This window comes from Danaus plexippus, chromosome Z (assembly GCF_018135715.1).
Source record: "Danaus plexippus chromosome Z, MEX_DaPlex, whole genome shotgun sequence".
Taxonomy (NCBI): Eukaryota; Metazoa; Arthropoda; class Insecta; order Lepidoptera; family Nymphalidae; genus Danaus; species Danaus plexippus.
The window spans coordinates 8,769,439-8,913,617 of record NC_083559.1 but is presented as its reverse complement, the minus strand read 5'-3'; the positions used below and the strand labels follow the sequence as shown (position 1 = coordinate 8,913,617).

The following is a 144,179-nucleotide window of genomic DNA, read 5'->3' as shown; positions in this document are numbered from 1 at the left end:
GCTTACTATTAAAAATTACTTTTAGTTCCCTGCTCGATAAAAAAGACATATTCAATGAATTTCATTTTTAAATTACTAATCAATATTTTTTGTTTTCATGATCTTATAGTAAATAAAAGTATATATTTTATCTAGAAATGATTTAAAAAATGTATATTATAGCAGTACCTATGTTATAATAAATATATAATATTTATGTCATTTATTTCGTAGATATTTCCATAAAATAAAGGAATTTAATTTTTTTTGTAGCACTATAACTTTTAGTAGCAAATCGTTTCCAGTTTAAAGAAAATTATTTGCTTTATTTGTAATTGAGTTATTTTATGGATAAATTGTACAACAAAAATTTTAAAGTGTAAACAATCCATCAATAACCTTTTTAATCTAATATTACTTACAAACAATCTTTTTAACTATTTTTAAGCTCACAAGATGTTATAGTTCAAATGTAATATCCATTTTCATACATTTGGCAAAAGTAAGAACAAGTTTCCAAAAGAGAACCGCAAATATCACACTTTCCTTATCTGATTTTACACTAAAATGTGGCACAATAAAATAAACTCCGTCATTCCTTCGGAAGACAAGCAATTTATTAACGTTACTCAGTAACAACATAGACTCCGTTTTGCACTTCGCTTTCCCACAAAATTAAGTTTAGGGTTGTTTAAAGTATTCTTGTATCTTCCTGATACATTTTTCTTTTGATATTTCTACACCAGCAGTTTGTTTAAGTACTTATGTAGAGCAAGTTAATTTCACACTTCAGACAGTCACCGATTGGGGCGATGCCAATTTTGTGAAATTTAATGCCACCAAGCTTGTCTTTGCACCTCCAAGAGGATATCGTTCACCTTGACTCCAACTTTTCGGAATGTATCCTTGGAATACTTTAACCCTCTTCAGTTATTAGGTATTGATATATCCTCAAACCTTGTATTTGAACTATTTATTGGATCCAAAGTTAAGGCAGCTGCAAGGACACTCGGCCTCATTTCAAAATTGCGGCCGATCCTCACGCCGGGCTAGCTTCTTGGTTTATACAAATGACAGTTCCGGTTGTGTGTGGAATACTGCTGTGACGTTAGGGCAGGCGCTGTAAAATGTTATCTCACCATCTTGCACTCCACAGAGATACGTGCAAAAGTTAGTCTAGACAGCTGTCAAAAAGTGGCCAGCCAGCCAGCTATCCTTTCATTCACACTCTAGTTGTGAAATATTTAGCTAATGCCATTGAAGATAATTTAATTATATATGACTGGCTCAGTTTACGGATGTTTTCCTATCATGTCAAAAATGTGATTCTGGTCAGGGTCCTTGGTATAAGTTGCAAGTTTTCTACATTGTTGCCCATTGATCATCATAAAAATCCTTGCTTCTGACCAATAAAAATAATTAATTAACGCAAATATGTATATTGAAACGTTATTTTAGAATATGTTACCTTTGAAAACCATATTGAAATTTTGGGATCTGATTCAATAACTGACACCGAAAAGGGAGAGTAAAATCAAATGTGCTTAGCAAAGTACAAAAAAAGTTAGGTTACGGTAAGGTTTTCTTTTCCTAGATTGTGAATTATCTTGGAGACAGAAACAAACATTGGGCAAGTAAAAATTATTAACCGCTATAATCAAGAAAGATATAATTTTAAACTTAAACCGTTTCATGATATATAATGTAGGTTTTAGTAATACTACAATAATTCACGAAAACATGCCTCTTTATACGGAACAAACTAATAAAACTGTTGAAATAGCACTTCGTTCACTGTTCTATGACTATTATCTCAATCTGCAGTAGAAACTTAGTCAGGAAATAGATGAAATTTCAAAATAAGGTCATATACTTGGAAACTCTTTATCCCAAAGCATATTAAGTTCCTTTTAGTGTAACATGTATTAACAATGGGTGCACTCGCGTCGTACAAACCGTGTAACATGTATTTAATTCAATTACGTCTTTTTGTTCACTGATTTCAGATTGAATCTCGTATAGTTAACGATAATGTATTTAGAATTAGTCTAAGTATTTGTTAGTTTCTATTTCTTTTAGAAACAACGTGTTTGGATAAAAATTCTTTATTTTCCATGTGTAACAAAGATTCTGTTGTACGTGTAATAAGTAGGATTTGAAATGAAAATTAAAAAGTATTTTCCTTTAATCTAGAACCTTAGAAAGTGTTAGAAATAAGAAAATAATAAATGATACCAAAATAAAATGTACAATAGAGACATGTAACAAAAAACTTAAAACATCAGGGCTTTATAAAAACTGTTTTAAGTGATCAACTAAGATGTATTGTAGGTATTACTTTTGTTTTAATTTCGCTCGTCTTCTGACAATAAAATAATTTTTGTATAGTGTGTATAATTAAGAGTAACTGATTCAGAAATTCAATATATTTGCAACGAATATGTTACCTTACTAATACTCATATTTTCCATAGAATATTTTAAAGTGTTTACCAAAATAATTTTGTTTTTTTCTGCTATAGAAAATAAAAAAAAAAATATTTTTCTTTAAACTTTGTTTCCATATTTCATAAAAACTTGTTTATCCGACCTCACTGCACAAAAAAATGTGCACACAACATTCAACATTGTACATGTTTTTTCTAACATAGAGTAATATTGGTTGGACTTTTATATGAAAAAGCGATTTCAAACTTTGGCCAGTTACAGTCCTAATTACACAACTAAACAATATTCTTAATTATAATTTTAAAACGCAATAAAAATGTATCACATATCTTTTTGTGTATCTGATGGAACTAAAACCCCTACATCTATATTACGTCTAACATATGTATGTATAAGTATCTTGTGCGTCGTAGCATGTACCTTTAACATGTATTCCTGTAAAAAACGTATCACAGCTTGCATATTAAAAATGATAGGTATGTTTATACGAACTTATTTATTTTTTGAAAAGGAATACAAACTTTTTAAACTTTGTTTATAATAAAAAAGAATTATCTCAGTTTTTGTGGGGGTGTATTATTAAACATGACTTTGTTATTTTATATCTACACTAATATTATTTCAAACTAGTTAGCAAATCGTTTAGTACCTTTAATTATGAATAAAAATGTTAATGCTGATTTTATGCATTTATTATTAAAAACTTGTTGAGGTTGTAAATTTAGTTGCTATATCTTTTAATAAAATGTTTTCTCCTATAAAAGCTTCATTTTCCAAACCCCGTAATTTTACATTATTCTGGTTGTGGTTTATAATTTCATTGTGATCAATTTAATCTTGAAACAATAGAGCTTTAATAATGTTTCTATTTCCACTAATATTAGATTAAATTTAAACAACGAAACATCTACATGAATGCCGTAGACATGTTATTTGAAACGAATACGTTAATATAGAAGCACGACATTGTTATTAACATTGTGTTGCCACCAGTTCGTGAACCATAGTAATTTTAACAAACCATACACATTGTACTAAATACACAAATCTCACTTTAAAGTTGAGGGATCTGGAGTTATATACACATTATATTCCTTTTTGTCCTGCCTCAGAAGAGGATAGTTGTCACCTTATTTAATTTATTCTCATATAAAAGTTCTTCAGGGACTAATCTGTACAAACCCATTTTCCTTTACATTTATAAAGTTATATAAGACTTTACATGTCTGTTAATTAATTAGAATATAATAATTACAGGGTTGCAAGTTGGCTCTTTATACATACGTATATATTATATATACCTCATTCATACAAACCTCGTCCTCTACATAGTAGTAATTGTTTTGTTTTAAATACAATAAATATAAAGGTACATGGGACTGAAAAAATGACTGAAAAAGACAATGAAAAAAAAATTGTTTAAAGACACAAAAGTACAACTCCGTATTTATTATATGTAAATATTTATTCTATGTCAGATAAATATTTTAATTTATATATATAATCATCACTTCTCCTATCAAATTGATGAGTTTGCTGACTTTCTCTTTCTTCAGTTTTAAAAGATGGTTTATAAGGTTATCGTAATCTCCTGATTTACGTAGTAATTTTATTGCTTGCTCCTTCGTTTTAGCATCGTATTTTCGATATACTTTCTCCCAAAGCATTCTTAAAACCATCCCATCAATTGTTTTTTTATCATAATTTTCGCCATGAACCTACAAATACAACAAATTAAATTAATTAGAATTAAAATAAACCAGAATGTACCAGCATACTCTTTGCCATTAAAGCAAAAATGAAACTCTTAAAAAATAATCTAGTGTTGATACTAAAACCCTGGTTTTTGTATCTGAAGGTATTTAGTCGACAGATTTAGAAACAAATAGCTACAAAAAATAAATAAAAGTAAGTTTTTTTTAATAACAATAATAATATTGATTTTAATGTGTTCACATTAAAATGAAACTAACTTTTCTCGGATGCTGCGTGTTTTTATTTTTTTATATTTACATGATGCCGACGTTTTGGTTCCCCTATAGCAACCGTGACCACGAGCATACGAGATGAAAGCGTATATATGATGAAGATGTCAGAAATAAAAGCGCGTAGTATCAGAAAAATTTAAGTTGCATTTAAATATTGATTCTAATTAAAACACTATTATATACTACAGACAGAGAAAACCTGTGACTTTAATGAAAATAAATATCAAAAAGCTAAATTACAAACTTTTACTTTTTTCAAGTTGTCTTATGTGAAAAAGTTAAAAGAAACACAAAAATTTTGTTAGTCGTATTTCTTTAAAAATTTACAATTTTGTACAAAAAGCTACAAGTATTTTGTCCCATTATTTTATCTCACAAAGCAAGTCAAGTCACAGCCTAAGATAAAAAGTAGCATAATCAGGAAATGTATAATTTTCGAAGGTCGGCAAATCTAATTAAATAAAACAAGTGCGAGTCAGATTGGCCTATGAAGATTCCGTAGCAGCAAGTATTTGACATAATATAAAAGTTATTGTAGTGCGTTGTAACTTTGATCGATATTTTAGAAAAAATATAACTTGGTTTTACATCTATAAGGGTTCCGTTTTTTGCCATTTGGCTACGGAACCCTAATAAAAAATATAAGGCTCAAATTTGAGTACAATTTTCCAAAAACTAATCAGAAGCTTAATTAGAAGAGTTTTAAGTTTCAGCAGATAACTTTTAGAAGTGAGATATATATCCGATAAACTACGGCTAATTATTGTAAGTTTAAAAATATTTAATATTTGAAGCAAGAATTAACTTACCATATAGTCCAATAAAATCACCAGCATTAAAAACATAAACTGTACCCTTGCCATTTGTTCTGTCTCGTAGAATCATTTATTGTGTACTGAAACAAAGAGAATAAAGTGATTTAAGGAATTCACAACATCCAACTACTATTATGAAACATTCGGTTGCTAATATGCAAAAAAAATAATACAAAATACACAGTTGAATAGTTAAAAATAAAACATTTTTTTTATTAAAATAAAGTTAACTATAAACATACTCGATAATATGCTAATTAAAGAAATTAAAAATTATGTCACAGTAGATATGTTGTTAGGAATGTTTATAAAAGACTTTTTTTCTTATCACCAATTTAGTCTAAAAAATGTGAGCTATTAATGCTTTTGGGTAGGATGGTGACTTATATGCTCTACATTAAAAAGTTTTAATATTGACGAACATTAATTTATTTGTTATATCTTCTATGGTCTTCCCTGGCCTGAATGATATAAAAAATACCCTTGCTACTGAAGCCCTGCTTACAATTAGATTATACCGAACTAACGTCTCATAACACCTTATATATAAACCTTTAATACACTCCTTTATCCAATGCGACCATCTCACAGGTACTTCAAATAAAATATGAGGCTGTAATTATCCCTATAAATTTCAATGAGTTAAAAAAAATCTGATGAAAACTCTGTAATGTGAATAATATCTGCACACAGCACAAAGTGGCGCAAAACTTTAAAACTCTTGCTATTGGTCTGAAAGGAGTCTTGTAAACCCGAACTGGAATCTTGCGAAAAAAAGCTAGCCACACTTCTCAAAAGCCCCCATGAGCTGTAATTATTAATCATCTGATAGAACTGCTCATTTTGCTTCAAAAGTGAAATATAGATATATTCAATACTAATCTTTTTAACCAAACAGCTGTATACTGTATACTTTTGCTTTATCAAGGTAGAAATAAAATATCTCGTTTACTTAAATATTTCAAGCTATTTTCCATTATTTTTTTTATATTATAATAGTACAACACAAAAAAAAAACTTTCAAAGGGTCTAAAAATAAATAAATAAATAGGTAAAAAATAACAATATCTCAAGTCTGTTCTTAATAGCAAGACAAGGTTCATTCAAATTGGTTAGATTTTAAATGTTTTCTTTTACACTGAAATATTAGATTCACAAAGATATTAAAATTATCATTGAATTACAATATAAATTGTACCATACCTACTCTTGCCACATGTAAAAATACATAAACGGTGACGATTCTTTTTTATTCTCTGTAATTAAAAATGTTTACATTACAGAAGTTTTTGATTAGATAGATAGATGTGATTTTTTTTTCATTTAAAACAGTAGACTTGGAAAAAACAAGAATATTACAATAGTTTTAGAATAATCCATTCGTAACAAATATTTTATTTTATCAGACTATATGTATCACATTGTATGGCATATTGTCTGACTGACATCTAATTCATTGTAAATATTGAATTTTTATTTTAAAATGCAACAAGAAACCGCACGTTGATAAAATTTCAAAGGGAGTTGGATTTAGTCTGGGAAAAATAAAGTATCGATGAATTTTAACGACTATTTCACTAATTCTAGTTTTTAAAATTCCTTAAAATGTTATTGTTAAAGAAGAAAAGTGTATAATGTGCCAGATTGTCAAATAAAAAGCATGGTTATCCTAACTGAAACAGCCAACAAAACAAGTATTTCTGTTCTTACATGTGCACAAGAGTGGAATTTTTATGTATCCGCACGAGACTGTGTGTTTATCTATTATTAAAAAATAAAAAAAATAACAAGAAGAAACATATTATGATCCAAAAATTTAATGTAATTTTCCAATACTTTCAAATTACCAAACATAAAAATAATTTCACTTGAATGATAAAGTAAAAATGCTATCTAAATTATATTATTCAATGAATGAAAACTACTCTTAATTACATACATTTCTCGAAGTATTTTAGTGAGAAGCACTGTAATTAATTTTCAATTTGAAATGGAAATAGAGAAAGCATTTTTTTAAAAGTTTATGAATCGTGATGTTTCATTTTATCACTTTAGCAAAATATTTTAAAAGTACTTAAGTGTTCTCATTTTTCTCTTACCTACCTAGTGTAATAGCACTTAATAAATTTATTTATCTTTAAGTTGATATAACTATTTACTATAATTAGAAGTAACAATTTTTGTTCCTATAGTAGTTTTAAAAATTTACATATATTTTTATTTATTAAATATGTTTATTCATTATTTTCACAAATAATCGATGGCTGTTAAAAGCACTGATTACATAATATTTTCCAAGACTTTAATGTTCATGCTCTGTCTTTGCCTTTTATTAGACTTAGAATGAGTATTTATTTCTTCAGATATTTTTGGTATTTCTATTGAAAATATCTTATAAAAACGAATATTATAATTCTATGTATCTAAATAAATTAATACACTTCAATTGTAACTTTAATGCTTTTATATTTCTTAAAAATAAGATGCATAACATTTTTGTAATGCTTATGATATTTTCTCCATCCACCAAACAAAAGTATTCAAAATGACTTTCTTTGGTCTTTAATCTAATTTACGCACAATTTTAACTAGAAGTTTCAACATTGCTGGTTCTCAAGATTTTTTAAGAGACTCAATGTCACCGTCTCGTTTAGAACAGGGCATGTTCTCAAAAATTAACAGTAATTTGAAGTCTAAAGGGTTGAGTTCGGGACTAGATGGGGCTAGTCTTTCGATCTTATATAGTCCGGAACGTTGGCTTGAAGTATCAAGCCAACCTTGGGTATATTGGGCCTTTCGACCAGATGCACAATCTGGCTTGAAAGTCCACAGTATATTTTTTAAAAAGTGTATTGTTGGGAGGCTTCACAACATGATCCAAGATGTAATTTGGTTGAAAGTTCATTCCTATTACAAAAATGTAATTCTGCGTCTTGAACTTATTCTTTAGAATTATGAGCGTACACTTTATCATTTTGCTTAAAGCAGCGTAAATTTTAAAACAGTAAACACCGAATTTAGGCCTTTTTTTATAATACCCAGCACATTCCTAGAGAAAATCTTCATCTCTCGCTATGAGATTTTTGTTTCCTAATTGGCATTTGATTTGTAGCTTAAACAACATATAACGATCTTCGTAGTTCTAACAGCTAGTGGCCTCCCCGATCTTTTCTGCTCTTCAACAGACGAAGTGTTTTTGAATCTGTAAATAGAATGATATACGAGCATATAGATGATACCAAAACTTTTGAAGCATCCGGAAAGTGACCGACGGGTAAATAACATCTTTATACAAGGCGTTTAGCGCAATCCTATTTTCTTTAACACCTTATTCCATATTGTTATTTGATAATGAACACACAAAAACAGTGAAATATCTGGAAATCGAAAGGGGTTAAAATAATATACATCTTGTTCCAAATTCAAAACAATGAAAAAGTGAAAAAAAGAAAAACGTGGAAAAAAGAAAAGTTTTCATGTAAATTATGAATATTTATGAGTAGACCAGTTACTGACTTACAAAGTATTTAAAAAGTAAGTCTATTGAGTCAAGGTTTTTATTTTTGTAAAATGGTAAGGAAATAATAATATTTTCCAATTTATAATATATTACATGTATAATACATGTATAATACATGTAGTATTAGGTATAACACGGTTATTTTACAATATCAAATCAGCAGTGGTATCATGATAAATGTGTCTAAGATTGTGCATTAACTGATCATTGACCGCGCCATTACTCTGATGAATTGCATCTCATGCGAGAATGACAGAAGACGTTAATCATTGTACACATTATTTCAATAATCATTAATTATTACGTAATAATATTACCACAATGGTAGTAAGGCATAATAAATATTAAAAAAATTTGAGTTACAGTTATCAGTATTTTGATTTACTAATTTGACGAAAAAGTTTGGTTGTATTAGTTTTACTCAAGTTAAAACAAATAGCTTGCATCCAAAACCTCCTCGTAGTATGTCTAATTAATATAATATATATTTTTTTAAATGTTGATGTTATAAGATTGTTGGATTAAGTAATTTGATTAAATTATCTTGTGCAATGGAAATTAACTTTTCATAAATATCGATACTTATTAATATAATGAATTGTCTGCATTGTTAAGTGTTTTATTATTTTGTAAATAGATAATATATTTTGATGTTTGTTTTAAATAGCGGTGCAAAGTTTTTTTAAGTTGTATAAAGGAAAAATATAAATTCAATTAAATTAAATTACCCATATTTAGGTTTTTAGAATTACTTCTGTAAAAATATATTTTCCTAAGCAATGTCTAGATTAGTTCGTTCAATAAAAAATGGGCTTCAGAATAAGTTATTTTGTTTCACTTTATTTATGTCTAAATTATGTAAATAATGTGATTATTTTCATGATTTTGATACTGTCGAAAAGAATAAAAAACGACTAAAAATTAATTTTTCATTATTAAGAGCTTAAAATTTATATGTATCTAAAAGTTTTACTATTATTTCTTAATGATAAAAAAATAAACACAATCGTCAAGAAATTGATCTTCTTAACTGTATTTCAATAACAAATCGTCGGCTAACCTTACATTCATTCTTATCATTTAAAAGTTTGTAGTTTCGTTTATTGGTTCCCTAAAATTGATACCATTACAATAAATGATGTAAACTATACAAGCTCTCATAAACGTTAACGACATAAATTACACTAATAAATAAAAAAAACACGGAGAAATAAACTTTTCAACATTCTCAAACAACAATTCTTTTTAAAACACTAAAGAGAAAAGAACAAAAACTGACCCCAAAGGACTCTTAAGTCAATTGAAGCAACAACCTCTCGCCATTTGACTTCTGACTTTTAAATTTAAAGGTGACGTTCCTTACGATTTTAGTTTTGAAGTTTTGTACTGGGATTAATATATTATAATTTGCCTTTATCTATACACTTACTCTTTTTTTTATTTTTCATTATTACAATCCGAGTTTTAATACGATTTAACAACATTACAAAATTTTGTGATTAACTAGCGTTAGAAAATACATGAAATAATTAAAATAATATATGAAATCACACTCCTTTCTGTTTAAAGAAAAGAATATTCTAAATTTATCATTTTTTACAATACTATTAAGTCATATTCATGGACTTATATATCAATATCTGTCGAAATTGCCGGATTTTAAATTGTAGTCAAAGGAATAAGTATTTTTATGTACTTATTACAATTATGAAACCACTGAAAAAAACAAAATAATTATAACGACACCCTTGATAATTAAGTTAAAAAAAATTATGGTTTCTGTTTTCACCATTTAAATAATATTAGAATCTAACAAATGGTCTTTGTAAGCAATTGCAGTTTTCTTTGCCGAAAGGTTTCGCAAATTTATCATGGAGTAAAAGCAATTTTTGTTGTTTCACAAATCTGTTCATTCTAGCGAATTTCAAATAATACTCCTTATTAACTTAAAAAACTTTAAGCAAAACCTTCACTTTTAAACAATCTTGACGCCTTTTTTCGGTCTTCGGATCATGTTAAAATGCGATTCTAATCACGAATAAATACGATCTGCATAACGCAGGCTCTTCGTAGTTTCCATCTTCATGGCCCTGTTAGATATTTTTAAACATCAATTAATGTTACTTCGGTTCAAGCAATTTTCACAGTATTCCACCGTCAACAATCAACAAGCGTTCTTGCACAAAATTTTGTCTTTAATACAAAAATTTCACGAAGATTCTTTAATCCAATATTTGGATAAAGCTTAAATTGAAGAAAAACAATAGTTTGTGTAAACTAAATCACTATCGAAAATTGACTCAGCACTCAATATAACTAATTTTGTCACCTTCAGATATAGTACTCAATAAAACGATATACATAAAATACACAAATATCGAATAAACTTAACCCGCTAAAATTTAAGAATCCGGATACCCTTTGAACTGACTATATAAAACTGGTAAGTTATCAAAAAACATCGCTACTATATATCATACTTATTTTTCTAGGTAAATATTTGTATATGGATTTTTATAAAGACATTTGAACTTTTGTTACATATTGACAAATATTTGCAGCTTTTCAAATGAAAACAAAGAAAGCACGAATCACATTATGATCCAAGCCTGAGCGAACGAAATAAACCTTTGAATTTTGGGTCTCTGTAAAATTGCCTTCGTTTTTATAAATAAGTTTATATACGACATGGCATGTTTGTGGCATGTTTTCAACAGATTTAATCGGTATAATGAAAGTATGTAAATTTTATACGACTTAAAGGTTTATGTTCCTCAGCCAAAATCTTATAAGAAGTTATTCTTATCCTGGATGTTTGCTTTCGGTGACATGTTTTATATAGATCGAAGTGATTTGGTTAAATAAAAATAAGATAACTTTTTATGCAATTCTCGGTTACATAAAAATATGAGAATAACTTCCAAAACTTCAATTTCAATACTAATCTAATACTTCAACTTCTAATTACTAACCTTTAAATTAATTTGTATTCAACAAAATTTACATAAATACAAAACATATACATAAATAAATTCTTTACATAATTATTCGTTATTGAATTTAAAGAGATCAAATATATAGAGCTCATATAAATTGTTTTCTTTGAAAATAATAGAATTATTTTATAATTCTGGTTATTTTGATATGGTTTTTAGGCACATTTAGTGATAAATAATTTCCCAAATATATTATATTCAATGGCGGCGTGATATCACAACAGACTCAATTGTTTTACTTGAAAGCATTCACAAGCTCCATTATATTATCCTCTTCACTTTTGTGGTTTTATATATACCTATGTGAAGGAGAAATATTTACATAAGAAAGACAAGCACAGTTGTTAAGGAGATACTTTGTGCTAATGACAACGGGTAATGGACATGCTTACTGCATTTGTATAAAATTGCATATGTAAAATGGAACCAAGGGACTAATTACCTCGATATAACAGTATTATATAACTGTGGAAGTTATTATAAAAAACCTTGTCAAATCTTAGTGGGTTGTTGGTTAATTTAAAAAAAAAAATTACTGTCACAAGAATTTACTCTATACATCAAAATAATAACATCATAACTGTATTCAATATATTTTTACAAGAATGTTATATTGAAAAAGTCGACTACACGTATAGTTATTTTTATTAAGTACAAAATGGGTAAATTGTGCATCATATTGCAACTATAAATGTACCTCACTTGACGAACTGTGATAAAACGAAACTAATGGTAACAAAAGTGACAAAGCAATTAACTAAGTTATGACTCCAAGTAGAAAGCGTTTAGTGTGGATTACTTGTACAAATATGTCACCGTTAAAGTGTAAAATTATTTCTTTCTTACCATACCAAGACACTTATATATTTTATTGTGGTTATTCTTATTACTTTATGCTACAAATAATAATTCTATTTAATAAATCGTATTAATAAAAATATTTTTTTTATAATGGTCAATATTATTTGAAAAGTATTGTTTAAAAAATATCTAAGACAGTTTGTCATAAAAATATAGATATTATAATCTATATTCGTATGTAGATTATGCTACACTCTTATGGAAATCTGTAGTAGCAAATCAGCGCTTGTTTTGAAGTTATAATATCTTTTCATACTCTGCTCATGTATTTTGATTTTGAGGTCGTTGGAATATTAACTTACCGTCCAATCAGGACCGTAAGAAGTTTCGTATTTTTATCAATAGACTGTGATTTTTGTTCTTATTTGCAAGTGATTTTTTGTGAGTTAAATGTTTTAGGCTTTAAATAAATGACATAGAAGAAAATTTACTTATAGTTTGCTAGAGACAGAAAACTGAAACTCTTTTATTCTGTAGAACAAGATAAGCTCCTTTAAAAATAATAGCAAGCTCTGTATAACTTTAGAGATGGAAAAGTGCTTTTACACCGTGAGAAAATCTAATTTCATGAACTTGTTAAGATATATTAAGCGGTTTTGATAATCTTTTAACAACAAAATGCCGAAAATTATGTGATGTGTTTAACTTCGATATGTTTACATTCTTTTCAACTTTTAGGCCTTAAAATATTTTTGTCTTAACGCAGAGATGTGATAATAATATATTATAAATAAAATATAAAATCCAAAATAATTAGTAAAAAAGCTTGTGGTCACGAGAAGGCTTTTAACTCAAAACTTAAAGACGTATTGTATAAAAGTCCAATTAATGTATTTAACTAATATGTGCTTGAAATCCATTGATAATATATATAAAAAACTTTGGTGCTCATAACATATAAATAATGTAAATCGTACAGTAAGTTTTTAGAATATATTGTATCATTATATACAAAGACATGCCACAAGACAACGTTAAACCTGTCTGACATCACAGCTGTCAGAAGACAGAGATTATTAAACTCACATCCCACTTGCATAATGCACAATCTTTGTCAGACACTCAGACTGATTAATTGATCCATTATATTACAAATTATTAAGTAATTAATAAGACTAACGTGCTTTAGTTAGAGCTTAATGAGATGTACGGTAATGTAGATATTTGATTTAGTATATTTTATTAAATAAATATAATTTGAATATCCATCTATTTTATATTTCTTATATTTATTATTATATGTATATACATAAAATTACTCAAAATCTACTTGCTACTACATCCTAAACCTGATTTACCGACAATATGAATAATATTTGGTAAAAAAAGGAAAATTTTTTGGAATCTAATCAGATGTATGAATTAAATAGTTTTGCGACGGTAAAATTTACAATATTTTTTTTAAATTTTTATTTCCGTAATAAACAATAAGAAAAAAATAAAATCAAAATTACTCTTTGTATATTTGATATCTAGATTAAATTTGGAACTGTATTTATATAAAATACAGTTCTAAAAAACAACAATAAAAACTGAACAAAAATACTCAATATAAAGTTATAAAAGGTAAAAAATTACAAACAGTATGTGAACAAAAACCATTCGTTTAATTTAATACTCTTGAGGTGGGATTTTTTTTTTATCATTTTCGAAATATACCCTTTCCGATAAAAAAAAATAGCAAATCTGACTGTTATATAAAGAGTAAGGCGTGTAAAGGTATACAAAAAAAATCATCTATTAAAAATCATACAATAATGTACGAGCTTCACGGACTTTATTGTTATCTGTTAAAGGCATTCCCCACTTAAATTTTTATTACATATAATATAAATAATTGATACCCATATATATTTATATTTCGTAAAGATAATTTTAGGAGAATGCTGAAGGTGCTACAAACAAAATGTTAAAGGTCTGTTCATCGCATTTTTTCGGGGTTAACAGAGAAAAGATAAAATGTAAACCAACACAGCTAAAATTGCTATTTGTGATTAATCACTGATGCCTCACAAGTGGATATAAAATTTAAATTATTTAACAAGATTTGTGAAAAATACCTAAATATATCGACAAAAACTACGAAAGTTTTTCTTTAATTAAAATACATATTAAGTAAAATTATGTGTATAGAGAAACCATTATAATAATACTGATTAAATAAAATGTAATCGGATCCGCTCCAATGCAATAAAGACATAATTTCACATGTACTTAAATCATCGCGGGGATTAATTAAATTCATAAGCACCCTCGTTAAGGCGATAGGGTGGGATCGTGCCCTAAAGTTAAATGGAATGTAACCGCATTTCACTTCGACTATAGTGATACCTATACATGTCAGTTTTCTACATAGCTACCCTTTTTATTACAAACATTTATATAATATATATTTAGGACCCCAAAATCTCATTGAAAAACTCAAAAATTTTTATTAAATAGCATGACACTAAATTGCAGTTTATAACATGTTGGTTCCATGATAACTTAAAAGAAACTTAAAAATTATAAACAATAATTTTTGTGTGTTTTCTTTTCAGGTCAACGAATTACCAAGCATGATGAGGTTCACGAAGTTTCGCTTGGTAAGTAAATACTTTTACACATAAATTGTGATGTGATAATTTTTATAAAGATATGAAGCTCATATTATTTCCTATTTCTTACAAAATATGTGTAAATTAATGAAAAATCACTTTACTAAACGTACAACTTTAAAAAGTATTTTCGGTATTTTAGTAATGTATAAGAAAGTGTAACAAAAACGACAGAATAATTTTTAAAAGAGGTTTTTATTAGATTACTTCTAATAGTTTAATATTATTTTGCTTTGAAATATTTTACGACAAAAAATAATAGAACATAAGTTCAAGACAATTAAATTTACTCCAATTCTTGTCTTATAAATTTTTTGTAAGGTTGCTAGTTTATGAGATACTAGGCAAAACTGAATTCATCCCCTTTTCCAAGATAGCGGCTAGGGGACAAGAACTGCGACCCCACAAATTGATCTTAAGCCTATTCTAACGCCCCTTACACCCGAAAATATAATTATTGACTCTTTTGAGAAAGTCAAGGTAAGGCCTAAAACATTTTTCATTTCATTGGAGTATCTGTATTTTACAAGCTTTTATTTAACTTACAATATACATACTCGATTGTAGGTAAGTTCGGGTGAAATCTCGCAAGTCAATTTGAAGCAGATGAGATAAACAAATTGAAAACTGTATCCAGCGATAATTAAAAACTCAAAAATAAATAAAATTATTGCAACCTTTTCAAATAACATTATATCAGTATGTGTATATATCAATCAATCAATCAATCATCAATACATATTATAAAATAAAGTCCCTCGCCGCGTCTGTCTGTCTCTCTGTTCGCGATAAACGGAAAAACTACTGCACCGATTATCAACCAGCTATCAACACTCTATAGCATGATTTTCGAGGAATATATAATTTGTTGAGTTTTTGTATTTACTTGAGTGTACATTAACGATATTTGTTGAAGATGTCGGGAAATCATGAGCCGTCTGAGAGCTTATAACGAAAACGCTGCCTAAAGTCTTTGAGATATAACAAAATAATATATGGTGGAATTGTGTATTTTATATATAGGCCTACAGCAAAGTCTGCGGTGGCATTTGTCTACACCTTAAGGATAACACACTATATCCAATTTACAACTTTTAAAAATTGGCATTCCCAAAGCGTTTATTGTAAAGTTGTTTACATAAATAGGGTATTAAGTCTGATCAGAATAAATAACTTCGTTTTTAAGCCTACATTAGTATCTGTAAATTCCTTTTTCAATCATTTAAATCGGGCGTACCATTTGAAAGTTATCATAATATAAGTTTCATAATTCTCAAAATTAAATAGGCTAATTTATATTTTTTGTAAAGAGTCCGTGCGAAGCCTGGACTGGCTCCTAGTTTATATATACAACTGTAATATACAACTGTACTCAAAACAACCCGACCTGTGTTTTATATTGGTGATAAAGTTTTAGAGATTTATTTTCAAGATAAGAAGTTTTATTCATTTACAGAAGAATAAGGAAATAGATAAAATATATATGCATATAACAATTTGTATAAAAGTTGTTTAAAGTTTGAGGTATGTCGATACGAAATTTATGTCGAAATATAACGCGTATAAAATGTTGTTGTAATCACAAGTTAATTTCGCTCCAAACAGAAATTTATACTGTGGTTCGCTATGTGAGTAAAAAGTTTGCCGGCAAATTGAGCCTACTTTGCACTTCATTTGTAGTCATTGATGAGATTAATCCAAGAAATTAAATGTTATATGCTTAGTTCCTTTAACAAATTGAAGTGTGCATGACGTAAACTCTTAGATAATTATTTAAATGAACAAAATTTGTATTTAAAAAATCCATTACTTTTTCTTTTTAATAGATTTGGTTCAAAACCTATCCAGATCAATTTGTTGCCACTTGGTACGAAGTCTCAAACTCAACTCAAAAAATGTACATTAGATCCTACCAATTGAAACGTGGTAATTTTTCACAGCAATATTAGAATCGTAATCAAATCACAAAAGTAAATAAATTACAAGAAAATTTCAAAATTGCATTTGCCTTATTGGTCTTATTCTTTGACACATGAGAAATTATGAAAAAGCAAATAGCATGCATATTTTTCGAACATTTTTATAGCATATTCCAATATCAAAAAAAATAATAATATTAGTAGCACTTTATTTATTTCTTCATATCGTGCTGATAAATACCTTTAGCTAGAAAACTAATATGATATTTAACAGTCAACCCCATCCTTAACTAAACTATATTAAATTTGGGCGTCATGCCATATTATTATTTGAAATTATAACTCAATGGCTGCTTAAAAACTGGCATTTATTTTATTTATTATGTTCTATTTTGAAATAATCGAACAAAAAGGTTTAGGCCTACATAAAAAGACCATTATACAAAATATGTAATAATGTAAGTAGGTCTTTAAATAGTAGGTCTTTAAAAAGAATTGCTTGTATTTATTTAATTTTTTTAAACCACAACATGCCTTTCCAACCCAAACTTATGATGAATAATATTTATGTTGTTGTTTGGTTATTCAAATTATGGTTTGTATATGGAATCATTTTAGAAATAAAGTTTTAACGAAATATTATACTAACATTTTACAAGCAAAGACTTATTATCGCTCACCATAAATTTAATAATAATTCACGCATGAATGGATAAATTAATGCGAGTTCTTTTAAAAAAGCGATTTGAAATGTGTTATAAAGATATCTATAGTATATTATATATTTATGGAAAAATAATCATATCTTAACTCAAATAGTAGAAGTTGAAATAATCTCCGTAATATATTACACTAATAAGATTTACTACAACTTTTATATAAATTGAATTAATTTAATCAAAGTGTAATGAGCATCAGAAATATTTAGTGAGAAAAAAACTAACCAGTATAGTCTCAACCGTTGCTTTTATTTTTACGATTTTACAGTAACAATGCCGTCAGTAGTGAGTTCTTATGATAGAGGTTACGTCCGGTTTCACACACATAACGCCATAGTTACGAGTATATATTAAACAGTTATGGTCGCAGGTTTTAAGGTATTCATTAAAAAACTTTTGTAATTGTCCAAATTAAGTTAAATATTAACTTTTTTATAATAATCTATTCATCATAAATAATGCGTGACTTTAGATTTACAAAAAAATAGACAAATTTAGTTTTCCGTACTGAAAAATACAACTCTTGATTATTCCAAAAGCCTGCATCCCCTAGTTACGAAATTGATCCTATAATGTCTTAATCTTATTAATATGATCCGAAAAAACTGTTCATACTTTAAAGTGTTTAAATTAAGTCAAAGCTAACGTTTGGTGATTAAATCAAATTTGAATTAGTAAAAATATATGGTGAAAGTAACTTTTTTCAGAAGAAAAAAAGAATGTTTTATAAAGTATATGTATACTTTACAAAAAAAAAACATTCTTTTTTCAAACTGTAATAGCTGTAAGCTATTGCCTATAACCCCGAAGGATGTGTAAGCTAGACTTAATACGACTGACTGGTTGCAGGTCTTGTAAAGTGTGACCTTATTTCAAAGGGACATTCCATTTTTACTGCAAGTTAAGTGGTAGAGGTAACCAGGAAGTGTTCCCTTGTTAACTGTCTCTATTTCAGCTAGGCATTGAGTGCTCGTAGAAATTTATTGGGATATCGCTAGGTAATGAATAGTGCGAGGAAGGGTCAGGAGTGGGCGCCCTATACTGGTTAGCGGAAAGATCGATTATACAAGTATGCAAGCTTATGTAATGTGCAGGATCCTGTCTGGTACTTGTAACTGGCATTACTTAAAAGTCAAGCCATTGTGCTAGTCTGCTAGACTTTGTTACATAAGATCCATGATAAAATCATGAATATATCGATATATTGGATGCACATGAGTTTCAGAGTCCAAAACTGTCCTTTAGGAATATTTTTTGTTTTCCTATCTATCTGTCACTTCCGGATTGGATGTTTCTTATTTTACAATGGGTTATGAAACTTTTCGAGTGACGTAGTTGTGTACTTTATTTAAATGATTTGGGTAACGTTTTTGGCTTAGAATGGAGTGCTATCTATACTTTGGGCTTTCTCGGGTTGGGTCGGGTAGTTGTCTAAACGACGGCATGAGGAAGATACTGTAGCTCCTCAACACGGATGTGGCGATCTTCGCAACTTCTACTGAATTTAAGGCGTCTAGGATTTAAGATAATGTAACGAAATTAGGGTAAATTAAATTAAGGTAGCACGCTGCTACATTCTGATTCGAACACACCAACTAAAGCGCCCCATTCTTCCAAAATACTTTGTCAATCACCTCAGGTCGGATATTTTACAGATTATTTTAATATTTTATACTATATTATGGAATTAAACAATATATAAATCGATATGGTTTTAGTATCTTTACCGTGGTAAACTATGTAGTTTACCAGTATGTAGTTTAGTCTATGTAGACTTACATAAAAGCTTAATAAAAATATTAGTATAGTAATATAAAAAAAAAATTAAGCTTCCAATAAATATATCAATTTAATTACTACATGTATAGCATCCAAACAAAATATTTTTATTTAGTAAATTTTATATGTATTTTGTTAAAGATGAGTTTAATATCCTTTAAGTAACATTAAACGAATACAGCTTCTTTGTTCATATTTACTAAAGCAATGTTAGTTTAAAATCTACCATTTCACATTTATGAACGTTGCTGGCATAGCTCATGCCTTGGGGGCTTATATTTCATATAAATATCTTAAATAAGTCTTACAATATATTCATCCTAGTGTCATAAAAGATATTACCAGTATTCCGTCGGTAAGTTTTATTTTATTTTAACTTTAACTATTTTTACTCACTTTTGCTGTTTAACTTTATTTACATAAAGCATAGAATATCAAATATTAAGTTCTTATATCAAAGTGTTAAATGCTGAATATAAAATTAAATCATTTTAAATTATTTTGGTAAATGATTTTATAATAAGCTTCGCTTTATGGTTCTACACATTGAATAGAAATGAAATGATTTTTGAACGAAATGCAATATGTGTATGTTCAGCATATAGGTGCTTATAAATTTATCGCCGTTTCCTACTTATATAATTTAATTAGGCTTATAGTTCTTAAAGAGGCTTAGAATACAATTTAAAAATAAACATAGATCCGAAACAGATAAGCATTTAAAAGCAGGGAAAGATTCACGCTTTCTCAATTATATATTTTTTACTACTATCTCTAGGTAATTATATACTTTTTACTTTTTTTTTGTTTTGCTGTTAGCCCTGCGGCTTTAACCGCCTCACCGTGAGAGTGGGCCGGTGCTGAGACTGGATTATTATTGCTTATTACATATTTTCATGTAGTTCTATAAATATCATAATTAATATTGAATTTTGTCACCTTACTAGATAAAGCTGAAAGACAACACAATTCACTTGAACTTTCTTATTCATTTCAATGCGCTAGAATTTTGAGTACTAAGCTTAGTCTGAAATTGTTAAAGTTACTGCATGCTGGCTTTGTAACTTAAGAGCTTCTTTTGCAAAAGTGCGACCGCAGTGCTGTTTGCTATATGCGCCCTAGTTCTCCGCAGAATTTTTATTTAATGCTGTTTCCCTAGTATATTAAGAAATAATTTATGTCAAACAAAAGGATGTTATCTCTTAAGATTTTTAAAAAGGTAAAAATTATTTTTTATAACTAGCAATACTGAAAGTACGAGACAAAGTTACCTTTTAGAGTATTTAAAGTTATCTTTTTGGTTTTAAATTAAGTTTTTCAAATTGAAAAGTCAGTTTCTTATCCGAGTTATAAAATAATAAAGATAAAGAATTGTAAAATTTGTGTTTTAATAATTTTGTGATTATTGTATGTGTTATCTCCCCTACAACTTTGCTGATTAATTTTTATGTTACACACTATTTTTATTGCTTATTTCATATAAATATTAAGTAATTGCATACTAAGAGTTATTTTAATATTTGAAAAGTTGGTCTCATCATATTTATTGTATATCTTTAGTGTAAGTCAAAAGATCTATTTAATTATTATAAAAACTTCTTATAAATTAGTACAATCGAGTTATTTTCAAGTTGATAAAACATAAACGTGATAGCAGGTGAAATGTGGCTGGAAAACCGAAAGCGATAGAGTTAGCGCATAATACTGTTAACAGCATCGATAACATGCCACCTTACGGTTGTGTGTATTTATTAACTTAACATGTTGTGCAAAGCTTATTGCCACTTTTGAACTTCTAAAAATTTTCAAGCTCATTAGATACATTTTATGGACGCTTTGGAAAAAAAAAGGATCAAATGAAAATTTGTGTCAACTCTACATAAAGTAGACAGAGGGCACGAAAATTATGATATTCGAATTTTTTTTACATATTTTATAAAATATGGCGAGCAACAAGGAAAAAATATATAATTGATTTGGCGTGACACTTTTGTTCTTTTAACTGGTTATCTGTAGATAATCATTTGTTTTATGAAATTTTAAATATTTTATTCTATGGTGCATATGGTTCATGCTTCGTAATTAAATTATAATTAGGATGCAGTGACAAATTTAAAGGCTATTATATGCTAAAAGCATCAGTGAATGGTGGCGCTGTTTAATTAAGACGCACAGCGCAGTAATAAATAGTGTCCGTGATTTAGTGCCATCACAGAATTATTTCCTTTTTATATGCCACATATATTTCATGGTATTCAAATTCATTCACACTTATATTATAAAGTGATAAAGCGCTATAATTGTGTATTAAATTTGTTAATAGGTTTTACACAAATTACTAAGAATGCAAATAAAAATTTATGTTAATACAAAAAGTGTTCCCTATGGATATTGTTCGTTTGTAACAAGTACTATTTTAAAATATTAGAAAATTTTTAAAAACTCACTGTAAAATCATCACTTTTAAGTAATTAAATAAATTGAACATCACGAAAACGTTGATGAGACACTCAACACGGATTTAGGGTCACAAATCACTCTTAGTTATGTTGAAGAGCTCACGAAATTAAATCAGTGTGCTTCAAGCCTTATTGTAATTAATCATAATGAATATTTTATAGAGCCTCAGCACTCTTGTTACTACAACCATAAATATTGCCTACATTGTCTTAAGACTCATAATACATTTTATTGACTGTATTTATTTTGAAAAATATTTATTACTCAATTACTTTCAAATTAATAAAAGTTTTTGTTTTTCATTATATAAGAGTTGTAATAAAAAAAATATTCATAGTAACTTCCAATAAATTTTAATTAAATAAATATAAAAATTATATAATTTTTGGTGTTATTAAGGCTAGTGTAAAAGTACTGTAACTGAGATAGTGCCTTCAACATCTACAACTTCATTTCCATCTACCAACAGATTGAATTATAGTCAACTGCTATTAAATGTTTATATACATTTATATAGAATTATTTTATAATATACATACATACAAACATACATATATATATGTATGTAAAATGCACTCGATATTTTTGTTCAATTTAATCTTTAACCTATAAGTCAAATAATCAGTTTTTTTTATATCCTCCACTGGTTTCAAACTCGCTCGTCGATTAATTATTATAGACGTGTAAAAAAGAAAACAACAAAGCTGATATATGAGGGCGTGCCAAAAGAGTTGAACTGAAGATAATATAATATTTATTTTATTAAATGAATATATTTTTTCCTGAAATCTATTCAATAATATTTATTTATTTTAAATAAATCTATGGATGAAAAATGTGAATTCCAAAAAATTTTATCCCAAGTAATATATATATGCAAGGATATCCAGTATCAAACAACAAAAAAGGAATAAAGCTCAAATAAGATAAAAAAATTGTTTTGACAATATTATTTATAATTTCGCCTACTGACTGTATTGTTGAGTTTTTATGAAATGTCATTGTTCATAAAACAGTAGGCTAAGAGAATCAACACGTTGTTATTGACTTAAGGATGAGCAATGTTGCAGTTTCATTACCTCGTTGAAAACCAATCAGTTCGTAGAATAATTGATGATACCACAAATACACAGTTACATAAACTACTGCAGTGTCTGTTGTTAATTTAAAGCTAACATTTAAATTAATACCTATGTATTTTTAAGAAAATATCTTTAATGATGTTAATTTAGTTACCTTAAAATATAAAATAAAATAAATAGTTTATTAATAAATATTTAAATAAATATCAGATAAAGAAATATAAACAACTTATTTCTTTAAAATAAATGTTTATTGCATCCAGAAAGGTGGTAAGGTATGTTTATCTAATTATATATGGAAATTATATTACAAAGAAAATCATGATGGGTAATTAATGAATGCTATTCTCTAAAATAAGTAAGATGTACATAAAATATAGTATAATAAAACTTATAGCCCCTATTTGAAGTTTTCAAAACATAATCTTTTGGTGTAGGTGAAAATGACTATAAACTGGACACCATGTCTTATGTTGTGGTGTGAGACCCTTCCCAAACTGGAACTCCAATTTGACACCACTTATATAATACTAGCTGTGCCCCCGACTTCGTCCGCGCGGAATAGTTATTTTGGGCATCACATTTATTTTTGCAAACAACTTCCTCAGCTTTATAAATTATAGACACGACTGTGTTTGCGTCTATTTCTGTTATTATTTTAGACAAGTTAGTTTTTAGGTCTTTAAAAGAATATAATTATTTTAAAGTACTTCTTCTGTAGTTATATATCTTTTCATATTTTTAGTTTTATTTTCTTGTGGCAGAAGAACATATTGGTTTTCTCCGCAACCTGCCTGATCTTGACAACGCAACATATAGTTGGCCGTGCGAAAAGCAGTCTCAACTTTAACGAGTCCTATGTGTTTAAATGTTTGTCTCTGTGATTCATTAATTGTAACGGCTAAAGTTAGCTTAACGGGAACTTGAATTCTTTTAAAATTAAAAGGCAAATCATTTGAAATCATTGGAATGCGAGGTATAAGCACTGTTTGGCCAACTGCTGAAACAGTTAAAACTATTGCAACGATCACGTAATTGCTTAGAAACTTGATTTGAAGTTGGGTCCCGTTCCATAAATTTGGTGGTTAAGGTTTCTAAGTAAAATTATTGGGGCACCTATATTTAACTTAAAAGAATATCGGGGAAGGCCACTTGGGTTCAAAGAATTAAAAAACTCCTGTGGGTAATGGACCGTGAATTTTCTTGATCCATAACATTATCAATAGATTTGTAGTGAACTATGTCTCCTGGAAGTTTACTTAAAATTAGATCGTTAATTTCGTCCACGCTACTGTTTCTCGCCGCTAATATTGCCCTTAGACACATCCATTTATGGTCTTTATTTTGCATTTCGATGATTTTAGGGTAAACTTTCGATATTAAGTCCTCAATCTTACTCACTCTTGCTCCTAAATCGCGATCAATTTCAATTTTATTTTCAAAATGAGGTATTTTCCCGTCTCCTATTAAAAGTAACTTTAAAGAAAAAGTTAGACTACCTCCCCCCAAATGTGCTCTCATATTTGTAGTCAATTTTTAGATGTTTACAAACTTCGCTAATGGGGTACTTTTAAGGGAACACTTTACAATGTCTGCTCTAGTTCCCCTTACTATTTACTGGGAAAGTTTATCGAAAGTCCCCAGCAAACATAACATAAATCCCAGCCATGATTTTATCACAGCTTCTGATATCTCTAAGAGGCCTGTCTAGAGCACCTAAATGAGCTCCTAGATCATGGTATCATTCGTCCAAGATTATTAAACTAACATCTTGTAAAACTTTTCCCAAAGGGTCATTTTTACGTACACAGCACAAGCTATCCTTCTGTAAAGAAACAGTTAGGGGCAGTTTAAAAGTGGAATGAGCAGTGTGTCCACCTCCTAATAAAATTGCAGCTATTCCTGACGACGCTACTGCCAAAGTTAGCTTTCCCTGAGATCTTACTTTTGCTAAGATAAGATTAGTAATCAAAAAAGCATCCAAAAAAATACTTTTCTTTTACTAAAACAAACTCATTACGGATTTTGTTTAATATATCTTCACATAAAGCATTAGGAAATTTATTCCATAACTCTAAGGGGTCAGGTGCTTGGCAAAATATAAGAAGGACGGTAAATAATTCTCTTAATTTTGTGGCTGGCTCGGATTTGACAGCATCTGACATTGTGTTATGCCAATGTTCATCTCCCTCCAGTGAACTTAACTCTTTGCAAGCTCCTTGATGAGTTTGGTAAATTCGACCAATTTAATGTAGCGATCTGGTCTTCTGGACGACGGCAATATAACATGCTGGCCAATATTAGAAGCGTTTATATTCGGATCATTAGCCACGACATCTCTTAAATGAATATACTCTTCTGCTCTCAATGTTTTTTGATTTCTTTTGATGAAATCAAGCCTCTCAGAAATCATTTTTGCCGCCATATCAACACACTATTGGTTGAATAATCCTTTGAAATAATGTATGCTGTTAAAGTCATTTATTCTCATCATGAGTCTAAATGCATAGAACTGCATACATTATACCGTTTTAAATCTAGCAGCAATATTATGCTGTGCAATATTTATACAGTATCCGTCATTATCAAAGGGAAACGGTAAAGGATACTGAGGTGGATCATAAGATCTATCAATTTTAGAAACTTGTTGAAGTCCACCATCTCTCGCAGTCAACACAAAATCTCGGGGACCTTTGTCTTCATCTATCAAAAGCTACTTTATCTACTATTGGCACATTATACCGACCTCGATGCTCGTTAGGAGGTTTCACATCAGCATGAATAATAAATAACTTTTAATTCATTTAGTGGTCTATTTCCCAGATTGTATTTGAAGTTTTAATATACGTATTATGACCGTGAAAATATGTTTGGAGAACGTCGATAAGATCTATTTGCAAGTTTGGATTTAAATTTGAGTGCAAGGATACCTTATCTGCATGGGAAACAAAATATGTGTGCAAAAATTCGTGTTGTGCCTCTTCACCTTAAAGTAAGTCAGATAATAAACTTACTCTTGGACTTTAAAAGTAGGCATAAAGTTTCCCTCACGAATTTTCAAATGAATTCATCTGAAATATTGTATTATAATGTCTTGGGTGATTTAAGAAATGCTTTGATGATGGATGTGAGCATGATGTCAGTTCTTTTAAAACTGGAGTTGGTTCCGGAATTAGAGGTTTATTTACTCTGCCGCCACTACAACACAGTCCAGGAGCTTCAGTCGCCCATTTTTTTGCTTGGCATAAGTAGCATATTTTATCCATTCTGCCAATATCAATATCGTTTAGCTCAGGTTCATTTAGCTTTAGTTTAGTCAAGGGTAAAATCATAAGCAAACACAGCATTTAATAAATTAAGTTGTCTGTGAGTTCTATTTCTTGGTGATCGTGCATTTGGCTGTAGTAATCGATGGGATCGTTCAATGCTTGATTCCCGTTCTCGGTTTATCAAAGTTCGGTAATTTTGTAAGGTTAAACGTTGAGAACGTTCAGCGCTTGATTCCCGTTATCGGTTTGCCGAAGTTCGGAAATTCTGTGAAACCAAACGTTGAGATCGTAGTACTTTGTTCCCGTTGTCGGTTTGCTGAAGTTTGGAAGTTGTGTGAGGATGGCTAGACACTGCGAACGTTCAAGGATCGATTCATTATGACGGTTTTGTTTACTGATTGCTCGTTGAGTAGCCAACCTGTGCATATTTTCATCCTCTGTTTCATTGCTGCGCAAAACTCGCAGCCGCTTTGTAGTAGCAGTTTACTGGGAAAGCTGAGTTCTTTTTCTAGGCATTACAGTGACGAAAAGAGAACGTAGCTAATAAAAACTTAACCAAATCGTTACTCGTAATCAAAAAAAAAAACAAAAGTAAGGTATTAACCTTAATAATTAGGAACCTAATTAATTTTACCTGTATTTGGTACTTACGTAAATCGGATAAAATATATTTCAAAATAATTACCGTAAAATGAAAATAAGGTAAACTAACTGTATGCTTAAACTAAAACATAACCTAATAAGAATAATTATGTAGATGACACCGATTTACAGGTATTATCTATAACAAAACAAACGAGAGTGTTAATTATTGTTAAATTATTAGAAACACGATACTATCCTTAATACAAACAATACTATAAAGAAAACTCCGACACCTACTTATAATTAATTATCTACATCAAAACCAAAAAAAGTGTCATGTTTTGCACGGCGCGTGTGAATTTTATATCGAAGTTATTTTTAAATTGTAATATCTTCTAAGATGTTCATTGAAATTAAGTGATGACAAGACAATTTTGTTGCAATTAAATACTCTTAATCAACGACACATATTTGGATAAGGATTAATATTATTATGCTGATACAACTCTAACTAAACTAAATTTAATTACCATAAAAATCGGTTAAACTCAAAAGATAGACATATACTGTTGTGGACGTTTTTTTAGATCATTTTAAGAGGAATAATGCTTTCATACCTATTTTTGCTATCTTAAACCGTTTTCGCAGCGCAAGCAACATAAGCCCTTAAAGATGAATAATTTTCCACGTTTTTTCCACATTTTCCATTGTTTCTTCGTTCCTATTAGTCGCCGCGTGATGTAATATAGCCTAAAGCCGTCTTCGATAAATTATCTATTCAACACCATAAGAATTTATCAATTTAATCAAGTAATTCCTGAGATTAGCGCTTTTACACAAACAAACAAATTCTTCAGCTTTATAATAGTGGTATAGATTTATCATTTATAATTTCTAAATAATGTTCTAAAACATATCTACTACTTTTTTGAGGTTTAAGAGGGGAAAAAAGCTCTCTGCAATCACCTGATTATAAGTGATTTAATGCTTCGACGTCCGCGCATAATGGTTAATTTTATTAAAAAAAAACATAATCTGAGTCTGTGTGTAATGTAACAAAGAGTTGCATTTACTAAATTTTGAAATGCATTTAGTAAACCAGCTGCTTTGTGTGTACACAAAACTTATGCCATTTTTTTGCTACCTAAGGGTGCCAGATGTGGAGGACCACACAGCCAATTGCCTGGACAAGACTTTTGCAGACAACAGATCCTGGCAAATAGACCATTGAAGTGTCATCCCCATTAGGAAGCTCTGAAAACTTTTTTTTCCTTCCGTCCTTCCCGCAATAGAGCTTTCTGGTCTCTAGCCAAAACGATAGCGACATATACCAGTCTTCACTACCTCCTCTGACTAAACCTGATAGCTTTTTAACTCATACGTAATAGGAGAAAGCAATACTGCTCTCTCTCTTTTAGCTCAAAATTCAAGTCTGGACAGCAATAATCGCACATCACCTCGCTTACCTGACTGTCTCCTAAATGACAGAGATCCGTATTACTAACAAACAGGTATTGAAAACTCTGCGTAGTCTTAACGTGTACAAAGCTGGTGGCCCGGATGGTATTTCAGCCATTGTGTTCAAGACACGTGCGTCTGAGTTGACTTCTGTTTTGACACGATTGTACCGTATCTCTTTAAGGACTGCCAAAGTGCTTAAGTCTTGGAAGATTGCCAATGTGGTTCCTGTGCCGAAGAAGGGTTCTGAGCAAATCCTGATAGTTATCGTCCGATTTCAAACATATTCATAATCTGTAAGATTATGGAACGTATATTAAGGGACGCCTCATGGCATACCTAGAAGACAATGATCTCCTCAGTGACCGACAAAATGGATTTAGCCGAAATCGGTTAACTGGGTATCTTCTGGAACACGGCACACAGTTATGGGGGAGAGTTCCAGAGAATAATGGTGAAGCTCTCGCAGTTTTACTCGACCTCTCGAAAGCTTTCGGCTCGGTCTGGCATGATAGCATTCTAGGTAAGCTTTCCACCTATAACGTATGGCCAGATCTAGTTACCTGGGTGGCTAACTGCCTGCCTGTGTTTCCTTCGAGCGAATTTGGGTGTCTTCAAGAAAACGTGAATAGGCTAATACTACGATAGTGCGTTCCCCAGTTACGACTTCATTTCCACCTTCCAACAGGTGGAATGTCATACAAGCACTATCCAGTCAACATTTAAAAAAATCTTTTGTGTCAGACCTCTCAATAGATGATATAATAAGTCGCTTTAATTGAGTAAATATTATTCATTATAAAAGCATGACTATTCGGAGCATACGAAGTCTGCTGTCCAGCTGATTAAGTATAAATAGCTTAAGTTTTCTCACAGTCGAGTCTAATTGTAATTAAAAACTAAATCTATAATCTATTTTTACTAGTAATCTTTTGATATTATAACGATAATGATTCAATCTCGTCTTCTAATGATCACGGTTGCTGAAAAGTAATCGATACTTCAAGTGAAATGAAAAATTAATAACACACGTAATATCCGACTAACAAACTTGTGTTTAATTTTTTTCTCCCATAAATCATACAAATTTTGTTAATATATTTGCTATGAATTTAATTTTTACTATAATAATATATAAATAATTTCAAATGTCTATTAGGAAAAAATATTATAGATTTTTATGTACCGCCGTAGTATATAACAATGGTTTTGTTAAATAATATTTATTTATTTATAGACATAAATACACACTTCAACAACATAAAATAACCTTATACCGTCAGGGTAATGTGAAAATAAATTGGATTTACCACCCAGAAATAAACTTAACTTAATTAGCAACTTTTAACTTGTTCTATGTTTTAAAAATAATAAGAATTAACGATACGTTACGAGAACGATAATGCATCCAACGACTATAACATTAATTTAATAATAAAATATGTTTATACAATTTTAGCTGTATGATATTTAAAAGTATTGGGTATGTTAAGAAAAATAGTCTTTTTTTATTATAAATAATGTTAAATTGAATGTATCTAATGAAAGGTATTATTAAGTAAGAAGAAAACGATTATACTAACCTCTGTATATGGACCTGTAAAAAATGTTAGTAAATATGAATAATTAAAATTAAGTAAGCTTTTATAAAACAACTATACAAGTAGAAATGCTGAAAAGATTACAAGGTTAAAACATGACTACTATATTTATGAAAAATTTTAAACATATAGAGAACAAAATGATCTTTTTTCCATATCATCACCTGAATCAACCTGGCGCCACCATTTTGGACTAGTAATAGTTGCGTTTAGTAATAATAATAATATTCTTTATTGTACACCCTTAAATTAACAACTATTAGAATTATAGTAGATAAAAATGTACAATTTTGGCGACGTTATCGCTAAAGAACGATCTTTTCCAGATAACCAACAAGGAAGAGTAAAATATACATATAAGGTGCTTGATGAGCGTAAACATAAAAGAAATCGTAAAAATAATACAAATTAAAAAAGTTAACAAGTAACCACTTAAATGCAAAAAATATAAATAATTCACCCTAGATTTGAAATTAAATAATCTAAAATAATATTAGCATATCATATATATAAAAAATAAGTTTAATTTTACACATTACATAGTAACATTGATTGAGGTAGTGAATCTTTACCAAATGCTTAAATGACTTTTCTGACTTCGGAACTTTAATATTTAAAGGAAGTTCATTTCAAAGTCGAATAGCAGTTACAGTAAATGAATTCGTGTTAAAGGGAGAACAGTGGGAGGGAACTTCTGGAGTGAAGTTTTGTTTAGAAGCGAAGAGAACGATTGTGAAAATCACGAAGAAACTCGTACCGTTCTTTTAAATAGTATGGAGTTGAAGGGTTGAAGAGTATATAGTAAAGAAGGGAGAGGATGTGAGTGTACCTATGGAAACGGATAGGAAGCAAGTTTATTTTTCTGCGAAAATCAAACATATGGTCATATTTCTGAAGTACATAATTAAACCTAAATCAAAGGTTTTGAAGGCGTTCTAGTTCCATTAATTGTTCTTCTTTAATGTCCGGGTAGCAACTGTCAGCGTAGTCTAAAATAGGAAAACGAAGAGATTAAGCTAAGGCAATTTTGGTAGAGATTGGAATAAAATTACGTAGTCTTCTTAAGGAACCCACAGACGCGTACATCCTCCTGCTCAACTCAGTTAGTTGCGGACCCCAAGACAGAGTTACATCAAAAACGACTCCAAGGGTATTTAATTTTTGTTAAAGGGAATAACAATGCCATCAATGGCTACGTGAGTTAGTACAATGTCCGACAACCTTGATATAAGTTTAGAGCTTCCAAGTAGAATTACTTGGGTCTTGCTGGGATCAATTTTAAGACCGAAAAAATTACTCCATTAAGAAATACGTTGCAGGTTTTCATTGACCAGATCAATGGTATTGGAAATATCAGTGAGATTTGATTGCTGATATTTCTGGATCGTCAGCATACAGGTGGAAGCAAGAAGTAATATTTGAGTAGACTATGTTTTGATAAACACTGAAAATAACAAGGGAAACAACACTCCACCTTGCGGTACACAAGCATTGACATAATTCCAGTCTGAATACATATTATTCAATCGAACGCATTGGCGGCGGCCATGCAAGTAGCTGTGAAACCAGCCAATGACTAACGGAGATATGTTGAGAGAATACAATATTGCAAGCAAAATATCGAAGAGCGTTTGATGAGAACCTTTAAATTTTCCCCCTATTTTAACGAATTCAAAATTTCTACGGTGATATAACAAAAAGATTTGCTTTTATTTAAAAGACTTTAAAATAAAGAAAGTAATTAATTAACTTTCATAATATGACTTCGCATAGAAGTAGGTATTATACAAAATCGATCCTATACATAAAATTCTATTTCTATAAATATGTTACTATTAAAATGATAGCCATGATGATTATAAAATAAAAAAAGAAGAGCCTCAATAATTGCTAAATCTTCCATCAATTCACTGTCACAAAATCAGTTCCATGGTTTTTTTTTTAATTTTTGAAGTCCTTCCGCAGGTCTTAATATTTATTCTAGAAATTCTGTTTAATTTCAAACAAAAAAAGTAAGACAAAGGCATGTCATTAAAAATGATTACTTTTTATATTTTTATACTTTATATATTAAAGAGTCCTTGTTAAAGAATTATTTTAGGTTATAATTGTAAATGAAACGAAAACAAAAATCGGCCGTTATAAATGGGTATTAAATTTATCGTAATTACAAAAAAAAAAAAACAATTTTTTGTATGATCTGCTTAACAAATAAAATAATGTCTTATTTAATCCTCTTAAATATAAATGGAATGATCAATGAGAAATAAGTTAATTATTATCCAGGTATTTTAAATCTCATTTGTTTATTTCTTTTAAACAATTATTGTGTCCTATAGAGTATGGAAGTTTTTATAATACGATGTTAACGAGGCGTAGCAGACATAGTTTGGTTTAACCTTTTTTTTCTAACTTGAAAGATTAAATAGTAAAAAGTATGCTCATAAAATTGCTCTATGTACAGATTTATGAAATATATATCAGTATAATATATATTTGGCTGAGCTGAACCAATCTCAGAGCTTTCGAGACGCCACAGCGTCGCCATACTGACACACACATTTATTTACAGAGGCAAATTAATAGCGCCATTCCGTACATGCACTGCTTCATCATACAATTCAGTAACTAATGATTGCTAATGCGCACTATTTAAGTCCTCACGGTTTTTGGGTACTTAGAGTATATTACACCGAAACGGTCGCAAATAATAAAAAGGGAAACAAGAAAGAAAAAGGGTTTCATTAAATTTATAAAATTGACTAGAGGTATATCATAGCTAATTAGTTTATAAGACAGGATAGTAGTTAGATATTATATATAAGTATCATTTGGATTGCGTGAAAAGTAATGTAGTATAAAAAGACCAAAATATGAATACTATTACTTGAACATAATGCTTATTTTGGGATAAAGTAATATATCCGCCTTAATAAAATTAATTAACGAAAAAAGCCGTAGCATAAATTGCAATGAATGAGCAATGGGCTTAAATTATTTTCTAAAATAAAAGTCTTACACTCACAATAATGTAAAGAAAATTGTTTAGCAAGGATAACTAATTATAAAAAAATAATGTTAAAGGAATACAATAATTATAATGCATACATTGTTGAATTATGTGTACATTCAAACCTTATACATAAGTAATATCAGCATATTATAGGAAGATTATTCACCTCTTTATATACATATGCATTTTTATGTTATAATTTTCCTTGCAGCTCTTGCATGCCTAGCATTGCAATTAGTAACAGAGCAAAGTAAAAGAAAATTTTATTTTAAATGCATAAAAATGATACTATTGAACTGAACTAAAAGCATTGTCCTACTATGTGTTCCGACCCATTCTGTTCATTTGTATAAACTTATCAATGTGGTATGGAGTTTTATATATTGTTTCATTCAACTTATTGGTCAAGTTTGCCAACGTTATGGGAAATTAATAGCTAAGTTTAAGTTACCATAGCCACCAAAACTTGCCCGTTGGCTTTATTATTACAGATTACAATTGAATATATCAGACTATTTATAAATTGTGAAAAAATTATTACAAATATACATTGTGGTACATACTATGTTTTATGTTCTTAATAAAATTAAAATGATGTTGTTTATAAGTAAAAAGTACATTTCATTTTTATAAAAAATAATTAAATAAAAACATTGAAAGATTACTTTAATTTCAACAATGCATGGAAGAATGGTAAATGGTGGAATATTTTAATGCAACACTTGATTAATGATGCTGATTAACTACAAAAAAATGCTTCTTCTAACAAATATACAACAAGTCAGAATAAAGAAATGAAGTATACATATAAATAATATAGCAAATTTTTCCGTTCTCCATTTTTCTGTCTCATTATTACTTGTATCAATTTCTGTCCGTTTTTTTAGCTCAACTTTATTTACATTTGTATTCGTTTAGGCTTTTATATATCTACGAATTTTAAATAAAAAAAAGTACAGATTTAGAGCAAGGGATACTTGTTTTCTCTTAAATTTTGCTGAATGTCATGCTGCTCAATGTATTTTCATCAGATGTTTATATTTTTTCATTTAAGTCTCTCATTAAATAAGTCCTATGGGAATTCAGTGAAAATTCGAAGGATTTCGTCACTACACACTAATCCCTTAAGAACCAACATTAAGAAAACAGATATACTTTTATCGCTAGCACTTTTTAGAAAGCTGGTGATTAAATTAAATTCAGGGACTTGAATAGGCTAAAACTTCTTTATTGTTTTGCATATTGAGACACAATTTAATTTTTACTAAATAATTTTCAAAATGCAATACTTAGTTATTCTGTCTGAATAACTCTATTGCCTTTATTTATTATAAAATAAAAATAATAGTATTCGTTGATATAATTTTTTCAATGATGCGATTTTTATAGAAATAACTTATCAATAAGAATTTAACCCCTTGTTACTCGACGTTTATTTTATTTACAGACCCCTATTTACAGCTCAAGACCGAACGGTATAGCGGCGTACTGTGGACGCCTTCTGCCCCATCTAGGAGACATAGGATTAAGAATAGAAAGAGAGAGAGAATAATATATTTTGATTTAAATATTTTCATATTTATTTCTGAAAAATATTGTATGGTAGTTTACTTTGCAATAAAATATTTAACTAAGATATAAAATTCGTGATTGCAATTTTAATCATTAAAATAACTACAATAAAGATATCAATAACACGGCAAGCAAAACGTTAAATTAAAGGTGAAAGCTACAACAGCCGCAAATTTTTTCATATCTGTTGATCATAATTTAAACGTCAAAACAAGCTGTTATCTTTTTAATTAAGAAACAAAACAAATGTAGGCCATCTCGTGACATTTGAATGGAGCCAAGGATTAAATAAAATAACAAGAGGCATTAAAGGCAGCTGTTGTCACGAACGTGAAAATAAGAAAACTTTAGCTCCATACGTTGCAATAAAATGTAGACACGCGAATGGATAGTCCCAACAAGGTTTTAAAAAGCTTTAATACTCTTAAGTGTTTATAATCAAGATATATACATAACTTTTATCTTTATATAACTCTGATTCCTTTGTTTCTTTCTATCATTTTTATGCGTGCAAAAATATTGTCTACTTAATTTTAGTGAATTATTAAAACACTACAATTATTTTTTCCGAAAAAAAATGTAAGCAATTTATTTTACGTACCAAGGTTATAAGTATTCCTTCCTTAATTTAAGACAAACTATGTAACATATTATAAACAAACTAATAGTAACACAAAAGTTGCTTAGTAATTAAAACCCTTATCTACATTCATTTGATTTTATGTACTCTATAAATCATATTTCATGCGTTTTAGATTGAAATCCTCTTTTGAACATGTAATATAAATTATCTTCTCCTGAATTATATGTTTCTGTATTGATTATTAGGTATGTATTTTGTCTAATTATTTAACGTAACATACTCGTAAACTTAAAAAAATAAGATCGTTCTAAATGTTATAAAAGTATATAACCATAGCTCAAACGAAGGTAGTTTTTTAATATTGATAACTTATACTAAACTATATTTTTAATATTTCATTGTGAATTTACTTATAAGGTTTAAACTAAAATTAACAAATCCTAAAACCATAAAACGCCACGCACCAAGTTGATGCTGCTTTCCATACACCAATAGTTAAGATATAATATTATTAATTTGATTAAGGATTAATAATAAACGTTTATTAAGAATTCATATAAAGTCATCCAATATATTTTAAAATTATATTATATTTTTTTATAACTAGATTGAATTTAAATTAAGCAAAATTTACAGACTATAAAAAATGAAAGATGGTAGTATTTATTAATAGCTTATTGCAACAAAACCTTAATAATCTGCTTTATATTATTATTATATTTATTCTAACAGGGCTGAATTGCAAAGTGAAACAATAGAAATAATATTTTGAATAAACTGGAGCCATGAAAATAAATAATATTTTCATAAATGTTGACTTCAAGATATAATCAGTCAGGCTAGAACCGCACTGTCACGGGAGATGAAGCGTCAGTCACACTGAATGGGGACATTTTAGGCGTGAATTGAAATGAGTGTTTTCCATTTAAATTCTGAAAAATCGTTGTGAGATTTGACGGAGTCTTTTGTAGTGTAAACTAAAAATTTTCGTCATGAGTATTTAAATCAAAAGTATCAAAAAATTACAAATTAGATATTTTTATCAAAGCATGTCTTATACTTACCCTTTTATTATTTGTTTTGGCACAATATTCATGATTGGAATAAAAATTACTTTCTATTTTTTTTATTCAATCACATAAAAAATATTTAGTTGCTGTCCTTAGACATGAAAGTCTAAGTAACTCGTAGTAAACAAACTATGATAAAAATACAAAATAATACATTTTTATTCTATCCTTGTATTGAAGCGCACATTAAGCGCTGATTAAGTCTGATTATATTGGAGATACCCGAGCAAAGCAATATTGGTTAGAAAATATTAATATAATTATCGAATATCTAACAGTACATTGATAATATCAATTAATAATAATAATTACTAACTACTACATACGTCTATTAATTCTGTAGTTTTCTATGTATAATAGTTTCAAATCAGTCACTGCCTTAAAAATAATAAATTTTATATTTTTCTATGACAGTTAACTAATAAAAACATTAGCTTTTGTTGTGCTTAGATTGTACAGAATTAAATATTATGACCACAGGACATCTATATACATATGATATTTTTGTTTTTGTGCATGAAGGTGAACTCTTGTAAAATACAGGGTGGGCCATTAGTTTATGCGAATTTTTAAAAATCATAGAAAAAAAAACTACAAGGCTTAAGAAAGATAATCTTTATTTATAATAATGTAAACAAATGGGAATTTTATTTTTTAAAAATAATATCACTGAGATGTGCACCATCCACCCGTACACACTCCTCGAATTGACCTTCGTATTCGTAAAAACTTGCTGACACATCGCTCGTGGGATAGCGGACACTTCCTCGCAAATGTTGTTCTTGAGCTGGGCAATTGTCATCGGTATATTGGCATAAACGCGGCTCTTGAGGTACCCCCAAAGAAAAAATCCAGGGCCGTGAGATCTGGGCTCCGAGGAGGCCACGGAATCTCCCCTCGACGCGATATCAGTTTTCCAGTAAACATTTCGTTTACTACTGCTAAGGACTCTTTGGATGTATGAGATTTCGCGCCGTCTTGTTGAAACCAGGTCCTGCTATTGTAAGCTTCAAAATTATATAGTTGTGGGAAGAAAAAGTTACGTAACATGTCTGTATAGCGATCAGAATTTACTGTTACGGTTTGGCCTCGCTTATTTTCGAAGAAATGGGGTCCGATGATTCCTTCATGGCTGCCCAAACCATCACTTTAAGTGAATGCAATGGTCTTTGATGTTTTAATTTGGGATGTTCTGAGGTCCAATACCGATAATTTTGCTTATTCAAATATCCAGTTAAATGAAAATGAGCTTCATGAGAGAAGAGAATATTGTTCAAACTTTGAAAACGCTGTAACATTCTTTCGGTAAAATCACGGCGAAGATGGTGGTCTTTTGGTCTTTTGGTTTTCTTGGAAATTTAAGATCTTTTGGCAAAATTCGCCTCAATGATGTTCTTAATATAGTGAGCTCAGTTGATCTCTTTCGGGTTGATAACTGGGGATCGCGGGGTACGGACGTCGAGACTTCGCTTACAATTTCTTCCGTTCTTATTGACCTTGGACGCCCCGAAGGTTTTTTATTCAGTGTCTTACCCGTAGACTCAAACTTTTTGACCCACGATCTGATAACACTTTCACTAGGACATTGATTTAAATCATGTAAACTAAACTCAGTGCGAAATATTACACGAATCGCTATTTTTGTAATAAGCCTTTACGTAGAACGCACGCTGCTCACCGGTGAAACGCTCCATAGCGACAAAATTTCCGAGAACCTAACTACCTAACCCCACTACCCGCGCCCCGCTACCGCGTCCCTCTCACGATCAGTTTTATTTTGAAATTCGCATGCCTCTCTATTAGAATCGAAACGGTTTTACAATATGTTCTATGATTTCAATAGTTTCAATTTTATTAACAGATTGTCGTTGATATGAAGAGAATCTTTCAAATTTTTGGAACATAATATATTAATTCGTAATATCATAATATGAAAAACAATAATCGTTGTTTTTACTTAGTTTCTATTTATAATAAAAGTATAGAGACTATAGTGTATATAATGATTACAATGACTGTTCGAGATATGCTTTTAAATTGTTTGTGTGGTTCCAATTCTCATTCAGATTAACAACTGGCTTTCCGATAATGCTGAAACACATAAATATCCCTAAAAAACATTAAACACGTGTGTTCAAAAAACATTCATTTTATTATTCTATGGAAACTATTAAACTTTGACTATGCTGTGACAAGCAACTTAAGTGTTTAATAATTGCTTAACGTTTAAAATCTTCATATCTGTAATTATAGTATGATCCTACTTAGAGTCGAAACCTCTTAGCATTCAATGGATTCACCGTACGGGTGCCAGGTCCATCGCGTTGCAGGGAGAGGAGCTTCAACAGTACCTGGGACTTGCGGCCCAGGTTTAGGTTTAAGGGGGCCCTAACTAACGCACGTTAAACGCGCACCTCCACTGTCCAAGCTCCTTTCTCTACCTAAGCAAATTTGAAAAGAACCTACTAGGGCTGCCTTCGAAGTACGTTCCAAGAATGAATTGATGTGAGTTCTGGACAGGCCCAAGTCTTTTAGTAGGCTATAGAGAGATTTAGCCGTTATACCTCTCACTCCCACTTCTATCGCGTATAAATCCACGACGAACCGAGTGAGTTCGTTAGTGAGCTCGTAATATTTGTCGACCTTGATGGTATGGTCTTTGGGGATGTTGGTTTCAGAAAGAACCGTAAGCTCTATCATCACAACGCGCTTTAAAATTCGCGAATACATAAATATTAATATAAATAATGCGTAATTGCTATGAAATAGGAAATACTGCTAATTATTACAAGTGCGATGCCGATAGTACAATGTTTATTAAAAATTTAAATCAATTAAGAACTACCATTACTAAGTTGTCAGCAGTTCAGAAAACAGTAAATATCGAAAACAATAATGTTTTGTTTTGGTATCAAAACAATAAAATCAAATTTTTCCATATCCAGGCCAAACTATAAATTTTATATAGTAAACGTATGTTCAATAAATAATAAATAGTGAACGTCCGTCGCACTCTAGTCATATTCATATCCAGTGGTCAGCCAAACTTTTATCAATAAATTATTCTGAACACAAATCATTTTAACTTCTTTATCACAAGTTAATGCGTTTATAAGTATATAAAATTTAAAAGTTTTATTTAAGATGTATGTTAAAAAGATTTGTTGTATTTACAATTATTTTTTAAAATCCTAGTGCGATACACTGAAGTACTAAAAATTTACCTACTTTAAAAGCACGTAAGATAATTTAAAAAGTTTTTAATAATGTTTAATGTTTGTAGTTGTTAAGATTTTTGTGTTTCTTGATGTGTCCCCTCGTTTTATTTCATACTTTTTTTTGTAATAATGGGAGATTTGTTTACAAAATGAAAAAAAGAGTATAAATTTATTAAAAAGCTTTTTATTTACAGGCGTAGTTTTCGAACAACACTCCGAAGAGATTCAAGAAGCTTTCAAGTTTGCGATGGTCCAATTGAACACTTTGAACAAAACACGGCTTGATTTTCAACTATTCGTCGATGTTATTAATACGGCGGATGCATTTAAGTTATCCCGACTCAGTGAGTATAATAAAATTTAATCATCTGTATATATAAAAATGTTAAGTTAGTTTGTGTATGCTTCAAAAACTCAAAATGTTCTGCACCGAATCAACTGAAGTTTTCACATGATATACAACACGCTTCAAGGATGGTTTTTATCTATTTTTCACGATACGATATTTATACTAAAATAGCCTTAAGTGAGCCATCTGCCCAAAGCGCGGGGAACAAACTCTGCAACGGCACACCACTTGCAGTTTAAAAAATTAATGAATAGCTTTCACTAAAGCAACGATTTTAAGGGGGCACTTCAAAGGCGAAAATGTCCTCATTCCTCGAATTCCCATGATTCTGACCAATACATCATTTCCATTTAAAAGATTGCAATTCTCAATTCAATTTTCGTTGGCAGTCACAATTAACAAAGCTCAAGGTCAATCTTTAGAAAAATGTGGTTCTATTTTCACATGGACAATTGTATGTTTCATATTCCCGTGTTAGAAAACCAGATAGCCCCTATATCAACACAAACAATGGGAAACCAAAAAATATTGTACACCATCAACTATTGAAAAATTAAACATCAATAAAACTTGCTATTCATTTCCACAGCGAAGTGTTCCATGGCTCAGCTAGTATACATATATTTTGATGTAAAATGTTTTTATCAGAATAAGATACTTCAAGCTGTTATATATTGGTTTATAAGCCCTTATATCGATTCAAAATCAAAAAAAAGTTAATACACTTGCGTATCAACAAAAAGAAAATAAATTGAAGAACCACCGACATTTTCACAGTCAGAAAATAAAAATCATCACCTTGGTGTGAATGATATCAACACTAAGGGGCCCTAACGACCAGTCGTAGAGTTATATAAGAAAAGAAGATTTAAAAAAAAAGAAAGCCTAATACACCATTACTTAAGCAAAAGAAAACAATAAGAACGCGACCATTGAAAGGAGAAGGTTTTACTATAGTGAAATACCTAAATTATTAATCTAAATGAACGGTCGTATAGACTTAGAGGGAAGAAGTTCGTACTCAGACATCAAAGCAGTAAACGTAATAATCAAAATGGTTATATTGTCATAAAAATTTCATCATTCTAATCAAAACTCAAAGTATTTTGAAACTAAATTATCTTAATTTGTTACATACTCAATAACATCCTTCGTTTCTTTGCCTAAAGATCTTTTTTTTGTAATTTCTAGATAAACCTTCGTTCTGGTTTATTACATTTAGGACTTTTATAGAATAAAAAAATCAAAGTGGTTCAAAAATTTTTGTGTCTAAGATGTACCTCTCAGTTAAATTGTTTTGATCTGTATTCCGACGTCAAAATGTAAATCAAGTGTAGACCACATCCTCAACCAGTTTTATATTCAACTTCAAAAGGGCTTTTTTTTAAAATAGATAGCGAAAAAATTTCTCAGCATTTCATAGAATCACCGTGCGGGTGCTGGGTCCACCGTATTGCAGGAAGAGGAGCTTTAGGTGGCAGGCTGCCTTCGAAGTACGTTCCAAGAATAAATTGACATTAGTTCTGGAAAGGTCCAAGTCTTTCAGTAGGTTGTAGAGAGATGTAGCCGTTATAGCACTCGCTCCCACTTCTACCATGTACAAATCCACAATGAATCTATTTCTAGTGAGTTAGTTAGTGAGCTCGTAATACTTGTTGACCTTGATGGCATGGTCTTTGAGTATGTTGGTTTCCCAAGGAACTGTAAGCTCTGTTCCCACAACGCGCTTTAAAATTCGCGAATACAGAAATACATATATCTGATCTGGACGCCGGCGCACAAATATCCTCTGGGATTTTATATTGTTTCTCATACTTTTCCTTCATTATAGTCCGATCCGGAGCTCCTTTAAGGCTAAAGTAAGGCTTAAAGTTTGATTTTATAGCCTTTTTTTGACTTCTCTCACCAAACTTATTAACGCTCGTTTGTGGTTATTTCTTTTACTTAATGTATTTGTTGGTAAATTAGATAAATTGGTTTTATATGAGATCCTATCAAGGATTATTTAGATATGAAAAAAATATATATTTCTATGACAAATCCTTCCATCACCTTTGAAATGATGAAGGTTAATGTGATAATCTTGTAAATGATATTTTTTGTTTGGTCACCCTTCTTTAAGATAAAGTGAGCATTGAATACCTTTGAAAAAACAGAAAAGTGCCTTTGAAATAATAAAATATAAAAAAAAACTTTATAAATACTTTTAAAAAAAGTAATAATCAAAATCTTAGTTTATTTTCGTAAAAAAAAAGTTTTACAATATTTTGATGAACAGTGATCTTGAAGATTATATCATCGACAGTGCTTACCATTCTGATTCATAAAAATAGTCAGATAGAAAGATGACAAGCTATATGCATCGTAGTGAACATTTTTAAAAAATCTTATAAAATAATTGTACAAGAAACACTGGTACATCCAAGGTAGAAAAAAAGTTTACCCCTTAGAACGTCTTTTTTTCCCTAACCTAGAAGTCCAAAGAAGTTTTTTGAATAACCTCGGATATACCGACTAGCTCAAGTAGCTCTTGCTCTATTGTTTTAACCCTTGTTCGTATATATTCATGAGAGTTACCTAATTCCCCCAAATAGAAAATTATTATAAAAGTAATATAAACAAATTATCGAAAACCTGCTTTTTATAATAAAAACTACTAATAAAAAAAAGCAAATAGCTGGTCCCAGATATTCAGCAGCTAATTAAAAAAAAATGCATTTATTGGCTTATAACAAATCCAAAATGTGGATTTTAAAGAATACTTCGGAAGTTTTTTTTTTCGTTTTAATGGAAAAAAAATCTAGCTCAAGACGGTTGAAAGTTTTAATTAAATCTGTTATTATGATTCAGAATAAATAAAAACAAATTGATATTTCATACTAAACCGATTACAAAAACTTTAATAAAATTTTGAAACTAAAGTTTTTCTCATAAATACCTAGTAATGTGAGACAAGTGGAAAATTCCATGTGTTTCAGCCTAAATTGAATGGAATAGCGCACATCTACCTACAGCGCACACTTGCCTTACATGACTTAATCAATCAACTTTGTTATATCGACCACCTCACTCTTTTTTAAGTTAAATTATAATAATATATGTAATTTATCATTCTATATTTAATTTGAATTATTCAAATAATTATTTTCTAATTTGTTTATTTGGCATTTTATAAAAGTTTGTTGTTTTAGTTTTTTTCAACTATTATTTATTCCTTAACTAAAGAAAAAAAGTTCTATTTTATCGATGCGATTAAAATGCCTATGATTTATTCAAATTTGTTCTATATATATGGAGAGAGGAAATACAATATACCCACTCAAACCGTAATATTTACAATAAAAGAAAGTAGCTGTTTCAAGAAAGACAATCTTCACAAAAATAAACCAAAGTTTCACTCCTTTTAGAGAAAAAGAAACATCTTGTACAATTATTTAAGACGGCTTTGGTAATACTCGCAACAAAGAAGTTTGGCTGTTTCTTAACAAGACTGTGGCAAATAGTTGCCAACAACTTGGGCATTGGGGTCAGATGACAGCTGCTGCTTAATCTAAGACCAAAGATAATATTTTATCAAAGCTACGGCCAAGTATAATCTGATTGATAAATTTAACGTTTCAATAAAATATTCTAATGTTATTGATTTGATGTAAGAAACAATTAAATATTAACGAATTACCATTCATGTTAGTTTGAATACACAGTTACCATGAACTTTATTAGGTACTGCTTGCTTTTGCTACATAATATAATGTATAAAATTTTCTAATAGAGATATCTTAAATATTAAGCAAGGTGTGGGTTATCATATATCTTTAAAGTATAACGTAATCAAATACATTTTAATTTTTTGGCATTTAAAAACATAATTGTTGTGGTTTACCAAAAACAAATTGTTCATAAATATAAACATAATCTTCTACTACTTTTATATTGTTATATTGACTATTAAATATGTCTTAAATATTACAATGTTTTGTTTACAAAGACGTTCTGACCAATTTATTAAACTTTATAATATAATAATCATTATCACGTAGCAACGCAAAGAATTTCATAACTGCGTCAAAGCATACCAATAACCATAATTCATCTACGTCTTCAGTGAATAGCTTGTAATTAATACTGCTATAATTATTGTGGAAAGCCATTATTCGTGGACACTGAAATTCGGTATAATATCTCAGAAAATATATAAGTGGAAGCTCTCTTAATCATTCAAATAATTTTTTTTAAGGTATTCAAAATGATTTTAAATTTGAACTATTTTCTATTGGACGATATTTTAAATATGCATTGTTTTAAATATTACCATAGTTTCTTATAACACATATAAAATACGGATAAAGTGAGTACAATTTTACAATGTGTGGTCACCAATACCTTACATAAATAACAAACAATATCAAGAGTCTAAAATATTCAGTTATAATAAAACACAAAAACTGTTCAATTATTTTTAGGGTACATTGATCTCGTGTACAGCCCTTATCAACAAGATTTTTTAACAAACTATAGGATTTAGAGTCAACAGAAACCATTAAATATTTCTTAGATTATGTTTGTATATTGCAATTGTTTTATGAGTAATAAATTAAAATATTTCTGATAATCTTCAATAAAAGTGTGACTTCTCTATTTTTCTAATAATAATAATTCAAATCTGCTGATAAAATCTGCATAACATTATAAGTAACACTAATATAACCAAAACTGTTTTAAATTAATTTTCAATTAAACGTTTCAAAGTTAGAAACTATATTACAGATTTTCTTTTTTTTTATTTCACCCTAAACCGAAAATTTATTTTAGGTGGAAAAAACTGTTAATACGTCAATGGATTATTTCATGTACATTATCCTGTAAATTATAAAGAAGAGAAAAGTAATATTATAATAATAATGGTATAATATGTCCCATTCTCTAAAATAAATATAAACTTGTTAGTTTGCCTTCGAGACATTTCTCGCAATATCATTCAGAGATTTTCATTTACCTCTTAAGTCCATAGTGTCTTCCTAATAAAGATTTAGATAAAGCTTCACAAGTTGCCGAATATATTACGTTAGGGCAACCATTCTAACTTACTTGCTTCCTGTTACCCAGTGTTTCTTACTTTCTTGCTTTTTCTTATAGTATTAAATATAAGCTAAAGGTAAAAACACTTTGAAAATAGCTGAAATAAGCTAACAAAATATAATATTTTACCTGTAAAAGTAGCAATTTATAGCTTGACTAAACAGACAATCGTAAGTATAAAAACAACAATATGATTTTCTTTAAAACAGTTGCATTTATTTTGAAGTAGTATTGATTTCAGTTGCAATATAATCCTTAAATTGGTCTCATGCATACCTGTACGCAATAAACTAAATAGATAATATCACATAGACCTAAACTAAGTACTTGCTTCAACTAGTAGGTTATGTTTGAACAAGCTGAGATACCGAAACCAAGTAATTATCCGACTACGAATCAATGTTATTAAATAAATATGTTGTTTGATGTTGGGCAAAATTTTTACCTTGTTGTTATTGCATCATAACTATAAAATAAAATATTATTAAAAATATAATATTTAATTATTACGACATCATGAAATCTCATTATTAATAAAAACAAATTCAATTAGGTTGCAATTTTCTAACACAAAATTTATCTCAATTTGACACATCATAAATAAAAAAATATTCCATTATTACAGAAATGCTAAAAATTTCATTTTATGAATACAATACCAGTCCTTAAAACAATTCCAGTTAATTGATTCTGACAGCTGTTGACGTTGTGTAAAAACAATTCTAGTTATAAAATATTATAGGTTTGCTGTTGTCTATTTGAGGTATTAATAATCCTTTTAAATCACAGAACCTTTTGGATAAAACCTGAAACTAATCAATAATTTTGATAAAAACATTTCAGTAGGCCATTGACGCCAGTTAAAAATTTTACGTTTCAATGGCTTGGACTTCACAAAGTGAATTAGACAGAAAATACTTGTTTTTTGATTTATGTTTAAGACAACGCCTCATGGAAAAAATCTTTCTAGTCAATATGGATGTTTGTTAAAAGATATCTACAAAAAAAATTCTGCCCAATGACTTTAATGGATGTGAGGTTATTTCGATGATATAATAGAAGAAAATAATAAAAACACGTTTAATATCTTTTAATCATAACAATTTATTATTTTGCAGGTAAAATTCAAGACTTTGTATCAATCCTAGCTTAGCTGTCAAATCCCTTAAATTCGGTAGAATTTTAAAACAAATTTTTACATTCATATTATTAACAGAAAGTATCTTGTTAATACTTCTTGTCGTTATAAGGGATTACGGATTTTTTTTAAATCACAGAAATATAGGAAATGTTAAGTTATCTGTGTCTGCAAAACTTTATCTAAAAGACGCGCTTTGAGAGCAGAACTTAAAAAGATAAAAACCTTCCTGAGTTGACATGGTTTGGGCGTTTTAACTTTTTATATCCAACATAAGCGTGAAAATTCAATGGATATCTGTGCAAAAAATCTCCAAGAAGGAAGTGGTATAAAAATTCGCGAAGGCGTCATTAGCCACAGACGTGTTTTGATCAGGAAGCGACCATTCGACTTTTATCGTGAACTCGCCATTTCAAATGAGAAACCGTGGTAAATTTCACAAACTACAGTTTTATTTACAAAACTAATAAAAAAGATTGTCAGATCTAAACTTAATCATAATTTAATTTATATACCCAGTATTTCATTAAAAAAAAATTTATAATATACAATATTTATAATTTAATACCTAATATCGTTTGGCAATATGTCACAATTTTCAGACTAAAACATTATTAATATAAATAATATTTTATAATTTAACGAATTCAGTCAATCGAGAAACATTTTACATTTCAAATACTAATAATAAAAGTCTAACATTACAATGCTAATAACGCGGTAGATTTTTGAAGGCCACCGAATAGATTACCGCGTCTGTGAATACGACGAATTCGCAGAATAATTCAGTTGATTAGAATACCGTGAAACCCTTTGCGAATTCAACAATAGATGTGAATATAACTGTTAACTTAAATCATTGATAGACGTGGTGTAATAAATAACGATTTTCCCAGAGTTACATTGCAACCTATATTTTTATCAGAAACTTAACAAGAAGTAGAAGTAATTTTTTTACACTGTTTACAAATACCTGACAGTAACTACTAATTGTATAGATTTCTAATAAAATAAAGCAATTTAGCAATGTAAAAGTATGTCAAAAATGTTTATTATTACTACTTTCATCTCGTCTGCTCGTGATCACGGATATTGTAAAGAAATCGAAACGGGGGGATTATGTGCAATAAACTTTGTTTCATTATTTATCATTTTATATCAAATAGTAAATCTGTTCTTATTATGTCTCTCCCTCTATCTCATAAGCAAAGCTAAAACGATACCCTTATTTGAAAAGAGTGTCTTTAAGAGGTTTCAGCTTTGTTATAAATTCAAATTTATTACAAGCCCATAAGCCGAAATTAAATACTTTTTATAAATTTCAATAAAAACTGATTCTATTAAATATGTTTATCTGTATGTCAATCAAGAAAAGGTGATTTTACCTCCAAACTTATTTTTTCATTACTTATCATTCATTCATTTATCTACAATCCACTAAGTTCACATAAAAGCAGTTTCATTTATTTTGTGACTCCTAAGCACGTTGTTTATAAGTCCGGCCAGTCAGAATTAAGTTATTTATGTAAAATTTTACACTCTAACATTTTAGTATGTAAAATTTTTACATGTTATAAATATGAAGTTTCTTTTCATCGACTCATAAAAAAAAATAATTGAAGTATATATGTTTGTGAACAAATAGGGTATAAAGATATAAGATTTTGTATAACAAGGTAAGGTTTCAAGGCTAAATTTAAAAACTGGAGAAATAATAATTTGGAAGAAATGAAAATATTCTTACCAAAACCATACGGCACTCTTCATCGACTAAAATATCTTCCTGTCACAATGAAATTTTAAAGCTTTTGTATAAAATAGTTATTAAATCAACACCTCTTAAAGTTAAGTGAATGCCATTTTAAATAGAAAATCATTTTTAGAGAAATAAAATTTCTCAATTTGACAAATCGCTCTATATCTATAATACAGATATTTTGATGGAAAGACTTAGTCTTTGACTCTCGGAATTCTAAACGGTTTACTGTATATAATCGTAGCATCACCTTTTCACCCTCATAGTTCTCGTTCTCATATTACTTATTGAGGATAACATTAATAGATTTTATATAAAAGAAGATAATAATCTCATTTTTGGGTTTACTATAACCATACCAAATTTCATTCGATTAGTTGGGTCGTTAAGTTAAATGTAGAACAGTTTGATCAAATCGTGACATTTTTCTTCTTAAAATTTATATACCTCACATAAATTTGAAACGAATTTTCGGGTTTGAAAAATTAAATGCGAAATTAATACGTAATATAATCAAATTCAACTTATAAATAATTCCATTAGATACCGATTTACACTTTGATGCCAATTTCTCATCTACAAGAATACACCTATTTTTGAAAAATAAATACGTAAACAAAAAATGTTACTGTCGGTAACTCTAACCGAAAAGTTTTTTATAATATACATATCCTATGACTTTTCGACCTAGTTTCACCAAGCTCTGTTTGTTAAATCTAAACGAGACATTTACTAACGAACCTTCAAAAATATAATTGTCTATCAAAATATTTACGTCCCACGATGAGCAATTAAAAAGGCATTATTTAATGACGAACAAATTGAAGTTGATTTGACACACAAAAAGCTTTCTTTTCAGTTTACTAGATGTAACCTGTCAAAGTTGTGTTGTCAATTTATTGGCATAAATTGTGTTCAGGTTACAAGTGATGGAAAGAGTACCTAATTTGCAATGTCATAGGAAAGCCGGGGGCAAAATTTTTCATCATATGAAAAGGAATTTTTATTCACTTTATTAATAAATACAATTAAATAGTTGAAAATGATAAAACAGATGCTGTTACTATGGCTACAAAAAATAAGGGGTGGAATTGGACATTTCAGTTTTGAAAAAACAATCCGTCAGCCATTTGACGGACCTCTCGAGCAGGAGTTAATATTAATGTCTTGTTAAGACATTCAAACAGACATTAGTGCGTGGTGGGACCATCGATACATCTAACAGTCCATCAAACGCCCTAACAAGCCGTTATTTTATTTAAAATTGATTGGTGAAACTGGGCCTTAAATAAAATTAATTTTATTTGTACACCCTCAATGTTTTGCCTATTGCAAACCAGATAATCACTTTCATCAGTAAAATTTTGATGTCCTTGATTTCCTTCTTCCAATTTAGGTACCACAAATTAAATTAAATCAGAAATTATAACAACGTATGCTACATAGAAAAGATGTAGCTTTCTAAAGGTTTAATAGTAGACAGAGTAATTTCAGTTAAATCGTAACAAACAATAAAAAGAGAAATAATACAATAACATTGCATATGTCTTACCAGCGTAATGTAAAACGTGCTTAAGCAGAACCTTATATAAGTCATAAAATCAACATATAATATTTTGTAATTTTTGTACGGTGTATTTGGCAAGTTGCCCGATTCAATTTAATCTTTGTACCGCAGCTTGTGGTCAATTTTCTACCCTTTTCGAATTTCATACTCACGACTGTTGAGTTCTCATGGAATGAACCCATATACTTATAGCAACATCACGATATTAGACGCAAAATTCTCGGCTACTTTTCGTATAATCAAATGGTTTTGTTCTTGCTATTTTCTTTGAAAGTGTTTTGAAACAATGTATATGATATATATCTTTTAATTAAATTTAAACTAATATAAATTTTAGTGTTATGAGATTTTTTTTGCTCTTATAACACGAGGAAGGAACATGAAAATCCACGTCAATCATTACTTAGTAACTTCATGTAAATTGCAACATGATATAAATATATGTTTACAGATATCTAAAGGACTTAGGCCATAAGCTACTTTACACATTGTACTTAATAACTTATATGAATAATGTTCTCCTTCACAAAGTATCGAACAGTCTCAACAATTTTGCTAAGTTACTGTATTAATAACTGATCACCAAAAACCTTATTAACAAAAAGTTGTAGTTGCGTTCTGTCACGTCATTCTCCTAGCTGTTTACCCAAACTTAACGGCATGCATGCCAAGAACGTGTAACAAATACTTATTTGTGATGCAAACTTTACCAAGCACAATCTAAATCTTCACAAAGTACGCAATAATTTGCCAACTCCAAAGTATATAAGTTGCTTATAATGCATATCAGATGTTGGTGTTTAACAAATAAGTGCTGACACCGGTAGTTAATTCCTATTATTATTGTGTAACGATTTTAATTCTATAAAAATAAAATATGTTATAATAATTATTGTTTTCAGATTGAAATTTTTTTATACTTCAAACTTATGTATTCTCTTTCATAATTTTTTAAAGTTACATATTAATAAAAATATTTCTGATAAAAAGCGCAAGATATTAACACTTCATATACCTAGACCTTTAACAAGGGTCTGGGTCAGACAGCTCCGAAATACCAATGATAAACGAACACAAGAGCTGGTCTTAATGAAGTTTCGGCATCGTCTCGAAGTTTAAAGCACGGCTCCCTGACTTACAGCTATGTTCATTCTAGTCTTTACTACAAGTAAAGATTTTATTTATATCATAACAGCTTCGGAACAAAACTTTAAATTAAATAAATTATTTGATTACTAAAATTTTAGATTTAGCTTCTAATCCTGCTAATCCTTTAAAACTTTAACGAAAGAGGAAACGTTATCATAATTTCTTGTGTCTAATTTAATCAATAGAATACATAGTAATATAACAGTAAGTTAAATCAAATTAATTGTTAAGGTGTAGAAAAACACTATTAAACTTATTAATGAAATATTTATAGAACGATATTATTGTCCAAAAAATAAATAATATGTGTATATAATGACAACAGTTTATTCTGGAACTAAACGTTTCAAATCTATAGCTCTAAGTGGTCTGTTATATGAAATAAAATGTATTAATGAATTACAATTTATTATTTCTTGAAGTGACAACCCGATTACAATATATAATTTTATTTATTTGTTGACATATCGACATGTGTTTTATCGATACCTTGTGTTTTAGGTCATTGAAAGATCAATATACAGAATGATTAACTTAGAAATTGCTCAAGTTACAAAATCCATTGAACCTAAAATAATTTTTAAATTGTTTTAAAGATTTCTTTCCAACTATTTCAAACCTAATTAACTTAACTGTAGTCAAACATTTTTTCTGATAACGGTCGTTTTTTACACAATTCTTTTCGTAGAACGTTATGGTATATTCCAGAAATTATATTATTGCAAACTAACAAAAACAGATATTAATTTTTAAATACAATCACTTACGTTGTTCTGACGATTTTTGAAACAAATCTTTCTTAATTTTTTAAAATATTATTTGATATTTCACCTATTGTGTAAACTTCTTATTTATGACAAACCTAGAGAAGTTTCGTCTCCTATGCTCATTAAAATGTTAAGACAATAGTCTCACCTATATTAGAAACCTGATAGGAAATTCTCAATGAAAAAGCGAAAACACGGCGCTATGTATAGAAGGAAGATATTTGGGTCACAGGGAATTTCTTCGATATAAAGCGTTGGAAGGATCGTGTTGCTATGTTATCTTACCTTGGTAGGTAAAGGCTACTTATTTTTTATGTTGTGGAAAATTAAAATAAAAAAGCTGGTATACTATATTTGTTTTGGACTAGTAGATTTTGACTGTATTATGAGATTATTTTTAGAAAAAGAAAAATAAAGAAAATTATGCTAACTTTTTGGTCATATCAATTGGTTTATCATCATAATCTTGCATGTATAATGTCAAGAATATATATCCTAACATTCTATACAAGGCTAATACCGCAGCGTATAAATTCTGCATATACCAAATTACTATCCAATTAGACAGCAAATGTTGATCCACGATAAACAAAACCACTAAGTACAGATCATTGGCCACAGCCCCACATATACACTAACGTACATATGTAATGAACGTTGCATTGGATTGAAATCTTTTATGGCTTCTTCCTCTATTGCATGCACGTCATGCTAAGACAGTTTTAATTATAAATCATTTAAACCGTTAATTTATTTTTTGAATACCTTTCCGGTTTATTAAATTATATATTATAAAATTCATAAAATACTAGTGCTCGTATGCTTCTTAATCGAATAGTTAAAGTGCATAATTTTTTTTTATTTAAGGGTAAGTATTTTTGTGTTTTAATATTAATACCATCGTTCCGAACTATAGTTATTCGTACTTCTTTCTATGGTAAATTTAGTTCTCATTGCGATGGAACGTCTGTAGAGTATGAGAATTTTACTTTATGTACAAATACTGTAGACACTAGTATCTGGAAGTCTAATTTCTGTTCACGTTCTCATTTTAGCAGAACATACATCGAGCGTCTAGTTAAGGATCTCTGTAGTTTAATACGCAATACAAAGAATAATATATCTAAACTTTGCATATAAATATTATTAAAAGTGACTGTTTGTTTTAATTTAGATAAATTGTCTAAAATAAGACAATGAAAAGAAATATAATGAAATTATAAATAAAAGAAAAATCGTTCATACATTATTACTTAACCAGAACTTACACTTAGCATAGATGTAGTCGCTTGTATGAATTTACAATCAGTCTACATAACTATTATCTGAGGTAATACGTGGAACTATACTACACTTCCGTATATAATTTCTATTAGTATCCTGAAATGGATGACTTTTCTAAAATTTTTAGTAGCTTTATTGATGTATTATACAAATTATTGATGTCTTATACAGATTAATCATTGTCTTATACAAATTTTCAAACAACTATAAACACAGACTGTTAATTTGGTTTAACAGTATGTTTTAGTAGTATAATTTTATTTATGCATAATATATGTTTAAGGAGACACAAAAAGTAAACAAAACTAATGTTATTTACTTTAGTGTCAAATCAAACAGGTAACATGAATTCCTTGTGCATAAACCCTTTCTCATATTCCAAATAAGTTTCGAGTATTGAAATAACTTCGTAAATAAGAAATGCGAACAAGCGGAAAAAATACGAAACTTCGCATATATTATATAATATGGAGAAAAATCCGATAGCTAGGTCTTAAAAGCAAGTCAACATGTATTTATGTAATTAATGTTTATTCATTTCAATAAAAGAAATACTTCGAAAGGAGATTCTAAATATGTTTAATAGATTTCTTTCAAGTATGAAATGAAATAATAACTTTAATAAGATAAGAAATATCGAACGGTTTTTTGAAATAGCAACGCGAAGAAAGTATTAAATGAAAATCTTACAGTGACAACCTTCATTCTTAAATAATTTTTCTTTTTTTTTACTGAATCTATAAGCTTACGCTCACAATTTTTTAGGTTTTATCGTTATTTTTTTAAATTCATTGATATGATTTGGATAAGCACCTACATTAAGTATTTTAAGTTTTAAATAAATGATTTATGACATGATCTAAAGATTTGTTCCCGGTTGTATTAAAATTGATGTACTGCGCAGATCTGTTTGAAATAGTCAAACTGTTTTCGTAAAATCTTTTTCCAGTGTGTTGCATCATAATTAAGTTTTCATTAAATAAGTTGAAGAATTAACTTTATCATGATTTTACTTTTATTGATTCTATATTTTTAATTGACCTGTTTGAATTCACTTTAAATATAATGTAAAAGCTGAAACAATAAATCACATTGTAGAATAATGTATTGTTTGAAACAAAGAACAGCTTCATGATATTTATTTAAAGCGATGTTTCTATAACTTTATGCACAGAGAGAATTTAATTAATTTATATAGACCGTACAAATTAAAAAAATACAAAAGATATAAATATATTGTAATGAATAAAAATATATAAATATTCAATAAATGTATTTGTTTTATTATAACACATTAGAATTAAAGAAGTATATTTAAACTACGTATAGTGCTATAAAAAGTTATAATCGGGCTTATTTTTTTAACATTGCCAGTAAGTTTAACTAAACATACATTTACAAATACCTAGATATTCAGTCCTGCATCTTTTTTATATAATTTCCGCCAATCGGCTTTCTTACGGTTACTTAAATTATTTGAATATTTGGTTTAATAGTTGATTAAAAAAAACTTAAAAATATATAATTCTGTATTACATTGAATCACCTAATCCATTGGAATGTAGTAAATTATAGTTATTATCGGAGATATTAAAAACTGGAATTAAAATTATTGCTATTGTTACAAAGTAATATATTTTCTAGAACAACATAGAACATAAAATATTAAATTCATATTATATGCATTGAGAGTAAACATTAAGTACCTGGATATAAAACGACAACATCGAATTATATATTTTTTTAATGTATCTGATTTTACTAAATGATTTTTGTATGAAAAGTAAAGAATCATGACTCTAAATAAATTGATACTTACTTTTTTTATTATTTTTTTATCATTGTTTTTGTTTGTATTGTAAGGTGTCTACAAACTATTTAAACAGTAACGCTTCTTCGACTTTTCTATTTCTATTAACAATTCGGTTGGGGATATTCGTTTTGTTAGGAATATTGAGCAGCGAATCATCTTTCTTCCCACGCACGCATTAGTGCTCTCATTTCTCCCAAATATTATAGAAAGTATTCGTTGAAATATGGATGTGGTAATAAAAAAAAGCAAATATAGCTGATGTGGTCGAAAGGAGGTAGTTGAGAGGCGGATCACGTCTAGCCACAGTCGGGCGACTACCTCTTATACGAAAAACTACTGCTTAATCTTACAAAACTTTATAACAGTTTACCGCTTTTAGTTTGCAAAGTTTATACACTTTTAACATAAACTGTCATGTGGATCACATAATACACGTAATATTTATGGATTGTGCAAAAAATTGCTTAATTTATACTTTTCAAAACTTTTAGTTTTTATTTTAAAACTGTTATTACTGCAACAATTGATTTATTGCATAGAAGTTTACTATTGTAACCCGAAAACAATGGCAGTTTCTTTGAATTGCTAAAAAAACCTCGATGATAACATAGTATATTCACACATCGGAAATATGTTCATTTTGACAGAGCCTTTAAAATATTGCAATTATTTTCATTTATTGAACCGTAAATTTTCCATCCAAATCGCATTTGAAGCGGTCTGAATTTTTCTATCGTAGAGATATGAGCAGACGATGAAATAGAGATGAAATATAAGAAAACGAAATTATTTATTTTCTATTATTAATATAAACTGTAATTTTCTTCACTGTTGAATAATAGTTGAAATGTTTTTATTTATGCATATAACTTCTTTTATTTTATCTACTCTGCAACCACATCTTTGATATACAAGTAAAAAAACGCACTTTTCACTACATATTAAAATAAAAAAAGAAAACTCAAACATTATTTGAAATAACAAAATTTATGACAGTTTATTAAACGGAAACAATATTTTGTCAGAGATATCAAAGCTAAATGAAAACCAAGCATTAAAGTCAAGGGCTCGGGTCTAATGCGAAATTCTTTGTTTGATTTCTTTGTTCACAAAAAACAAATAAGGCTTTTATAGGTACACGTTAAAATTTATTTATAATTAAAGGCTCGACATATATATATATATATATTACTGAACAAAACGTATAATACTTTAGATCAATTATGAATGAATGTATAGTAAAAAGATGAATATATAAGTAACATTTCTCAGACAAATAATCGCATTATTTGTTGAATTAAATTCTACATCGCGTGTGCTCATGATGATTAACAACGTTATCTAGTTTTGAAAAACTCTTGTCAAGTTCCGTCCACAGTCAGTCACCAAACTTTTTTTAATGAATTTTCAATTTTTGTTCGACTATTTGAGTTAAAATTATCTTATCCCATCGCAACCTGACTATTCAACATCGATACTTATTTTATAAACTTTTGAGTTTTCATGAACAGTATTAAGCGTTTCATGAAGATATTTTAAATAACATTGAAATAAGAATACACTTGGAAAAAAAAAGTTGAAATCACAGATACTAAACAGAAAGTACTTCTAGATTTTACAGTATTTAAAAAAGGAAGGCAATGCTTTATAATTCCTACTTACATTGAGATATTTGTTTTTGTTTAAAAATAAGTTCGTTGGTTAATAAAGTTTTTATCTTGTTGCTACTTGTGGAATATCATATTGCCTTCTTCTATCTGTCTCAGAACAACGTTTTGCCCTTTCAGGTGATATGAAAGTCTCGGAAGAATTATGGGCTCTTTTCACAAATCCCGACATACTCTGTACAATAGTAAATATTCTGAGGAGTTACTCGTTGTATCTCAGTCAAACTATTAACATCGTAGAAACTAGAATTAGGTAGGATCTTAAGAAAACCTTTCTTCGTAGTTCTGTTTTTAACATGTTATGAATTAATAATTTTCGTTACGAGTTTTTTTTTTAAAGTAATAATGTTGAAAATCAAGAGGGCAAACTTCGCAAAATATTTTTAATATAAATTTAAAGAAATATTAGTTATCTTCAGTATATAAATGTTGTGTCCCATTGTCACAATGACCCAAATGTCATGAGCTAACCGTATATTATTTGTTACAGTTTGCAACCAATTTTCTCGTGGCGTCATCTCGATGCTTGGCGCGGTGACTCCGGATTCATTCGACACTCTGCATTCATACACAAATACATTTCAAGTACCCTTTGTGACTCCTTGGTTTCCTGAAAAGGTATGGTAATTTTTATAAATATTTTTTTGTATATTTTATTTTGTAATAACATAAAATAAATAATATATAAATATTTTATTAAAACATACTATTTTTATTTCATTTCATTATAATAAATATTTTTTATAGTAATAAAAAATGTACAAAATAATATAAGTATTACAATTAAGGCAAGTAGTAGGACTTTTATTTTCGCTGTCATGAATGACAACATGTATCTTCACTTATGAACAACTTATAGGAAGGAAACACCATAATGAAATCAATATATCATTAAAAATAGTTGTCATTAGATATAATTTCAATTGTTCCATATATGCCAGGTGAAAATTATGTATGCAGTTACGTCAATCATTTAAGAATTCATAGTTTAACCCTCCTTTACCATTTACCAATGTGACGGGCAAAAGTATTCTAAATATTTACCAATATCTCATCTAACTGATGATAAGCATTTTAAGACTATTTAAATAATTAAGACAAGGATGTAGATATTTTAACAGACATATGTATTAAGACGATCTTCATGATGGTTAAGGTTTGTATGTTTTATTTTCAATTTGACGTTTTATCATAGCTTGCAGAAATGATAGTTGGTCGGTAACTAACGTTTGTAGGATTTGTAATACCAGAATGGAGTGAATTTGATTAAAAAGAGCAAAGACAAATTTTAATTTCAATAAAAAAATTTAAACCTCAAATGAAAATAGACTGACACGAAGATTTCCGAAAGTTTTGATCCATTTGAAAAAGACTTAAAGAGACCAGTAGCCATGAAAATAAAACAAGAACTTTCAGAAGAAGTATACTATTCTTGAAAACAGATTATTGATTGGGCATTCTTTACAAAACCGCAAAAAAATCTGTAGAACTTGCTGCAGGTTTATCTGCCAAAAAAGGAAGAATAATAAAAATATCAGGGATAGAGTGGGGTTTCAAACATAAAAATCATAGAGTGAGTACCTGTCATGGTCAGATTAATCACACATTTGCGTACTATTATTTTGTTGATATGGTGATTTCAAAACTATAAATGTCTTTGAAATTATGTTTTGTAGAGGAAACGTACATAACTCAAGATAATTTTTAGTGTAATTTCAGTTTTTTTTATACCTGGTGTAGCTTACTTCAGATGCAGCGTAATATAGCATACAAGTAAAGAGATTTTATGTCTTCTACTGTGAAACATGGTAGTGGCTTCATAATGATAAGGGATAGTGGGGCTATTAGGGAATTCAGCAAATTGGTGTTACGTGAAGGATGAATGAATAGTGAAAATTTACTAAAATTATTGAAATATCTCTAGCTTTGTCAATACCTTTCGACTTGATAACTGTTTTATGTTGGTTATTTGAAAACCGAAAATGTAAAATTACAATAGGACAGCTATACCTGCCATAACGGCGTGGTATCTCTAAACCAAGTAGTTCGTTACTGTATTGTCACACCTCAGGCCAACATTTTATTTTTATTTAAATGAATAAAACTCACGAAAATCTTAGATTTTATTTTTATTCCATTTTGAAGAACAATATCAAAAAGTGGACATCCTAAATAAAAATTATTCGATTGATATAAATTGTGATTTTATATGGTGTTTACTCAATTTTGGTACGATGTAACTACATTACCATTTTTATTTTGATATAAGTTTTGCTCGTGGCTTAAGATAAAAAAAAAAAACATAAATTTTATATCATTTTTTACTTTAGTCAGTTGTTTTTGACACCTTCACGTAAATTTAATTACTCATTTAACAAGGTTTATAATTCCGTTTATTTTAACATTTGTGTATTTAATTCCAACAGTTAATCAACCTTGTAAAATCGTAATATAATCATTTGAATATTAAAAAATATATCTATTAAAACATTGTAATATTAATTTATGGCATTAGTGGGTAGTATTTCGAGTTATGTATTTATTGAACAAAAAATAATAATTTAACATTAATAGTTTAACGGGTTATTGTCTCTAAGATAATTAAAGAACTTGATATTAAATTCCAGTATTTGTAATAGCTTTCAGCGATCAAAACCTTTCAACCTTATTGCTTTTATCATTATTTCTCAACAAATAATTAATTCTGTTCATATATTGTTTTATTTATCTTTGTTAAAATTTATTTTATTGTTGCTTATTTTTAATATACCTATTTTTATTATATCACTGTTAAACCAGGCACAAGGTAATTTCAAAAAAGATTAAGTTAAAAAACTGGCTATTGTTATGACATAAATAAAGTGCCGTACAAAAAAGTACTAAATAGGGATGTTGGTAGATAAAGAAAGTAGCAGCGGACCAACACAAAGATTCGAAATTTAAACATAATCTTTGTCAATCCAGAAAAAAAATCCGTAACAAGTCTATATTATGAAAAATGCTTATTGCATTTTCATGAAATATCGCAAGAATTTTACTATCGTCATATTGGTAGTAAATTTTTTCCAAAGATCCCAATAAATAATCTACATTTGTTTATTTGTAAAATCAAGCTGGATTTATCTCTCATTATTCTAGAATGTAAATGTAATACATATTTCAGTTATTAAGATATCAAAGATACTTTTATTCTCTTTAAAATTAAATTTCACCGGGGAGTCAGCAAATTGTCTCAAGGAGTCGAAAAGGCAAAAGCGAGGTAAAATAAAAGACATTTTTATAAACGTCTATGGAATTAATTTAAGAATCTACAGTAATCTTCTTTTTATTAAAAAGAAGAATAAAATACACAAAAATGTCCGAAGTGTAACACACTATATTATATTTTAAAAACATGAAGTATTTCTAGAGAAATTAAATTTTGCAGATTTTTAATAATTATTATTTTTAATAAAATATATTCATACAATTTCAAACCACAGAACAAACACAAAAATCGTGAAGACCATTGTCGAATTGGAGTAAAGAGCATAAATAACACTAGTTTTTTTATATCTCTATCCCACACGAAATCGTTTAAATGGTATATATTCAAATTAATTGTATTAAATTTGTTGAAAGCATTATATATAGCAGCACAAATGTACAGAATTGAGTATAAATAATCATGACCACAAATTAGTTTGGTCTTGCAATATCATGCGACCGCAAACTGGTTGGACACGCCTTTAACTCCCATTTGTGAGATACCAACATACCCGCGGATCACTCCTACAGTGATCATAGTAGAGTTCTACTAATAATGAGCAATATTTAATTTGTACAGTGTTTCAAAATATACATACACATTTAATATTCTTTCTTATAGGAATAAATCAAATGAAATTCATTTAACTACATGCACAAGATCATTCCATTTTCCTCCTGTAATTTGATTGTTCTTCTTAAGCTATCTGAAAATTGTCTGAACATAAGTTTAAAAAAGAGAAGAGAACCATCATCATTTGCAATTTCAAAATGAAATCTATGAATTTATAGAAATTTAGGCTTTGGAAAATTAAATATAAGTTTTCTGTCAATCCATAAAATAAAGGGTAAAATATAAAATTTTCATCCTTTTAAATATATATCTCGATACTCTATTCTGTTTCACTTTTCTTTTTCACTATTCTTTCTCAGCTTTGAACTTATTTGGTATAAATACGTAAAAAACAAAAGTGAAACATATTACAAGTATTATAATAATGTGCTTTAAGATCATATATGTTTTTTATGAAAATACAATCCAGTCTTATTATATTAATGAAAAATATCTGTTTCATTTATATTATAATTAATTTAATTACTCTTCATCAGCTTCTCAGAAAAATACTTAAGACAAAGAAGCGCTGGAAATCCCATCTTGTAGAGTACCTCATCTTGGAAATTGTTACTTGACGGAGAGCTAAAAATCATTATATGCAATTCCAACCTTTATAGAACCATATTTTATACAAAAATAAGACATTTTTTATCAAAATTTTTCTTACAAAATTCTTGAAAGTAACTCGCTCTTTGATTGCCTATCATCAAACAATTTTCACGAGAAAAATAAAATATTGCATATTTAGCTTTAGGCCTTCTTCTAAGTGAATGAACGAACTTTTTAAAGATGTTTCTCTCAGAATTTTCATTAAGAGACTGAAAATAACTTCTGATGCGATACAAAACTTCTTATTATAGTAAAAACTTAATTTGATATTACATTTTTGTTAAGGGAAGAAATAAAGTTGTTACTGATAATTTCTTCCATCATTGACTTGTTAACTAAGTATTTGTTGTTAACTGTTCAACCTTAAAAAACAAAACTTAGCAGCTCTATTAAAGCTTGAATAAATATAGCAACACGCATAAGTTATTTTGTAATCGCTAAATAAGTTTGGTTTAAATGATATATCCTCAAAAATATCTTTAAGATTTATAGTTTTCAAATTAACAAAACCTACCTAATACAATAAAATAAACATTAAAACACTAAATATTAAGTTTTAGTTATCTTGATAATTATTTTAAATAGACCCTTAAAAATATTTCAAAGAAATTATTACACAGTGGGATAGTATCTGCCTTTGTCTTCGACTTGGCTCCTATGGAAACTCGCCTGTTTTAACCATTTATGTAAAATTTCTTGTTTCACATAGTCTAATAGAGTTCCACGGCTGCTAAGATAGCCCTTATTAATATGAGGATAGGGATGATGACTCGTTTCAATATCGGATGGAAAACCGTTTTTCCTTTATTGTAGCGTTCTTTTTAATAGTCTGCATTTTTATTATTATATTACCCCTATGAATTTCTTTTTATTTTGTTGTCTTAAAATATAAATGTAAAGATTTCCACAGTATTCTCTACAATTCTTGGATTTAATGGTTGTATAATAATAGTATTTGAAACTAAGTTTATTCTTGTAAATTGTAGTCACACTACGCGCTGCCAAATTTTGTAGAGATTACTGTACCATTTTCTAACTAATTAAGACAACGAGCAAAACAAAGCTTCTAATATCAAATAAGGAATACCTTTAATTTTTTTTGATTTGCTGAAATAAAATATGTAATGTTATCCTTTAGAAAAACATTACTTTATAAATAATAGTTAAAAATTTAATCAAAATAAATTTAAAGATATACTTATTATTAAATAAACCATAACCACTAACACGTTATTATGTGCATCTGTGTGTAATATTATGGCTTGCCGCAGTGGCTAAACTATCGTTACCAGTATCTGTAATATCACATCAAATTTAATAATTTCATGTATTTGCACGTAGGTATACTTAAATCTCTGTCAAGTCAAATATAAAGAGGTCATGAATATTTATAGATAGTTTAAATATGGTCAGAATGCATAAATGAAATAATATATCTGGTAAATTCATTCAAATGAACAAAGACAATCACAAAAATAATTATATTTCAATATTTATTATGTAACTTCACCTTTTTCTTAAGCAACGCTTTTCTCTAGTCTTCAATATCTTATTAAAGTATGATTATTATAAGATAATAATAATACCTCCACATATGTCAAAGAGTATCCGTTTTTAAGAAATTATTAAGGTTATACGTTTTATGGAATGAATGATCTTGTTTGTTTTAGTGTCATTTAGTTAGTGTATTAACATAAAATGACCTGAGAGATCTTATGGACAACTTTTAATTGTACCTATTGATCTGTTTATTACGCCAAATCAAAAGTTAAAATTGATTTCTTTTTTATATTAACACAAACATTAGGTAACAATTGTAATGTATGTTTATATATTTTAATAACGGTGCTGGGAGCTGACAAGAGTTTTTTCTAAAAATGCCTAATAGTCAGTGCTTTGACACTTCATAATATTTAAAGAGCATTTATAATTGTGTACTAAGTTCATATATATTAGATACATATATTTTATATGGAATAAATGCTTTTGTATTTCTTGTAATAATGTAATTAATGTAACATTTCCACGTTTGAAGTTTATGTTATGATATGTTTTTTATCTGTTTTCACAGGTTATTCCACCAACATCCGGTTTGATTGACTACGCCATTAGCCTGAAACCTGATTACCACCGAGCTGTCATCGATACTATAACATTTTATGGCTGGAAAACCATCATCTACATCTACGACTCTCATGACGGTAAGGATACTAGCACTAAACTAGTCACGTCCTGAGATATGTGTAAATTGATCAAACCAGTTTGTTAAATGTTGCTACTTTTAATAAATGTCTTTTTATTTTAGTTGAGCTTAAAAAAAAATAATATATTAAATATTAATGTTACCATTATATTAAATAAGATAGATTCTAAATTGATTATCCAGAAATTAATTCGTTCTCAAATATCTAAGGTGGCTTAAGTGACTGACAAGTCAGTCACTTGTTCGCCCGTCTCACCGTTCACTTAGTGCAGGATGACTAGAACTCGGAATATAGTAACTAACGTACCCGAAAACTCTGTTTATCCATGGTTGACAGATCAATATAAAAGTTCAGTTTAACAACTGAAGATATTATACAACAAAATTATCAAATGTGTATCGTTAATAAATTGTTCATTGTAACTAAAAAATTCAAATTTTCCCCTTATGGAATCTGGAGGTCTTGAGAAGCACTTTTTTTCTTCAAAATACCAGTTTCTTTCTTTCAAATCCTTCACAATCTCAAATTTACAAACGACCTAAATTTACCCTTAAGAATTCAGAAGGATGTAAATTTCTTTTGTGTGTTCTATTGCCTGTAAAACGAGGAATGCTTAGAAGAATTATTTGAGACAGATACATTGTCACATTATACGACAAAATTCTTCACCTTCCGTCATCTGCTTTCGAATGTGATACACAAGTCCTAACCTATTTGTGTTTGGCATTTGTAGATTTAAAAATATTTAAACCTAATGTACATTTTTTTTTTTCAAATTTTAGTCTTCAATACACTCTATATTAAAGTAGGAAATTATACTTCAAAACTTATTTTCGTATAACTGGATTCACTATCGACACGATAAAGGTCTTCAACAAATTTTAACTTAATCTCGTTTAATTCCGTTGAAATTTCAAATTCAAACGCTTATTTAAATACCCCTTTATTTACAGTAAAAAGTATGTATAGTTTTTATTGAATTATACAAGTAAAACTTTGTTTTTTATACGAAACTTTTACGATAAAATAAAGCCGTTCAAGTATATTATTAATTACAAAAGGTTAAAATTACACGATACAATTTATATTTGTCAAATCAGTAAAACAGTTGATTAAGTTTAATAATTAGTATGCAAGGTCATTAACTGCATCGGTATCTGCGTTCGCGTCACGGATGCTCTCTTACTAATGGCGCTCCTTGCAGAGGCTAATGACATGCATTAATAAAATCTATTTTTGATTAAGTATTGTGATGTTTTACAAATATTTTAATTACAAAAGCCTCCTTTATGTGGTAATATCAGTGGGATCAGTTTAGAAATTACTGTTTTTTATACTATAACGCCCCTGGGATAATGGTTGTTTAGTGCTTCGAATAGTGGTTACTAGTATCAGTCTACTTTATGCTGTTATCATTATTTAGCTAAATACGAGTATGTCTGTACATCTGTTGAATTAAGATGAATATTAATTACAACTCACATGATGTAATTAATATTATGCTTCAAGATGTTTATTTATTGATTTCAATAATTTTGGCGACAAAATATTTTAGAAGAGAAACCAAATTAAACAATTTTAAAATACACCAGGTTATACTAAACGTTTTTTTTATTACTCATTGTAACCTACCTTAATATGTAATAAATGAATAAGATTATGTAATAAATGGATATGCTTAAGGAATTCCATAACAAATATCACTCGTAACCTACACAGATTTCTATTCAAGTAAGCGCTCTTCACTAAGCACCGACCATGAAAATTCAATCTCAAGCAATCAATCAAACTTAAAGATACATATTCAGAGAGTGTGCGATAGTTATAAGTATAATACTTTAATACAACCGAATTATTAGTTGGTTATGATATCTTCTAAATAATTACTATAACTATACCCATTTCTAAACAAATACTTTGACAGAAATAATAGTCTTAAAATAGTTCCTCTTTAATATTTTTTGTGAAGACTCTACAAGTAAGTTAATGCGTAATGTCAAGATAACAAAATATAAAGTTGAATGTTGCCACCTTATCAATTTTACTAATTTATTTATTATAAGAAAGCTGAATGTACTCCAACATAAAAATTAAAAAATAGATAAAACTCATAAAGCAAAATATTTATTAAATTTAATTGATTTGCACAGAATACGCGATATATACATATGTATGTGTCTAGTATTATGATTACTCAAACGGTTTCCACACATAATCCACAATCATACGATGGCTAAGCCATTATATATGTCAATAGTCTTTCTAACAAGTAACTCAGTTAGGTCGACATGTTCTATTCATAAGCTTTTGAACGTATTACATATATTCAGGATGGATGAGACTATTTAGGTAGTTCAACATTGTTAGTTGAATTTAATTACTTGTACTAAGATCTCAGTGATCTTTCGTAACAAACAAAGTAAATTTTGTTGCGATCACATGTAAATTTACATTATTAAATTTATATATTAATATAGGATATATGAAGATACGTTTGTATATTTGACTCTTGTTTGATCAATAGGTTGTGTTGATCGTTGGCTGTAAGTTTTGAATGTGATTATAAATTCCTTTTTTCACATTCACACATGTAAGCATTTATGTTTACGTTATAAGAAACGAAGTATAACATGTCACAGCTTCAATCCAAATACATTACATACATTCATACATTAAATAAATAAAATACTTTGGAATATTAATATAAGACCGAAGAAAAAAGACTCTATTACAATATTTTCAATAATTACGATGATAAGAACAACAAAGTAAAAAATAGCCATAATGTCTAACACTCGGTGTTACGAGTGAGGCGATAAAAATAATAAAGTCGTAAAAAGTAAACGCGGTTGTTGCGGCTGGGAAGAATATGAAGCAGATATATAAAAACTAGGGGAATTCAAAACCCTTGTTAGATATAAAATTTTGTGCTAAACACGTTAGTATGCATTGAAAAACCATATATTTTTAAATTATAAAACCATAGACTTTGTGTCGTTCATCCTGATCCAGGGTTTAAGTACTTCTCGTTTATGACTACAGTGAAATCTTTTCTTGTTAAGCTAAGCATCAAATCGTCGCCCAAAAGAATTTTAATGGCAGCATATATGCTGGTAAACCACAAAATCGATTGGTTAGCGAAAATATCAATTTATCGACATGAAGGAATAATATTGATGTGGTGTACAAAAAATTGTATTTCAGCCACTGTTATTAATTTTCATTTACGGGTATTTATTGGTCTATAATTTTATGACCGTCTACTCTTTTATATTATCAGCAAAAACAAATACGTCACTATGAAATTTTACTGCACCAAACAAGAAAAGATGTCCTGAAACAAAATATAGACAAAATATATTAGGTAGCCTTATTTTTTCCATACACATGGAAAATGGTTTTATAAAGGTCTTGTTAGACGAAGGAAATTACATAATTTAGTAAAAATTTTGACGTTTTACTAAATTTGTATAAAATGTAAGTAAATTTAACAGATTATCAACATTTAAAGATTCAAGTCATTGAATTTTACATCTAAATTAGAAAGTTGGTCGGTGTATAAAAATTATGGTCAAATTTCTATTTAAGTCGAAGGTCTCAGCGTCTTATAAACTTCCTTAAGTTTATAAGACGCTGATATTGCGATATCTTCAGTAACGGAAATAACGTTCAGATGCTGTTCTCAATCTAGCAATGGCTGGGGTATCCATTCGTTTGTCAGGACTCGCATAAATCCGGACGGCTTTGCGTGTAAACCGACAAGGCGTCTTTAAAATCTGTGGATAAAAATTTTACGTCTATTCCTTCACTTTTGGTCCTTAAATCATATCTATGAGTATTTTAGATACGCTTTATTGACAGTATTGTAGGTTTTGTTTCAAATGTGTTTGAATTGAATACAAAATCAAGACTACAAAATAATTATTAAAATAACCTGATCATACCAATAATGCCGAATGTCATAATAATCGCATAATGAAAGTAGATTTATATCACATTCGTTCTCCAATACAATCTTTCATTATTCTATTCAATTACATCTTTGTTAATAGCTGAAAATTCTTAGTACAAGCCAATTAAAAACAGCTCTTTCTAGATGGAATTAACGCGTACATATTCAAAACATATAAACTCGTTATTAAATATCACTTTTGTAGATAAAATCCAAAATACCTCAAACGTCACGGATGACACTTTATCTTTTCCCATTCCGTAGGCGCTTGGCTGCTTATATTTTATTCTTTAAGAGACATTTCAGCAATAAGCCCACAACAACGAAACATTAATATTATTATATTAAAGAAACTAGAATTACAATATCAATTATTTCCACTATAGTACAACAATAAAATATGGCATTGTTTAAAAATTGTTTTATTATAAAACTACAACTTTATCATAAGTTGTAGTTTCATTATAAAGAAAACTCTAATTTACTTGTCTGAATAACTTCTTATAGCCCCGTTTACCTATAGCATAATTTAAATCAAGAGACTTGAACTCTCTACTTCTTTTTAAAACTCCATATAAAACATGGTAAAAGAATAATGTGATGAATAGTGGTAAGTAGTAGATGCACAATGGAGTAGGGAAGAATGATATAGGGAGTATATATCTTCACTAACTAGGTAATGCATAGAGCTATCAATGACTTATTAAAATTTAAATTCTTCCTAAACATATCTCAGTTCAATAATCAAATACCGTTATCAATATCGATATCTTTGTAAGTTTCCATTTTGGCAAGTATTAATACAACGCACGTAACACAATCAAATAAAGTTTCAAAAACCCACACTTTTATAAATGCGATAAATTTTTCAACTCTTAATATTTTATTCATACTTCAATCATGTTTTATATTTACTTTATTTTATATCAACGATATACAAGAGATTATTTAATTCTTGATATATGTAACACAATCAATATAAAATTCAAATTAAAATCACATTTGTGAAATTAAGTTATTTCATAGAAAAAAAATCAAACATGAATTTTAACTAAAAAAAATTACATTGAAATTTTTTATATAAGTATACAGTAAAAACCCTTAACTTCATTATACCCGTTACATTTGTCTCCTTTATTTCTGTCACTTCATTGTAAGTAGCACTTTAAAGCTAAAAGTGTTAGGGGCTTCATTAATAAACGTATTATTTTTAATCTCATGATATAAGAAAACTGTCCTTAACCATCACTTTAAATTTATGTCTTAAATGTATCATGAGCAATATTAAATAATAAGGAGAGGTCAAGGGATTTCTCAATAGCTAGGCTAAATAAGGCCATCGATTGAATGCTCGTTTGCCTTGACTCAATATTTCCTCTAAGGATACAAAGGATGAAGGGTATATTATTAAGATGATAGGAAGACGTGGGAGATCTTACTAATATAAATGAAAGATCTTACTTATATAAATGAAATATAACTTTCAATTTTTAATTTATTTTTACCGGTTTGATACGTATTATTAGTTATTATTTTATTATTTGGGAAAAACAATCTTATCTTGCGAAAAACAATTCTCTTAAAGCAAAACAAAGCACTATTTTCTTTGATACCAGCCTATATAACGTGCCCTTTTGCATATCCCCATCGTAACTATTAATATTCTCAAGATAAAAAGGAATTTAAAAAAAAAAACCAAATAATATTTTATTTTCGTTATGCTCTTGGACTTCCAAGTCTTTTTGATAAATATTTAAATATGAAATCAAGTCTTTCGATTTTATGAAAATGTGATTTTATTTAAATTTAACATATAAATTTGCAGAAATGTCTGATTGCTTTACTAACTTTATATTAAATAATTATGATAGTTGAGGAATTGAAGAATGTTTGCGTGTCCATATGTTAAAAAATAATCCGACTCTTTTATCACAATGACGTTAATAACGACGACGAGGCACTCATTTAAACTAACACCTTTATTGAGCTAGTTAAGTTTAATTTATTGCACAGATTTAATATAATAATGTAAATTATGATAATAATTTTTAAGAAGGTGTTTAGTTTCAATTGATAAAATATTATATATTTTTTTATAAACTCTACAATTTTTTGCATCCCGGAATTAATAAGTTGAGCTCAAATTTCCTCTTAATGACGATTTTAAAATAAAAAAAGTAAAAAAGATAAGTTAATAGAAATTTTTTTAAGGATGATATTTATAAAATAAACTTCATTGTAACTTTGATAAATTTCGGAGTTAATGGTTGTGATCGCAATAATTAGTGCCAAAATCAGATTCCGTCTAAACACCATCAACGACCGGCGCGAAGCTATTGAATCACATAATCTAACTCGGTATCGGCAACAATGGGGCGATCTTGAGAATTGTGCTACAGAATAGAAAGGATTTAGTGAGTTTGAATGAAGCAGGTCACCACAAGTATCTTTGTAAGTTGAGATTCGGGCCGAAGAAATTTTTAATAATTGCAATTCATTGCGTTTGTAATAATGTGGTTAAGACTGTTATAAATCTATTAAATTTTAAATTTCATGATAAAGACCCTAGTACCAACTTAAAATAGACTAAAATATTACAATAGTCATAAATTTTACAATAGTCATGACGACTTAGGACTTTTAAAATAAATGTTTGTGTCATAGTGTGATATCACAGTAATACAAAATGTTTGAATGCAATAAATGACATATATGTAACTGTATCATATATCTCAGAGCTAGCTCAATTTTTACAGTAGTAATATCATGTGTACTAGCCTCCTCAGGAAAAATGTCACATCGCATTGCCTTTTCAAAAGTTACCAATAAACTCTTATATAAGTTCGAGACCTCATGAACTGACATATAATAGTTTTATAAAATATATAGAATATTTATATATGTACAATGAAAGTAAAAAAAAACTTGTAACGTGTATTTCGATTTCTTACAAGCATAATACTTCTTCATTACTTGGTAATGTTCACTTGATTAGATTAAAAATAGTTTAAAGAAAAATAATGTCAATAAAAAAGAAAAACGTTTTTTATATATATTCGTTTTAACAGCTTTGTAGCTTGTAGTTCTCTTGTTCCATTACTTTTTTTTTTCAAGAATAGCTAATATAAACATTCTAAACCTCCGTACTGTTTCGATAATATCATATATATGTGAAATATATAATGGGTGAGGGATTTAAATACGTGGTATATAAAACCATCATTAGTCTGCTTTACATTGCATATAATATTTATTGATAAAATATTTCACCAAATAAAATTTAAACGTCCCTATTACAGTACATCTGGCAATTGGCTTCTATATAGAAGTGGTTTTATCGACTTTCAATTTATTTGGTGAGTTTAATGTATAAAATCCTCAACCAGAGCGGGATTCATTGCTCAAACCATAATGAATTTTATTGCCTTCACATTATACCGGTCAAAGATAGTTACGCTCGCACGATTTAGTTTTGTGACCAGTGAAAACTGTTACCGACTTCCAAATATATTGGACCACTTATTAAATTTCATAAAATATATTATTGGCACTGTTTTATACCGGCACTCTTTCAAAGATATTAGGTTTTTGAACATTACCAATTTTATGTCTTTTGAAATATAAATCTCCCGAGCACCATAAAAATTCTTATAAAAGTACCAACTAGATTACCACGGCGTGATATACTTAAGTTATTTGTTGGAATGATGATTATATTTATGATTATTCGATATATAAAGATCCCAAACTACGGTACCTTTTTAATCAGATAGAACCATCATAAGCTAAGTAAGAGCAATATGTTAATATATTATTTATTTAATTTCTTTTTATCTTTGGAAAGCGATTGTGATATATAAATTTACGAATATAGGTGTTATTATATTTATAAGTTATGAGTATTTTTACATATATGATTGATGATGATGACCAAAGTTAACGTATTTTAGTTTGAAAATGTGCATCTTTATGAAATCGATACTGTTCTCAATTTTAGTTGGAGTTATATGAGGAGAATTATGGCTAGTATTGCAAGTTTCTGTTTTGGAAGAAATCTATTAATGGTTGCTTAATATACTTTATAATATAGCCTCAGTCATAATCAACGTTTAGTTAATAACAAAGATTACAATAATACCCTTTATAAATAAAAAAGTAATTAAAAGCTTCCCGAATCCAAGTCCAAGCAACGTTCAAAACTATTTCTTTTTGTAAAGAAAATTATCCAAGACTTAGGAGGTTGCTCTGACGGAATTCCGGCAAGGCTCGGTGGACGTGATTGCTTCAAGAAATGATTACGTCTTTTATATTGTGAAATGAATGGAGCTGAGTCAATGCTTGACCATAGTAGATTGAAGATCACAAATTTAGACGTGCCGTTTTCAAAATTTGTAACAAATTACGTATATAATAAATATTGTCTATAATAAATACTGAATTACATTTCTATTATTTATAAATATGCAACCGTGGGCTAGATTTTACGCTTTGCTACTCTTTTAATAGTTGTAAGTGATATAAGAAGGAAGAATGGAAAAGATGTGAACTTTGACATTAGGTCTTTGTCTAGCAAATGCTATAAAAAACTTTTATTTTAGCAGGCGACGAGTTTACAACTTGTACATTAACTCGAATTCATCGTTCTAGTTTAAGTAAAAAAAGTACTGTATTTTTTTATTAATTTTGGAAGCAACATTATATAAAAAACATTTTGTCATAAAGTTAATTTCGTTGTAAATATTAGTGTAAAATTCATAAAATTTTCTGATTTTTTTTTTATACAAATATTTTAAACAATTGCTATATTTACGACTACTTAATATCAAGTGAAGTTTAATTTTTAAAAATTTTATTCAAATTTCAAAAAATAGCTGAGGATTTAAAAGTTACATAGGGAATTAAGAGAAAATAGATTTACCTTTCTGTAAGTTATGGTCATAAATAAAATATACAATCAAAACGACTTCTTGTTAAATATTTTAAAAATATATTTACTCTTTAAGAAAATTTCCTGTTAAAAACTTAATGACTCATACTAAAACTTATTTTTTAATGTCACATAATAGATTCATTGATTTTTATACGTGAATAAACAAAGATGTGAAAACTGTGTTCAAGATCCGGTTGGTCTCAAAATCACGTGAGATAGTGCTTCAGCAAGCGACTTGAGTGGAAATAACGGAGGTGACAAGTGGAATGTTGTTGCCACTTTATCATTTTCATATATCCTTCATGTGGAACATAAATGCTTCAGTATTAAATAGGCGGAAGTTTGTTGTCCTTTATCTATTAAAAATGTGAATTGTAAATTTATTCTTATAACTAAAGAGATGGTAGTAAGGATTATGCTGCTACTGACAAATTTGTAATAAAGACCAGACTTTAATAGTTAAAGTACAACTCTATTACATGTATTTTTTAAATAGCCTCTATTCTATTAAATATTATTATACTGCTTTCTATTATAATAATAAATACAAAATAATAATTTAATCATGAAATTTATCATTATAAATATTTTTAATGACTTTAATATCTCAGAAAAGTTAAATTGAAAAGTTGGAAATCCTTAGAGATCAGTGTACGATGCTTAGAAAGTTTTATCGGAATCCACATGAGTAGAGTTTTGGTTAATCTATTCGGAAACTAAACACTTTAAGTTCCATTGTTAAGTTAAATACAATAAATATTATTTAGTTATTATATTTAATAAACCACATCCTCATAATGAGAACAAAGCAATTCAATATTTAATATTTTTTCAATTAAAAGACAGTCTCAGAAAAAAATTATAAAGAATAAAGACTTTAATATATGCAGATACTTAAAATTTTTGCTTATAAAAATAAGTCTTAAAATACACACAGCAGGATTAACTGTCCAATATTGCTTGGTACAAATACAAGACCACTTGGAACACAGATCATAAAAAAAAAATCAACAACTCCAACATTGCAAAGATTCCTTAGCCGGTTTAAGCGGAGTTGATCCAAGATAAGCTGCGTCGTTACTGAGTTAGACTAGCGAAGATAAAGAAAAACTTTTCGATTCGAATTTGGCAGATGTAAAAAGAAAGTTACAATGAACGTAGTGCACGACGAGTACTTGCAATGAACAAATGTTTGTTACTTTCTAAGTTGGATGACATTGTTCACTAATTCAATTCTATCATGCTACGAATGTGATTTAATCAAAGACACGTCGTGTAATATTTGCAAAATCTTATGTAACATCAATTTGAGAAAAACAAATTACAGTATTCGAAATGTAAGTGGAACTAACCATAAAAATTTGAAGAGTAGTGATAACGCTTCCATTACCCGTACGTCAACCCTCTTCTAGTCGTTTTCGTTTTCACCGCTTCAATCTTTTCGCGGATATTACCCCTAAATTATGAAGACATCATTGCGGTATAATGAGTCGTTGATGATGAATGACGCTTATCATCTTGTATTGACATGTTTCATCAAACTCTTTCAACACCTACGTAGTTAAAAAAGTAAAACTGTTGCTGTTATATTCTGTGACCATGTCGTAATTTCTAAATCACCGAGTAATGAAACGCTTTTTTAATGCATGCCTATAAAAGTCTAGGTTAACTGGATTTGGACATATCACTTACTAGTTCGAAAACTACGAATCTGTTAAACACTATGTGATATTTATAAGTTTTCTAGAATATTGTATTACAGGCTGTTATGTCAGATCTATTTTTCATATTTTATTGTTTGTATCAATTACATCTAAAAAATCTGTATTTAAGAATTGCGGGTAGAGGTAATCCAATAACTTATATCAACTTTCTGGGTTTTGTGATTTTCTACACGTCACATACTTTCTTTTGTCTTCTAAATCCACTTTCTAAAATCAAAATTTTAACGATGCTATTCTTTTTTAAATAACATCTGTCAAGGTTTATTACAAAGTTGGTTTAGTTGCTGTCGTATTGTAAATCAAGCAGTTTTGATTAATTTGATATTATAAATAGATTGTTAATTAAATAATAATATCCAAATACGCCTTTTCCTTTTACTTAAATATTTATTTAAATTTAGGTTACTAAAAATCGAATAATATCTATGTTTGTTATCATGGTAACTTTCTTTTATATGGCCTATATGTGTGCTAAAATAGAATGGAACATTTAAATTTAAAAATAAGATTTAGTGCTGATAACTATGTTTCTTAAAGAAGACAGATCTACTATGCCGATTTCTTAAATTAAACATGGTGCTGCTATAATCTTTTAAGGGAGGTAGACGGAGGGCAAGGTACTTTCATAAAAATACTGAAGACGCTATGATATTATAAGCTCCCTAAAACACTCAGATCTTTTCCCCACGGACATGGAGACGCTTTATTTTATTACGAAATTTTAGATCTCGTCAGCTCTGTCATCCGATCGGCACTCGACTGCATGCCTGACAGCTACATCAAAACTTCATAGATGCCTTTACTATAGGCCGCAATTTTCAGGGTCTTGTCCTAGCAAAAAACAATTAGTAATACAATTTGTATGTAATAAATTATGACTAATAACAAAAGTCATACATTGTGTTGTGTTTGTAAAATGAAAGGCCAATTATAAATTGCGCTTTATTATTTAAAACATATGAAATAATAATAATGGCATCAATGAAACACAAAAATTAAGTACACCCACTCTAATATACATATTTTTTATTTTAGGATTACTTCGGTTACAGCAGCTATACCAAAGCCTGCAACCAGGTATGGCGACTTTTCGTATAACGAATGTAAAGCGCGTGTCCAATGCTATAGAGGTTGTCACTTTTCTTGGCTCACTGGAAAGACTAGATCGATGGAGCAATAAATACGTAGTATTGGACTGTGGCACCAAACTAGCAAAGGACACACTAATCCTGCATGTTCGCGATGTTCAACTAGGAAGACGAAACTATCACTACTTTCTCACCGGCTTGGTAAGGATTTATATGCGTTCAAATAATTAGTAAGTGATTTTCAACTAATTATTTACCAATATTTGATATTTCTACTCATATAGGTTCTGGATGATCGTTGGGAAAAAGAGGTTTCTGAATACGGTGCTATTAACATAACAGGTTTCCGACTTCTAGATTTTTCAAGGAAAGTCGTTCAAAACTTCATTGAAGTGTGGCGAAGGGACTCTATATCGGTGAGTGAGTGACTCCATTTCCATAATTTTATTAATATTAAAATACTATAATGTTAGAATAATTAATTTTAACTCATTAAAATATTTTATAAACAACATTATGGGTATAAACCCTTTAAATATTCCTATAACTTCAAATAGCTACAGAACAGCTAAACAGTAATAAATCTAACGAGAAACATTAGTACACAAGATTTCAACAAGCGATAACAAAACCAATACAATCCGAATACACCCAAGACAATTAAGTTCCCTTCTAAACGTGAAGAAAACTTAATTGAGATTCATCTCAAAAGGGTCACTAAAAACAGGGCTGTAGGTTACCATTACATATTTACGTGATAGCAATATTAAGTCGAAGAACAATTTCCTGAGGGCACGTACTCAAATCATTATGAAATTCAAATTATATATTCTGGTGTCGATGTTTCTAAACAGAGTTCTTTTAGTTTCTTGTTAACTACAATTATTACTGAGATATTTGAAATAAAAATATTTAAAAAAAAAAATATATATATATATATATATATATATTTTTTTTTTATTAAGTTTACCATAAATCTATGACGTATAAACATATTTATCTTTTACCTTAGGCACAGGCAGCCCTTATGTACGATGCTGCACAGGTTCTCGTTGATTCCATACTTCGAATGCTTAGAAAGAAACCAGACTTTCTTCGATCAAACATGAGGCGCAACAACTTTGCAAATAACTCCAAAGCTATTGACTGCAACCCAACCAATAAAATTTCTCCTTATGAATATGGCGAGAGGATTTCCAAAATTATCAAACGGGTGTGTACAATAGGTTAAGTTAATATATATATAAAAAAATCTTCTATGTGATTGAGCCTTTTAAATTATATTTGAAAAATATACTTTAATTAGTTAGTCAAAGTTTTGAAGCATTTAGCAAAATCAATAGAAAATACTACCTTACCTAATAAATAAAATATAAATATTATTTTATACATTTTCTATGCAATATTTAATTTATATAATAAAGTTATTGAATACTCTTAAATATTTAAAATTCCGTATTGCTTATGCGAATGAATGATGCCAATTGATATATACATGACTGCGAGCGAATGCTTCATTACGTTTCTGAATCGTATGTTAACTGAGTATAAAATAGAGCTTGTATCTTACAAACGGTTTGAAACCGTTTAACTATGATGTTTTGAAATAAAAAGTAAGCATTTGTTTTTATTTACAAAGAGTATGAAATTTCCGAAAGAGCAATAAACGGAATAGGTTTAAAATTTTGAACAAGCTATGTGGAAATAGGAGAGGTATAACTTGTCGTATTCCTTTGTACACCATAAATGCTGAGGGACATCTTATATTTTGCCGCTTCACAAGCGTGTTGTAGTACACTCGTGTATAGGTCTTTGTTCTTTTGATTGAACACGGAGAGGAATCCTTATTGTTCGTATAAATATACGAGAAGAACGTCTGAAATCCATAGTAATTTTAATATTACGTCGAAATAGAGAAATCAAAATTATACACGTGAATTATGATATCAAAATTTATTATTGAAAGTTGTACTACTTTTTAAAGTTGTGGTTTTATCTTATTTTGTAAGTATAAATGCAACATTTCAAGTTACATTAGGAAGAAGAATAAGTCTGTGTTACACATAAATGATACTAAACTCCGGCTATTACAAAAATCTTTTCCATGTATGTTATTAAGATAAAAAAATAATTTATTTATATATATTATTTAGACTGCTATTAAATAAAAATTTAATTTAAATAATCACTATTAGAATAAATCTTATTATCTAAGAAATAACAACAATGTTAATGTTTAAGCTGTTTTAAATTACAATTCATTTCGTACACAATGAAGATACAAACAACTTCATTAAAGTAGTTATTCCAAATAGTAAGAGAATGACTGTTTATAGAACACTGTGATTTACAGTATATTCCATTAAAACGCTCAGTATTCATATTACATCTTTATTTTTAGTGAGATATAAATTGCAGCAACATTCATGTTAAAACAATTTATATACCTGACATAACATTATGGACTCAACGAGTGAAATGATTTTCATATATTTCTCAATTCTCATAAATGTAGAAAACTATCAATTTAATTAAATGATTAGAAAACATTTTTACAATAGAAAATTTTGTTTTTTAATCACGTGAATCTTAAATCTTTTATTGAAAATAATTTTCTACATTCTAGTTTGCCTATTTAATATTTTTTTTTTTATTTATTTGTAACTACCGTTGCTTTTATTATTTTGTTTGGAGCAAAACATAATAAAAGGCTATTTAGTGATATTATGCTGTAAACAAGCTACCAACTTTTTTTTATGAATTATTTGATAATATCAGACACAACCACGTATAGGAGTTGAATATTAACGTCCGATATTAATGCATTGTTCTTTGATAAATGTGCCAAGTTGCCATTTACAGAATAATTACGCTCTAAGATTTCATTACATATGGATATAAATGTTGCATTTTTACATACACAGACAAAAACCAGAATAATCAAACATTTTAATTCTGAGTACACTATCACTGGTTATGTATCATACTCATTATTACCAAACCAAAAGTCCAATAGTTTTACAACAACAATTGGATCAAGGTATTCTCATGAAGGACCTTGGAGACATTGTTTTATTCCACAGACGGAGCTTGATGGTCTGACTGGTCTCATACGATTCACTGAGACAGGTCACCGGCGAAACTTTACCCTTCAACTTATTGAGATGACTGTTAATCGGGAAATGATTAAGGTAACATCATAACAATTTTGATTATGATTTCCTAGTTCGCCTTTTCAAAAACAGCCTTCAATGCCGAAACTATTTATACTTGTACATATTAATTGTTTGAAATTATTTTTGTTATTATTTGATTATATATAAAATGGGAAATCAGAAATATACACCTGCGATGCACTCAAAGATAGACACGATCAATTTACTTCATGGCAACTGGATTTCGTTGCATGATTGAACTTTTGAGTTGAGGTTACTTTATTTTAAATGAGGTTATTTTATTTTAATCGAAAATCGAATATAACGTGTCATTTAGTATATAACAACTTTTTTTCATCGACAATATAAAAATGAAAAAAAATATTAGCAGCCTAGGTTTTTGTAAGAAATTTGGATGTAGGATAACAGCAATTAAGACTTTAAACAGATTTTCGTCAATATTTCTATATAAAACGAGCTAGTCTCCACTTATAACACTTTATTAAAATACTAAAGTTCGAGTAAGAGTAAATATCAAATTGCTTACTTTAATTTTGTATTACATTGTATACGATATTTATACTGTAAATATTTACATACATCTATCTTATAAGATTTGAAATTTAGCTGCTATTAATTTAAGAAACATATGTTAATAAAGATATTTAGAAGAAAGTAAATGATTCTTATTTTGTACAGATTGGAACGTGGTATGATGATAGAGGTCTGATACCAGTAAAAACCAAATTGCCAGGTTTAAAAGAGTTGGGATTTTACGATCGAAACAAAGTCTACATAATGTCCACTATCGCTGAAGATCCGTACGTAATCATAAACAACGAATACACAGATCAGTCTTCGAAATTTACTGGATTTTGCGTTGATTTGGCGTACTTGGTGTTAGAGAAATTAGAGATCAAATGTAAGTAGTAAGAAATACCCTAAATTCTTTTAATATCAAAATAAAATTTTACATATAATTGCTGATGATATTTAGTTTCCACATACGAAAGATTAAGATTCCGTCTAAGTTTTTAGTCTACAATATTTTCCATTCTTTTTCTCTCGGTCAAAATATGCCAAAATTGTAATTGTATAATTATAAATGAAACACTAATTATTAAATATTTATACTAATATGTAAAAAAGATTTAGCCTAAAGTTGTTCTACATCCCTTATTCACAATTTAACCAAGATAAAATATAATTATTATTTTGCTCTCAACATAACTATTGCTGTCTTCATCTTTTAAGGGCCGTTTCTATTTAAAATATTGGCAACGGTATTGCAATTCCACTTCGTTAATTCATGTAATAGCAGACATCAGAGATATAAAACTGCTGTCAAAATTATAAAAGCATTAAACCACCAATTATATAACATTAATTTGAATAGCTAATTATAAATATTATCAACATATTAACAAATATATGTACAAATGAGCTTTCAATGAATACATTTCAATAGCTAATTCTAACATATTTGTTTTAATATACGAAATAAATCAGAATCATTATTCGAAATATTGCAATTTATTTTCATTACACTGTGCTCATTTCAAATAATATGAGTGATTTGATAATATTCCGGTTCTTATCCGGACATTAAGATCAGGACAAAAATTAACGTTATCTTCGATATAAGTAACTCACAATTATTCAAATTTTGTTGTAACTGTGGTTGGTACATATATTATTTTTTTCAGTTGAGATACGTCTTGTTAAGGATAGAAAGTATGGAGCTATCAACACAAAACTTCCTTCTGGATGGGACGGTCTCGTTGGAGAACTTGTGCGCAAGGTATAAATAATTTTATTTTTATTAAATCACATATTTTTTTGGAATGGTGAAACTTAATAAAAATCATAATATTTTGTTAAATAATACTAAGGACTTTTTTTATTACAATAATTATAAAAATATAACTAAATAAAAGCTTGTAAATAAAATTTCTGCAATCATATAAAGTCCAGACAGTATTAAAGTTCACATTTAAGAACTATACTAAATTTTTGTATCTTAATCCATTCTAACAATTTTACAAAAGAAAATGTTCATTTAGACCTCGGAACAACTAATATAAAAATATATTTTATGTATTGTATTAGAAAACGTCTTACGGTATATATTATAGTAACACGTGTCCAAACCCTATAAATTTTATTAACATTTGTTACATAATAATTGCTGTTCAGAATGTTACATTCTTTTATTTTATCTTAATGTTAGGTTAAAAATGTTTTATTTGAAACATCTTAAATCTAGTGACAACACGTTTTATGTAAAAACATGTCTCGCTTTTATTTAAATGCTTTGGAACAACTTATACATTAATTAAATATTCTATACCGATTACTATTCATTCCTTTTGAAATGAAAATAATATTTCCGTTTTTATTCGGTGTTATGTCAGCTTTTTGACAGCTTAACCAACATTTCAATTACTTTGACAGACAGATACTCGTTTCTCTTCACTCTAAAGAGATTGCTGCAAAGTAATCGAAATGTCAGGTTAAAAATGTCGATAAATGAGAGTTAAACCCTGGAAAAGATCACATATATAACTTTTTAAAAACTTTAAAAAAAAATATCGTCTATTTGAAAATTTCAAATATAAAATTTTTGTTTCCGTCGTTATACATACTTATGATTATTTTTTTTTTCTTTACATTTTCGTCGATGTTATTTACTTTTTTATTTAAATGGCAGCATAGACGTCCCTAGCGTCTGTTTGCATCAGCAGTTTCCATCGTGCTGCTTAAAAGTCTACTCTTTCACAAAGCACACGTCACTTAAACCGTGTCAATGGTATTTGTAACTGAAACCTCCTAAGAAATTCATAGTACGAAGTACCCCGTTTATAAGAAGCTTCAATATGAATGTGAGATAGAAAATTACTTTCTTTTTTAAGTATTTCTTTTATTTTTATTAAATGTATTTATATAAACCTTTTGTTTATTAATCTTAATAAAATAAATTGATTGATTAGAATTTCAATAGAGAAATGAAAATTCTTATTATTTAATGTTTGGTTTGAACTTAAAAGGATTGCCAATCTGCGCTATCTAAGGCATACAGTTACTTAGAACTACATAGATGCTAAAGAGGTGAGATGAGTTAGAAGTGATGATTTTTTAAAAGGATACAGATGTTGGTTTTGCTGATACTATGAAGAAATAGATTAGCAATGTCCCCAAAATTATAACAATGAATATTTTTTGAAGAACGTTTAATAGCTGCGTTCTAAGAAGATCATTAATATACAATTTGGTTTATTATTTGAAAAATGAGATTTGAATCTTTCTAATCTAATTCTGGATCATAAACCTTCAAGCTCTCTGTGATACTATACACAAGAAATGATACTTTAAATGCATTAGAGTTTTGAAATGCAAAACAGAATAACCTAGTGTTACGATTTAAGTCTTTAAAGGAATCCAGTTTTTATGCTATTTTGCTTCCAGCAACTTACAATCTTATAACTGGTATAATTATTTCATCTTATGTTCGTAATTTTCGTTTTTATGTATCTTTAAATATTATAATAATACGTGTTCGTCAACAAGCCATCTACTTTGATTAAAATGGAATACATAAAACTATGTATGTATTTGTTTATTTATTTATTTATTTATTTATGCATCAAATAAGCACCTATTTTAGTTCCATAACCTTTTCTTTCATGTTCTACATTTATGAAAAAAGTTGCCTTGAAAGTATAAAATTCTATTTTCATGAGATTTGTGAAATTCTTATTTGTAGACATAAACACTTACTAATATTTACCAAAATAATTTTGCCATTATTTATTAAATATTCGATGTATAGTTACAATTCTAACGTAAAATATTATACTCAAGGCCTACGATGTGTGTCACTTGATATCACAATTTCCATAAGAGCGAGTCCGTATTCGTCAATCGATCAAAACGTACGTAATATATTCATGTAAGATGGTTTAACGCTATTGGATTATTGTGTGATATGTATATTTATTATTGTTTGAAAATAGATTTTAGGTTAAATTATTCTGTGAATGATGTCTTAACTGTTTTTAACTTATTTTTCATATTTAGGAAGCAGATTTAGCTATCGCACCGTTGACTGTTACATTGGAACGCGAAGGGGTAATTGATTTCAGCAAGCCATTTTTATCGTTTGATGTCAAGTCTAAGAGTAATACACCTTTCAGTACAACTTTTAGTTTTTTTCAACCGCTCTCAAAAGAGATATGGGTAATTATATTATATGTATATTTTTTAAATTAATTTTTAGTTAGCTTTAAAATTTGCTTTGTGTGATTGATATTTTAATATTTTTGTTTTTCATTGTATCTAATTAGTTAAGTATCTAACGTTTAATTTTTTTTTTAATTTTAGCTCTGCATCATAGGAAGTTTTTTTGGTGTTAGCTTTTGCCTGTTTCTTGTTTCAAGATTTTCTCCTAACGAATGGCGTGTAATGTCTTTTACGGATTCTCATACAACCGAAAATAACGAGGTTGCAACAACTAAGGTATTTCTGATATTCTTTTTTGTATTCTTAAGATAAACCAAGTAATTAATATTATTTATCTAGAGATTTTAGCCAACAGTATTTGCTATTACCAATATTTAATTTAAAGGGAATATACAATTTTAATAACAATACTCTTCTATAATGAAAAAATAATTTTCAATGCTAAAACATTCAAACTTCTTTCAATGTTACAGACAACGGTTGTAAATGAATTTAATTTATGGAATTCTATGTGGTTCTCTCTCGGTTCTTTTATGCAACAAGGCAGCGATATCGCACCGAGGTGAGTTATATAAATATACTAGTTTTTGTACGTGGATTCGTCCGCGTAAATTTCAAAGTTAGAAATGTAAATCTGACCCGGCGACCTTCATACCGCGTCGAGTCGAATCTTTAATTATTTTTTCAATACTTATTCCGCTATTCGGTTAACCAGGGCCAGCTAGAAGGATAAAAAAAGCATAATAAGTCAATATATAAACATTATATGGCAGCTGAAATCTATTAATAATCAAATATAGACAAATATTGACATCAATATTTATATGAAACTTATGGAGAATGCGTTTCAAGGTCAGCCAGAGGTTCCGGGAAAACTACGAGGCTTAATTGGACTTATTTTATAATAAAAAATACATAGCTAAAACTTATAACGTACACCTAAGACTATATGATTAAACCGATGTTATGATAGCAGTGCCATTCCATCTCTCGTGTGGCATCAGGAATCTTCTGGTTCTCGCGGCTAGGTGTTTTTTCCGCGGATTCAACAACGTGACTCGTATGAATTTTTATCCATTCAATGTTGTTGCCCCGGTCTTGTTTTTTCATTTCCAATACGTTGCGCGTACGTAACTGATACTAACAACATATTTTTTTTTAACATCCCAGAGCCTCTCAACTAAAACTTAAACTTTATGGTATGGTATTAAAGTGACTGTGAAGTATTTTTATGAATCTTTTATATGGGAATATAGAAAGGTCTTGATTTTAGAATTATCAGACAATTATTTTCTCCGTAAAAACCTTCTTCGAACTTCGAAGAATATTCTAAAAAAAGAATTAACGAAATCGTTTCAGCTGCTCGAGTTATCTTAGTTAAACCGAAAATTAAGTAATTCATTTTTAGGGTTGATTATAAGGGTTGAAAATTTAGCGTTGTATGTATTTTTAAATGCTGCGTCATAAAAAAAGTCTAAAAAAATAAGAATATAAAATTAAGAGGTCGACTACCCTTAAAATTTAGGAGAATGTAAAAAAATACACAATAACAAAATTTCATGAGAATCAGTCAACCCGTTTCAGAAAAAGTTAACTACAACCACCGCGACACAAGAATTATATTTATTAGTTAGGTACATATATGTATATTTTATTGCTAATATAATTTACGGTTAACCTGTAATGAAGTTTCTTTTATAGGTCGATTTCTGGGAGAATTGTTGGTTCTGTATGGTGCTTCTTTGCTCTAGTTGTGGTTTCCACATACACAGCAAACATGGCTTCATATTTGACAATAACGCGTATTAACGAACCCCTTCATGCTTACAGTAAAGTTACGAACTGCCCCGAGGTTTGTATCAATGTACATAATGTGCTCATAAGGGAACTTTTTTTTACTATTCTTCCTTTTAGGATCAAGTACCTAAATATATTGAAGAACCTGATGATACATGGATGGGATTTTTATCAACTCAATCCTTTTTGGGTGAAGAAAAGAAGAAACCATGCGAAATGTTGGTGTCCGTTACACAATCTGGAATAAAAGATTTCGCTGTAGCTTTTCCAAAAGGATCTAAATTACGGTAAGGATATTTTATTTTTCAGGCATTTGCGAATACAGCGACTTCTGAAAATATATATTTTTTTGTTATTAACCAGCCTTTGCGAATATTCTGTGCGTTGATAAACTTGTCTCGGACGATATTTCTGTTTGAGTTTGAGTTTAAGGCTTTCTTTTTAGGGATGGTGTTAATCTCGCTCTTCAAGCTTTACGAGATAGTGGCGAGCTACAAGCACTTGTACGAAAATGGTTCATTGACACAAAATGTGCTGTTGATCATGAGGTAATAAACATTAATATAATATATATTTAAGTGTGGCAAGTTAGTAATTATTTCCATTTCTAGGTTCACGGCACTTCACTGAGCTTGAATCAATTTGCTGGACTCTTTTATATCTTAGTCGCAGGATTGGGCATGGCCCTAACTATTGCTTTATTGGAATTCATTCAACATGGACGTTCTGAAGCTGTTCGAGCAAATATTTCTTTGAGGAAGGCGCTAAGAGACAATGCATCTCGTAATGCACGTTTGAACCAAGAAACACCACCACGTGAACAACGAGAAGAAACGGATCAAATGGATTGGAATGGTGGAGGCTTTGCTGGAGTAAGTATCTTATTATGTGAAAAATATGTATCTCATATTCTATTATAATACCACTTAGTAAAAGTTGTAAAATATTTCACAACCAAACTGTTTTAAATGAAAGGGAGAATTAACCTCCAAAGATATATAGACAGTATCCATAATCTCTAAAAAGTAGAATACATATAGTTAGATCCTTTAGTTACAACTTGAAATCACTTTTGCATTATCATATTCCTCATTTACCAGTGACACTTGATGTCCAACAAACACGTCATACTATTGTTTTATTGTAGGTAATTGTAATTTATAATATTTTCGTATAACCCAAGTCAATTGGTATGTATATTATAATTAAAAAGTATACCTAGAGAAAAGAAGAACGAGAAAAAATTACTATACTGGCGGTAAAACCTACATGTAATCTGACTGCATTTTGTATATTTGCTGGCTCGACCGGGGAAATACTACCCTCTCACAGAATATCAACGTGTAAAAAGCGTTTTGCGCTGCCTTTCATTGTTTGAATGAGAGAGCCGATTGCCCTACTGTTAACTATATCTTTTCTTCTCTCCAAAGGTTAATATGTGCGGTGGCCCACTGTCATTTATCAATTTAAACTCGTCCTGAATGGTTGAGCGTACTTTATTTACACAGAGTCCAGGGAAATCGTATGAAACCATGAACCCGTTTCTTTTCATCATTTTTCTTAGTATCTGAAAATCTGCCATCACCACCTAGAGACGTCGAAACCAACCTTATTATTCTTGAGTTATACCCAAATATCATATAAACCGTGTCTTCACCGTCCCAAATACAGACATTTCTGAAGCGGGCCGGGATTTGTCTGTATTTTAAGTAAGCTATTTGTAATCAACTCTTTGACAACCATTTCACAAGGCCGTTTATCACTTTTCACTAGCTTATGGTGTAACAGAGATAGTATCAGAATACATCAGAGTCACTGATGTTGATGACTGCTATTCCTCTTTGCTGAACCGTCCTCTGATTGAACACCCAGACTTTTACCAGTTGTCCCTCAAATCACCTTTCGACTGTTCTCCTCCTGTCCTGTCTTTTTAGACTCTTCCCAAAGTTGTGGAAGGAATGTTCTGCGAGCCCCCTTTACAACCAGAAATTTGAACTTCTTTGTCCTCTCTTTGCTTTGAATTCAACTCTTGCGTAGTGACTTAAACTCTCGAGACATCCAGTCTCGCGACAGTCCATTAGTGTGAATGAAATCCCTCCTATTTTACTAAAGAGTTATGCTGAGAGTTGACTTTCGTGTTAACATACATACCCTTACTCTCCTTTACCATAGAAATGGTTCCGCTATTGTGTTATCTTATGTCCACTCCAATGTTTCCAAGAATGGTGACCATACCAGATCCAATGACAATCGAACTATAGGCGTATCTTTGTTGTCAAAGGCGATGGAACGAATTAACAATAATACACTTTTGGATTACTTTGAACAAAACCAGATTATTGGTGACTGTCACAATAGTTTTCGTCTAGCCCCCAGGATCTTCTATAATATCAAACTTATGGATTGGTTGAAGTTATGGACAACAATGGAAAAGCTTTGGCAGTCAGCCTTTTTATCACGAGGGCCTTATATTAGGCGTCATACAAACCTCTTCTATCCTTCTATATAAGCTACCATCCTACATACCAATCCAGGTAAAGCGCAGTTGGGATGGTAACCCAACTGCGCTAACCAGCTTTTTTGATTGGACACCAAGATCGTTGTTAACAGATTATGCCCGGAACCCATGCCTACTAACTTAGGAGTATTAGTGCATCCTGCGTTTGATATAAATAATCGATAATAACCATTTACTACTCTAGGGATCGTCTGCTCGTTGGACACTTACGGCATATAAAAAGAAACGAACCGACGAACAAACTTAATCCTCTTCATAAATGCATTTAAACATAGCATGACTATATTAAAATACAAAATATGTAAATATATTGGATAATGTTGAGTAATGTTTCATATAAATAAACTTAAAATTTACTTTTAAAAAAGTAATTTAACAGCAATCATAAAGTTGGAAGCATGACATCAAACACAAATTTATGCTATGAAAACTTCAACTAGAACTAGAAATGTGCTTTATGATTCTATATTAAAACTTTTTGCTCAAAATTTATTCGTACTTCTATTATATGACAGTATAAAGTTGAAATTAAAAACGACATAAATGTTTGCAAATATTTGATTAATAAGAATAAATGTTATTATGCATCCTTTAGATATAATTTGCCGAGTGAGTCGGTACTTAAAGATTAAAATTGGACCATATCTTACACTTCATTAAAAGTTACCCTTTATCATGAAATCTGTTTACCTTGAAACAAATAACGTATGTTTTTTTTTTGTTATCATACTTCTTTTTTCAACAGTACTACGCTTCGGGTCAGTCTGGTGTTCAGGAGGAGACTGCTTTACACGGCAGTTTTACACAAGTCTGATCTTCGTCTCGGGACTGCACGCTAAGTGCGTCCCGCTCTCGACAGATCATGTCGAGCGATGTGGATCTTTACCAGCTATAAAGTGGTAATTAAATACTTCATGGTTGTTGCTATTTACAAAAACTATTTTTTTTTTACTGGCATTAACCATATGAAAGAGTCCATAAAATATGATATTTTGATATAAATCAAACTGAAATTATCATGATTAAAAAAAAACAAAGGTACTTCTATTAAAGTAACAACAACTATGAAATATATTGCTACGCTGAGTGCTGATGAATAAAAAGTAGATATGAGATTGAAACTACAAAACAAAAGTATTAACAAATCAAAGCAAAATGTTTCATTCGCAAATAGCTTAAAACGTCAAGCGTAAGGTTTTACTGAAACTAAATAAACAGTGACTTCTTGTTATTCTTAGTTTCACGTTTTATTACTTTTGAGTATAAAGGATATCGATTTTTATGTAAAAAAAAGATTGTATATAACATATTGTTATTATTTTAAACTTTTTAGAAATGGTAAAATTAATTTAAATACCCAACAATATTCTATAAAATATGTTAAAATATCTTAATGAAATAGACGTTGGCATTTTACAAAATTTTGTATATTATTTAATTAAAAGTGCATAAATTTATTTATACTTATAGCAACAAAACAGGAAAATTCTAATAATTTTGCTGGTAGCTAAAACAATGTAAATTTTAATGAGATCTAAGACTTTCGCGAGTACTGATTCCTTTAAATGACTCAATATTGTTGAGATTACTACGCGTGTTTTATTATTTTAAAAACTACATACTCTCGACGTTTTGGTTACTTTGCAGTAACCGTGATAACAGCAAACGAGATGTGATCTGTGTGTATAGTTTTTTAAATAATAAAATACGCGTAGTAATCCAAAAAATATTTGTTTCATTGAAATGTAAATTTTGTTAAATTTCAACCAAACTAACAATTATATGATAAAAAATCATAACAATATATCAACGTAGATGATGTGTATACTATACATATATTATATAATTTACAAATGGTTATATTACGTACTATATAATATGATATAAAAAATTATTTAATATATATTTAAGGGAAAGGTCACGACAATGCAAGAAATTGTATGCATGATTCGATTTAAAACAGAACGATACTTGTGGTGAACATCAAATTCTTAAAAAACCATCAACTTGATAAAAGAGAATGTGTCGTGTTAACGCTGAAATTAGTGATGAGGAGTATTATTTAAATATAATTGTAAATTTGAAGTATTCTTTTAGTGTTAATAAGTAGTATACCTTAATTCCCAATTACTATCGGATCCTACCAAGTAGATGTCGTCAGGGTCTCTTAAAATTATATGTTTAGGGGTAACTTCGATTAGTAATATTTAGGTAGTTCTTCGAATATGTATGTAAATTGCGAATTTATAATTTATATCAATACTTAAGGAATTGCATGCATAAGTTATCGTCTTATATCAGTTATAAATTATTAATTCGGTTAAACCATTTTATTACATTCCGGGGTTTTAACAGGTGAAGTCTAGATTTTGCTTATTATGATTTCACATTGTGAATCTAAATTCTTGTATGATATTAAAATTAAAAACGCTAAGTCGCCCATTACTAACATAAAAAACGGTGTTACATGTCAACATTATCTCAATATAAATTGTTCTAGTATACATATATTAATTATTAATAATATTAAAATATCTCACATAAAGTAACAGGATACTTAAAAGGTTAATATTAAAAGTAGTCGTTAAGGTAGAAAATTTATTGTTCACTACCCTTAATACAAGTTTACATCGTGAAAGTGTACACATACGAGGCGTGTCTGATAGTTCATTCATAAATCTTCCCCATGTTATTACTAATGCAGGTTTATTCATGAAAAATTGGAAACACTCCGTAGGTAGTGTGACGATGCAAACTTGAGGTTAGCATACGAGTTAATGTTAAACGTAACCAATATTGGAGTTTTTAGAAACTAACTAACATCTACAGGTCTTCTTACTTAGATAATATATGTAAGGTCTGAAAACACTTAACTGTACCTATAATATAGGAGCGGCTTCGAATTTTTAACTTGCAAATTATAAAACTTTTAATATTATATCTCCTTACTTGGGTCTATAAGGAGATATAATATTCCCTGATTATAGGTCATAGAAAATGTTGCCAATAAGTCTAGACACTTTTAATGCTTTAACATTTAGTCTTTTATTATAATTCACAATACTTACAGTTGATGTTAGTTCATAAGTAGCTAAATGTTTATAAAGGTATTAAATTGTAATTATATATAAGTAAATAAATCTACAAGGTGAAATTGAATTAATATGATTACTAATCATAATTTGGACTAATTTAATCTAATAAGCCCATAAGTAAATTAAGCCATTGCATTGCTTTTTCCTTTGTTAATACAAGGTCAAGGTTGATTGAGTATTTTTATGCCAATTAGGTTTGTTTTTATACTTTTATTATATTTCCGAAAGTATACGAATTGTTTCATAAAGTGACTTGTGAACTTTCATTCCTTGGAATCTGTCATTGTTGAATTAAAAAAAATGGCATATTATGACATCTTTATATCTTTCGCGTTGAAAATAGACAAATTGTTGTCTATGTCAAATTAAGCTATTAAATAAAAGATAAAGCTCAAGTTAAATTGTATATTGCAATTTGTTAATTAATTCCAATTGCACACTGTAAATTTACACCAACAAATATTAATTTCATTGTAAGCCTTTTCGTTTATTTATGTTGTTGTATTTTTTGGGCTTATTAGCAATTAAAAAAAAAACCTGTTCGATTTTTATCGTATATAGGGAATCTTTTAGATGTTGTGTATTAATTATTAATAGATATTATATAAGAAATCGCCAAAGGCACTAATACTAGAAACTCTCATATCAAGAAATTCAAATTGCAAAGCTGTTTTCGAGGCAGACACTTTTATTTCTTCCCTAAATGTTTCTGTTTTGGATTTTTGTTATAAATACCACTATTTAATGGTCATAATTTATTATTAAGCTTCCGTCCTGAAAAGCTTTTGTCTAACAGTTTAAAACGAATACCTGTATAACGGTATTGTTTCCAAAGAATACTTAGAGAATTGTTATTTATCAATTAACTAAGACAATGATCACATTGAAGTTAATTTTGGATATTATTTACTAAGTAATTTATTTAGTGGCTTTGAAGATGTATAATTGTGCGTGAAAAGGAAATAAGATTGTTTGAATTTTAAATGAAATACGTAAGGTACGATTAATATTGTAGTTATTTGCAGGAATTTAATAAAATATTGCCAGTGTGGCATTAAAATCGACGCTGTGATCGATCGAAAGTAAAAGTGCCAAAGTTGAAAATAAAATTTAGAAAAGTTTAGAAGGTAAACTAAAGTAATTATCAACATTATGGGTAGGTATTGAATTGGGAAAATGTGCGGTCGCATCCGTCCGTCACAAAAGGCTGAAAAGTATTACATAATCGAAAGTGATGCGTTTTTATTTATTAATAATGCAATGTGTAATTGGCCTATCGAAATTAAAATATTTTTTTTTATTTAAAAGATATCAGCAAATTTTAATTAACAGGATTGAATTAAAATGTGGCGGCCGCACTCTTGAGGCGCGAAGCATTGAGAGCTATTATTCTAACAAATCATTAAATATTGTTCAATTGTTAAGGAATACATCTGGAAGCCCATCCTATATTTACTCAGTTATTATAGGTATATAAAAATACTCTATTACTAAGTTTAACATTATTCTTCAAATGACTGATTTACATAATCGTGTTTCATTGATTAATTTAGGTTTAAGACATACTATATTTTAATATGTTAACTATTGTTAGAATAGGGGAGAAGCAATGTATGTATATGAGATTATCTTCGGATATTCAGTCTGCAGTAGTTCAGTAATGCAGAAAACACACGGTATCATGTTACGCGACAATACACTTGTAAACATGGTATAAAGCCTATCCACGTAGGAGACTTTGGCCGCGCGATGACTTTCACGTGCTACCTTTAAAGTTCTCAATGCAGCTTAAAATTCGAAAACATTAAGGTACCTTTAGGTAATAAATACTTTAACTTTACATTTCAAATTAATTTCTCAAAATACTTAACCAAAGTGAACTTGAAAGAATGTCTTAAATAGCGTTACGCTTAATACTAATACACGTTTTCAGTAAAGTAATAAATTTAAGACACCGGATATATTGATAGGCTTAGACAAAATATGTAGTTTATTTTCAAATATCTCAATATTATTTGTTTCTATCAATATTCCTATAATTTTAGAAATTAATTTCTTTACGATAAAAAACAATAATAAGTAGCAGAAGACCACCCGTTAACTTTTGATTCCCTTCAAGTGACGAATTTTGTTGTTTAGGATAAATCGCTAATATACAATGAAAAATAATTTTCAATAAGATGCTTTGAAATCAGTTCACTGTATATTTTTAAAATAATGAAGTACATGAGGACACTGTTAGATATCTAACGAAAATCATTTTCCCCCATGTGTAGCTTTTTCTGCAACGATAATATTTATACGTTACAGGTGACAAAAACCAAAATGATACCTTTTACTAAGAACTACTAATGGAATTTTTTGTTATGCAATTACTGATATATCAGTTTCTGTTTTTTAAGTCATTTATAAAAAAGTTTTAAGCCATTTATAAAAAAAATAATCATAAAAGCAATTACAAAAAGTGCAACCAATAGTTTCAACTTATTTTTTCTATTCAAGTTTAACAACAGCATTATGATATTATATTTTCGAATGCTTTCCTTTAAGAGTCTTATTATTACTACAAAGTCTAATGATTAGTAAATGATTGTTAAATGACCATATTTTAATAAAATGTAAACACTTCGACTTACATCTCAGAGCACTCAAATTCACTAAGTAGTTCAATAATAATTAATCACAAAATTGATTCCATTGTTTTTTGAAGTATACTTGAACGTTAACGGTGTGAAAATGAACGGAAAAATTCAAATTCATCATATGATTGATTAATAGTGGTGGTTAATCTATTCTTAACAAAAAATAAAAGTTTTCTTAATTATATTTCTCTAAATATTCTTGTGGCATGTGCTGTCGATGTAATTCGAACCGTGTCCATAGATGAACACTCATTGTAAACTTACACCCTATCTATATATTTATAGATGTGTTACCGCATATTTACATAGTATTAAGATAATTGTATTCAAAAGTCGAAAGCATACATCAATGTTTGTTATAATAAATATATAAAGAAAAAATGTGTTCCTATTATTTTAAACAGCAAACTAAAATTAATGTTCCTTTTCAAATGTTTTACAAAAAAATATCTTGTAGTCTGCATAATACAATACCTCTGAAACAAGTTGTCAGCAATGTATTTTCTTATAGTGACGTATCTAAAAATTAATCCGCAAATGCTCCTCCAGAATCCGACATTGAACTATTTGAAAAGAAGTTGTTTGTTCCAATTTAAGAATGATCTACCTGAAAAAAATAGTTTATTGGAGTTTTTTCCCTAAACAATATATTGAGTTTTTTTACTATGCTGTCGGGAAATAAAAGACTGTTCCCGCTAAAAAATATTTTATGATTTTTTTCTTTTCCTTTTATTATCTGAATTTCTGCTTTATCAGAATTTTATTGTCAAATAATTGCTTCCCAAATCTCCATTAAGAATAACACTTTTAGTTCTTATTTTTAAGATGTCCATGATTTTATATAATTAAGCAGAAAATTGTGATAACCGATAATATTTGAAGCTAGAATTGAAAATATATCTAGCCTTTTAAATGAGCATAATAAATAAACTTATTATACCTGTAACATGAATCTAGGTGAAGCAATTTATTGTGTATTCTCTTTTATTTTGCTCAGACTTTTATAAAAATTAAGGTTTTAATTTTTCATGATAAAATAAAATACATTTTTAATACGCCACTTATTGTACTATATTATGCGACCAATGAATTCGATAACAGTGCTTTTTCATAATTGATTTCAATAGATTTTAAAAACCGATTTCCATTTATAAAAACTATTAATATAACTTCCGTCTCTAAGAGGCTTAAAATTACGCTGCATGTACAATGATTCATTAATCGGCTTTGGTGCAAAAAACCGAATTATTATCCTTTATTTTGTTAAAATTTTGAACTTCCTGTACAACGTCTATTTGGTGAATTAAAAAATTATAATAAAACAAATATACGATTTCCTCTAACATCTAATATACGAGTACAAACGATTTTAACACGCTTTTATTAGTTTACGCTAATCTTCGAATGCACCAGAACAAAATGAACAAATGAGATCTCTGTTGATGTAGGTACTACTTTACTTCTTCGTGATTACTGCTTTACGTGATTAAAATAACTCGCTTATTAACATCATAGAAAACTTGTTATTTTTGAGTTTTATAACAAGCATATTTAATAATCAAAGAAAAACCTAAAAACAATTCTATACAGTTTAAAATGGATTAAATTCCTTGGGGTATTAAAATGATTAAAAATTCTTTTAACTAATATATTAAAATGTAGATTCACTTTTTAAGACTTAACAAACAAAAGGAATATCTTTTCAATAATACTTTTTTGCAGTTGACATCAAAAAATTCAAATTAAAAATATATATATGTTCATATTTGAGCCTACGAATGGAAGAATAAAAATATTTTTAACACTGTATAGATTACACTTTATAAGTAAATTGTTAAATATTTAGATATCATTTGATATTGACTTGCTTTGTTATACCAAAAAAAAGAGCAATATTTCTATGGAAGGAAATATTTTTTTTAATAATTCTTTTCATAGTTTTCTTACAATTGGACGATACAGAAGCATCGATCTTCGCGAGCATATAATCAACCAACTTCAAAATAGGGGGAGGTTATCAATTCTTCTGTATTTTTTTATGTTTATCACCTAATAACTTTTGAATTTGAGCAAATTTAATGATTTTTGAAAGCAGGTGCTTTCTGTTTGGCCAATTTGGTCCAATTCTGACAATGGCAACAATGAGAAAACCATACAGGTCTAAAATTAGCATTAAGTATGTATGGGGCATATGAACGACTGACCTCAACGCCAACCGATTTCGATTTGTTCATATTTCAGGCTAGAAATCCCAGATAGTCTCATAATGATTACAACAACATCTGATTATTAAATACTGAAAAAATTAAGAAAAATACTTAAAATGTGCAGGCATACGTAATGCACATTAAGGAATGGCATTACTTAAAGTGTATTATGCGTAACCTTCAATGTCGGAAGACAGATTTTGCAATATTGTTGTTAACTGACTTTAAAAGAGGAGGTTCTCAATTCGTCAGAAATGTATGTGTCCGATTTTGCGAATACTCCTGGACCGATTAAAGTGCCTATACGTATGTGCACTGGGTTAGGTTTTTATAATGGGATTAATTGAAGGACATGGGAAACTTGAGGTAAACAAAGGTGGGAAATCAATTCTTTTTATATAAATGCGCATTTGAGAAAGTTTTTTCACCTTTTTCGGATGACTCTTGAAGACGTCGTGCTGTATTTCTTTCTCTATCACGCTTCAAACCCTATTTTTTGTCAATTTCAGACTCTTATCCTATACTTTTCTTATAAAAGATACACGTATGGTAGGTCTTCCCATCTTGAAACAGCTACACTATTCTGTGTACCTACTTTATAATAACACTAATAGTCAAGTAAAAAAGTTACTTAATTTTTTTAATATTTTTTATTTTATTCGAAAAATAATTGTTTTTTTTTTTTTGTAAAATGTCTTAATTACTTAAGTAACCTATTCGTAAAATACAATAAAATTTAAGAAAACTCTTTGCAATCAATGTTTCAAACGACACACATCACTATTCATTCTTACTAAACTAGTAATTTGCGATCTCTTTTTGATTGAATATATTTTTCATATGCCGCGGGTACTTAAAACAATATTTTTAAACTATTGACAAAGTGGATTTTATTTTTTTCGTATTATGAAAGTTATTGCTTTAGCGACAGACGTCGAATAAGTAGGAAATTATTTAGGTCCAATCATTCCAGTTTTGAATTATGCAAAGTTGTAATTTTATCGTAGCTGGTGCAATTGCTTCATTTATTTGCATTTGTAATTACTTAATTTATCTTAAAATTTAACAAAATATTTGTCTCTATGCTTACAAACAATTTAAATTACTTTAGTTCAAAAACACTTGACAGTGGGAAATCGGTTACTTAAATAATGGTGTCAGTCGATCCTTGACTACAGCTTTGTTCACAAAGAGGTCTATTTTACACGAAATAAATCTTGCAATTATTAAACCTAATAATAAATTTGTATTAAATTACAAAGTTTAAATTTTTGCTGGTAAAGTTATTGCTTTATTACTTCCTTTTATATATACAAATTTATTATGTGAAAAAAACTTTATATTTTATATTTTGTGCCTTATATATTGTTAGGAATTATTTAAAAAAAAACTCCATTAACAAATATATAATATTTATAAGAATAAAAATAATATAAATGATTACTAAGAATTTTTCATGTACTCATCCATCTCGTTGGCACATGATCATGATTGCTTAAAAGTAATCTTAACCTCGGGAACATCCAGAAATAAAGTTGTAGAAAACACTTGATGTCCGCTATAGTAAAATTAGTTTCGAAAAACCATTATAAAGATATAATTTAAAAGACCTATAGATAGTAAGGATAATCATTAAAATTTTAGCTATTCCATTAATAATTTCTAATAATAGCTAGTCGATAAGAGATTGTTTGACGTGTTATGACGCAATACTTGTGAGCAGGTATGGGCAAATGGTTGTTGAATATTGATACTGGAGCATGCTTGAAATGTTCCAGTTCGGCCTCCGCTGAGCATCACTGACTCATTTCTGAATTTATTGAAAATTCTCCGAAGCAGTGTGCATTCTAAAACAGAACATTAAAAATAAGACAGAATTAGTTTGAGAAGTTAAGGTTACATTTGCTATTTAGGTATTAGCAAGCTCAGATTTTTTTTAATTTGAGGGTTATTGAATTATATGACTATGTAATCACCCATGCCAAAACAAAGATTTAGTAGTTCGACAGTATTTTTTCTCTATTTATGAGTCTTGAGAATAATGTTTTAAAATAAGAAAAAAGTATATTTTTTTATAAAAACACATATATTTAATTTATACCTATGTTGTATCATTGGAACGGTGTGTAATGAGAGAGAAAGATATTAAGCGAATTGATCGATTCAAAAAAAATTAAAAGAATATCAGTAATATCGAAAATTAAACAAAGAATTTTTTTTATAATAATGGCCCATCAAAGTGTCGTCGAGTTAAGTGGGGCTTTTAAACGATCGTTGCCTCTGTAGTGAGCTTACTCTCCAGATTTCCCTCCAACAGATATTCATCTGTTATCATGATTAGGATGCAAACTTGTGTGAATGACCCTGTTATTGACTCGTTATTTATTATTTTTCAAAAGATAATGAGTTTTGATGGCATTCATAAAAAGTGAAAAAGATGGCAATAATGTGTAAATTTTAACAAATATTAAAATAAGCACGTGACATTGTACCGTTTTCAAATAATAAATCCCAAATGTATTTAAAAGGTTATCATAGTTTTGCAAGCAATAATAATTAGTTTTACAACTATGATGATGCTGCACTACATTGAAAATTAAAATTGTTTTTAAATTTTTTTGTTTTAATCAAGTAATTTAAATAGCTTTCAATGTTTAACAACAATCATGATAATTGTATCTTATGCGTTTAATTACTTTGAATTTTTTGATACTGAAAGAATAGTTTCAAATCTTAATTTAATAAAATGTTAAATAATTGTGCAAATAATACTTACTCATCTATTTATAAATTAACTGAGTAGGGATAAATATAAATATGGTTATATCCCATACGAGATAAATGGAATCTCTATTAGCCTTGTTAATAAGAGTTACAGTTTGAAAAGTGGTGAATTCTAAGAAAATTTAGTCATTGGGTACTATAATTAGGCTAGCTTTTTTATACACGATGCCTACTTATGCTCAATATTCGATGTTGGAAAAAAAATGACGGAACTAAATGTAAGTTATTGATAATCAATATCCAAGTCAATATAGTCTTTATTATATGGTCTATATAAACGCTTCAGATCAATATTAACTGTAACTTAGAAGGACAGAGGAAAAATTTAAAAGATCATGATAAAAAAAAATTTTTTTGGAATACTAACTTTTCTAAATAACAAGAATTAGAAGAAACCATAATTAGATCTTGAAGACATGAAGTACTACCAGATAAATATTGTGTGATCTCATTTAAGACGAAATAAAAATGAAAATAATTAAGCCACAGAAACCAATTTTTGCTTTAAGCAATGTTAACAGTCGAAAAAATCTTATTCATAAAGGAATAATTACAAAAAAATTATGAATTATTAAATTTTTTTAACGATACTTTCTAATTGGAAGACCTTGAAGCGATCGCTATTTTACTTGATCATGAAAATTATTTACACTGGTGTACTGAGCATAGGAGCTAAGACCGTCGGCCCGTTTGGTATGTGTCTTGGGTAATTATTTAATATACATATTATATAATTCTCGGACCGCTACGATTATTATCAAACGGTCCGACAGATGGTTTATATTATATTGTTACATTCGGTGGAATTGCAATGTAACAATAAAATTTATTAATCGTGGTATCTACATTACATATGTGAGAAGCCGCGTGGGTCGCTGGTATATAAATATTTATTCGTGAGATAATACTAAACAAAATTTGACTAAAAATGTTCAAAAAGTGTGTATCATATTTTTTCGTCTTAATAATTTTTTTATTTTATATTTTGTTCTGAGCCATATTTTTGATGAGAGGTGTGCATTCAAAAATAAAAGCACAGTAATCTGGTATACTTTTAATAATAAACAAATAATTTTATTATATAAAAAAGGTGAAGAATATTCAAATTGTAATGTCTTTTTCCAAGTAGCTACAAATCTAATTGCACTGGCTCAAATTTTTTTTGTATATACTATTGTCTTTAAAAAAAATATTTAAAATTCTTCCTACAAAAAGAATTTATAAAAATAAAGAAGTAGGTCACATAATAAAACGAATTTAAAAACACAAATATTATGCATCTAAACAAAGTGCTCGATAAAATTTTAAAACAGGCTTTTTTCGTATATAGTTTCACGTTCACGAATTTAATAGAATAGTAAAAGAGTATTGTGCTTTCATAAAAATTAATTAAAAAAAAATTGTTTTAGAAATTTAAAAAATACAGCATTCAAAGAAAATGTACTAGCCGTCTCAATTTATCTCTCACTCTGTCTCATTCTTAGAAGGAGATAGTTTTATACTTACAATTAAATCCAATAATTGAAATCGTTGGTTGAAGAATCTAATATTTATCAATATTTTTATAGTACTCTATAAAACAAATCTGAAGAATAATTAACATCTTAATTAAGATAAAAATTTAAATATTAATACTATGGCACAAAGTAAAATTTATTTCCAACTATATTCCATCAAATTATTTTATACATAAATACTATTTTAACGTCAAATAATCGTTAAACTTAAATTCTTATTTTTAGAAGTCAACTGATTTGAGACTATTGTTATATTTAATATTAGTAATTTCTTTAATGGACTTTATTTAATTCTCAAAGATATATTAGTACTTCAAACCTTAGAATTATTTACCACAGCTTTTTAGTAATATCATCTTAAAAGGAGGAAGTTTTGAATTAATTTAAAGAGTTCCTTCAATATTAATTAGCTCTTTCAATTTCTACTGAATCGTCGTGAGAATTTCTTAAGTGACTTTCATTCTGAATTCAAACTCAGATTTATGCAACCTTATATATTTCTATTAATTTTTCGGGTTCTGAGTTTTTGGTATTTATTTACTCAAGTCTTTACCTACTATTGTGCAAACAATGTTTACTTTCGCTACTCTAAGAAGAAAAATATATTTATTAAAGTGATCTAAGTCTAAGTATATTTAAATTTAAGGTATTTGAAATGTCTGCTGATGTTGAATTACTTTTCCTGCATAAATTGACCTTCCACCAATAATGCCAAATTGATCTTTAGGACAAAAATCAGGAGAGATAAGACAAGCGGAAATTATTCATAGAGCCATGGACTCTAAATCGACTTCCAAACAAACTTTCATGATGTAAGAAATTTAGGTGATTTTTGTTTCACAGTAAATGCATTCACAATCAATAATCAATATGAGTGTATAGCATTTAAATAACTAACAAAAAAATTAATGAAATTTATAAAACCTAAGTTCTTAGTCTATTCACTTCCAGGTTTAAAAAAAACTATTAAAAAATGTTAGTCTCAGTCCACTGCGTAGATATGTGTTCTAAAATCTTTAGAGAAACAAAACAAAACATTACATTTCTTTTCCTACATCACGGTGGCAGTGGTCAAGTCATTTGTCATTTCTAACAGACTTCTATTTAAGCCAAAATATTAGGTTTTCGATTTGAAAAGTGTTACCTGATAATTATGGATTCTTTTAATAGAATAAAATTAAATTTTAAATAAAATTTTGCTTACCTATATAATTTATATGTAAATATCAAATCGATTTATCAGAACTTTCTATAATTTATATCGAAGCAGATATCGTGAGTTTTTAAACTTTTTTTATATTTATTTCCACCGAGAATGAAGTTGCGTAAAAAAAAAGTATAATAATATAAAGAAATTTTATGTTTAAAAGTTTTAAAGTTAATGTGACTTTTATGTGTACCTGTCTTTTTTTATATAATAGGTGGCAAACGAGCAAACGGCCTACTTGATGGACAGTAGTGACCGTCGCCCATGGACATCCGCAACATAGATATTGCGGTTGCGTTGCTAACCTTGATTGTTGAAGAAAAGGGAAGGGTGGGAATAAGGAAATGGTATAAAAGAGCAGAAATAGGGAAAGGGCAACCGGCTCTCTCACCCATCGGACGAAACGCAGCCACTAAAGGCTACTTCATGCCGATCTTCTGTGAAAGGGTGGTCGAATGGAGAGCGAGTCGGAAAACCGCACGGTGCAGTTGTGTGGTCCGGTGTTCACGGTGTTCACATGTAGTGCAAATCACAGATAAAATGTCAAGAAGAGGTTTCAAGTTCCTCGTGTCCTGCGTAGATAGCAAATTTCGAAGGGGGTAGCAGCCACAGTCATCTAGTAGCCGTTGTCCTGCAACCAGGTATTACATAGTCGATAGGGAAGATAGGTACACCCCTGTTATCAAAAAACAGGGAATTAAAGTTAACCCTATGATATAACCACCCAAAGCCTCGTCCATCATGGGCAACCAACCTCCCGACCGATTAGAGGCCCTCTACAAATATTTGATTGCCACACTCCCTGACTTATACGAAGGGTTCAACCTAGCGTGCCCGGTAAGTCTAGTTTCCTTCGACATGGAGCGCCCGGCTGCACCGGGCTGCTCATAGCCCCGCATTCCATCCGATATGGAATGCTCGTATAACGGCTCGGAAGCCGAATCATCTTCGTCCGAGATGACGCCGCCGACCTTAGATGCCGAGGAGGAGAACGTCGGGTTCAGGCCCGTTGTATCCAAAATGGGGAAAGAGGAAGGTGACACAGTCGCTGAAGGCGACGCCGCCAACCAAAAAGGTAATGACGTCACCCGCATCTGTGTCCGTACCTGGGGGTGTATCTGTGGCCCCACCCGCACCGAGGAAAACGCCCTCTCCGCCGCCCCTCTATGTAAGAACCAACAGGAGCTGGAACGACATTTCCAGCACACACACACATATCAAATACTTGTCCGCTCGAAACACAGCGGTAGGGATAAAGATCTCTACTGCCTCTCCGACCGACCACCGAGCCCTGTCCGCGATTTTGCGGAAAGACAATATCGAATACCATACCTACGCCCTCCCGGAGGAGCGTAAGCTCACAGTTATTATTAAGGGTTAAAAGAGGACCTTCAGTCCCAAGACTTACCGGTAGTAGAAGTGCATTGTATGCACAGATCAAATAAAAGACCGTTCAACATGATGTTAGAATACTTGTTCCTTACTCCGGAAGGTAAGATAATTTTTAATTTTACATCCGTCTGCCGTTTATCGGGCTTACGTATAGAGCCTCCCCGAAACAACAATGGCAATGCCACCGTTGCCAATTATATGGTAACTCGCAGAGGTTTTGTTACGCACGCCCGCGCTGCGTAAAGTGCCTAGGCGACCACGCTACCACAGACTGCAGCACGGTGTCGCCTACGAAGGACCCGCCTAGCTCGTCCTGTGCGGTCAGTAGGGTCATCTCGAGAGTTATCGCGGATACCCCAAAGCCCCGCACTGGCTGAAAGTTGGGCGGCACCCAACAAACCCGGGAGCCGGCTCCCATCCCTGCTGCGCCTCCGATAACAAACGCTAGGTTACGACCGAGCGCCATCTTAGGCCCGAAAGCCCCTCAGGCACCCCAGGCCCCTTATGCACCAAAAGCCCTCCAGGCACCAAAGGCTCCTAAGACACCCCAGGCCCCTTATGCACCAAAGGCCCCTAAGGCACCCCAGGCCCCTAAGGTAACAGCGAAACCACCGGCAGTACCGACATACAACCGACCTACAACTAGTCTGCGACTTCGCGGAGACACAGACTTTCGCAGCCAAGCTGAGGGCCTCCAATGACAATGCTCAGGCGCGCATGCTGGCAATTTATCAGCACGCGGGCATGTTGAGTGCCGTCGGTGCGTACCAAGCCAATGGCTACTAGCTGATTAAAACCACGCTCTTTGACTGTGGCTACGGACAACGCGAACGGCCTCTCTCCTCAAATAGAACTGGTGCAGCACTTTGTAGTAAAGCACCAGATACTTTTAGTACTAGAGTCCTTCTGGAAACCATGTAACCGAAACTCACGGATTGGGAATTAAAACATCATGAGAAACGACCGCCTCGCCGCCGGAGGGGGTACAGTTATCTACTACAGAAGGACTCTTTATTGCATCCCCCTCGATCCTCCCCAACTACAAAACATAGAGGCATCAATCAATCAGGTGAGTATGACAGGCCATCAGCCCATCATACTAGCATCTGTTTACCTATTCCCATTTAAAAGATTAGAGGAGAGCCACCTTCAGTCAATGCTCTCGTTAAGAAACTTGGTCATTCTGGCCGGGGACCTTAATTGCAAGCACCCCCGCTAGAACTCCCGACGACCAAACGCTACAGGACGGGAATTAGATAAAATGTCAGACAAATTAAACATAGAGATCAACGCTCCTCTCGCTCCTCTTAACCCGACGTAATAGCCCTTCCATGACGGCTCACAAGACAGACCTGACGTACTCGATATAGCCCTCCTGAAGAACGTAATACTATACATGCATTAAATCGAGGCGCTATCCAAGCTAGATTCAGACCACAGACCAGTACCAATCCCGCTCGCAATCTGCGCGAATGACACCGCAGTTTATACCTCATCAAGGTCTCTGGACTATATCATTTCTCAGCTCCAGAGAGTTGCCAACACCTTAGGGAAATGGTTTCGCCGATGCAGATTCGAGATCAACCCCGCAGAGAGCACTGCAGTCATCTTTAGCAGAAGCAATCGAATGGGCATCCCGTCCCAAAAAAATTTTTGTACGACAGCCCCATTCCTTGGCAAAAAAGACCCAAATATCTAGCGGTCACCCTGGATAGATGTTTCACATTTAAGTCCCACATTCGGACAGTTAGGAATAGGGCGTCCTACTTCTTAGGTTGCTTATACCCCCTGATCTGCAGTAAAAATAAATTTTTCCTTAGAAATAAGGTCATACTTTATAAGATCTGCATTCTTCCTGTCATATCGTACGCAGGCGCGTGCTTCGCCCACGCTCGCCCCTTAGCCATTAAAAAACTGCAAGTGCTGTAAAATAAATTCATGCGCACAGCCACAGGTGCACCCTGGTATATCAGGAACACCGATCTCCATAAGGACCTCCAACTTCGATAGCTGAACATTTCAAGACGATCTCAAAAAGATTTTTCTAGACCGCGACGGTACATCCCAACTCGATAATAGTCAAAGCGTGTGACTATTTCCCATCTCCCAACTCCCCGATAAGTAAGACTAAGGCGTCCTAAAGCCGTCCTCTTAGACCCTGACCATAAAACAACAACCGACAACACAGACAAAACTACCTACACTACACTAAATTACCACACCAACATACACCGCTTTCTGCGGCGAAGACGAGGTCCCGCTTTATATACGTCGCTTCGGCGGTCTGCCGTCGGGGAGCGTCATATATTCCCATTACCCGATGCCATCCTCCCTTTCAACGAGGTCCTAAGTCGAGGTCCGGCCTCTTAGAGGCACCCTTGAAACGGACGTATCCCCTGTCAGGCCCTTCGGTCCCGAATTAAACGGGTTGGTTCCGTCGGACCACACACCCCTCCCGGTGAAGCTTGCAAAGCCATTAGGGCTAACAGCTACAATCAAGTCGAAGCTAAAAAATAAGAGAGGGAGATAGTTCCCCCGTCGAGCTAGCACATGGTCGAGCTATAGTAACTTGACCACAGCTAGGCTCTACCACCTCAAAGATTTGCCTCTCTGCCTCAGCAAATGTACTCACATACAAAAGATTAATACAGAAATAGTTCGCAAATTTGCTCCGACAGTACAAATGTTTTCCTTAATCTCAAAAGGTTTTTATTATAGGAATAAATTTCTTTAGTCTTGATATTTTGGAAACTTAGACTTTAGTCTTGAAAAATTTATCAACAGCATGACGCACACAAATAGTAGTTTATAGAATAAATATATACCACATTAATAAAACTGCTTTTAAGATAGTGACACTCTTCATGTAAATACCTTATTAACCCAGTTTAATGAAATATACAACGAATCTGTGTCAGGTTTTTACTCTATATAGAGAACTTTTTACGAGCAATTAAAGAGATGCTTTTGCAATATGTATAAATTCATATTTATATTGCTCTGAAAGAGATAACATTATATACCTTATTAGTTAACTACGATAAATTAATATTTAAAACATATGTTAATCAATTATATTGGGATTGTTTTTGAACCTTAAAAAAATAACTTTTGTAGTTTACCCAGTTCAAAAATTTTAGTTTAATTTAATATTTTCAACCGTGCGATACATAACTGTAAAGTTAGGATTCTACATAAAACTAAGTTATAAACTTCAAGTAAGCATGATGTAATAGGAGCTTGCTTTTAGCTCATTTTTATTTCTTTCATTTTACCAAATCTATAATAATATTTGTATATTTACTTTAATTTTAAATTTTGGTTATCAATTCTCGCAGCCTTCAACCTATTTTTAGTATTTAATAGTTATTGTAATATAACTTATTTATTAATATAAAAAAGCGTATTCTGAAATTTATATCGAATGCAACCACGGACGATACAAAGATGTTGAGTGTGACGTCCCATTGTCCTTATTTTATCTTTCTTACATAACAACAAAAATTTAAAATTGAATTCAATATTGTTATATAATTTTCAAAAATACATATGTCTATACCGTATCCACTTGAAACTTTAGTCTATAAAGAGCCTTTATTAAAAAAGAACGCAAACAACTAAGAAAAAAGACAAACCAATCTGTTGATTTAGGTATAAAATAGCTAGATAGCTGTCTATTTTAAAGATGTAAGTTAAAATCTTCAAGGAATAATCAATATCTTTAAAATATTTGGAATTTTAGGATGAAACAAAATAAAATAACGAAATTCGAGAACTCTTACGACTCAAATATCATATTTATTTAAGTCACATCTAAATCAAATTCATAAGATTTCAATACAAGTTCAATAAAATAAAAAATAAAATAACATCTTCACTATCATGATTGGAAAAAAAAATATTTTTATTTAAATGTATCCTTGATAAAATATTAGATATCATAATAAAACAAATTGCTTGGCTTTTAGCCTTGTTAATATGGGGTTTTGTAATGTTCACTTTTATTCCTCATAATTTATCACTTCAATATACAGTTCTCTATTGTTTATTCACAAAAATACAGGCAAACCTGATTACTCTTGGCCAGTTATGCCGAAGATCGAACTTAGAGAAAAAAAAAACAAAAGAGAAAACCTCTCCTTGCGGGACTCTGTTGTTGGACCGGATTTTTTTTTTCAGAAAGTTATCTCAGCCTAAATTTTTGCTCCTGTATCTGTGTTTATCTTCGAAATCTTGAAAAATACTTGAGCTGAGTAGTAAAAATGTAATTTGTAAAACATACCCAATATACAAAACGTTTTGGAGGCAATTGTGGTCACTTCACACGGGACTTGGATAGTGATGTTAGTCATAACACGTCCATTTTTACGAAAGAACAAACATTCATAGAAACGAAGAGGAGCATCGCAAAATCAAAGAACATTTCTATAAAAATAATAATAGACGGCCGTCGAAGTTAGCAGTCTGTGAACACACTGTGGAGAAGCTAAGCCCTTACAAACTGTTTGACAAACCACGGAATCTCGTTTGTGGGTACAGGTATTAAAATATCAAGATTAAGCTGTTAGAAACATATTATTTTACTAGTAAACAATAGACATCATCTCTAGAGATGATGTCTATTGTCTAACTCCTTGGACTCCCTTATCAAAAATATAAAGCCCCATTTCCGCGACAACTTTGCCAGACCTCAACATACAATTAGCGCCTTCTGCGTACGTCCGGAGCAGTAATGAAAAATAATAAGAAATCTTCGGCGCTAGATGACCAACCAACTGATAAACATTATTCTTGTTTGCCCATGATCATGGTTACTCAAACGTAACTGAAACGTCGATAAAATGCAGGATTAGGTATAATTAGGTTTTTAATTATCTTAGTATATGTGAAAATCATAGTTTCAGTTAAATGTGTAAATCTTAGATATTATTAACTTAGTTGGTACTTCCAAAACAAACCACTGATTTGCTAAATGGGTGATCTATTTTAGTTTTTATTTACGCCCTAAAAATTTCTGGATTATTTAACGATCAAGAATTCCACTGCATTATATATAGATACATAAATAATTACAACAAATTTTACTTTAACTTGTCTAAGTTGTGGTAAAATTCGAAAAGAAATTCAATTAAGTAATGGCAAGTCGACCCAGCCAGAAAATATACAATTACACCGAGCTTAAAAGCTTTCTGTTACAACCGATTCGACTAGAGATCAATACCCGAAAGTACCCTTTATGAAAATTGTGTACAAATGTAAAAAAAGCTATGAAAGTATTTCTATGCTGTCATTGAAGATTAAAAAACTATTTTCCTATGAAGAGTAGCTCTTTTACTTTTATTATGAACTTTCTTTATTTTATTTATCGTAAAATAACATTCATCGTATTAGATGTATTAAATAGGTGACTAATTCATTAATACAAATTTCAAGTGCTAATGAAAAAAATGCTATTAAGATTATGTTGAGGTTCCTATGGTAGTAAATAAAAGTGAAGTTGCACTTTTTTGCTATTTTTTTACCTTATAATTTCAAAATATTATTTTGTACAAAGTCTCCAGGTTAAAATGGTGAGAACAGGAAAAAAATTCTATATAAATACAAATATTCATGGTGCTTCTTTTTGCCTTTAGTTGAAGGATTAAGGTTATGATAATATTTTGTGGGTAAACCTGAATGACACGCCATTTTTACTATTGCTGTAGCTGTAAAAAATTATCTTCAAAATTACAATACCTAGTTAAAAAAAAAAATTATTTCCATGTAAGGATGGGCACTTCTATTTTTTTTTATATTAAATTAACACTTTCTGAGATTCGAAAATGTTTCTACAACTTGACCAGTTCAAATCTTTGCCTTTTCGTTTTGAGATCAACATTAAGATTTTGATTACTCACCATTGATAATTTTTGCAGTATAGTTTTATAATGACAGATTTGCTTGATTTATGACCTTTCAGAGCACTTAGATTTTTTTATTTCTTAATAAAAATTATTTTAGTTTTCCCAAATTTAAAAAAGTATTAATAAAAAATTTTCACATCATAGTTTTATTTCATTTCATATCGGAATTTTTCAATCCTAAAAATAATGGTAAATTTTGTTCTCTATCAATCCTTATGACCTTTAATATTTCAAAACAAAAATTTAATCATAGTCAGCAAAGGATTTTGGGGGGAAGTACCCGGTTTTTGAAATAGTGTATTATATATTATGAAAAGTGACTAACTAAAAAGTCTGTGGTATTGTATTTAATGAAGCTTTAATATTTTATTTTTTTTTTTGCGAAAAAATAAACTATACGTTTAGTCTTAATTTGTTGTCAGTTCTTAGCTCACAAGTTCTAAGACTTGCTGAATTGTTTAACGAGCTTTCCGTGTGATCCCAGGTGATAAGCTTTACTTTCGTTGTCAATGTTGATGATAAAACTCAAAGACTGCAAAGACACGTTTCATATACCCACTCTGAAATATTTCAGTATACCATTAAAATCGTGGACGATTGATTGACACTAAAGAAAAAGAAGTTTTAAATTATTAATTAAAGGGCAGTTAGAAAAGTCAACCCACAGTTGTTTGACTTCTGTTGAATTTTATTCGTCCAATACTTTTTTCTATCCACAATCACCTAGTGACCCTCGAATACACATATTGAATTTTATATTTTTAGAAACAATAAAAAACGTTCTTATTTCATTACAGACCCACACTTTTTAAGAAAAACACTTTTAATATTTTCGCACTAAAAGTTATTACGGAATTAACGACCAAGATTCTTTTTTTATATTGCTGAATCTGTAGGATTATCAAAAAGTTACAAAGATTAAAATTTTATTTTTAATATTGCTACAATAATCTTTTCTATTAAAGTATATTTTTATGGTTCGATTATCTTTTTAATTAATAGTGTAGTATGATTTTCTTTCGCTTTAATGAATACTATAAAATATGGCATACAATGCACACAAAAACAATTACTATATAAAAACTTAAATATTTTTTTAATATTAAAAAACAATTATACTAAGAGCATTATTCAATCGCCATGCATAATTAAATATTATTCTATCGCATTAGTCACAATATAATTGTAGGTCATATAATATTAATGTTAACATACTAAAATTTATTAATACAGGTTACTTTGTTATAGCTCATCTTACACGATCTGATGATAAAGCCCTTACTTGGTTTTCTTCGTATCTTATCACGGAAACTTCTGAGCGATCTTGTTACTTCTAGGAAGGAACGTGAACCAAGAAAAACAAGGTTTATGGCTTCTAACGAATATAAATATTGTTCCTCTCATTATTTACAATATCTCCTTGTCGCGCTCTTCCGAAGTCAAATTAATATCATCAAATCAATATAACATTTATAGCTATCTAAGTTCTATAGCGCAGACAGTAAATTTGATTAAGAATCTTTAATTATACCATTACAAAACACTGGTTTTTTTTTAGTATAAGGAATATAACGTTATTCAAAAAATAAGAATCTTCTTAATATTGTAACGAATGGTTAGTACTTTCGTTTGGCAAACAGTTTGAAAAAAATCAATTACTGGGCTCTTGCAGGGTGAAACAAATGAACACAAGTGGCAATGACCGGTGGACGGAGAATGGTTAGCGACCATTTGATGTAGGTACTCATATGAGGTACTGCTAAATAACTGTTCAGACTATACACGTTTTTAATAATGTAACATCAAAGCAACAATAGCTTTATAAGTAAAAACTCCCTTTGTGTAATTACTTGAAATACACATAATTCTATTATTTGAATTTAAATTATACTTCCCTTTTGATATTTATATTAAAATCTTTTGGTTCGTTATTATGAAAAATAAAATAAAACTATCAATGCAATATAATAAATTTAATAAATACGTCAATAATTGAAAAGACATATATTAAATTAAATACCAAGATTGATTTCATTAAAATATATGTACGTTCTTATAGGAACGAACGACAATTACGAAAGTAAAATAAATAAGCACTTTGTTTTATTTATAATTTTTTCCTCAGTTTTCAGTAGAAAAGACTTATCTAACTTGGATAAACCTAATTTAAAAATTTGTTTTTTATAATCATTTATGTGAAGTAAACTCCGGCAACGCTTCTGTGTTTTGCTAAAACAAAAAGAAACTGTCGATTTCGGGGCATGCAAAATAATTTCGGAAACATGTAATGGCTATGTTTTTTGATAACTGGTAAATTAGTTTTTACAAGAAATGTGCATAATAAAAGTATCAAATACTTATAAATATGCTATTTTCAGCCTTCAGATAGTCGTCACATTTCTAAAGTAGGTCACGGAAGTAACATGCATAATGAGAACGTATTTACGTCGATTTGTGAAGAAATGTTTTGTTCCCACATCATAACTTCCTTAAATGCTGCGTGATATAAGGAAGCTATGAAAGCATAAGTTTTTACTTGGACAATGAACCATGTTGTCGTATCTACGTTAGTTGACTGAGTCTCCGCAAGGCTGAAGAACAAACTTATTCGTTTTAAAGTAATATTTAAATACTTATTTTTATCTTAACTATTTATGTCCAGGACATATTACAACAAACATTCAATTATATATTTTTTTCTCTTCTTCTTCTTGGTCCTATGTCTCCTAGATGGGGCAGAGGGCGTCCCCAGTACGTCGCCATCTCGTTCGGTCTTGAGCTTCGCCTTTCATGTCGCTCCAAGTCTTGTCGATGTTTTTGACCTCTGCAGTGATCGTGCGCCGCCAGGTCTGCCTAGGGCGGCCACGTTTTCGCTTTCCTTCAGGGGTCCAGTCTAGGGCTTGTCTCGGTATGTGTTCCGGATACCTGCAAAGAGTGTGGCCGACCCACTTCCACTTGCGACGTTTGATTTGCAGAACAATCGGTGTCTCACCGCAGCGTTCCCAGAGATTAACGTTGGAGATTTTCTCGGGCCGGTAAATACCGAGAATGCAGCGAAGACACCAATTGACGAAGACCGGAAGCCGATGCGAGATGAACCTTCCACGTCTCACATCCGTATAACAGCACGGATTTGACGTTAGTTCGGAATATTTTTAGTTTAACTTTTCTGGTCAGTTTCCGCGACTGCCATACAGGATAGAATTGCGCGAAGGCTGCTCTTGATTTGGCGATTCTCGAAATGATGTCCTCTTCGGTACCTCCACTCTCCGACACTATGCTTCCTAGGTTGGTGTAGTTGTGGACTTTTTCTACAGCCTCTGTGCCAATGAGCGACGGCAGAGAGGTTGTTGCTCCGCACCTCATCTCCTGGATCTTTCGCGTGTTTATTTTTAGCCCCACATCTAATGCTTCTCGTCGTAGATCGTCCAGTTTGTCTTGCATGTCAGCGTGCGTATGGCTCAGCAGGCATAGGTCATCGGCATAGTCCAAATCTTCCAAAGTGCTGGACAGTCCCCATTCTATGCCGCGGCGCTTGCTTTTCGTGACTTTCTGCATGATACCATCCAGAACGACAAGGAAGAGAATAGGAGAAAGGAGACACCCCTGCCGAACACCTGCATTGACTGGTATGTCCTCCGACAAAAGGCCGTTGTGAGTTACTCAGCAGAAATATTTCCTGTAGAGGGGTTTTATCAGGTTGATTGTTTTGTCAGCGACTCCAACTTCACGTAAACGCTCCCAGATATCTGTCCATTTCAGCGTGTCAAAAGCTTCTTCGAAATCCACAAAGGTCTAATACATTTCCCTCTGCCATTCTGATGCTTGTTCGAGGATTATGCGTAAGATAATAATGTGGTCGGTGCACGATCTGTTGGGTCGGAATCCAACTTGTTCTCTACGAAGAAGAGGTTCAATGGCCCTCGATAGTCTTGTCTAGGATAATCTTGCACAGCACCTTAGACGGAGTAGAAAGCGAGGTTATGCCTCTCCAGTTGGTGCATTCACTGAGATCTCCCTTCTTAGGTACGGTGATGAGAAGCCCTTTAGTCCAGTTATCCGATAACTCCTCGGCTGACCAAATGTTCCGCAGAAGAGGTGTTAGCGCGTTCGCAGCGGTAGGTATATCTGCTTTTAGCATTTCCGCCGTGATGAGGTCGTGTCCAGGAGCTTTACCGTTCTTAAGCGACTGGATGGCTTTCACTACTTCCTCTTCAGTGGGGAGAGACTCGTCGATATCGTGGCTTACTGCTTGCAGGTTGGCAGCTGTAGTTGGTGTTATGGGGCTATTTGGTACTTGGAAGATTTCCACAAAATGTTCACGCCAACGATGGAGCTGTCCCTCCGATGTAACAATCAGTTCGCCCCTTTTGTCCTTCAGGGGCTTCTTCTTCAAGGCCCGTTTTCCGGTCAAGATCCTCGTCGCCTTGTACATCTCCCTGAGATTACCGGAGTTGGCAGCGCGTTGGGCGCAATCCGCCACATTTTCCGCCCGCACTCGCCGGTCGTGGCGAGCACTGCGGTATATGCATTTGCGTATACGCCTATATTGCAGCTTCAGGTCTTCGCGCACTGCCTCATCGATGGTTGCCAGAATTTGAAGGTGAGACTTGCGCCTCTCCTCAATGAGATTCCAGGTTCTCTGTGACATCCAGTCCTCGCGTCTATGGCGTTTGTAACCAAGAACGACGGAGCTGGTCTGTGTGTAGGCCATTTTGATGTAGTTCGTACTCCGCGTTGACAGATGAATGGTCCGCTTCAAGGGCGGAGAAGCGATTTCCTACCCTAAAGGCCTCACCTACGACTGGGTCCTGCAGTTTGTTGATCTCAAACAGTTTCTCAACCTTGATAGTGGTGTTTCTGGGCCGAGCTACAGCTACTTTGAGTTGTACCTTGGCAACTAGAAGGTTGTGATCACTATCGATATCCGCGCCACGACGGTTGCGGATATCAAGCACTGATGAGCACCATTTGGCGCTGATGGCAATGTGGTCGATTTGATTCTTGGTGACTCAATCGGGTGAATTCCAAGTGTACTTGTGGTTATCACCATGTATAAATAATGTCCCTTCGATGGTAAGGTCGTTGTTCTGGCAGAACTCCAGGAAACTCTCTATTATCGTTGCGGACTTCCAGCCCGTGTGTGCCCATGTGTCTTTGACTTAGGTAAGCGAGTGATTAGCCCACTATACCCTAGCTCACTGGTGGGGCTGCCACCTTAGAGCCTGTGAGCGTGCTCGGTTTTGTCACGGATTTCCTCCCTGGTGAGTAGGTTCTGTTTTGAGCCGCAGAATATTCGCCTTTCGCCCTGTACCCTCAGCTCAGCTGCAACCTATGGTAGCGGTCACGCGTCTGCGCGGTTGCAGCAGTTCCCAGGAGGGCCAACAGGGACGTGGGTAACTCGGACTTGCTAGGGCTCTGCTTTAAATAGGTGTCCCGCCACTAAAACCGCAGATAGTTTCTTGACATGTTGTAGGTAATATTGTCCTCACCAACAGTGATTCCCACCAAGACTATACCCTGCCTTCCCCTCCCCCTCCCCCCCAAATTTAATTTTTTTTAAATAATAAATAAATATCAAAATAGTTTTATAGAATTTTACTTCTTGGACTCATTAAGTTTAGTTTAGTTTAATAGCGAACTCAATTAAAAATCAATTGTTTTCAAATTCACGATTTATCTAAAAAAAAATCTTTGGGTGGATTCGTGTAAGCTATAAAAAATATTTCAGATACTTTTTGAAAGCTTATTAAAATTATGTGATAAAAAAGTGATGATAGAAAACAATATCTTGTACAATTATTCATTTATAACGATATTTTCTAACATTGAAATATTAAGGTCTAAAGTATCCCTTAACATGTGTTGTTATTAAATACCTTTCGATATTGCTGTACTTGTAAACAATTTTGTACATATGAGAAATAATCACTTAACTGGAACATAGCAATAATGTTATGGATCAACAACATCTGTGTGATGATTTATGGAGACTTCAAAAAAGCGATCTACTGACCGTCTTTGGCTGTTCGAAAAATTCGAACGTTTTTTATGCTTTGAGGTATTTTATTTTAAAAACTTTAAGCACCAATGTACTTATCTTTATTTATTGTTTTTAAAAATATATATAATTAAATTTATTTTTGAATAATATAATTAATAACAATTTGAATAAAGGCACTTGGAGAGGTGGTAGAAGCAATTTGAGATTTTTTTTATTTTATGTAGGTATCATTAAGTTACAAAATTGTACTTACATTACTTATCAGAGATGCGTGAACCAACTCTCTAGTTTACAAGGATCGAAGAGAGTTGTCTCTAGTTTACAAGGATCGATCTATATCATCCCATCTGAAATAATCTGGTCTTGACTATATATCGCCAACATTTTTCACATACACAATTGATATAGTTGAAACCCCACCGTTACAACAATATCAATAGAGCTGTTATAATATTAAGTTATATAATGTATTGATATATATTAACCACAACTTAAAGAAACTACTTACATAAGTAAAAAAACATTAAGCATACATTTATTATGTTTTAATATTATTAAGAAAAAGAGTCTCAACTCGATTTAAATTTTTCCAAGGCGGTTTTCATAGCTAATAGAGAAAATTAACAGTGTTTAAAGTGAACGCTAATATTGCATCTTTTTAAAGTAGCATTTTATGAGCACGGTAATATTGGCGGAGAAGCTTAGCAAATATAATAACTATTACTGACTGACTTACTTTACATTCATTGATTTTAATATAAGCTACATTAATCATCTAATTATAATCTGATGAAAATATGATTTTATAACAAACTCTTTTCTCTAAAAACAACTTTGGTATTCAAAGTAATTGTAAATATATATCATAAAAGTACCTCTTGTTATCATTATAATGAAGCAATTAGGTGAAAAGGCGTTACTAAGTGCATTTCATAAAATATTAAATACTGTTTGCTAATAATAGTATGAAGTCTTATTTATAAAATACGTACGTTTTAAATAGACTGTTTCGAATTAAATTAAAATGTGAGTGTTATAAGTGCAAGTAACTCACTACTTTAACTTTAGTTCACAATATTTAATACTACTGCTTTTACCTCAATAGACTAGAAAATTGCATATTTGAATTTTACACAAAGAACGATAAATGAAACGATATTTTCTAAAAGAAAATTTAATTGAGGTAAAGAAAAAAATACTTTTTTATGTTACAATATTTTAGCTATACTGAGATGTTAATTTAAGTAATATGAATGTAATGAAATATGTAAAAAAATTTAATCATTTAATGATATTATTTTTTATAAGAATTTATATTAGAACTTTCATGAACACCCTTGGCAATACTTATGACATAGCTTGAGTTTATTTGCATCATTGGAATTTTAGGGATTTTGCATTATTTCATTAAATATTTGTAACAGTATAAATATTGATTTAATAAAAATGTTTGTTTAAGCGTAGGAAATAATTTTCAACAATCTAACATTACAATTGCCAATAATGATATATAAAAAAAATAATTTATATTATCATATTGCCTATAGGTATAGTTCGTTATTATTACGTGTATAAAATCACAATGAAGGCTATTCGTTTTCAAACAAACTCTTTATAAATAAATTAAAATTGAACAGTAGGTCAGATGTTTGGTAAAGTTTTTGTAATCTTTTGATCTCGTGTGATTCACTTGTAAGCCCCCCAAGTCGATTGTCCTTGTTCATTTTCGTATCATAGACCGTTTGTAGATCGACTGGCTTAGCCTGAGCTTGTTTGTAAATCTCCTTGCATTGGTTCGTATTTTGGCCACAAAGGTAATATCTAGTAACGATAAACTGTTATGTTAGAAATATTGTGCTTAAGGATTTTCGACAAAAAAATCCAAAAGACCCAATATTATTGCTTGTTATAATTAAAATTTTATAAAAACCATGTTTGGAACATATAAAACACGTAACTTAGTAAGTGGCAGTAAAAATATTAATGGATAAGCAATTAAAATTTGATAATAGAAAAATTGTAATCTTTAAATACAACATAAAATATATTTTTATGCTAACAGTAAAAGAAATTAAGTTTTAGTTTCATACCGATTACTTATTTACTGAATTTATCGAGTTGTATGAGAATAAGTGTAGGTTAATTTAGGTTTAGGTTAGTTTTAGGTCGTTCTAATTTAGTACTCAATTGATATATATTACCTTTTCAAGATCGAAATCGGGATCGGGAAATGTCCTTCTCCAGGGTTCCATCACTACACCAAAATTCATCAGAACCGGATCAGCGGTCTAGGCGTGAATACGTACCTATCAGACTGCGTGATAAGATATTAAGAAATTGTATATATTTAATTATGTATTAAATTAGATATACATTAGATGTTTAGTCGATTTTTGTGCAAATATTTAGAACTTATTGTTAGATAGGTTTTGTTAGAAAATGGCAGAAATATAAATAATAAATATACCCCCAGTCATTTGACGTATCTGACACGACATATGCGTCTGATATGTCCTGTCAGAACGAATTCATTTATGTTTATGATGATTTTCAAGCTAAGTTGTGATTATTTAACCACGCTTGTAATACCTATATATTGAAATATGCAAACTACCTCATACCAAAAAGTTCTGCTTATTTAGCTCTTTTCATGGATATCTCAATTTTTTTATTTTTCCAGTTTCCATCTACTACAATTCTTAAAGTTCCATATACTAAACCATATCTCTTCAAAACAGCCACTCAAATAGGGATAGACACCAATACAGACATTTAAATTTATAATCGCCTTTTTATATTTGGGCAGCTTATAAGCTTTATTTTGGAAAGGAGCTAAAAAGTCCCTTAGAAATAAAGCCGATAACAATAAAAATCCAGTCATATCGTTTGACTACGTCGAATTTGTGAAATGCCCATCCAAAGGCGCAACTTGGCCTATCTACAAATTTAATATCCATAAAAATTTGACTGAACGAAAATTCACTAGAGATCTTCCTTTTAGATCTTCATGACAACATAACAACTGCACATCCTAATAAATACCTATAGGTGCTACCCAGCCTACCACACCATCCAGAAAGAGGTATATTATTTAGCACATTACCTTACCATTCTCCAGTTAGTGGGTTTGACGTTCTTTTCTCAACAATGATTTCCTGATAAAAGGTCCGTTTTCCTAAAGGTACTTTTAGGATACCCAAGAAACCTACTTTTTTTTCATTATTTAAAATAATATTAATTATATCTGTTGTTAGCATATCATATTCACAAAGTTTATGTAATTAATATTGACTGTGTGATATTCTACTTAAATTGTTAGCAATAAAATATAATTAATTACCTACTTATAAAACTTAAAAAAAATTGTAAACTTAAAAAAACGAAGCCTTTCAAATGTATTATATTTTAATGTAATATTTTATTCAAACTATCACTGAAGTCCTTAAAAACCAAAATTACTTTAAAAAATCTCACTTTTATTTAAATTAAAAACAATAAAAAATGTAAAACTACATGATGGCCTAAGATAAATCTCAGCATAACAAGAGAAAAACAATATTTCAGGTAAGTATAATTTTTAACTGCTTTGTTTTAAACAGGGAAAACATGCAGAGATTTTTATATTTTTTGTGGCTGCATTAAAATTTATTATAAGAATAGTAATGATTAGGTTGAAATCAAATTTTTTTAATATTTAAACTTCAACAATAGTAAAATAAGATCTCGTCTTTTCTCGAGCAGCAGTTTTGCCTGGCTGTAAATTATTCTTTACGAAACTTTAAATTGAAGTTCCAGAAGGTTTAATCTGAATACACAAATTTTAAAGTAGTAATTGTGTACATAGAATTAAAGTAAGTTAGTTTATTATCTTGAAAATATTTATATAATATATTTTCCGGTACGTCATAAATATTAAAAATTAATATTACATGTTTTAAAAGTTATGACTCTTATTCATTACAACCAATTTATTTCCTTTCGAGTCTTAGTTTTTGTAGTTCTATCCAGTATATAATATACTATCCAGTATATAATATACTATTTAAATTTTTGCTCAAAAATACTTATAGAACTATGTATTCACTTTTACATATAACATAAATACTTACTTCTACGTATACAAGATGAGCAGTTTCTACGTGAATTAAAGACAATAACCATATAAAAATAAAGAACTGAAATTTCAAATGATGCATCTTTATTCTAATATTTTAGTGGTTTTATAATAAAATATAATGGCGAATATACATAAAAATTTTAATGGCCGAAAATTTTTTTTCTCGAATACTTATTATCTTCATATTATAATGAAAAGGTTTTTTTTTTTATTTACTTATTATTTAAACCCGTAAAATAATATTCAAAAAGTACAAAATAAGGGAGCGAAATTCAAACTTCTAAAACGCGCCACCATTGGTCGAACGAAATGTAACGTCATCTGACACGACATTGCATTCATCAGCGTCGAAACGCATACTGTTTTACAAGTTTTTGTAAAAAAAATAATATTTTTACCTATATTCTTGTGCTGATTGTAGTCAAGTTTAGTTTACATTTGTAGTGAACTAGGACGATGACTGAAGTTGGTTTTGTCAAAACACAAACGGACAACCTACCCAAAATATATGCATTTATGATGACAGCCTATTTTGCATGAAATCCCGATTTTACGAGCGCAGAGATCAGAGGAGTGAAAGCTGCAATCTAATTATTATGTTTCATTATATATTTAAGACTAAAATATAGATTTTTATTCATTAAAGCACACATCAGATTACTTAAAATACACGAAAACATAACCTATAAATATCCAGTTGTCATTAAAATTCCTCTAAAACTCTTACTTTACGTCTATAAAATAATAATAAATACATGTTTTATTATAAAAGTTTACCCAAGTATAATCACTTTGACTTTGCGTGTGTATATATATATATATATATATATATATATATATATAATGGTTTAATATTTATAAATTGATACCCTGACTTACGTGGACTGTTTTCTTTGAGTCTTTATAAGTACTTGTCTATTTCAGGTCTAAACGAGAATCTAACGGTGGTTCAGCGGTTAGATATGTCCAAGTAAAAGGAGATGGAGACATTTGTATTGCTACGGCTCGGATTACACCTGAACATAATGTGCGACAAAATTTTTATTTTCACTTGCAATGAAACAGAAGAAACTATTCTCTCTGTTCAATATGAAGTTTGTGCTGCACATTTTGGTAATTATTTTTTACTTGTTTAGCTACAGTGACCTGCACTTAGAAACTTGATATTTTCTATTTTCATTTAAGTCAATTTAATTTGTGTAGTAACTTTTTTCTTTTCTCATTTCTCTTGTTTTAGGTGGATGTAAGCATGCCATAGCTTTTTTTAGCATGGCTACATCGGTGTAGTGAAGATCCATCAACAACAAGCATTAAGTGTTATTGGAGAAAATGTAAATTATCACAAATTGGTACTAGCCAGAAGTTTATAAAAGCCAAAGGAATGTATAAAACACCTAAACATGAGCTTGTGCCAAGAACTTTGAATACTGAAAGCTTTCTCACTGTAGTAAAAAATCATTGTATTTTGGTTGGTGATACAAAGAATCATTTAATGAAGTTTTATAGAGCGCCAAGCACTGTGGAAAAATTGTCAATGCACCATCTTCAATTTACAAGCAAAGCTACAAACCCTCCTGATTTTAGAGAATATTGAAAACTTATAATGACTGCAGATGCATGCAAAGAAGCTGCAATAGCTACTTTTGAACAAAATGACTGTCCATTGTGGCACAAATTTAGGTATGGAAGGATCACAGCTTCAAAAGCTTATAATGCTGCACATTGCAATACTCTTGATCGAACGTTAACGCAGACGATACATTGTTGGAAAGTCAACTTCCTAAACTATGTATAAACAGATAGATATTTTTTTTTTGTTTATTGCAGAGGCACTGCATTCGTTTATATATATATATATATATATATATATATATATATATATATATATATATATATTTTATTTTTTTTGTTGTGTCGGGTTGGAAAATCCTCATGGAGCCCCACCGCTCTCGGAGAAGGGCGAAGGGGACTGTCAGACTCTTACTGACTAAAAACCAACGCGTTCCGTTCCATGTACCCTTGTGTCAGAGGGGCGGATATCGCCAAAGCATTTTTCGCTACCCCCGACAGGTATTGACCCACCATATGGTCAGATGCCCCTTGTTTCTAGCAAACATGATAAACCTCTTAAAACCTCTGTCAGCCATCACTGCTTTATTAGGAGGTAAAACCTATAATTAGCTACTATCTTGTACTATCATAACATCAGTAGCCTACCACCATATTCGTCAGAGATAAAATGGATCAAGCCATCAGGCGTACATGAAATTCAATACTTTAAGGTGTTAAATTTTTTATACTGTGACCAAGTGATTGGTGAACGGCATTTGATGGTTTTTCAATCTAAATCTCTAGGCAATCAATAATGGAAACGACATTCGCGTACCTACACCTAAAAGATATGGGTAATTTTTTTTATATCTGATGATGCTGGCCACACAATCAAGTCCTTAAATTTTGTTGCCATAAGAGAAATACTTCTAGAAAATATTCTACAAATAGTACTTTGTGAACATCCAAATTGTAGTGCCAAGATGCTAAAGGACTCGTTTAATTTAATGTTCTTGAGGGTTATTAATATGTGTTTTCCTACTAGGCAGCGGAATATTATCCGTTAAAAGTTTTATTAAATGATATGATTGTTTAGGTAATCCTAACAATATTTTTGGCTCTTTTTTAATAGTGGTTTCATTATTTTATTTAACTGTTTCTCATCCTCTGAATCATTTTGCACTTCGCTCGACTCAGATTGATAACTTGGTTCATAATCAGCAGAAGTCATAGAAGAATAAGATAATATAGAAATAGTATCCGCTGTGTTTTCAGTAAACGTTTTTTTTTTTAAACAGATAGTTTTTCTGGTGAAGTTCCTATTGTAACACAAGAGGAAATGGTGACAATTTGTTTTTTAGGGGGTGTATTTACATTAACACCTTTGCTTCTATAGTTCGGTTTAATATTTACTTGTACAGCATTGTCACAATGCAATTTCTTCTTAATGTGTGAAGTGATAAGCTCTACCTGAAGATCATCACATCCAATACATGAAGTACTGGGTCCTGGTTGATCAGAGACATTTGTGTGGGAAGTACTTGGACTTACTTCATGATGACTTCTTTGTGAAGGTTCGCTAACATCACTATTTTTGTTAGCTATCTCTGATGAAAGGGCTTCATGGACCAGTATAAGTTTTTTCCTTTTAACTACAGCCATTCTCTACTTTGGTAATGACATCCTCTGTTTTTGACACAAAAATATATGAGGCAAAACTCCTTTTTTCAAGAGTAGAACACAATTTTTTCTTTGCATTTTCATTAAATTGTATTCAATATAATTTTCTGTATCTTCCTTAATCTGGAATAAATCAACAACCATAAAAATTTCGTAAAACCACAACCGGAATAAAGTTTTTTTTTTTATAGAAAGTTATAGCTACTGAACTTTTCTTATAGTTTAGGTTGTTTTTAAACCGAATTTTTTCAATGCTTTAAATTCCTTTTTTAAAAATATCTAGAGTATTTTGAAGCCTAACTTTATTCTTTTCTGCTTGTGCTTGAGGAGCCTGTGTGGCCTTAGGGGCCTGGGGTGCCTTAGGGGTCTGAGGTGCCTGAGGGGCTGTCGGTTCGTTTGTTACGCTTGGCCTATGCCAGGCGTTAGTTGCAGGGGGGCGGGCATCAGGGATGGGAACCGGCTCCCGGGCTTTATTGAGGTCCCGCCCAACTCTCGCCCAGTGCGGCGCTGTGGGATATCCGTGAAAGTTCGCGGGATGACCCTGCAGGCCGCACAAGATGCAGCTAGGCGGCTCCTTCGTAGGCGAGACCCTACTATTGTCGTATGTAGCGTGGTCGCCTAGGCACTTGACGCAGCGTTTGCGTGCGTAACAGAACCTCTCCGATTGGCCATATAATTGACATCGCTGGCATTGCCCCGGGGCACCGCGGCTTCTCGGGGGTTCTATTTCCAAGCCCGACAATCGACAAATGGATGTTATAAATTTTCTTACCTTCCGGGGTAAGAGAAAAATGGACTAGAACCATGTCGAATGGTTTTTTGTTGGGCCTGTGTATGCGATGCACTTTCAACACCGTCAGATTTTGGGACTGAAGATCCTCTTTAATGACTTTAACAGGTGTCTCTGCGGGGAGCCACTGATAACAACGGTCAGCCTACGCTCCTCCGGGAGGGCATAGATGTGGAACTCGATATTATTCATCCGTAACATCGCAGTCAGGGCACGGTGGTCGGCTGGAGTGGCTCTAGATACCTTGATACTTACTGCCGTATTCCGGGCTGACATGAAATTTATGTTCTTATTGTTCAATAAGCTGGAAATTCGTTCGACGTTCCAGCTTTTGTTTGCTCTAATATAAAGCGGCGGCGGGTATGTTGATTTAAGTCGTGTGCCCGCAAGTGCTCTGGCAACTGCGCCGGAAACTGCGGGACGTCACTACTTTCTTAACAGGCGGCGGCGCCTTCAGCGACTTTGCCGCCTTCCTCTTTTCCGATTTGGTTACAACGGGCCTGAACCCGTCGTTACGCTCCTCGGCGTCAGAGGTCAGCGAAGGAGTCTCCGATGACGACTCGTATTCGGAGCATTCCTCACTGGCTTACATTTGTCGATGTAGGCATTGTATAAATTTGGGGCGTTTTCCGCGAGGAACTCTAATAGTTCCTCGAATCAAGTGGCGATACTGTCGCTCATAATGGACAACGGTATGGGGGTGTCCTCCCTGCCTTGACAGGGAGGTGTGTGAAATGTATGAAAGTACTAAAACCAAGTCCCTGCTATAAGGTAACAGGGGTGTACCTAATTCGACTGTGAAATACCTGGCGGCAGAACAACGGCGACTATGCGACGGTGGCTGCTACCCTCTTCGGAGTCTGCTTATCAACCTCGAACAAGTTGATCTTGTAACATCTTCTACCACTTTTAACAATTTTAACGGATATTCGTATCGGAACACTTTACCACACGTCTGCACTGTGGTGCGGTCGGACTCAAAATCCTAACGGCTGTGTGTTTCAATTATAAGAACCAGAGTTTCGTAACTAACGAAGCGTTAATATGCAGAGATGATTCTTACAATATCATCAAATTTTAAAATGATATTTATAATTAATTTTTTTATTGAAGAAAAATGCAAAAGGAATTTCAATGCGTATTTGGTAATATATGCATATTTGATAATTGTTTAGTAATATTGGTATTCTTGAATTATTTATAAATGTGTATTTATTTTCGTTGTGTCCAAAAATTTTCAAAATATAATACCATAACTTACCCAATACATTTATTAAGACCTATTCAAATATGGTTATCCGGAGATATTGTCAACAAACATTTGTTATCCGGAGATATTGTGCACAAACATCTCTTGTGCGGTTTTAGTGCGAGGACTATAGTAGGATAATTTGTATGATATAGCTATCTAGCTCAAGTACAATATTCTGAATAGATTATAATAGATGGTCCCAACTAATTGGATCAGTTATTTTTGTACAATGCCTATAATCCCGATACAGCAAACATGATAAAAAAGTAAAATATGATGTTACTATTTTGATATTATAAATCTACTATTATAATAATAATATAGGATTAAATAACAATATAATCTCTTATACAAAAATAAATATTAGGTCAGAAAAATCTGAAAAGAATAAAAAAGCTTTGAAATTTAGTTCTTAAAATAATTTAAATATACTTAAGTAATATTGAGACCCTAAACAAGCAAATTAATTAATTAAGTAAAGCATGATACGTGGCAGTGCCGCTGCGTAAAACGCCCTTTGGCCGGAAAAGGCTCAAAATACTAAACGAGTGCTCACGAGGTTAATGTCAGCGAGAGAGCAACTCGAACGGGTACATAAGTGAGGCCACATGTTGTTGCTTCGTAAATTTGGTTTGGTTATTTCTTTGAATTTTAGGTATTTTATATATGTTAGTGATCTTTATTCCTTATGATGGATATGGACATAGGAAAACGCCGGTTCAGTTTCAAAATCTGCCTGGGGACAGTATATTTTGTCGTTAGAGGAAAATTTAATATTATAATTAATGACCAAATAAAACAACAAAATATTAAGTACCGTAATGTAATTTATATATTTATTTCATTGTATAGTAGGATGAAATAAAAATTTTGGAACATAATATTTTGTTAGCACAAAAAGCTCTATTGTGCAATTGACTATTTATATTTTTCATAAAATTGAAAATTTTACATTTAATAATGAATTAGTGTCTTTATAATACTGTTCCATTCTAGCAGAACACCTATGAATTACTTACTTGGTTACTTGGTTACTACAAAAAAAAAAATGTTAAAACCAAATTATAAAGTTATACCGGAAATTCAGATAGATAAATTTAATTTCCAATATCAATACGAAAATCATATACAATAGACTAAGAACCACATAAACAATAGTACCAAAGCAAAAAATCTAAGTTATTGGTAATTAGTAAAAGTGATACATGCTGCATATGTTTATTTTTAAGTTCAATAAAAGAATGTTTAGCCTAAAAGCCAAATGATTATCAGTTTATATTTTAGATAAGTGCAGGTTATTCTAGGCGTAAAATAAATCGTATGTGGGCTGGTGCACCCGCATGTCAGTTTGGACTTTTTGACTCTTTGGAAAAACGAGATGTCAGGATTGTAAATGAACTCGTGGTCACAGGCGGTATTTAACCAGTCTCAGGAAAGACCTCCCTATTTGTGTTCTAACGCCTGTATAATGAATAGGATGTAAAAAATGTTCTGGTCTATGCCTACTTTAGGAATGAATTCAATTTGGTTTATAATTGACAAATAATCGAAGACAATGATTATATAAAGAATTGGACCAGCAATTAAAACGATTGCTAACTATGAAGTAATGTTTCGATCGGCAAATTTTACTACTGTTTTAATCTATATTATTTACTCAATAAGTATTTATATAAATATTAATGAAACTGCAATATATATTTCATTTAGTTTGCGGTTTATATCCAGACAGAGGTTGCAGGAAAACTTATATTATAAGAAAAATTACATAACTAAATTTTATAACCTATACTTCTTCTTCACAATTGGCCCGAAGTCAACACATGCCGTTGCTTGTGTAGTTTCGGAAATCTTCTGGTTTACGCAGCCAAGTGTTCGTTCCATGGAGTCAGTAGCTTCACTAGGTACATGTTATTTTATTCATACAACGGGTCTGCCTAGAAAAATTTGTTCATTTTTTCTATAGTGTATATTTTTCGCGTATGTAACATATACATATGTATGTACGTTATTATTTTAATTTCAGTTTTCAAACCATTTTACATATGTTTCTATTTCGGATTAAATTAATGCGAGATTTGTTTAGCTTTAATTTTATATATTTTACTAGTTGCTTTGGCTTGTTTATTGTTGTTACACGAATAATGTTAATTTCCGAAAATCATAAGAAACAACTTGGTTTGTTTTAGTTTAGGTTGGTTGCTTATATAATAGTATTATTATGTTTAAATATTATTGATTGCATTACCTTGGTTTATTTTAAGATTTAAGATGATATTATACTGTAATCTCCCGCACTTTCACTTCTGAACACAATTTATTTCGTATCAAATAATTTTATTACTATAAAAGAAAAAGTACTTCAAAAATTAAGAAAATAGAGTGAATATTTACCACCAAAATGATGTTTATAATTTTTTGTAGGAAATTAATGTAATTTATAAAAAAAAATACAATTATTTTTTTATAAAACAATTAATAAAAACAAGACGAAACCTCTCAGCATTCTAGTTTCAGCATTGTAGTTATTTCCCTTTGCGCTCTGGCAATCGAAAGACTAACCGTTTCACGTATGATTTCCAGAACCCTATAATGACGACACGAGTACTGATTGATATTCAGGAGTACCCTACATCCCACCAGCTAATGCTTAGCAGTTCCAACTGGCTTTTTTCGGTACCTTTACACCATGTAACTAAATTTCTTTGATCTGTTAGAATCATTTGAGACATGAATTCAATTGCTCCATTTTAGTCCCAATGGGATGCAAAAGCCTCCTATGTCTAATCACTCGTTTTGCAACTGTAAACGCATTGCATGGATCTTACATTGAGCCTTGTCGTCTTGCCCTCTAGCTCTGGGGCATCTTTGTCTTGTCACATGGGATTTCCCCAAGGTCTTGAAAACCTTTAGGCGTTTATATAGCTCCGATGGTCTTTCTAGACTCATCCTGTAACTATCGCAAACCCTGAATACAGCTGATGAATCAGCCGGTAGCGCGAGGTCGAGCCACATCTTCAACATGTTTATGACGCCTACATATAACTTTGACAAAAGGGTTTCATTAAAATCATAAATGAGGAAAGGCCAATTTAAATGTAGAGTTAGGTAAACATATATCACAGATCCAAGCTTTTTTAACGTTACTGATCGGTTGGTTATCAAACCAAAACGTTAAAAAACTTAAATCACTGATAGAATATAGAAAATAAGAAAATAGATACCTAGCTGGGATCGTTTAAAAGCTATCTACTCTTTCTTCCAAGGATGGAGTACGACCTATATTATCAATCTTACGACCAAGAAATTTAAATGGTGCATTTTCCGTAACCGTAAAAAGGCATTGACCACCTAACGATAATCCCGGATCGTATGAGGTATGTTTGGTATCCCACCTACCGAGAGACAGACAGTGTCATTTATTTGATTTTATCCTCAACTATTTAAGTAAAAATATCACTTTATATTTTGTTACAACTGTCGGCTTAAAAAATGAGAATCAAATTTAATTATTTAGAATTATAAAAACGGACTTTTTGAGAGTACGTGTTTTGTGATCAATACTTATAAGGCGCAGATTTATTTTTATTTATCAATATTATGTCTGCAACAATATTAATTAAAATTATTAAGTTACAACCAATTAAGAAATAAACTTGTTAATTGCAATATATCTCTCAACATACTTTTGAAAATATACCTTAAATTTTCACAGTTATATCAATTATTGTTACAAATAATAAATTTAAAAAGAAAGTAGTAGTAGTAGTAGTAAATGGAAAAATATATCATCAAAGTATGCGAAACATTGAAAACTGAACAAGTGACGCTGCTGACTCTGAACTAACACCTGGCCGTGTAAAGTAGATACTTCCTGATAACAAATAACAAATACGAATATTTATTTTCTCACACTCATTTAAAACAATAATAAAATTACATTAATTTTTTAATATTTTATCCTACAATATTAGATCGACAAGTTTTTTTTACAGTTTTGTATACCAAATACAAAAACCATATGGTCCTCCTGAAAAACATAACGAATGTATTAATATTTGAGATGTTAGTCAGTCAGTCAATTATTATCTAGAAAAGGAGTTTTGTAAACTCAAAGTTTGCAGACTGAGGGCACACATTTGATCATAAATGAGTTGGTGTTATAATAGGACGCATCCACAAGGGTAGAAAACTGAAAATATTAAAGGCTTGGATTTTAAAATTTAATGTTGAACTTAACTTTATTGAGAACGCACACAAGAAAAAAAAAGAACTATTCTTAATATATACTACAATCAACAACGTCTCATACTGAAGGTGGTGTACACAGGGGAAGTATAATGAGTAGATTTATTTCCCGACCATGTTCCGACGGGATAATCCAAATTAATGAGCAAGATCATTTATAAGCCAAGAAAAACATAATACGGAAAATGTACCTGAGGTATACAGTACTTAAATAATTTTAATAGTAACATTTTCAAGCATAAATATAACACTACAATCTCGTTTTTGAGAACCAATGATTCTTTGTGTTTGTTTACATTAAGTTACGAAAAATTTTACTGTAAAATAACGAATGTCTGGAGTTCACGGCTCTCAGGCTATTAACTTTTAACTCAAGCTCAACCATCTGGGATATTAAAAAGGAATAAAAAGTTGAACTCACAATAATAAAAATACTACAGACATAAAGACGCCTAGAATGTTGATTTTCTTTATCTGATTATATAGTATTAACATATTCCTAAGCAAAACTCAAAATCTTCAGGTAAAAATATTCTCCATGAGACCCCTTTCTTCTGGGATCACACTATTTAAAAAGTATTAATTTCTTTAACAAAAAAATACTTTTAAACAGTAATTTTGTTGAAATATCCCTTATTATTTACAAAATGAGATATAATAATAAAGTTTTAAATTTTTTGTCTACGTTTAAAATTATGTCTAAAATGTCTAGTTTTAAATATTTTCTTTACAGTAATAAAACGAAGGATAATCATTAATGTGTTTTTTCACTATTATAACAGTAAATTTTAATGACAGCAATGTGATGTTTTCCACTTTTATTGTTAAATGTCAATAAATACAGAAATTATAAGAGTTCTAAAGAAAAAATATTTCAAAGCAAATTTCATTATACGGATACGTATAAACTCTCTGGCACCTTGCAGTGAGAACCTTGAGTAATAAATTTACTATAACGTGACTTTGATGTGGCATCCAACATACATCGTTGCAAAATTTTAAGTTAATCGTTTTAGAATAATATTTCAATTAATTTTAAAAATTATAGTGGAGGATGAAGAACATTTTCTAAGTAATTGTTACGAAGTCATAAATATCTCAATAACACTATAATATAATAAATTTGGAGCATTAACATGCAACAATAGATACCCAGTTAGCAAGATAAAAAAAAGGTTACGAATGTGCCTACTTTTGTAAATTGTAAATGGCAGATGTTTTATTAAATCAAGTTTTCGCGTTGGGCCACCGATCACGTGCCTACAGACGTTAAACCTCAAACGCTTGTCAGATAAATGAAATTACAATCACACACCATCACATCACAATGATTGCGAAAAAATAAAATATACAATAATACATCTTATTTTTTTATTTTTTACACAACTTTTACGATAAAGTAATAATAAAAATATGTGTGTATATTTATTTCTAATATCCCTAAACCTCTATCATTAATTTATTTTGAACCTTTTTAGTACACATATAAGAAAAATTACAATTTAATCATAAATAATTTAAAATTTGGATTAAAATTTCTAATAATAGGGTGTAAATTATCTAATAACAATGTATTGTCACAACTTTTTCATGTTAATAGGCGTAATCTTTATTTTATAGTCATTTGGGTTCTGGACCCTGATGATAAATTAAAAACAGTTTAAGGAATTCATTCTTCCTGAACCTAAAACTCTCATTTCAAATTTTTTATTTGTTGTTGAAAACGAGGTGAAGAATCATCTATTCGCCATAGCTTATAGCCAATGGTTGCGAGTGTATCAGCAGTGTCATAAGCTTGTATATCATTCATAGATCATATCATATGGCTCATAATATTTTTAATTACTGTTTTTTTTTAGTTTAATTTCTTCTACTTGACGGTATCCTACCCTTCTTTACTTTCTCACTATCGTCTTTTCTGACTCTTCCTATTCCTTTCCAAGATAATGAAAATTAGTGTTGAGAAGAACATTTTCCTTTATCTGGGTGTAAATAATTCTCATGATCTTTTATAAAGGTTTAGGACATCAGAATATGTTTGACTACAGTAATGCTTTTAATGCTGCTGTTCACGAACTCACACTGTGGCAATTGCTCCGGTATAATTATTGTTTTTTGCTATTTTCATTGACTTTATTGGATCAATTTAAATTGTCAACACCACCTGTACACAAATGACATGTAGCTTTATAACAAGATTAGTATCGCAATCACTAGTCGTTTTTAAACACACTCATGCACGCAATCGCGAGAAGTACATGTTATTGAAAAACTTATTAAGTTAAATCGGTGCTTTTTATCAAACATTTATATACATTTACAATTATTGATTTACGTATTTATGGACTTTTTACAAAAGTCAAAAAACAGTTTTTTACTTACCCAATTAATGAGAATTAATAAAAGAGTTTTGTATAATAATTTTAAAAAATTTGATATAAAAAATAAGTATCTAATAAAATACTTCTTTTTGTATAAATAAAATTCTGGGTATAATAAATAAATAATAAAAATGAAAAATCATTACAATAATAAAACTTCGACTTTCCAGTTAATTCATAAACAAACCACTTTGTAAAATGAAGTCTAACAATAAATTGGGATTATGTAGAGAGACAAGATAACAGGATAAGAAAATAAGTAAACCTATACAATAATATATCTCAAGTTGATTAACATTTTATATATTACATTATGAGAGCACACGGGCGTAATCGAGATATATTGCCTTATACAGCGTTGTATTTACGACCATTGCACAATTTTACAGTGTAATTTCATTTGATAATGATTGAAAATTTTATTTACGTTGCCAATTTTCGTGTAATTGACATTATTATTCGGGTAGTAAATCCTGTTCTGTTTGTCCTATATTGTTTACTGATTATATTATTCGTTTGTATAGTTATTGAGTATTTATGTATATATATATTACAAATCCTTAAAAAAATATTTCAAGTAAAATAAAATTAAACGATTTTTTTTTTGTACTGCTAGTAAAATAAATAAAGTATTTTATTTTAATATAAGATTGAGATGATAATTAAATATTTCCAAATTTTATTGGATATATAAGTAATATCTAAAAATACTTTTAACTTTATTTCTTCAGCTTTTAAAATTATCCTTACCCAAATTGTCGCATTAGAATGTAAAACAGAAATACTATTATATGTTCCAATATTTACGATCGTTTCTAATATTACATTTTAAACCAACAGTTTGCCTTTCATGTCACTTTAATTATTAAATAGCATGTTAGGTTATTTTTTTAAATATTAAAGTTTAAAGAGACATTGTTTATATTGATGTAAATATATACATATACAATAGAACTATTAAATTCTTTTATTATTTTTCTAAATACACGACAAAACAACTCTAAATGCTTACTTATTTTACCGTGTAGCAGAACTTCTGAAATGAAAATAGGTTTTATGGGGTATTATTTTCCCTACCGCATCAATATGGAACCGTTAATATTAAACATGACTGACCTACAGACTGCATAGCCGAGGACAATCACATTTATGGAGGATCCTAATTGACTTCTGCACAGCTTCGTCACTTTATTAACCATACTGCCAATTATAATTGGAAATAAACTGTACATTAATAATTATGCTGAAAATTTAATCTACCTTGCTTATTACAAAATTTTGTTAGTTGAGGTAGGTTCTTATTAGTAATTTTTTATAGAGAGCAATATTGGCTTTTTCATCAAGTTGTTGTTCCTAATCTCTTACTATATATTAATTTTGAGTTTTCAAAAGATTTAAAATATATATATATATTTATATATAATAAAACTTCTTATCCCTGAAGTTTTCCTTAAGAGATATAACACTAGATTTATAAAAAGTTGAGTATGAGCTTTCGCTTACAATGAAGACTTCGGATTACAACTTCTATTACCCCTGTGTTGCCGATATCTATGATTGCTTGCCACGTAGCTTCAGTTAGATTTAGTACTCATTTTTCACCTTTTCGACAAAAAAATAGTAATTTTATTAGGAAGAAAACTTTAAGGACCACTAAAGCAAATCTTATAAGTCCTTCAAATATGTTCATGTAAAATTCACATTATATTCCTCCTCTCAATTACGCCAATGATATATATTTGTATTTAATTTTTTCCAAATCCAAAGTATTCGAAATTAGTTAATTTTCAAGAATACACATATTGATTCCATATATTGATTTCATTCAGGTTTCTGTTTTTTGTTAATATTCGGTATTTCCACAACATATTTTAGTGTTCTAGTCAAAAAACAAATACTAAATTATAATACGATTACATTGATGCAATCCAGTTTACATAAACCTGATTATAAGCAAAACAACATAAAAATAAAAAAATAAAATTCAACATAATTTAATTTCTTTCCCTATTGGTTTTTACGGTTCCTTCATAAAAACTTTCCACTAAGCAAAAAATCTAAAAGAAAAATCCAAAATGTTTGTATATCGTTTTTCTTGTGATTTGTCTATTCAACATACAATTCAGTTACGTACATCCTAATTCGTCAGTGTCGTTGTTAGTTTCCTTTGCCTTTGACCGAGGAGTATGATATGTGATACGTTTATTATAATGTAGAACATTCTGTACACGAATCACATTAGGAAGGATCGCGCTTCTCTGAGGAAATAAGATTTGGCTCAAGCAAATAGAAATACTTTGTATACATCTATTTCATCTTAGATTAAATAAAGTAATTTAACATATCATTTACTTAATTTTACATGAGAGCAAATACGAAGTTCGCTGGCAGTATCTGTGTAAAATGAATTCTCCATATGGTAAGATTTTGGTCTTAAGTATATTTGTACTAAAAATTAATATAAGTTTTAAGCAATAAATACGAGTAATTGAAAATGTATTCTGAGAAAAAAACGTCTAATTATTCGCAAAAAATATTAAATACTTTTATTTTATTATTAAACTATAAAATTTTTGTTTTTTAAATGGTTTAACTGGTTAAAATATTTTAAATCATGTTATAACCTAAGTGCAAAATAAATTATTTATTCATTACTGAGTAACAAACAGTTTATATTACAATACATAGTCTCTTATGCATAGAACAATTTGGGAGAAAACATTGTTTAAAAACATTGCATAAGAGATTATGTATGGATTCATTCGATATGTGTCCTTTATAATAGGGTAAACGGTTGAAAACAATAGATACTCATAAAAAGAAGAGATAAAAATTAACAAAGTAACCAAAAAGTAATGAACATTTTAAGGTTCTCACACCATACACTTATTAAAGCGGAAAAACGAAAAGACCATCAAAAACTTCTTTTATTTTAAATTATATGTAAGGATTGCTCTATTAAGTACTACTTTAGAAATTAGAAATAAAAATTCCCAGTTTGTGAACAATTATAATTACTACAAGTTTTTACGAGAAAAAGGTTTAGTTATAAGAAATTTTCTTTTACGAGATGGAAAATAAAACCTACCGCAACAATATTTTTAATATGTTTTCAAAAGTTAAGCCTGTGACCAAGTATTACTAGAAGGTGCCCAATATCGATGACGCATACGTATACGCATACGCATTAGTAAAAACTAAGTATATGATAGTCATAAATTATAAGTTTTTTATTCGAAATTTAAGTACGCAGCATTTTTAATATTTAAATTTACACAATATTTTTACAATTATTCACCATTATTTTTAACCATTTTGTAGATTCGAAAAGTGTATTCATTTTTTATCACTTACATATTATGGTGTCATCAGTATATATATAAATATTTGAGCGTTTAAAACAATTATAAATATCCATTACATATAATAAAATCGTTCACGGGGTCAATTCTGTACATTGAAAATAAACGAGAATAAATTCCTAGAAGAAACAGATGCCAAAAATATGATTTTTGAAATTTTTATCTGTCTGTCTGTCTGTTAATCTGTTGCACACTTATCACTTAAAAAGTGCTGGACAGATTTTAATAACATTTTATTTTTAACCTTTTACCGCGGGAAAATGCCTCATTCCCATGGGAATATTTTCAAACTACTTTGAAACAAATTTATGTAAAGTTACTTGAATTGAACACTTAATGGGTTTAATAATGACATGTTGTATTAAATTAATGTACTACTACTTGAGGGACAAACCATGAGTTGTGTCGGTGTAGATTTGCGTATGCACTGTTTTTCGCATGGACAGTTATATGTAGCTTTATCTCGAGTGAGCAATGCAAGAAGCCTGTTTATACTCACTGAAACTGCTAATACGACTTCTAACATTGTTTATGAAGAAATTTTGTAGAAAGGTACTTTTTCTACGAAAGAAAAAGTCGTGGTCATAGCTAGTCACTAATAAAAACCTTAAGTAACAGGAGACCAAAATGTGAGAATTGGTGAGCTCCAGATGATATTGTAACAAAAATGTTCGTAAATCCTTTTACTACTGCAACTTGATGTAGCTACTAAAGTAGATCACCATGTGCAGCCTCCAGTAAAAATTTTTAGAAAAAGTCTTAACACATATGTGTCTTGCATTGCTGACGAGATTATTGTAACATTCCTGTTCAATGTATTCAGTTCCGTTTCTTAAATGACAAAAGCAGTTATAGTCGCAAGTTCTTCCATAAATTTTTATGTTTTTTTATCAATTTAATAATTTAGATTCCATGTTTATTATTTATCTAAGAACGATGTTGTCATTAAGACACTGTTGCGGGGTACAAAGCGATCAATTACATTGTAAACTATAGGATAAAATTAATCACCGTGGATACTATATAAAGGCATCGGAGTTGCTGTAAGTTCAGTTCATAATGATGGCATCCCTGTTAGAGTTATTAAGATTTCAACTTATTCAAAACAATGTAATGAATTTCTTTTGGTCACGTAATGTCTAATAGTATTAACAGAGCAGGGTGATGCGTATTCTCCGGAACTGATAGAATGGAGGTTCTTTCAACTTTACAATGAAGGTTGAAAATGATTAGATCCACTGTTCCATTATCACTTATAAGCACATAATTGTACTGGGATCATTTAGTAAAATATATAAAATAGAAATTATGCATAATAATAATAAAAAAAATGGGATTCACCATCACGTTATTGAACATGAGTTTATAATTGCAAAACATTAATTGGTCAAAAAATACATACTAAGCTAGGTTTTACTAATACACATTATGATATTATTAAATTTCAGTAAATTAAAAAATAATGGTTTTGTTTTCGTTATTGAACTTCTTATTTTTTATTAAAATGTACAAAACTATATTAAAATAATATTATTATTTTTTAACAGAAAATGCGTTCATTGCATAAAAATCAATATATTTTTACAGAAAATACATTTCCTTTATTTTAATTACAATATAAAAAATTTTCAATGAAATTTAAACTAAGCTTACAAATATTTTTCTTTCACTTATACAAACTTAAAATTGTATAAGGCAATTATGTTGGAACTTGATAAACAATATAGGTTTTGAAAATTCACCTCTTTAATGAATTCGTACTTAAACTAAAGAAAATAAAAAGTTTTAAAATATCTTAAGTTCTCTACCTTCCCTCTTTCGCTGTTGTTTCATAAATGAAAGTAAGATAATACGGTTTAAAAAACTCAGAAATACAATATTCTGTGAAAAGTTAGTCCTTAGGTACATCAAAGATTATCTATTATTCGATTTCCTCGATTGACATGAAAGTAAGGGTGCAATCACAAAAAAAATATTTTATAGAGAAATATTTGGCAGTATATTGATAACATGTACCTATAAACCTAAAAAAACTCAACCTTTTGTTGAGTATTACATATTTCTCAAAATGCGTTTAAAACAATATAAACACGAGACTAGAAAAAGATGTTTTTCCACATTTTCCGTTTTATAGTAAACTACCAACCATACTCTTACCAAATTGAATCATGACTTTAATTTTATTACTATTTTTTAAACATAATTTAAAAATGACACCTCTTATACCTATTGAAATACCTATCTTATACCTATATTATACCTATTGAAATGTCAATATAAAATAATGTGCTATAAAAAATATTGGTGTTATATATTATTTTTAATATATAGTTTTATTTGCAAGCAATTTAATTACATAGGATTATTTAAATGATTTGTGTTTCAGTAAAAATCGGATCACTTTCCACATAAAAGGTTTTTTAATGAAAAAGAATTAAAATTTTGCAATTTTAACGAATTATGATTTAATCTTATCTAGATTATCTTATTTTATAACAAATATAAAGAAATTACTAAAAGGAAATATTCATTATTAATTAAAATTCGGTATCTACCGTAAAAATAATTGGCATAATTAGTGTGTTCATACCAATATGAACTCTGTCCCATAATTGTTTACAAGTGACTTCACAATCTAGGTTAATATAAATTTATAATATCTCTAAAATATTTTGTTCTCGTTTGCAATAAAGGGAACTTTTATGGCTTTGAATTTACCATCGCTAAAAGTTTTAATACCATCTAATCGAATTACAGTGGCAAAAACCGAAACTTGAGTTGGAGTCCGTGAACCCTAGACCTACGTTATTTTATAAAAGCTGAGAGTTTGTCAGTAGATGCTCCCAATACAAGTAAGAACGATAGACCATTATGGGGTTTGGGTTATAGTGGCTTTGGCCGGTAAACGGTACTGAAGTTGTCTAAAACAACGATCTAAATACATAAAATAATAAAGTCCAATTTTTTTGTATTACCTTCAGAATATCATTAAAAATCTCGTTATTCATTGCAAGACACTTAACATCGTGACAACCCCTTGTCAGACACCCTTAGTGTTCATGAAATTATAATTTTATTTATTTTATAGTATATAAGCTGATTTTTATATATAATACTTGGGAAATAAGTAGATGATGTGTCCTCATTAGAAGGCACTTTTGATAGTTCCAATCCCTTGCCAGACAAGCTTGTAGAATGCATATGGGTGAGTGGGAGTGAGATGGCGAGTTAAGTCTACCGCGGTCCCTCACTACGCAGGTATTTCTACTGCGTCTGTATTGTTTAGTACTCGTACATGTATACATCAGCTAAAATAATATTATATAATATTCTCAAGTAATATTATTTTCAGCGTCATCATCATCATCGGCCTATCGGAAACTACTGGCTGAGCAAAGGCTTCTTCTCGCATGGAGTATGGTTACAGCATTAATCACCACGCTTGCTCAAGACGAGTTGGCGATTTCAATTTTATAATTGGAAATTATAGGTTTCCTCAAGATGTTTTTCTTCACCGTCCGTCAGTTGTGTCTAAATACTCTTAATAAAGTAAATATGACTCGCAAAAGATCACATTGGTACTTGCCAGGTTTCGAAGGGCGGGCCTTTAACCTCCAGTCCACCACGACTTCAATCTTCAATATTATTTTAATATTCATTATTAATTAACAATATAAAATATTTCGGATAAATACAGACTATAAAGTAAATATAGTATAATTGATGATACGTACATTACATGTTTACAATTTGTTTGAGTGGCTTTTTATAAATAAAAGTGAGCTTCCTTTACAAAAACAAGTCACGGTTGATAAAAAATAATTTGTGTTATGTGCTATAAAAGTAGTGATAACATTATTTTCCGACGAGACATTGAAAAAATTAGAGTTAATTTTAAAATTACAAAAAAAACATTACCTCAAATATCATGACATCATTATTCCACGAGAATATACAGAGAGCGACTACCACAGGAAATGTTATAAATCATTCACATTCATCAAAAGTGTCTTGCTAATGAGGACACATCATCTACTTATTACCCAAGTATTATACATAAAAATCAGCTTATATACTATAAATTAAGTAAAATTATTATTTCATAAACATTAAGGGTGTCTGGCAAGGGGTTGCCATGATGTTAAGTGTCTTGAAATGAATAACGTGATTTTTAATGATATTCTGAAGGTAATACCCAAAAATTGGACTTTATTTTTTGATGTATTTAGATCCTTATTTTAGATACATGATTTTTTTTTACTTTCAGTATATTTAGTTCAGTAAACTTAGTACCGTTTAGCCGCCAAAGCCACTATAACCCAAACCCCATAATGGCCTATCGTTCTTACTTGTATTGGGAGCATCCACTGACAAACTTTCAGCATTTGTAAAATAACGTAGGTCTGGGGTTCACGGGCTCTTAAACCACACTAAATGCACTCTGGATACTTAGTTTTTTAATGATTATACGGCACTTATAAAATAAATCTGTCTTATAATAATATATTTAGCGAAGCTCAACGTCATCAGATATGTAACGAAAAAGAAAAACAAAAAGATCCAAATCCTGATTATAATTCGATATGCAAAAATATCCTTTTTTTCCAAACTGAAGCATAAGGTATATTCATAATTGAAAAATAAACTTTTTTATCATTAATAATAAACAATTCAAAATTTATAAAATATTCAAAATAATCGCGTGACTAAGAACTGTCTAGTATTGGTCGCCATATATTTTTCAATGCTGTATTGTTTTTTTTTTTTCAGAAATGGTCAACCTTCTGATATTCTCGTTCTTTATCTGAACTTTTCCTAAATTTGGTGCAATAAACATTATTGGTATTAGGCTTTGTAAAAGTTAATTCTCCTGATATACCAGATATAACCGACTCTTTAATAATGATATTCGGTTCAATTCAGCTGATTGCAAAAAATTTTTAGTTACCGACCGAAAAATCAACTACTGGAAGCAAAAAAATTTCGGCCGAGTGATTTACTAATCCAACATTCCTAGTTAAAAAAAGCGACGTTTCCGATTGGATATGTATCGACTGCCGCGAAATAAACAGTAATCCTGTACCTGACAGGTATCCGTTACCACTTATTTCGTACCAAATGTCAGGTCTGCACGTACGAGGTAAATAAATAAGTTAGATCGTGAGTTACACTTATATTTTATTTTCGTTGAAATGGTAAAACATATACATATATATATGTATATATCGGATTTTATTACAAATTCATTATTTTAAAGACAGGACGCCAGCCTCGCTGACGTCTCTAATGTCACTTGTTTCAGTAAGTTCCAGATATTTTAAAATGAAACTTCAATTCTTCTAAATGTTCTTGTATTTCTCGAAGGTTCTTTATGCTCCGCACTCGCTGAACTCTGCAGTCCCTCTGTCGTGCGTCCAGACGTCATATTTAAACCAGAATTCAAACATAGTTCTATTCTCTTTGATTTCGTTTTACTTTTAACAATAGTAACGACGACCAATAAGGTGTTATAATAATTGGTGCCATTTATTTTCATGTTGCATCCGTCGTTGAAGCTGCCTGTGCCGATACGGCCATTCTGGCAGGCGGTGCGTGCTCTGCACCTGCCAGGTGATGTGTTCTCTCTTGCTTAGCTTTCGTTATGTTCTCGTACCCCTTGCAGGTCTCGTAGAGTAGATGGGCCAGGTTCAAGAATTGATGCTTCATCGTCCGAAGTCATGCCGATACGGTTATACTGATGCGTGCTCTGCATTGTTTTCTGTGATAACAGAGAGATACTTATGTAGTCTAGGTACTTCCACAGTAAACCTAGATAACTTTATATTGTTATAGTTATGGTTAACAAATTTGTTGTTGTCGTATGGGTTACGTTGTTTATTACGACTCATCGTGAGACGAAATCATAATATCAGGTCTACTTATGGCTTTGGGGCGTCACACGAACATTCATAACATATGTCATAGGATGTCTCCATCCGCCTACAACTTTTTTTTTTTTTTTATTTCCTTATTTGTTTGGCGTAAGACGTCTCCACCAGTACAATATTTTTTTAATTTTTTTTTTCGTAAGACGTCTCCACCCGTCTACATAAATTTTTTTTTTCTTTCTTTATTTGTTTGGCGTAAGACGTCTCCACCCGTCTACAATATTATTTTTTATTAATTATTATTTTATTTTATTTTTTATTTATTATTATTATTTTTTTTTTGTTATGGTTCGGATCCGCACGCCAAATGCATCTTTTATAGTAATATATCTCAAACTAAGTGTTAGACAATCACATTGCTAGCAATGATTAATGGTAATGCGTTTGAATGAAGCAATTTGAACAAAATGAAATACGCTCACCGGATAACTATTAGGTAGGCGAACCGTCCACCTAACTGCTTGCTTAGTAATTCTGTGTCGTCCCTCAGATGCTGTGAAGTCTCATCGTAGCTGGTAATGTGCCACATTCGTAGCTGGTCATGTGCCACATTTCGAAGTCATCCATTGTCTAAAATCACTTTACAAGATATTAATCATTCTCAATTATTTTCTGGATTTTGTATAGTTCACAAAATTTTAAATATAGGGATATCCGATTTCTGGGGTTATATTTTTATTATTACAATATCTCCCTTCTGGAATCTTTTAATCGTAGCTCGACCTCTCAAAAACCTAGCTTTGTATCTTCTCTCCGCCTCGACCATCCTGTTTTGAATGTGTTGGTGCATTACTTCGATTTAAACGGACTGATTGTTGAATTGTAATCTAAACTGTCAAAGCATAATTGACTTGTTCGTATGTGCAAAACATCGGCAAGGATACTAAATTTTCCACATGTATTCTTATCACGTAATAAATCTGCTCCGGTTAATATATCAGTAGTCATTTCAAAACCTGGAACTATAGAAAATTATTTCTACATTAATAACTATTTAACTATTCATTGAAATAGTAAGGTCCGATCTCAATCCACGCAAATAGTTTACGATTTGTTTTTTACACCCAGAGATTTCATTTGCAATTGATTCTTGTATAACGCACCACTGCGATCTTGCATTTTATTTAAGAGTACATTTACCAGTTGGTATTAAATTAAAATTCGGCGTGATCTCCTTATTCCCGTCGGAAACACGATTCAAACGCATGATCACGGTTAGCAGAAAAGGAACAGAAATTAGTTATATTCGCAATAGATGTATTTAATCAGGATTTTGGAGTCGAGTATGCTTTCGTTTGAATTACAGCATCGTTTTTGTAGAGGCACTGCCGTTAACCAGACATGTTGCAAATATTACTGTGAAGAGTATGTCTATTGTCAATTTTAAATAAAGCAATAATCTCAGTAGTTTGATATTAAAATCATGCAAGTTCTTATAGATCGAGTGAGTACCTTTCTACTCAAGTCTTCCCAAGGCCTCCCTACGTCATCTCATGGTATTCTTAAGGATACAGCAAGGACCTGTGGTTGGCTCAAGAGTAACACGCGATTAGTTCAGAGGTACGCTCTCCACATCTGTGGTGTAGACTTGTCTTCTCACGGCTCCACAAGGCATCCCTACGGAATCTCATGGTTCTCTTATGGATACATCAAGGACCCGTGGTTAGCTCAAGGGTAACACGCGATTAGCTCAGAGGTCACGCTCTCCAGATCTGTGGTGTATAATTGTCTTGTCACGGTACCACAAGCCTTCCCTACAGAATCTCATGGTTCTCTTCAGAATACATCATGGACACGAGGTTAGCTCAAAGGATAATAACAAATGTTAGCTATGGTCTCACGTAATGCCTCTTGTGTAGATGTTGCAACTAACCAATCGTCTGCACACTTTCTAGCTCGCTCCTTTAAAAGGCTTTAATTCGAATGTCGTAGTTACTGATTTGGTACGTATTTACAGCCGTAAAGATGCGTTTGAATCAATCCCGAACACACACACTATCACCGGGATCAAAAAATCTTGTTAGTAATTTTAATCGTATCCCTTGTTTTTTTTTTTAGTAGCAAACGTTCGGTCACGCTCTGCATTGTTGACATCATTTGCATGAAAGACTGAGGAGCGTTCTTCATTACGCAAGTACTCCGGATGATTATTTTCTTGAGCTGGATCAGGATTTACAAATACACTAAGACCGGCAGTAACTGATCACAGGAGCGATCCCACTTCTGATATCGGATTTTATTATAAATTCATTATTTTAAAGACAGGACGCCAGCCTCGCTGACGTCTCTAATGTCACTTGTTTCAGTAAGTTCCAGATATTTTAAAATGAAACTTCAATTCTTCTAAATGTTCTTGTATTTCTCGAAGGTTCTTTATGCTCCGCACTCGCTGAACTCTGCAGTCCCTCTGTCGTGCGTCCAGACGTCATATTTAAACCAGAATTCAAACATAGTTCTATTCTCTTTGATTTCGTTTTACTTTTAACAATAGTAACGACGACCAATAAGGTGTTATAATAATTGGTGCCATTTATTTTCATGTTGCATCCGTCGTTGAAGCTGCCTGCGCCGATATATATATTTTACCCATACCATATATATTTATTCAGTCGTTTTGTTTCATAAAAATTATGAGCGGCCAGTGCCGAATAGGATAGTTATTGTCACTGAGAGTGAGGATTACCATTATACTTCACACAGCCGTCAAACGAAGTGCACAAATCTAACTTATTGGCTCATAATTCATTTACATCATCATCTAATCATGTGAGTGTTATTTTAAATACAGTTGTTAAGAAATTGAGTAATAAGATATTGGACAGTACAAGTGTGCTTTTATTTTGAGTTCCAATCGTTACAACGCCCATGATGGATATGAACAGCCAAGATCGCCATGAGGCACCATCCTAACGCTCTTATATATATATTTTTATTTATATACAAGTATACACGGTAGAAAGTATAAAGTCAGTAGTTTTCTATTGTATTTCTTTCTTGATCTCGACATCGCTGATCCACATTTAGTGTGTACAATGTATTCATTTCAGGTAAATTATAAAAAGACTTGAAAGTTATAAAAATCAAAGAAGCATTTTAGTTTTGCATGGTAATTAGATCAAAGCTTGACATGTAGCCGCAGAAAAATAATATTCATGGTATTATATAATAGACCGCGAGTGCACTGCAGGTGGTAGTAACTCTAACAGAGGTCGAACTTGGGTTATATTATATCAAGTAACTGGAGGTTACTGGCTATGCCTCGACAGAGATCACAAGCAGAACTTTAATTATATTTTCCAATCTTGTTATTTCTCATCCAACTGTGTCTCCTGTGAAATAACGAGATGATTAAGTCACACATCGGACCATAAAAACTGCCCGCTGAGGATTATCATGAGGTTATCTGGCAGGTTAGTAAGGGGGCGGCCCAACTTCAATTTCATTTTCGTCGTCGCTTCTGCAGGGCTTTAGTACTGAAACAACCATTAGCACCTCTAATAACATAACCCCACCATTGCTACTTCAGTCGTGCCATCCTGCTATTAATGAAACCTTTGTAATATATTATCTTGATTTTTCTGGCGGATATTCATAATAATGAATCTTTTATGCCGAGACTTCAAGCACACCTCAATTCTTTTGTTTTTTATTTACTTAATTGAAACTTAACAATACGCTTCTAGCAATCTGAAATATCTCACCAACTTGTAGAACTTCTTCGACCAAGAAAACAATAAGTGCTAAACTTTTATTATTATGTCAGTTGAACTTTTAATGCAGATCTTAGGACTGGATTCATTTCCTTAGATTGATCAATATATATTTTGAGGTTCAACAAAAAATACATAATACTTTAAAAGTAAATTTAATTATTCATTCGCAAGTTAATACTTAGATTAGTAATTGACTACTCATTCTTAAATGTTACATATAATATAAGAGCATGCCTAAATATTTATTACCTTTTCTTATTTTTTAAGATAAAAGTGTGGGTATTTATTCCTTCTTATGCTATATTTAACCTACTTACTAACATAAGCTTTTAATGGTCAAGATTAAAAAGCGTATTTTACATAAGCTGTCAAAGAAAATGAACTCATTTAAGAGTTTTAAGCATTTTTTTTCATAGATAAAGAATAGTGTATAAATTTTAATGCTTTCGTACAATTTTGAGTTTTCAATATGGTACGTATACCAATTTGAGTGCGTTTTCAAAATCAAACCCTAGATTTTGGCAATAAACGCAGTAAGCTTCTCTTGTTTGCAAAAGGCTACGCAAATACACAAACGTTAAAATGCTTTCAGGAAATTCACCCATTGAGGTTCAGGGGATGTTTGAATACTTAGCTGATTCAAAAAGATACCAGAGGTCGTTCAGGTTTTATGAAAAAATGGAAAACTTTAAAGTTATAGACCTCCACAGTGTAATAAAGGCAATAGACCCCTACAATGTATTTATATGCTAACTATTTTTATGCGACGTGCAAAAAAAAATTTAAACATATAACTATTTACCCTGTTGTTAAAATTCTATACTTTTGTTTTTGTAACATTAAATCTAATTTTCTACTAAAAATATACATTTTAATCTATTTACTATTATTAAGGAAAACTATTGGTATATTACCTTTAAGAAGTGTTGCTATTATATAAAAATTTAGCTTATAGCCTTACTATTATATAATATTTTTATTGAAATGATTTTCACTACAAATATAAACAACAATTTAAAAGTATTGCGTAAGAGGTTTTTAGATCAAATTTTTGAAGTCTGTGTTTAATTGATTCGTATTTTAATTAAAGTTTAAAAACATCATTATGTATGAGTTGGTCGCCAGAACATTATTACATACAGGTGACATATCAATGTCAAACTTTTGATTTGATTTAGGTTTGATTTTCGAAGCGTAATTTTATATTTAATAATATTAAATTTTATAAAAATACAATGATATGTAGACAACAAGAAATTTTATTAATTTCCTATCTGAACAAATTTTTTTACCCCTACATATGTGAATTTTTATGCTTACTTCAATATTTAAAACATTCTAGAATTGATATTCTTGTTAATATTAAAAAGAAACAACAGTTCAACACGAAGAATATTTCTTTAATACTTTCCTTTTGTAATAACTGATAATAACCGAGCTTTTCATTTAGTATTCTGTTCTTGTAAATATGAGTGTAGAATATTATGAATAATTTAATTTTATTTTACTAAACCATAACTTAACCCATCGTTTTTAACAAAAACCTTTCTTCTAACAAAAAATAAACCAACAGTTTAGAATTGTGAATGCGACATGTAAAAAAAATTAAATAGCTACCTTTTTTGCTGTGTGATGCTACAAAACACTTGTCGCTAATTCCTTTAACCTCAACTGTTAAATATTCACTCTTACTTCATATATATATATAATATAAATTGGTCTACAGAACAGTCGTGATCTATATTTTTCATTTTAATTTGTTTCATTTATTTGTACATTATGTACTTGACATAATCAGTAAAATTGATCGTTCCACTATTTACCTCTAAGAATCTTACGGGCAATAATCAAGACATGTGTGACAATATTAACCCATTACTATCACTTTCATGGCCAAGTTTGTGTTTTTGAGTAAATTTTATTTTGTTGATGTAAAAATCAGTGTGAGGTGAGTATAAATTTTAATTTCAGTTTGTGGGTCACGAAACTTGCTTTTTTGGAAAAGAAATGAAAGGTTTTCGTCATCAAGTACCGTATGAGGTGTCAATCTTTAGTGTAAGAATTTAATCTAATTTACCAAAGTATACTGTATAAATCATCTACAAGAACATATAAACATTTTCGAAAAAAAAATCAACAGGAACGTGCAAGGTCCTGTACTCTAAGGTTGAATTACTTAACTTGATAACAGCTAATGTAAGAAAATTGTCTTGTTATTCATGTAATACA

The 144,179-nt window shown here is 30.2% G+C and overlaps 1 protein-coding gene and 1 long non-coding RNA gene across 3 annotated transcripts; one reads left to right on the top strand and one right to left on the bottom strand.

Moving 5' to 3' along the window:
* The first annotated feature begins 28,804 nt into the window (after window positions 1-28,804).
* Window positions 28,805-86,992, top strand: LOC116777982 (glutamate receptor 1-like). Its single transcript, XM_061526502.1, has 18 exons — window positions 28,805-28,997; window positions 39,726-39,875; window positions 56,591-56,718; window positions 62,643-62,772; window positions 74,417-74,670; window positions 74,754-74,885; window positions 75,482-75,682; window positions 77,553-77,660; window positions 78,324-78,546; window positions 79,331-79,425; window positions 81,702-81,860; window positions 82,005-82,139; window positions 82,337-82,425; window positions 83,565-83,715; window positions 83,778-83,947; window positions 84,106-84,208; window positions 84,272-84,532; window positions 86,924-86,992. Exons 1-18 carry the CDS (start codon window positions 28,805-28,807, stop codon window positions 86,990-86,992), a joined length of 2,751 nt encoding a protein of 916 aa, XP_061382486.1.
* Window positions 86,993-137,603: 50,611 nt separating this feature from the next.
* Window positions 137,604-140,820, bottom strand: LOC133319988 (uncharacterized). 2 transcript variants are annotated; one of them, XR_009753464.1, is made up of 5 exons: window positions 140,717-140,820; window positions 139,690-140,642; window positions 139,378-139,593; window positions 137,786-139,199; window positions 137,604-137,711 (listed from the first exon to the last, which is right to left on the bottom strand). It is a non-coding gene; the product is annotated as an uncharacterized LOC133319988 (long non-coding RNA). The 2 variants fall into 2 exon arrangements; XR_009753463.1 differs by having other exon boundaries at window positions 139,378-140,642.
* Between the last annotated feature and the right edge of the window lie 3,359 nt (window positions 140,821-144,179).

What these genes read in the sequence shown, in the direction of transcription:
- LOC116777982 (XM_061526502.1), top strand. Translation starts at nt 28,805, where the DNA reads ATGGCATACCTAGAAGACAATGATCTCCTCAGTGACCGACAAAATGGA. An exon ending in ACGAGGTTGCAACAACTAAG is followed by an intron (nt 82,140 to 82,336) that starts GTATTTCTGATA and finishes TCAATGTTACAG; the next exon opens with ACAACGGTTGTAAATGAATT. An exon ending in AATGTGCTGTTGATCATGAG is followed by an intron (nt 84,209 to 84,271) that starts GTAATAAACATT and finishes TTCCATTTCTAG; the next exon opens with GTTCACGGCACTTCACTGAG.